The sequence below is a fragment of the Nelusetta ayraudi genome, unplaced genomic scaffold (genome assembly GCF_046127955.1).
Source record: "Nelusetta ayraudi isolate G7.1 ecotype Tasmania unplaced genomic scaffold, CSIRO-AGI_Nayr_v1 ptg000031l, whole genome shotgun sequence".
Lineage (NCBI taxonomy): Eukaryota > Metazoa > Chordata > Actinopteri > Tetraodontiformes > Monacanthidae > Nelusetta > Nelusetta ayraudi.
The window spans coordinates 5,932,900-6,076,302 of NW_027466081.1; the positions used below are offsets into that span (position 1 = coordinate 5,932,900).

General features: G+C 44.8%; 3 protein-coding genes and 1 long non-coding RNA gene across 9 annotated transcripts; 3 read left to right on the forward strand and 1 right to left on the reverse strand.

The window, feature by feature from the left end:
* Positions 1-579: 579 nt before the first annotated feature.
* itgbl1 (integrin, beta-like 1) lies at positions 580-36,128 on the reverse strand. The gene is made up of 11 exons (XM_076031088.1): positions 35,657-36,128; positions 32,982-33,184; positions 24,417-24,563; positions 23,091-23,213; positions 22,327-22,467; positions 19,598-19,738; positions 18,930-19,076; positions 8,756-8,872; positions 6,737-6,883; positions 4,740-4,853; positions 580-1,947 (listed from the first exon to the last, which is right to left on the reverse strand). The coding sequence occupies exons 1-11, from the start codon at positions 35,746-35,748 to the stop codon at positions 1,859-1,861; spliced, it is 1,461 nt and encodes a 486-aa protein (XP_075887203.1). The 5' UTR covers positions 35,749-36,128; the 3' UTR covers positions 580-1,858.
* A 2,575-nt stretch (positions 36,129-38,703) lies between these two features.
* On the forward strand, positions 38,704-91,785 carry nalcn (sodium leak channel, non-selective). 5 transcript variants are annotated; one of them, XM_076031093.1, is made up of 46 exons: positions 38,705-38,997; positions 41,463-41,573; positions 41,791-41,852; positions 42,518-42,658; positions 42,790-42,972; positions 45,783-45,866; positions 45,968-46,107; positions 46,200-46,328; positions 47,266-47,417; positions 48,383-48,525; positions 48,659-48,763; positions 50,379-50,465; positions 60,097-60,228; positions 60,673-60,840; positions 63,113-63,304; positions 63,778-63,915; positions 64,457-64,531; positions 76,679-76,815; positions 77,361-77,502; positions 77,936-78,009; positions 79,865-79,966; positions 80,178-80,247; positions 80,374-80,465; positions 80,576-80,698; positions 81,179-81,235; positions 81,698-81,818; positions 81,915-82,046; positions 82,654-82,821; positions 82,982-83,086; positions 83,352-83,458; positions 83,542-83,662; positions 83,773-83,871; positions 83,952-84,045; positions 85,786-85,892; positions 86,411-86,485; positions 86,582-86,701; positions 86,785-86,853; positions 86,953-87,101; positions 87,243-87,336; positions 87,530-87,662; positions 88,130-88,245; positions 88,690-88,847; positions 89,553-89,703; positions 89,840-89,989; positions 90,133-90,250; positions 90,996-91,785. In XM_076031093.1, the coding sequence occupies exons 3-46, from the start codon at positions 41,811-41,813 to the stop codon at positions 91,136-91,138; spliced, it is 5,238 nt and encodes a 1,745-aa protein (XP_075887208.1). In that variant the 5' UTR covers positions 38,705-38,997; positions 41,463-41,573; positions 41,791-41,810; the 3' UTR covers positions 91,139-91,785. The 5 variants fall into 5 exon arrangements, with proteins under 5 accessions (XP_075887210.1, XP_075887211.1, XP_075887208.1 ...); XM_076031094.1 differs by having other exon boundaries at positions 41,466-41,573; XM_076031095.1 differs by lacking the exon at positions 41,791-41,852 and having other exon boundaries at positions 38,704-38,997.
* Positions 91,786-92,830: 1,045 nt separating this feature from the next.
* LOC142891502 (uncharacterized) lies at positions 92,831-97,886 on the forward strand. Its single transcript, XR_012927280.1, has 3 exons — positions 92,831-92,989; positions 95,268-95,434; positions 97,826-97,886. It is a non-coding gene; the product is annotated as an uncharacterized LOC142891502 (long non-coding RNA).
* Positions 97,887-105,050: 7,164 nt separating this feature from the next.
* On the forward strand, positions 105,051-125,623 carry tmtc4 (transmembrane O-mannosyltransferase targeting cadherins 4). Of its 2 annotated transcripts, XM_076031099.1 has the most exons (19): positions 105,051-105,203; positions 105,369-105,563; positions 112,808-113,013; positions 113,556-113,671; positions 114,672-114,888; positions 117,234-117,321; positions 117,508-117,608; positions 117,930-118,022; positions 118,233-118,394; positions 118,612-118,814; positions 119,721-119,895; positions 121,369-121,500; positions 121,601-121,680; positions 121,759-121,866; positions 121,985-122,126; positions 122,277-122,391; positions 124,750-124,862; positions 124,983-125,052; positions 125,325-125,623. In XM_076031099.1, the coding sequence occupies exons 3-19, from the start codon at positions 112,849-112,851 to the stop codon at positions 125,471-125,473; spliced, it is 2,229 nt and encodes a 742-aa protein (XP_075887214.1). In that variant the 5' UTR covers positions 105,051-105,203; positions 105,369-105,563; positions 112,808-112,848; the 3' UTR covers positions 125,474-125,623. The 2 variants fall into 2 exon arrangements, with proteins under 2 accessions (XP_075887214.1, XP_075887213.1); XM_076031098.1 differs by lacking the exons at positions 105,051-105,203; positions 105,369-105,563 and adding an exon at positions 112,241-112,704.
* The last annotated feature ends 17,780 nt before the right edge of the window (positions 125,624-143,403 follow it).

A 143,403-nucleotide genomic window follows, 5' to 3' on the forward strand; every position in this document is an offset into this window, starting at 1 on the left:
CGTCCGTAGTCCCCCCCCCCCAAGTCCCTCCCCCGACCACCCTTATTTGGTATCACCCACCGTCCCACCTGTTGCATGGGGAGAGGATGGCATCGATGAACTGCATGTTAGTAGGCCGTGTCTATCAAGAACTGTTAGTATGTACCGCTAATTTTACATACATATATGCAACCGAGTTTGTCTACACTATACAGTTTGTGTTTGTTGTATACACAAATACAACATGTTAAGATATTTATATAAAGGTGTACTGTAATGTCAGTAACATACTTAATGCAATATAGCGTGCAGTATATTATTGCACCTGTCATTTGAGTTTTTTCCCCTCCCCCGCTGGTTTTTTTGGATGGGATGAAGAAAAACTGAGGGGTTTGGCTAGTTTGAGCATGAAAACTAAAAAAAAAAAAGAGGCCAAAGTAGAATTTATAAGAAATTTCTTTGTGACTTCAAACTGGTCTAATCACTCTTTGAGACGGAGCTCCTGCGTCAGCGCAGCTCTCACTCCCTCTCACCCTCAACCTCGTTTTCTCAAGTGACATGCATCCAGCATGCCACGACTGAACTGTGTACGTCCTCCCATCGTTTCCCTACTAGAGTGTGTCAGGTGAGAAGTGTCCATTGTGTACCTTCAGTACAGTGCGTGGGCTCCACGGCAGGTTGTTCGCTTTGATTATCTACCCCCCCCCTTACCCCTTTAGCCCCCCAGTGAAGAACTAGGCACTGTTTGAAAATGATTTATTTTTGAAAAAATATATATACCATTGCAAGTATGCCCATTGGAGTTATGTCATGTTATTACAAAAGTTTGTAACCATGTATGATTAAGGTCTTCGCATTGTTTTCCATGCAAAATGTTGTGTCATGCGGCACATTTAATGTTTTATTATTTAACAAAAAAAAAAGAAGGAAAAAAACTCGAATAAAAACTTTAAAACTGAAATTGTGTCAAGCGTGAGTGAACTTTCCGTCCAGTTTGGAACTTAGACTTCAAACTGCACCATTGTATCTTACACCAAAATGCCGTCTCTTCTGCAAGTCTCGCTGATGTTCTCATCTCTAACTGTATAATTTCCTTTTACATTAAATGTAACAACCCATGTGTGCAAAATTCACTTTGAATTTGATTATGGTTCCTAAGAATAATATATGTCTTCCTGTCTGTCTGAAATTACAAAAGTCCATCTGTTTCTGTTTTTGCTTGTTCCACTTTTGCAAAAGCTGTGAACAGTTCTGGAAAATCAGCCATCGGTGATGTCACAAAGGGTACTGATACCTCTCTCAATGCCATGTTTTGGTTCCACCCTCAGAAGCCACCTTGTTTGGATCCCGTTTCCTAACATGGGGAAGGTTTACTAGGGCATCAATTTAAGGGGGGAAAGCCTGCATTTTTGTAGGAGGCTGTAAACAGATGGCTAAACATACTGTTTTTCAGAGATGTATAGGCAGTTTTTGCTTCTTCTGTTTTCTTTGTTTTAGATAAGTAGTCATGCAAAGCTGGTCCACTGTAAATTGGAATGGCAAATCAAAATCTGAAAAGACAGTGTGCCACATGTAAGCTTTTCCTACACTGTTTGAACAATTATGCAGAGAGAGAGAGAGAGAGACAGAGAGAGTGAGAGAGGATATTTCTGAAAACAAATAAAGTTTGTTTTGCATTGTCAACATTCAGTTTCATACAAACAATTTGTACCCAGTACAAGAAAAACAATGAATGCAGTATTATAATACGGCGAATTTCATCCATGTTAATATCATCTGCTGGTGCGGTTGCTCCAAGGCAGCCTGTGCCTTCAACTCCTCCTCCTCCTCCTCCTCCTCGTCCTTGTCCTCCTCTTCCTCTCCCCTCCAACTCCGCTCCTCAGTACTCGGTCCCCACCCAGATTTCACAAGCGTTCCCCGTCCATCCGTCCCAGCACTCACAGGTGCCACAGTTGCACAAGCCGTTCCCTGCGAATAGACGTGAGAAGAGAGGCTGTGAATTAAGAGCTACGCCGTCATGCCTGACCTTTCACAAGGTTCCTCTTTTCACACCCGGCTTCCCACCGGTGCCGCTCGGCTGGCAGGTGGACGGGGGCCACAGGCTGACGACTGCCCAGGACATGTTGTGTTTTTCCACTGAAACTGTTACATTTAAAGGCCTCGTGTTATGCAAAAAAAACGCATGACTTTTTAAAAGGCATTTTTCTACAGCCAGTCAATGGAGGCATCGGAAATTAGGAACGTTCATCCTACTTTTCCGCTCCTGGAAAGTTTGAGGTTAAAGTCCCAGTGATTGTCACATCCCGTAGGATGCTAAATTTGTCCTCCGCATTCGACCCATTCCCTGAAGGAGACAATTGTGATGTCACAAAGGGCTGTGATTCATATCCAAGGTTGGTGACAACACTCAAAGACGGCTCTCCCCCATATAGTTCCTTGTGTTTGTTTCCTTCTAAACATGTAGAAGTATATGTATACGTACACTTTATATGTATGTATGCATATGGATATATACATATACATGCATACACACATACATACATAGAGAGAGAAAATGAGAGAGCAGAAGGATGCAAACTATTTTGAGTGCTGTTATGAATGTGTGTTTCTTATTCCAGGTTTATCACTTTTCACCCTTGCTGTCATGCAGAGGGCGCCACGCCTAGAGGATCGGCTCCTGCCAGCCTTCGTTCACACTCCGAGGAGGTGAAAGTGACGATAAAATCTTGAGGGTAAACGACAAAATTTGGGGTGAGCAGAAAATAACAAGGGTGGCATCTGGAGTGAGACAATGCTGAATTCGACGACGGAAACATCAGCATACGCGCGGTTTGTCGTGTTGATTGTTGAGGTTCTTGTTAATCCGCTCAATCCATTTTTTTTTCTCATTAAATATCAGGAAGTGACTGAGGCCATGAATATGTTAATATTATACATGTGACTGCGAGCTTGTTTATCTTGAGACTTATTTTGGTGGAAACAGCTAGAGAGGGAGACTGCAGGCTACTCATTGTGTTTTGGTGTTTTTGTGGATTACCATTTAATAAATTAGATTTTCCATAATAATGTAGGAGCATGTTTCTCCCTATGCAGCGTTGAATCTGTCTTTTTCTATTAGTGTCGACAAAACTGGCACCACTTTAGGTACGCGTTTGTAAGTAGAATTAGTTTGTTTTCGTGTTTTTAATGTAATTTTACATGAACAACTACGATAAATTCATTTAAACAGTGTTGCCGAGAAGCAAATCTGTTGGAGCTGCTTTTAACACCTCTGAAGGGAAATATGGTGATAACCAGATGCAATCAGGCCGGATCCACTCTCGTTTGAATTTTGAATTTTGTTTGGCAGGCAGGCAGGCAGGCAGGTAGACAGACAGACAGACAGCGGAACGGGTGGGTGGAACGATCAGACTGTGCGCACGAAATTAAGCAGCGAGCAGTCTGTGAGATATGGAGTCATTTACTGGCGAAATAACGCGTTATTATAGCGGTGGCACAGCTCCACCGCGAGCCTCTGTTCAATCCTGAATATTCTGGGATTGTTTCGTTTTGAATTCCGTGCGGCGGCGACGGTAATAATTTGACATTGCCAGGAATTCGTTCGCCGGCCCCCACCCCCTCCCCAACTTTCCGCAGTTTTGCGGCATCGCGCGTCTGCATCTGGAATTTACTGGCGCTCGTCTGAATTGCATCAAAGGTGACATTTGGAGCCATGGAGTCATTACGAGAAACACTCGCGAACAGCTGTCCAGATTTTTTTTGACGGGGGCCCCGCGGAGCAAAAATATCTCGAAACGCGTCGTGCGTGTTGAGCGCGGCCCCTGCAGACAAGAGAGTGAAAATGTGTTTGGTCTCTGGTCTCCTCGACTTTTCACAACAAACTGAACCAATCACGTCAGGCAGATGGTGCAAAATTTACGCCGGTGATAACATCCAAAAGACTAATGTGCTGTCATAAGTCACGTTTGATATTCAGTCTGTTCAACGTGAATGCTTTAAAAACCGGAATTACACTGGTGTGCACAGTAGAGCTGGGGTGATATTGCAGCAATAGGAGCAAGGGGACAAAATGTGATTTTCTTTCCTCTCTATTTATGGGCCTTGTTGCCGAGCCATCATGCCACATGTGGCACATATCTTATATGTTTGCTGTAGGTTCTCTTATTCAATATATAACATTGCTGATCTTCATTTTTTAATATACTGTATATACACACATCCACATGTGTTGCACACGAACTTCAGTCTGGGTACATTTAAATATTGCTTTGGATGTTCCAATATGTGTGGCAGTTTATTTTCTGTCCATCGCTACTTTTTCTATCTCATGTCCTCAGGACAAGATTTTTTTTTTAACGGACAAAAAATTTTTTTTTTGAAACTCAGAGTATGTCCAGGGTTTCATACAACCTTTTCATTCCTTTCCTCCTCGCCACATGCGGCCCTTTTTACCCCCAAGACGGATTGTTTCAATTCGCCAGACTTTTGTCTTCTTTTGTCTCATGAGTTGGCAATACCATCAGTCTAATGAATCTTTGATGACTGCCGGAAATCCATACACTTTCCAATTCAACGGCCGCGACAGTGTGACTAAAGACGTGACAAAAAGGAGTGTCGGAAATATATATTTGTATCAGGATACTAATGACAGACCTGCTACGTGCTAACGGGATATTATCGATTGATGGCTTGTTCAAAGACGGATTTCAGCATTTTAGGTGAAGTGCTTCCGGTGTTTTGGGTTTCCTGAGGTAGGTTACCTGTGCAGATGAGGCCGTCGTGTTTGTCACACTGCCTGTCATCACACTCGCAGTACTCTCCAGACACCCACCAGTCTTGTGGGGAGCAGATACACTGACCACAGTGACAGGAACCTGCGAACACACACAAAGACACAAAGGCGTTAATTAACACCACACAGTCCTTATGCAACCAAAGTGGCACTTTGACCGGCAAGTTGCGTGCTACTTTTTAACACCACCCTGTTGTGTTTCTCTTCGCACTCAACAAAAAACTGTCGACATTAAATCTTGCAAAGTCTTCGCACAAAGGTTTAACGGTGTCGGCAGCGTGGATGGAAGTGAATCCCCCCTGGAGGAACAGCCACTTTTTTTTGTTGTTGCTGTTGTTGTTTATCACCAGGAAACCAATCCACCCACACTTTAACTTGCTCTCTGCTGCCTTTTCCTCTCCTTTTAAAGGGCAGCAACAGGATAATGAGGCATTAGGAGACGGAGGAGGGAAATAAATCTACTTCTGTCTGGTTGTTTCTCCCCCTCCAAGCTCACAGCCAGAGGTCCGGCAACTATGTCCTCAATATCCCCCGCTGTCTGTCAGCATACATCAGAGTTACAGGAAATTGCCATGAGTGGCAAAGGCGGTCGCGGAGGGAAGCGGGAGGGGAGGGCCTGGGTGAGCTGAGGGGAAATTGTCCTGCCATCTGAATTTAGTGGAGCGTGGAGAATGAACATGCTCATCTTCATTTTCACACCCGGCTCGCCTCGGCCCGACCAGACCAGCTGCAGTCGGTCTATTTCTGTGGATCCAAGGCGACATAGTTCCTCTTTTGCGCCGTCAATGGCTGTGTACGTACGTCGTGGCAAAGCGTCGGCTGATGCGAAGAACGCGCAATCGGCTACAACTGGGAAACACCTGATTGCCCGTGACTGTCTGGGCAGATGACTTCCTGTTCTTGGGTTCAGTAATAGATGTAAGCCGTTCTTGTCTTGTTCACTTGTGTTTGGTCTGAGGCAACGACAAAGGAGCGTGAAAGTACCTTGTACAGATTAAATGGACATTCCTGGGAAATGGTCGTTGTATTTTGTGGTGCTCCCCGACAGCGGATGGGACTGCCAAAGTGTTGACTCAGGACACTGAACTGGTTCTTCAGAACTGCTTTTACAGCACAAACTAGACTGCTTTAAAGGAGAACTGTTACAACAGCATATGCACTTTATTATTCCCACAAAATGCTCCAAACACTATCGGCAGGGGAGCTCGGGAACCAGGAACAGGAAAATAATACTGCCACAGGAGCTGAATTGTTCTATGCCTGTTTCAAGGTCTTTGGCCTCAGAGGACAGAACAGATGCACCACTCTGTCATCTTTAGACATCTTCAATCTGCATATTGATTTCATTCGTACGTTCAACTCCCTCTGTAACTGGGTGCTGAACTTCCTGACAGACAGCCAAACTTGGAAACGTCATGCATCAAAGTCTGTGGGCTCGGGAACCCCACAGGGCTGCGTTCTAGGTCCACTGTTGGATACCCTCTTTTACACATAGCTGTGTTGCCTTCAAGACCAATACCAACGTTGTAAAATTTTTGAGACAATACCACAGTCATTAGACATTAACAGGACTGGCGACCTGGTGTCAGGAAAGTGATGCTTAACTGTCTGCTGAAATGTGGAAATGACTAAGGAGATGATTATTGATTCTATAAAGGGGAGAAAAGGGCAGCACATCCACCAGCTTCTCTAGAAATCCCAACAGAGACTAAACGTCCTGAGAAGGCTGAGGAAGGAATGTTAACCAAATTCAAAAGAACAATGGTCACAACTTTAAAGTCAGCCATTGAGAGTCTCCAGATGTGTTCTTTCTACTCCAAAAAACAATGCCAAAACAAGGGAGTCATTTGTGACATTGCTGCTCACATGTAGCACACGGTTGTGCTACATGAGAAGAAAATGTGAATACCCTGGTTTTGGTAAGAAAAATGGCTTTCAAAGCACAATCAAAAACAATTTGTTCACCTTTTCCGTTACACACAACTCCATCAGCAGTCTCACAGTGCTCCCTGCTCTGGGCGTCGCTCATATCACAGGACCTGGGAAACTGGCACACCTTCCCGAACCAGCCGTCTTGGCAGATGCAGCGTCCACAGGAACAGTAACCATGTCCTGGCAACAAAAGGGCAGAGTCTTTGTTTAAAGCTGATAAAACATGGAGACCATACATCGGGCATAAACGACAAAATGTGCGTTTATTGAACATAATTTAAAGTAATTGATGTAAGTAAATCAGTGTAATTTGAAGTAATTCAATGTAATTGAATGCAACTGAATGTAGTTAGGAAATAATTGAATGCAAATAAAATGGAATTGAAAGTAATTAAATTTAAATTGATTTAGTAATTTGATGTGATCTAATTTAGTTAAAAATAATTCAAAGTAACTGAAAGTAATTGAAGAAATTCAATGTAAATGAATGTAGTAAATCGATGTGACTTAATGTAATTGAAATCAATTCAATGTAATCCATTGTAATTCAATGTAACTGAGTAATAACTGAAGTGAGAAATCGACTGTGATTAAATGTAATTGAAGTAAATGATTTCATATAATTCAATACAATTGAAGTGTCAATGAAGGGCCACATTAAGACGAACCCCTCAGGTATTAGGAGGACTTATCAAGTGAAAGATGGACATGCTTCAGAGATGAGTCTTTAAATGGGAAGTTTAAAGTTGAATGGGTCTTTATGGGGGTAGAGGGGAGCACTTTATATTTAAAATGCAAAAGTGTAAATACTAAAGAAAGTGATTCGAAAACTGCCTGAAGTGTTCTCACGAGTCCAAGTGGACTCACAAATTAACCAGGAATTGTTGGAAAGTTAAATATCCCTTTATCTATCCCTTTCTTTTGAAAGCCCTGTAGATCTAGCAGATCCTTGATCTGGCATCCCCCATCCCATCACCCCCTTCTTGACAGGAGCAGCAGCAACAAAGGGAAATATCAATTCCAATCAAGCCTCCAATGTTGCCGTGCTTCGTGTCCGATGCGGCGGCTGTGCCAAAATGGCTCGAATTAAGAGCACAAACTTCCCTCAGTGTCAAACGGAGGCTTCAAAGGCCTTGGAGCAATTTCTCACAAATTCAACTCAAGGGTTTTGGACTGTTGTGCCTGCGGATATCAAAGAGAGCAGATAGGATCACACCGTATTGATCTTTGAATTCAGCGTCTGCTCTTGGCATAGTTTCAAAGCAGTTGAGCAGCGTGTGTGTGTGTGCGTGTGTGTGTGTGTGTACACGCGCTGGAAGTGGATGCAGTTTGCTGTGTGATAAATTGATGCTGAGAAGAGGCAAGCATGTGCGTCCGCCTTAATAGTAAGTCCACATTTTAATTAACCTTTTAATGGCATGCAAAATTCCCAATGATTTGCAACTTTTGCCTGCTGTCTCTATCCTGTGAACTGCCTAGAAATGCTCACAATATTTCTTTTGTTTGCTCCACTTATCAGAAAAAGTGTTCCGAAAACACATTTTGAGAATTGCTCCCTAGTGATGTCACAAAAGAGAACGATACCTTTGTAGGTCAACGATGACAAGGTGAGTGCTCTAACAAAGTATCATATTCTTAACTTGGGCTATATGTGCTATTTTCTTATTTATAAATTAGTAGATGTATTGGGAGAATTAATGGTGTGAATCTGCTACATTCAAGTCAAGGGTGCAAAGAAGTGGAAAGTAATCTAATATTTGACCTTTGAATGATTTGTTTCAAATGTGAGGTTCTTAAAGTGCTGAAACTTTGAAAAAAGAAACAAATTTAGCTGGCTGAACTGTACATTTGTTTTGTTTTGGGGTTTTTTCTGACAAAAAGTGTGACTTTTAAACATTTCTGTCTTTTAAACAAACTAATGGTCCTAGTTGCCCCCAAAGGATTGCATTGAAGTCACTGTGGCTTATCTTCAAGCTGAAGGAAGAAAGCCTGATTTCCTTTTATGCACTCGGTGGCAGTTTTAAAAATGCTGTCTTTGTGCGTTCGTGTTACCTCCGCAGACTTCCCCGCTAATGTCCTCGCACTGGCGGTCGTCACACTCGCAGTTCTTGCCGTGGATGCGGCTGTCCCCCGGTGGGTGACAGGTACACTGCCCACACAGGCACTGACCTAAAAAAGAGAAAAAGCATAAAGCAAAAACATCATGTCTTCTCACAAACCGAGCGCCAGTCTTTCAAAGAGTTCGGAGCTGCGTTTGATCGGCAGGATGCTGCGCCGGGGTCGTTTTAATCCCATTTGTCAACGCGTGTAAGCGACTGATTTCTAAACGTATTCCGCCCGGCAACAGCGCCGGCGGCCACGCGGGAGGTGGTGGAGGAGGTGGCAGGGGGGTGATCTCGTATGTAAATCACTCATTCGAGCAGACGCTGGCGCAGGCAAAGGCACCCAGGTTCACCTGAAGATGCTGCTTCAGTCAGCCGTTGCCGTCGCCGCCTCGGGGGACTGTGAGCCGCTACTGGCAAAGCTCATTATAAAAACATAATGTTCGTTGACCCCTGACCCCAAGGTGAAGTGCATCCCTGCTCACTGATCCGTTTGCCGGGCCGCTCGGGGCGGCGTGAATTCCCTGTGTGTCCGACGCACTAAGATAATTGGCGGGCAGTTTTTCTTTGCTCGATAAATATTTATCCCGACTCATTGCTTGCTTCGTTTTCACCTCACAATGAATTACTTCCTGCTCTTAATGTATATAACACGTGGGAATCAGGTTACACTTGAGTAAACATTCTTGTGAGGAATTTTACCCTTAAAATTAAGCGATATGTCAGTAGCTGGGTTTCCATTTCGGTTTTTCGCAAAATAAATATTGCTGGATATTGCAATATTTCTAAAATTTCGACAAAGTACAATTGTGATTTGCAGGTGTTTCCATTGAATGGAGGAGGAGAATGGAGGTACGTAACATTTTGCACTTTGGAGCAGCTATATCAGTTGTCACTACTGCTGTTGGTTGTTATATTTTTCTCTTTGATTACTTGTAAAAAATGTACAATTTACTCCTCCGTTCAGACATAACGCGCCATTCTGCTCACGTTGATGACGTACGTCTCGTCCAGTGACGTGTAAACGCGAAAAAAGTGTTTCCATGACACTTTTGTAATATGCCTCTATATCGATACGTCTGAAAAACCACCTCATGAGGGCCTTTTGGTGATATTTGAGAGGTTTTCAAAGTTGGTGTCTCCGTTACCAGTTTTTTTTAATTGCGATATTTAAGTTTTGCACAATTCTACGGGTAATTGAAACGCGGCTTGTGCGAAGTGCTGATATTTATGTCAAATGTCATTATTAAAAGGGATATTTCACCCATTTACCTCTCTCACCTGAATCTCAATGGAGATTTTTTGGGGGACATTTTTCAATTCACATCACCATCCCGGAGATTGAGGAGGAGAAAAGTACACTCAACCCGAACATTCCTCCTTGAATTATTTGCGCAAACAAATCAAGCGGTTGGCTGAACATGACCATTTTCAAACAGAATCCAAATATAGGGCCGTATCTGAGCCACCAACCTGGTGCATCAATCAGTCTCGATTGTTGTTGCAGGATAGATTTTACATCAATCCCAGCATCAACAGCCGTGGTCTCCATGCTCATTATCTCTTGGCATCAATTGAGGGATGACGAATGAGTGTACCAAACCTTGCAAACTGGCCCAACGATGTCCTAAAACACATCCAGAGCCAGCTGTGCTACATTTCAACTCTGTCCTTTTTTGTTCTAAAGCTTCATCCAACTTTGTAGCTGAGTGAAATTAGTATTGAGGGAAAGATCTTAGAATAGAAAGGGCCAAGATATTCTTCTCTCGTGGATCATTGTTGTCCTCTTTGGGGAACTTTTTTGCCTTTTTGTGTTGTTCATTCATCACGCTTTCGGTCTGTTAAATCTTTGAAATTATCTTGGTAAAAAAACGCAAGAACCTGCCTCGCTAATCGTGATCACTTTCAGGCCAGAAATCAGAAGATGGTGACAATATTTTTGGTTGAATTCAGTTTCCGGTCTGTACTGTATGTCTCATTTACTCACTGCTCATCTAAAACTTTCTGCAAAAGTCTTCCCTGGCTCCTGTTCAGCGCCATAATTTGAGAGCAGAAGGATGGATAAGACGGATGTTTGTGAGGTGCCTGTGATTCAGAATTTGGTGCTTTTCTGTGGCGAAGTTTTGAACGCCTCGCAGTCCGACGTGAGTTCATTCGAAAATCGATATTCTGCTAATTAGCCCGAGGAAGGACAAAGCGTTCTGCAATAAACAAAGTATATACACTGATTAATAAGACATAGGGTCAGAAATCATAAAACCAAACATCCCTTCTTCTTTTTTTTTATCCCTCTTCCTATTTAGCCGTAATGGCCATTTCCCATTTCCTCAAAGGGCTTCCGTTGTTTGTGACTGTCACAGGAAGCATTTGATCCCCTCGTCAACAAACACGCACCCGCGCATGTGACCGCGTTCGTCTCCAGATGAGTCACTAAACAGCAAATGGAGCAATAAATCGAGCGGAGCGCGAGCTAATAGGACGGCGCCCTCGAGGCCGACAACGTCATCGACATGCGTTGCCCATGTCACTCGTTGTGGCCGCGCCGCCCGCTCTCGCGGCACACAAACACCCTTCCTCATACATCATATTACCATCTGCTCTGGGGACTGGGTTGCCCCGGCAACTGGTGATGTCACAACACCCCTGCCTTATTGATTATCTCTCCGCTTGTCAAACAGTCACCACCAGTGAGGCTGGTGTGTGTTTTGCCTCACCTCTCGCCCCACCGCCGATGTTTAATTTTTCATTCCGTCTGAGGTGAAAAAGAATTCCCCGTCGCGTCAGTCGACTTTGGTCTGACACGTTTTGGCTGGAGGGGAAGGCGCGCGTGCGGAAAATGCCGAGGAGGCGATTTTCGTCGTTTTTCCAGGCCGTTTTGACGCGACGGGCGTGCACTGTGAAAAATCATTCCGGCGAAAGGATGAGTGGCTGATGATAAGGCGCTCGGTCATGGAAGGAGGAGGAGCTGGAGCCGCTTTTCCAAACACAACAGTTTGTTTGGAGAAGGGATACAGATGTGGCTGGCAGCTGCAAAAGCTAACATTGAAGAATCCAAGAAGAAGGGTTTGTGAACTTGGAACCACAGATAGGCACATTTCTGGAAACGTGCTCTTTCTAAAATGCTGGGACGTGTGAACAGTCCACGGTGAATCATTTCACAGCAGACACCTCAGTTGATGTTTATTTAAATGCCGTCCTAACCAAATCCACCCCAGTCCAAGTGGATGCACAAGTGTGACCCTCACTCCTACGCCGTGTCAGCTTAAACTCAATTTGGCTGAGAGGCTCTGAAACAAGTGGAAATACATGCACATTTTTTAAAAATTGTGTAAAAAAAAAAAAAACAACCAAAAAGAGCAAAAGAAAAGCTCAGCACTCTGCTGGCTGGGTAATCACAGAAATGCTCCTCGCATCAAAGTGCTTCGAAATTACGGGCAAAAGTACAAAATTTGTAATTCTATCATTTCTTTCAAGAAAAAGAGGAAAGTTTGGTTGACTGTCCAAAAAACTCCCTGAACATTTAAGTTATGCAAAACTTCTTCTACCCATGTTTTCCAACAATTATATGCGTCTCTCGGCTCTCACCGCACAGTCCATCTTTTTCTTCGGGTGCTTAACTCCCCTCTCCAAAAACTGTGCGGCAAAACACACGCAGTTCTGGAAATGCGTTCATTGTGATGTCACAAAGAGACTGCCTTGTTTCTGTCGCTTTCCAAACAGGTGGAAGCATCAACAAAGCATCAGTCTAAGCAGGATGCCAGAACCAAGCGGCTACTGTTTTTTGCTGGTTGCTCCAAACATCGGGTTAAGCGTTGTGTTTCTTTTCCCCTCTGAAGTGGCGCATTTAAGAGTAAACAATGGACAATGGACGATGGAGCGCACAAATTACACACTTAATTTTGCATTTAATGTCATTTTGCCCCGCATCTTTGTTTTCAACATGGACTCACTCGGTGCTCCGCGTGGTGACGGCTGCATCGAGCCTTCGCTCGGGCCAGTGCATCTTAACGTGACGCGCAGCGTGCGAGGGATCAAAGAAACTCAGACATGTTCATCTCTGACCTGTGCCTACACCATCCCCCAGAGCTTTACATCAGCCCGTCCTCCTCCTTGACTTGATTTATTCATCAGTTTTTGTGGGAAGAAGAAAAAGAAGAAGAAAAAAAAAAAAAGTTAAAACCCTCACAATAACCCCGGTGTAAGGGTTGCCCACGTCTCCGCAGCCTTGCTCTTCGCGGCGTGAAATGCCAATATTTACATACAGCGGCGTGAGTCCGCTCAGAGCCGGAATTTCGCCCGCTGATTGTTCCCTTCTCCGCTGTTGCAGTGGCCACCGGGTACCGCCAGACACGCGGTGGTTAATATCCACTCGCGGCTTGAAAGGCTGGAATCCCGAGAATCAGCAGAAAGATGATGAAAGCAGGTGTTTCCTTGAGGAAATACCGCCGCATAAAGAATGCGCCGTCCACGGGCGCCTCGCCTCCACCTCTCAGGGAGGAAAAAGCTCAGAAGCCGCTGTTTCAAATTTCAAGGCTTTTCCGCTCAAGCTGCCGTCTCCCGGCAGCCGCGCTCATCCGTGCCTAAGTGATTTTCTACGTCTGTCTCCTTCAGTTTCTCTCCCGCTCTCCCTCCGAGCTCTCCCACCCGGGTTCCTGTCTCCCTGGATCGTGCTCCTGGTAGACATTTCTTTTTGGTGCCCCTCGCTCCTTTCTCTCACCCCTTTACATGCTTTGGTGTCCACAAAGAAGGTGGTAAAACATTTCAGAGTACGCAGCTGTTTTTCGTGTTTTATTTCGTGATTAAATCTCCAACGTTCTGCCCGTTTTCACATATTCGTTGTTCGTCCACCATTTAAGAGGTTGTATGGGATATTTAGCCCTCTGTTAACAGCCCACAACCAAAAATGCTTCTAAACCTATTGGCCTTTTTGTGCACTTAATTTTCACGTTATTATTTTTCTTTCACACAGACATGATGACAATGACACGGGGGAAAAGGTGAGGTTTTTTGATTTTGTTTTCCAATCGTCGGCTTTAACCAGTGATGTTGTGTGAAAAGGAGGTTACATCACACCACCATGACAACAATGACGGGCCCGCTCGTCACCTGTGTTTCTTCTCGCTTGCTCTTGTTTGACAAAAGACGCCACGGTCACAATAGCTGCATTTCCATCACAGTCTTTCGCAAAATAAAAGCGATATTTCTAAAATTTCGACAAAGAGCGATTGCGATTTGCAGGTGTTTCCAGTGAATGGTGCGAAGCGCATAAGCCGTAATTCTCGTAACACCTCGTCTCGCGGGACGTAACTCTCGTAACACCTCGTCCCGCGAGATTCACGAGAATTACGTTTGCAATTGTTTGTTTACGTTTGTTTGCAGTCAAGAATGGTTGTTAATTTTTTTCTCTTTGAAAAATATTCTGTCTCCTCCTTCGTCCAAACATAACGCGCCATTTTCACTTGAAGTGAACTGGTCACATGACCCCCATACGTCACGTTCGATAGCGGGTAAATGCGAAAAAAGTGTTTCCATGACACTTTTGCGATATGCCTCTCTATCGATACGTCTGAAAAACCACCTCATGAGAGCGTGAAAAACTTTTAGCCATATTTGAGAGGTTTTTCGAAATGTAGGTGTTTCCATTCCCAGTTTTTCATTGCGATATTTAGGTTTTTGCGCAATTCTAGGGGTAATGGAAATGCAGCTGACAGCAAAGTGAAAGACTGGTAGTAAGACGACAGTGGCATCACAGGTTTAGCTGACGCGAAATAAGCGAGTATTGATTACTAGGCCGCAGTACACTGCTCATAAATTACCCGACGACGTTGTACCGCGTTATTTGTCAGTTTGTCGGTTTTATACGATTCCACTCTGTGCGTGATGACTTTTAATGTAGTATTCAGTATCTGAGCTCAACGATAAACACCTCATCCGATCAACCCAGGGCGTCCTCATATTTCTCCCGGTGAGGAGGCTGCGGACAAGCTCATCATCTCCGGATGATGTTTGAATCCATTACTTTCCTGAGAGAAATTGCGCGGCTCCGTGTGAACCTTTTGGTTGATAAGAGCGCATTCGCGCCGTCGCCGGTTGGAATTTTTTTCATCTCATTTACGTGGGTTACATGTTAAACAGCCTTCAGGGGGCAGAAGCAGGGTCCTAACTAAGCTGGAAGAGGTCTCGGTGCCCTTTGTGACATCACAAGGGGTTGATTTACAGCGGTGCTTTCTCATTTTCCGGCGGGTGGAGCTTAGAAAGAATTTGAATTTGAATATTTTCCGGAGAGTTCACTGACGGGCTGCTGACACGTGTTGTTGTCAGCAGTGAAGTCTCGGAAACTCTATCAGGCTGCGTTGAAAACACCCCTTTACAAAGTCGCTGAGTGGACCAGAATGGCAAAAGAAGTAGGAAATGCAATTTCTACAAGGAGAAATTTATGGACGCCATGAATTGTCCTATGGCTCACAGTAATTTAAGGTTCAATTATGTTGCAGCGATTGGAAATAATTTAAAGGAACTGCTGCAGGAATTAAAGCTAATTAACTCTCCCAGCACAAGTTAATCTTTTGCTCTTTGCTGTTTTATTATGAGTCCAGGAATTCTCTGCATGCACTGCCCGTGTTATTGTGACATTGGAAATTAGTTTGGAAATGGTGTTTTTTTTTGGTTTATTTTTTTTCTTTTTTTGGAAAAAAAGACCACGGTACCTAATGAAAAGCTCTTACATACAAAGGCAACAAATTGCTTCTATTTAGAGAGCCGGGGCTCTCGGCTGACTCCGAAGCTTCATCTACGTGAGTGTTTACAATACCGCTGTCATTGTTCCGTCGCCGCCCCCTGTCGACTCGATGAAGTCGTCTCCATGGCAGCTGCATGGCGGCCAACGGTCCGCGTGTGCTCTATTTTTATTTTGGAGTGTGGCGGCGGCTGAAGGGCTGAGGATTTCACAGCGGCTTCCCCCACGCTCAAATGAAACAGGAAATCAATGTTCCACATTAACCCTTGATAAACTCGCAGAGCGCCGAGAGCAAACAAGCTCGTTGCTCGCCGCATTGCTCACAGCCACCTACATTATTAAGCTGAATCACTTGGCACAAAGGTGCAGGGGGTTCTGCTGCGCCTTTGTGCCGCCGCCTCATCTTCCAGGATGGGCACGACAAAAGTGAACTTGCGCAATGAACAATTGGTCAGCGCGGGTTTGTGAAGCTGATTGATGAAGGCCGCTGCGTCGACGCAACGCAACCGGTACAAAGAGACACGCCCGATAGACCTGCCTGTGCGCTGCGCAGCTACTTCATAATTAATCTTGTTGGAAACGGCCCCTTGGGGGCAATGCTGCCGAACAATGCGGACTGTCCGTCAAAGGACGGGCAGTGTCGCGCCATCCGCGCACATTGTTAGCGGCGAGCGCAGACGCTGCACATACCACATTTTTTCACTCCCAATTGAACAAAGGTGTCAGGCAATTCCGGTGCTGAGTAAGCTCTCATCAGGTGGAATTTTAATTAGGAAGCTCCCTTCTCACCGGATGGGAAGCCTCTGCTTTCATGGAAAAGAAATAATGGCTAATTGGCCATTAGTTTTGTTTTTGTTAGGATTGAAAGATTTTGAAATTAAGTCAGTGAAATGTTATTTCAGTCAGTCAGTTAGTAAGTGAGTTAGTAACAGGTTAGGGCTTCAGTTAGTACATATATGTGCACAGCTTCAAGGTTGGATGTGTTCTTCCCTCAGGGATGCTCTTCCATCTACCTCCCTTGTAACCACTCGTTCTTTGACTTCTTTTTACCTTTCTTTGGTGTCAAACCAGTCTGGCCATTCTGACCCCTGACCCCTGACATCAAGGGGGCATCCCCCCCCCCCCCCCTCCCACCTCACAGCTGCAGCTCAATGGATATTTTCCTCCTTCTGGGACCATCCTCTTGTAAACTCTAGAGATGGATGTGATGTTGGGGAAATCCCAGCAGATGAGCAGCAGTGTGTGAAAGACTCAGTCCGCCCATGTGGCACCAACAACTATGTTCACCACTGTCAAAGTCGCTTCAATCCCTTTTATTCCCCATTCGGATGCTGCCTTGGAACTTCTTGTGCCAAATTGAATAATAATAAACTCCATCCTGTTGTTAAATGCATCTGTTGTTTCACTTTCAGCACTCTGTCAGCAGACTCAATCGTCTGACTCATAAGACAGTAGAGCGAATGTATACCAGCGTCTCCTCTGTCTCTGAATCTGATATCAGCACTAAGCTTTATGTTTGGCGACCCTGAGAAAACAAGCTTCCTCCGTCCAGAAGGGCCACTAATGAAGCAAACAGTGCGCTGCAATAAATCTCGACACATCGACCCACAGTTGTGTTCTGAGGAGAGAGCTGTTGGAGGCTCAGCCTACGCTGTGGCGTGCGAGCACGGCCCTTTGAAACCAGCCAGGCACATAATAGCACACATTTAACACTTTTATGTGCGAGCGCATGGGCCCGTATTAGACGTGAAAACAAATTTTTCTTTTTAGACTCAACATTGTTGTCGGACCTCTGACAATCCATGAATGGCCCTTTTGTTGCAATGTGACAAAATAGTCATTCAGTCTGTCAGTTTCCTATACAAACTTTGCTCTCCCTGAACACTTCCTCCAGCTCTGCCGGGGGGGAGCCCGAGATGTAGGAGGGGAACCCAGGCCAGATGAGAGACACTGTCCCTGCAGTGAGTCCTGGGTCTACCTACCTACGCATCCTCCTGGTGTCCAAAACACCTTCCGGGGGCGGCATCCGAAAACCAGTCCCAAGCCACCTCAGATGGCAGAATTTAAGACAAAGTAATATCTTAACCAACCAGTACGGCCAATGCAAACTGCGGCAAAATAAACTGATCTCCATCCACAGCTATGCCAAATTTCTGACTGACACCATTCGCTAATCAATCAAGTAATCTATTAAGGACTAATCAAATCTTGCCCATATGAATCTAGCGTCAAATTTTCCCATTGCATGCCCGCATTTGTCCACTAGTTTTGGCTCTTCACATTTGCTACAAATGCCTTTGCAGAAGAAACACCAAATGCTTTCCTTGATCGTTAAACACCATCATAATTCAAATAATCAACTCTGTTGTTCCCCTTCCAGTGTGAACACAGTGGGAAACATTGCTGAGTTATCTGGACAGGCAAGACTGGTGTCACCTTTCCTTTTGGGACAAAGTAAGGGACTTACTGGTATGTCATCCACATCCATTAACATCTAGTGGTAGGAAAGCATCATGAAAACAGTGTTTTTGGTAATCCCTTATTTATGTAGACGATAGCCATAACATTTTTTCTCTTGATATCACATTGTAAAAAGGACCTTATGTTAAATTCCCTCCAAATACCTAACCTCCAACTACAATGTGTGTTCTCTTTATATGCTTCTAAGGTCTGGTTACGCAATATTTGTTGCTGCTGTATTCACAGCAGCAACAAGAATGTTGTTTGGGGCTACACCACATCTGTTTGAGAATTCCATGGCTGGTGAACGACAAAAGTTTAAATATTTTGACTTTGGAACTTTCTGTATAACTTTTGGGTAGCTGTACTCCATGTGAATACAGCATTTATTTCATCTCTTTCTTCTACCAGCTGTGATGTAAAATTACACACAAAATAACATGCATGTAGCCTTTTTATTAGACTTTATGATGACAGATCCCATAAAATGTCCCACATTGGACTTCTAAATATAGAAAATCAGCAGCCCGTTGTCCTGGTGGGAGTCGTTTAAGAGAGCGCTGTGCCGAGTTTTATAAGTTGTGGAAGCATCAGCAATGACTCCACGGCTCTTTTATGAAGTTCCTTCAAGTTGTTCGGGGGAAATGCGCTAAAACTTTTGTTAGATAACTACTAACAGCGGCACAACTTCCTCTTTTGACCCAACCTCTTATGACATAACAGCTTCCTTTACGTAAGTGCGCCACACTGCGTGGCTGCTTGTTAGTTCAGACTTTACCTCAGACACATTTGATCTGGTCTTGGGGATGGATTTAAGATGTGAGAAATGCAGGAAGTTGGCGCTTATGCATCGAGAGGGGAGAAGACAAAGTGGAGGCCTGCTGCGGTAACCATGGCAACAAACAAGTGGATCGGAAAGACTGGCTACCTCGTCCGAAGCAGGGCAAATTGGACGTTCCGCGACACTTCCTCGTGCTGCTCTCCAGAGACAGGGCGCAGGACAAAGGATGCTCGCACTTCTTCCCGGCCCAGCCCTCCTTGCAGTCACACCTGCCACAGTTACACTGGCCGTGACCTGCAGAGAAAACAGGAAGATACGCGAAGAGCAGGAGAGTCAAACCAAGCGGAAGATGTGCACATGGAGGCAGACAGAGCAGGGAGTGAAAGAGCAAAGAGGAAGATTTTCCTTATTTATTTAACAGATTTTTTTGTGTTGGCTAAATGCTAGCAGCTCTGATCATTTATGTTTTTTCTAAATCATAATAAAAAAATAAAAAAAAGGTACAGCAATCCCTTTTTTAAATTATTGTTGAAAGAAAAATGGGACAATCATCCTAGAGTTTCTTTGAGGTAAAGTCAGCAAAAGCTTTATTTGTACCTGCCGAGGCGAAAGGCAAAATTAGCCATAAGCTAATTAGCGTGGCCAATGAACAGGAAACAAGTCTGATTCAGTTAACAGTGGGACTATTTAATTTGCTCATCCATTTATGACTGACTGCTTCTGGTTTAACGGATGTCCTCCGTGTATCTGATGTAGCGTTTCCCCGGATTACCAGGCGCGATGCTAAGCTAGCAGGCCAAATTCGTAGCGTTTACCCGAGCAGAAGTCATCCGTGTAGCGGTCGTAGGTTGCGTGGCAGTTCCTCTCGTCGCACTCGCAGGCGTCCCCGTGGATGTCGCCCCAGTCGCCGGATGGATCCACGTCGTAGCAGTTGCACTCTCCACATACGCAGGTGCCTGAAAAAACACAATAAAAAAAAAGCTTTGAAGGCTCACAACCCCTTCTCTGCGTTTCTGAATTGGGAAGATAAATGAGGCAAAAGACGGTAAAATAAAAGTGACATTTTAATAAACGGAGAGCCGTTTGTTAAAAAAAAATAAACGAGACGCTTCCTCCATCTCATTTTTCTTCTTCTTCTTCTCCTCCTCTAAACCAATCTGGCCGTCTGTTGCTCGCCATCGTTTGTTTTTACATCTCAGGCAGGCCGTCAGCTGAGCGGCGGCCAGCGGAAATCCCATTTTCTCTTATCAGCGGCGACAGAGCACCGGGAACCCCGAGGGAGCCGGGCCAGCTGGCAGGGCCTTTTTTCGGCTGGTGACTGCCGCGTGTCTGGCCCTTGGCCCTGAGTTTGCTCTCCCCCTTCCCGCCTCATAACCCTGGAGCCCCCGGATTTATAGAGCCGTGCACTTTTATGTCCGCTGCAAAATGTCACTGCCTGGCCTCAGATCACAGCACCTGCTCGAGTCTGAGCTGTGGAATAATGGCCCTGAGAAATAAAAAAAAAAGAAAAAAGCCACAGGTAAATTGGAAACAAGCGTGCATGTTTTTAAAGGAAACTCCTCCCCACTGTCGGGGGAAGAGTTTTCATCTCTTTGTGCAGCCTCTCCCGCTTTGATCTGGAGATGATGGGGCCGAGTGCAGCAGTCATATAGCCCCCGGTGTGACGTGGCTGCTATCGCTTGACAGCATGCCAGTCACCGCGCTATTATCTCAGCCCCAGAAAGGCAATAGGTGAACCTAAAGGGACGGGGCTGAATAGAGGGTGATCATTTGCGGGCTGTCAGTCAAGTCGCTCTATTTATGGTGCGTGCAAAGTTGAGGCTTACCGCCAAGCAATCGCGCGGAAGAGATGAGCCACGTTTCAAAGCTTTAAACGGAAAGTGATTTTCACCTCACGCGGGCTGATGGATTCAAATCACCCCACCCCCTCCTTTATGCAATCATTGTCCAGAACCTATATCTCCTATAATCAGTGAGAATGATCACCGCTATGCTTTCAAGAAGGATTAATGCATAGAGAAATTAGAAACATGTTATGTAGGGACAGCGAAATGTAAATTGTTCTTTATAATCAGTCGGGATTGTTGATATGATTTTCAAAGGTCCCGCAGTATAGTTATTATTAATTTTTTTCTGCATTGTATAAGCTTTGTATGATTAATCACCCACAAAGGATCTATACATCTGCGCACAAAACAATACAGTTCGCCTTCTGTTGAGTGCTAAACGTGATGCTTTGTTGGACCATGCATGTGTTTGGAAGGGGACAAAAACCAGATAGGCTAAAGTGGGCGGAGCCACTGTCTGATTGGGAATGTTGTAATTGATTTTGGAAATGTATTGGTGTCCTTTGTGACATCACAAATTGATACTTGAGTGAACACTGGAGGAAAGGTAGGCCTCATTTCTGGGAAGTTCACTGGCAGATATCTTCAGGTAGTTCAAATATTTTATGATGTATCAAAAAAAAATATTTTTTTCATTTTTTCATTTTCATTTAGGATCTATATGTCATGAGGGTTAAATTAGGTGCATGCATTAAAGTACATTTTTTATTTACATAATTTGTAAATAACATATTTATTAATTAATTTGAGCAATAATATTACTTCTGGGCCAAGCTTTTTATTTTCCCCCACTGGAAAACTATGTATCACTGTTTTTCCAGCAAATATCTCCTTTCTACTTAGTAGTATCATGTAGCTCTCGTGCTTCCAGATATCATACTTATTCTCTAATCTGCCACGTGTACGACATAATTCGGCTTTTACTGACTTTACTGACTGTTTCCTCAGTCCTCTTGTGTCTCTGGGGAACATCTTTCTTTTGTCTGCCTGTCCACTCCTACAGCAGAGGAGGAGCACATCTGGGCCAGTATACCGTGTATTACTTCAGTGGTCACTCATGCCATGTCGGCTGTGCACTTAACCGTAAATAGTGGGTCTCTGTCCATTTAGTCATACCACTTACCCTCAGCCAGTCTAGTGTAATTAATTTTAGAGAGCTGCACTAAAAATCCCCGAGGATCACTTGAGTTGGGTTAGCCAAGCTTTTCCTCCGACTGCCCGTCCGCCAGGCTCTGATGACTTTTGTGGGATTTACACAAGGGTTTAATAAACCAGTCTATTCTCGCTTCCGCTTAATGATTTCGCACTTTTTCCCATTCCAAGTTTTTGAGTTCCCAAAGTGGTGCATTCAGACATGGGGGCAAAGGAAAACGCGCACGGTGATGCAAGATAGCAGACAGGAAGTCAACGTGCCCCCAATTTGAAATTGTTTGTTTCCCTTTCTTGGCAGCGTAATTGAATTGGAACTGTCACTTTTACGGGCCAGATTGTAAATGGCAGAGAAAAAAAGGCTGTATTAGTCATTCCATTGTTCTTCCTGACAAAAAAACCCTCCCCAATTACCACGGTTATATTCATTTGCATCAGTAATTCGATCCAGTTTTCATAAATGACTTTGTTAATGGAATTATTAAAATGAAATTAGGGCTTAAATAGGATCCTGCGCCGGGTCTGTGCCCTGGCCGGAGCAAACAGACCTCTGTTGCTGCAGACTTTGCCATCTGGAGATGTGCACCTCCGCCTGCTCTCCCACGGGCTGATGTCACACTGGAATTCACATCTGTCTCCATGCCAACCAGCAGCACAGTAGCAGTTTCCACAGTAACACTGGCCATGGCCTGGGAGCAGATCAGAAAACAACAGCTGATGAGTTCAACTGAGGGAAAAGAAAACACTTGTAAACAAAAACATTTGCTCTTGACTCATGAGCTGATGAGCTTAAAGGTCGTCGTTTTAATGCTGGCACGGCTGACGAAGAGAAAACTCGAGGCACATTAAAAAACACAGGTAAAAGTAAACACATGTGTTATAAGCAATCTTTGAGAAATTGATGCTAACAGAAACATGCTAGTGGCAAATTAACCGACACAACAGAGGCCCACTGACAGCAGGGATGAACATAAGACTGGCAGATGCTTTAATCTGGGGACAGCAGTTCAAACTGCATTTAACCTCCAATTAACCTTCAGGGCCTTCAATTCCTTATGTAATGGGCAGTGTTCGCATGTGCAGATCTGCTGCAGAACTGCTGTTTTACCAGTCGAACATTACAAGGACATCAAAGCTGTTTAATGACATGAAGCCCAGCTGGTTTGTTTGCAGTTAATTACTTTGTTTGTTTGTTTTTTATCTTTAAAACTATGTTTTTAGACAAATCAGAGAATTACTTGAAAACACAGATGAAATCAATATAGCACAACGCTGGCTCTTTAATTTAGCCGCCCTGTCCTGGTTCACATACCTCCACACAGCTCTCCGGTTTCCTCATCCAGACACTCGCTGTCGTCGCACTCGCAGTAGCGCCCCGTCACCAGGCCGCGCTTGTCTGTGTCGTCGCACAGGCAGCTGCCACAGTGGCAGGACCCTGGCGGAGACACCGGCAGGGGGCACATTGTGACTGTGCAGCACTTGTTGGAAAAGGTCAAGTTTGGTTTGAGCTGCATATGCTCACAAAATGCAGCTGCTAAAAACATCTGTGAGTTTGAGTTCAAGGCGGTGTGCCTGCCTGTGCCAGGCTTGGACCGCTGAATGACGGGCTACAGGTGTCCAGTGGCGCGTCTGATTGTTTGAATGCACTGCGGTTTTAATAAAGCAAACCAGGAGGTCAAAACCTCAGCATTGGCATGAAAGCAGACAATTGAAACTGCGCTTACAGGTTCATAAACAAGTTTGTAACAGTAAGAAATTTTCGTCGAACAGAATATTTTCCCAGAAAACATCGCAATAAATACCGTTATTGTCAAGTAATTTTTGTGACTGGTTTATGGCATCATTAAAAGTAAGACAACATAATAATGGAAGAAGCTCAGGATGATATCTTCATAACTCCACGAGCTAAAATTCTGGGGATAAGAATGTTCTAAACGAACACAGCATAAAAACAATAACTTAAATTTTGTATCAGTTTCTGCCATCAGTAATTGCATTAAAAGATATATTTTTGCAAAGGAAAGATGTAAAGACTCATTAATTCCTGCTAGTTTTTGTTTCTTAATGGCCTGGACCTTTTCAATTAAAAGTGGAAAGTAGATCAAGCGCACAATCTACAAGCGAAGGAACACAAGCCACCCGGCAATCTGGAAACAAACAAACAAAACCCCAATACGTTCCTACTTGTTGCACTCTGAGCCGATAGAGTCGCTGTTATGACAGGCCCATCACTTTACGGCACACGACGCAATGCTGTGTGTGATCACAAACACAAAAATCTTGACTGTGTGCATCCACGGAGCTCCGGCGGCGGGGATGAGTTATCGTGACTTGCACACATTGTCAACGCAACGTATTTGTCTTCACGGTGGTGATCCTTCATGTATGGATTTATCAATTCACGCCTGTTAGATAGAAACTGCTTGTGTTGAGAAAATAGTACCTCATAAATATATCTGCCACGACTGGGAGGGAGACTTTCGACATTGGTTACCTCCTATTTTTTATTCAATGAAGCGTCATTAGAAAAAAATAAAAACGATATATCGTTGGTGTTGGTGATATTTCACTATTTCCCTGTAAATACTGTAATATACTGTAAATACTCGGCGCGTGCGAGGGGATGTCAGCGCTCTACCTCTGTTGGAGCACACCACCCCCTGCGGGTTCCTGCACAGCTCTTTGCTCTTCTTCTTGGGAAGGTTGCACTCCTCCTGGAACTGGCAGGCGTCTCCGCTCCAGCCCTCGTCGCACTCGCATATCCCACAGTCGCAGTAGCCGCGGTCTGAAGGGAAAGACACGCACACACACACACACACACACACACACACACACACACACACACACACACGCCACGTGGTGTTTGTCAGGGGCTAAGAGGACTCAGCATAGTCAAATGCTGTCACCAATGTAAAGAGTGGCAACTCGTTTGTTGCTATCACCATTTGGGTATTAAAGCTGTGGAATTACTACAGCTTCCACAGTAGGCAATAGTAGTCAATATTTCCCAACAGGGATATGTGTCCCAGTATGTCCGAAACTCTGGTTCTAGAAAGTTGCCTTTTGTGATGTCATTTTTTGTTTTTGGCCCCTTGCAAGATCTCGCTGAACTATTTTATGGGATGCTTCAAACATCTGGCTAAATAAACCTGCTTTGTGCATTTTTGGGAGATTAATCATGCTCCACTGGGCTCCAGGATGAAAATGTGTGTAATGGGAAATTTGTGGTTCACAGAGCTAATGTGCGTTCTTAATTTTTTTGCAAAACTCCCAGAAGGGTCATAGAAATACTGAAAAAAAACAACTGCAAACAACACATTCTATTAAATACAAAAAACTTTCAGGTGATGTCACTCCTTTGAGTGCCAGCTTTCATGTTCACGGCACCCTTGTAGCCGGTTTGTCATTGGCGCTTCCTGTCAGTGAGCATGAAAGCCCAACGAGGATTCGCGCGTCGCAAATGAAGGCTGTTGACAAGTTATTATAAATGTTGTTCCTGTTGCACTGAACAGCGAAGGGCCTTGCACGTCACCCTCAATCATCCTCCCTACTCGTTCATCATGTAAATGCGATGTCCTTTCCGAGGGCCATCCATCAGCCATTAGCAACAAGGCAAGTCCCCCGTCTCTCCTCATTATCGATACGTCTCAGGGGAAGCCCGCGAGAGAGATCAGAGGGACGAGGAGGGTGGGAAGAGCTCTTTGAGGGAAGCTGCATCAAAAAACAGACTCTCCATTTGAGTCATTGCACGTTATGTAAAGAAAGTAAATCTGAAGCACTGGTAGACAGCCACTCCAGCCTGTTAATCACCTTCATTTTAAAACATAACTGAGTCATTTGCATTCTGATGCTGTATTTATGTGCTTTGTTTTTGTTTTACTTCATCTACTGAAATGTGTCTCGACTCAATGCAGTGTGTTGCTGCCATGTGATTGGCTGGTCAGCTATTTGTGTTAAGCAGTTTTCCATCATAAAGTGGCCAGTAAGTTTTGTACCATCTGCAAAGAAAACATGACAACCTTGACCCACTGACCTACTGGCTGCATCAACAGTCTGCTTTTGCCATTGAAAAAGCCACTTTATTCAGCCATCACACAGATAGAAGATAGAAGAAAATGAAAACATTTTTCTAAAAAGTAGATGAGTCTTATAATAATGGATTGGATTTATATAGTGCTTTTCAAGGCACCCAAGGCGCTTTACAATGAACCCATTATTCATTCACACCACATTCAAGGTGGTGGTGATAAGCCACATGCATAGCCACAGCTGCCCTGGGGCAGACTGACAGAAGCCCTCCGACCACCACCCAACATTCACACGAGGCAATGTTGGTCAAGTGTCTTGCCCAAGGACACAACGACAGACTGGAATGGAGCGGGATTGGAACCACCAACCTTTCAGTTATTGAACAACCCGCTCTACTTCCTGAGCCACAGTTGCTCCAAGTCTATCCCAGTTGTCCCAGCAGATACTGAGTCCCATGAGCCCCCATCCGTCTCCAGTTGGCCGCCCGTCGCGGTCACGTACACGACGGCCGCCGCTCGTCGATGAACGTGTGAAAGTTCATATGTGTGGGCGAAAGCTCGTCAGCCAGTGCTTTATCTTTCAATCGATTTGTTGTGACTTGGGGGAGGGCGGGTGCCGAGGCGTGTCCCAACCCTTGACACGTCGGCAATCAGTTTCCGCCCACTGGTGCCGATGGGGACGAAGGTTGCATCAGTGGCAATTGACAATCGCCGTGCAATACGCGGGCGATATCGAATCTGTTGGTGAATTCTGTGGAGTGAAATTTGTTTCTGATTGTCACAAGAAACATATTAAAATTGTAGATGAACGTTTGCAGCGAGAAGACACATTGTTCCGTTCATTACGTCTTAAATATTTGCACAGAGACTAATTTCCGCTGTTGCGAGCATGAAAACGCTCTCATCACTTTAAGCCTTTATTGAATTTTCAATTATGAGCAGCGCTTACATGCGAGACGTATCGCAAATGAAAATAAGAAAAAAAAAAACCCTCAGTCTCTGAGCTCATTTAAAAGTTGCGATTGGTTCTTTCAGGTGACAACTCCCACCCCCCTCCCCCTTCATCCCCCCACCTGGACTGTTTAGACCGTGTTCTCCACAACGCGAGACTCATTTCCCTGGGTAATTATTCCTCCCTGCTTCCCCCCTTCCTGTGGCTTTCAGAGCGTGAAGCGGCAGCACGTCAGCCGACGCTCCGAGGAAGAGGTCTGCGAGACACCTGTCTCAGGTAATAACTCATCCTCCTGTGTGCGCCGGCCCTCGCAACGAGCCACCCCTTCGGTTCATCCCGCCGGTTTTGCAATTATCTACCCGGGCATCCACTTGTCAAACTTGGTAACTTCATCATACCTTTTGTCTAATAGCTTCACGGTCCTCAGGAGCCACGCTACTTTTTACTTGGAAAGACTTGAGTGGCATTCCCCCTCCCCTCTCCTGCAGCCCACACTAGAACCATTAGGTGACTCACCACAGAAGCGCACAGCCCTGCGAAGCTCAGAATATCTTAGCGAGAGCACATCAAAATACGCACTAGATGAGCAATTTAATGGGCTGTAATGGCTCGAGGACCGCTCTCCGCTGAGCATCCAATTTTGTTTTGTTTTTTTCTTCTTCCTCTCTCAGGGAAAATCAGAGAGAGACCATTTAAAAAAAAGAAAAGAAAAGAAGAGAAAAGAAAAAGAGTCTGGTTAGAATAGACTGTTCTCTGCTTTGTCTGGTTCGCCTTCAATTTGTCGATATAGAAAGCAACAAGTTACCTTTTGCGAGACCTGGCGGAAAGAATGTGTGCAGGAATGTACTGTGGAACGTATTGCCGTGTGCGATGTGTTGTGTGAAGCCAGGGGTTCCCAAACTTTTCCACGCCGTGGCTTCCCAGACAGCATTAGCATCTGGCTGGGGACGCAAGCCAACAGACAATGCTACAAAATACATAAAGAAACAGCAACTTTTAAAATGTTTTCTTCTTTCTTTCTTTCTTTGATGCAAAATAATTGTTACATTTGTTTAAATTAAGAACGCTATCAAGAAACAAGTTGATTATCATGGCCATTTTAATGTAGCTTAATGTAGCAATTTAACATAGCTTAATGTATGCTAGCTCTTCTTTTCTGACTTCATTTGGCTAATTCTTAAGTTTTTTTTTGCAGCAGTCTTTAAAGACCACTGGTGTAAAGTGAGGTGAGCTTGGAGAGGGAGCTGTGCAAGTCAATGCCACGGGTGCCAGTGTCAAAAGATTATTTAAAAAAAAAAAAAAAGTTTGAAACACATTGTTGCATTTAAAAACAAACATTTCACACCGCAAATTGAGAGCAATTATCCCCAACAAGCGCCTTTATTTCAGCGCCTGCGAGGCTGAGAGCCCTCTGTCTTTCTCCCAATGAGGAAAAAAGAGACAAATTGCAGAGAAGTGCATTCTGTCTGAAAACTCACCGGCGAGGGGAAGAAGAAAAAAAAAACCCAACTAACTGCCTGCTTGCATTGCTGACAGACAGAGAAGGAGCAGGAGGAGACAGAGCGCGAGGGAGAGCCGTCGGCTCACGTGGCTTGAGGGCCACGTTGACTGCGTTTTTTTCTTTTCTTTTCTTTTTCTTTCTTTTCCCCCCACCCAATACACATTCTCCAGGCGAATGTTTGTAATGTTCGCCGGCTTATTATTGCAATGGAAACACAAGACGTTAGGCACACATTCAAATGGCGGTAAGAAGCAAAGAGAGGAGGGAAAGCGCAGGAATGTTTTGCACAGTTGGTGACCAGATGTCAGTCCGAGTCGTCGCTGCTCGTGCGCCTCGGCAAAAGGGGGACTGATCCAAAAGGGAGGGAGAATGTGCGTTTATGAAAAGGGGAATCATACGCAAAAACAATTAACAACAGCTCTTTTAGAAACAAAGAAAACAACATTCCGTCTTTTAATTTGTTTCAAGCCAGCTACACTGAAATTTCAGTGTTTATTGATGACTAATGTTAAAGATTTCAGCTGACTGGCCCTCCTGCACAGAAAGACATCCCATGAATCCTGGCGATGGGCATTGCAAATTGTGGTTAGGTTCTTGACTTCCTAACAACTGTACTTGCTGTCATCACGTTGTCATCACTTTTTCAGATTTCTCTTTTCCTCGGACAAGTTTCCATTTTTAGCGGAAAAATACTATTATCTTGCTTGAAGTACAGTTGCATTTCTGTGATGCTTCTAACACATTATTCTAATTGAGTATGCGTCTTGTATCTCTCTTTGCACATGCTATGTGACCTGTAAAAAGTCCGTTGGAATTTTGCAAATGGGAATTTTTTCACTCAAAGTAACTAATGCATAAGCAGCACACGGCACCCTGTTCTGTTGGGTTTTTCAAACCCTGGGACTTAATGATCTTTAAGAGATCCTTCAAAAAGATCCTTAAAACAAAATCTTACATTAATATTCCTGAATGTCCCACATGAAAACGTGGAACATATGAATCCCAGGCTTCTCCATTATGCCTCCATAGTGCCGTCCATGCCTAAGCACGCATCCAACAGCAACACCCGGGGCCCTTTTCTATATTCATCCCCACACATAGATCTCTAATATATGAAGAACTTCCACTTCAGTGAACCTGCATGTCTGGCTGCACCCAAAGAAAACTCAAAGAAAGGCCATTCAGACACGGCACAAAAAGGAGGCCAGTGTTATACTATATTTATGCAAGATCATAACCAAGGTTCAGCCAGGCTTGTGCGTAAGAAACACAAATGCTCCGCCTGCATTAAACGAGAGGAATTCATTTGATTCCTTCTAGTTTCACGTCCAGCAATCTTGATTTTGTTATAACTTGTTGCTCCTAATTTTAATGTTTTTAAACGAGCACATATTTGCCTGGTGGAGGCCGTCCAAGCAAAGAGTGCCAGCGAGGCTTCTCTGATATTTATTTATTTATGTTTTGTTTATTTTCCCTGAGGAAGAGGGGAAAAAAATCTATTGGATCTTATCAGTGGGCAGTTGTGAGAGGCAGAGATAAGGAAGGAGCTGCAGGGAGAGTATTTGGCTGCTGATCCCAGACAGTAGAGCATGAACGCAGTGTTTTTGTGACGACTAACTGTGAGGAGGTTGGACGTTTTTTCCCTTCACAGTGTGCTTTAAGAGGGTTCAACTACGAGAAGCTGACTTTAACGTTAACTTTGAGCGTTCCTCGCATGCCTAGTTTGCTTTTGCTGTCTTGCTTAGCTCAGACGACCCTTTTTGGAGTTTGCTCAGCTTCCCATATCACAAGTGGAGGTGATTATCATGTTTTGTTTTTTTTCTAAATGTGAATGAGGAGTTACTCCATGAGAAGTAGTCGACGTTAGAAGTAGTCGCTGCAATGTCTAATCGATGCTCCCTGCTTGCTAGCGCTAGCTAGCGGGGAGGAGCTTCCCAATTACAAGGGACTGAGCTGTTCCAAGGCAGAGCCACACATTGACCAAACAAACCTTGTTATTGTTGGCAGTAGTCCACCAATAAATCCTTGTGTGCTATACATGTATGTGCTTAAGAGCTTAAGACAGAATTACAAGTGCACGACCAGAAACGATCACGGCAGTTTGCGCTAACTTTTTTTCATCACTTTTGGGACAGGAGATGTGAAAATGACGCAGATTCTTTTGATTGGAGCGAGTGTCCAGCGGCGAGTGTGTTTCGTGTGGCGGGGTGCAAAAGCCCATCCCTCTCCTGATAGATCTTGCTTCCATTTGCAGCCTGTGTACCAGTGAGTGAAACCCCATTATCGGGGCTGAAGCGGGGGCCTTCTCGCCGCACACTGCTGGCCCATAATGAGCTCCTCACAGCAGCCAACTTGTCTTCCCAAATAAATCACCCCTACCTCTCCCTCTCTCACTGTTTCTCTCTCTCTCTATTCTCTCTCCCTCTCTCTCTCACACACACACACACAGGTATCTCCATTAGTCCTGCTCTGGATGCACACATATCTCCATTAAAACCTGACACTCATAGGCCAGTGAGTACAGAGGACACGCAACAAAAAAGATGAAGCTTCTATCTCCTTACATCAACACAGAGGGAGCAGCCTTCTCATTTCCGCCGCGTCTCGTCTGATAAATGTGCGGCATAACTCCTGGCAACAGGTAACAAATCCTCTTTCTCCTTGAACTCCATTAAACTCTGACAATTCGGCGTTACAGTGACTGAATGCTTGGTTATGGGAAGTCGGAGGAGGAGATGGACCAGGATGCACATTTCATTTTGCCGCCTTTGGAAATTAATATAATGCTGGGATGTGCTGCCGAAATTAGGTATATATTGGATTGAGCTATCTCAGTGGCCAGATATGTCCGTGTTGGTCCAATAGCCAATGTGGCAAAAACCAATGATTTTGAAACAGTGAATGTTAGCACTGTGGGCTCTTTTGTTCTCTATTTTGCAAAGTTTGTTTGAGTTGTGCTAAGAGTATTGTTGGAAGAAAGGCTAAATACAAACAAAGAAGCCAAGTTATGTTTCACTGTCTGGCTACCCAAAGTTTTAATAGTTAAATAGAACCGCTGTTTACTCTTTGCCGTGTTATGTAACGAGAAGACTGCGCGGTAATAATTTGTTTTGCATCAACAGTTGAAATGTCGTGACAGGGGATGAGGTCATTTGGAAGTTTGCAGTTTGCTCTGCAGGAAGTAAAAGAATGAGTGAAATTCATTTCAGGCCATTTGCGGCAAAAGTCTGCGATAAACTGAGATTTTGTAGGTTTTTGATTCGCTGGGGAAAAAAAGACAGTGCCTCACTGCCTTTCACTGGCGGTCTTACCGTCCCGTCACAAGCATGACACTGCCCCTTCTTAGCCAATCAACTCTTGGCCTCTCTGTCAACTCTCATTCAGCTGTCTAGTCGGCGTGAGGTTGACCTTGACCTCAAAGCCATTCATCCTCATCTCAGCATTGTAGACATTATCCATCTCTGCCCCTGTCACCATCACTGCCCTGACTTCAGCCCACAAAAAATAATATCTTTATAAATTCACTTATATACTCTCCTGACTAATCTGTTGTTTTTTATGGATGCTTGGAAGTTCCTGCGCAATACTTTGTCTCCTTCTCTTGGTTTGTGTATTTATGGGTGCTTCTCCGCATGACCTTTTCTATTCTAGCAGAGGCCATTTTTTGTTTCTTCCAGCCATGTTTTACAAAGTCTCCAGTGCCTCCCATCAGATATCCTTTATCGCTTGCATTTTCTTCCCTTGCCAGTTTCCAGCTGACCCTTAGTTAAGGTTACATTTCCGTGAACGGATCTGAATGTTTGGCACCGAATGCAGGCATTTCACATCTGCTGCATTATGTTCTAGGTTGTCAGGCGACGTAGCTCACAGCAACAACTAGTACCTTGGCAAAAAAATAAAAAATAAAAAAATCATCCTGTTACCAAAAAAAAACTTGTCAAAGCTGCCAAGGAGATGTGGGTTCTTAGAGACCTTCTGTACCCAACTGATTTGGCAGGAAGAGATACAACTCAAAATACCCTCCTCAGGAACGTGTTTCTACACCTGAGTGTTGTCACGAACATGGGATTTTTAAAGCATTTGGGGTTCATGGATTTTCAAATAATTATCCATCATTCCTCTCGATTAAATAGGGCCAGAGTTGTTTTCAGAGACTCTGGGGAGGCTCGGGCAGAAGGGACCTGATCCCATAGGAGGTGAGGATTACATAAACTCATTTTTTGGAAAGAATATGATTAATTATTATTCTTTGATGAGGTTTGTGTTGTCAGCAGCCATCCATTGGGGTCCCAGCTCAGCAGTTTGCGTTTCTCTTTGCTGTCATCCATGAAAAGCACTGACCAACCCAAACAGGCTTTTTTTTTCAAGGTAAACTCAAATCTACAGTAACTTACATGCAAACAGATATAAAATGAACTCCTTCCTGGTCAGGGGTTTCATCAAACAAATGCAAATCAGGCTCAGAAGTCAAACATACTCAGAAATCATACTGCAAAAGTTACACACATGTCATTGTCATGTCAATATAGCTTTAGCTTCTTTTTTTTTTTTTTTTTTTTGCTTCTTTCCAAACTCGTCCAGTCAACGTATTGTTTTCTTAAAACGGACTCTGCTGACTCAATGAAAAAATGTAAACATGCATGTCTGGAAAAACACTTAATATGTTACATATTTGTGATGCATCTTTGTATGGTGTGTCATTCCGTGGCTCACTGTACGCACCATTGCAGGTTTTCCCATTAAACGCGGCACACACCCAGTCATGGCACTCGCAGCGCGGACCGTAGAACTTCCCTGGTTCTGCGGCCATGCAGAGGCAGATGCCACATTCACACCTGCCCCTCCCGCTGCAGATCTTCCCATCAGGTGTCCTGCAGCGGCGCAGGGATGAGTCCTTGGACAGCCGACATACGCCACCCACCAGGCTGAGGAGGGGAGGGGAGAGGGAAGGACAGCTGTTATACAGCTCTGGAAACTTTGGAGGTTGAGTTCAAACGTGCTGCCAGCTGTGTCTGTTTTAAGTGTCAGATTCAAAATCTTACTAAAAATACACTTTCTGTGGAGATGTGTCATTATGCCATTTCTGTTGCTGGAGCTGTACTAAAATGTAGATGAATTGCACTCTGTTAGACATACAATGATTAATTTGAGTGTGTCTTTCTGCTAGGTGAAGACAGCTTTATGACCTCAAGCTAGCTGGCTGCCCTGGATTTTGCGCTGGATTTGTGAGTATTTCTTGGCAACATGGCGAAGTGAGGGGGGGGGGGGGAATCTAAGATTTAAGTTGCAACTTTGTTCAGTGTCATTTTTGTTGAGGGCTAATTATTACAAATATGGAGGCCATGGTAACACACACACAAAATAAAGAAAGTAAAAAAGAGCAGAAAACTTTTCATTGTGCTGAAGAGCACCTTCCTCAAACACACCCATCTGTGGCTGATCTCTGTGGAATCTCACTCTAGAAACTGTTTCAACTGGAAGCTTTCTGACATTCTTTTACTGATCCTGAATTCCCAAGCAGCAAAGATTAACAGCACCAGGGGAAAAAAAGATGAACAGATAAAGTGTTCTCGACACTCCCTTTCCCATTAATGATGTAAAGAATTTGTTTTCAGTCGCACTGGGTGGCTACTGACTTTTTTAAAAATACACAAAAGCCACACGCTTCAGCTGGAACTAAAGCGAACTTTGTTTCACTGATCTTGGGTAGAATGAAAAAGTGTGTTAGCTTTAGGAGGGGAACACAAAGGGATCTATTACTGTGGAAATTGAGTACATAAAAGAATATGTGCATATGTTTTAGTCAGATGAGGTCACTATAAACACGTCTGTGCAGTGTTATTTCTCAAGACTGGGCAGTATGCTAAAATAACAGACACTCACCTGTCATTCATCATAAATCCAGCTGGTAAAATTAAATAAAAATAATATATAGAATTGTAAAACAGAAAGTTATCAAAATATTGACAAAACATCAAGTTAATATTATTTATGTGCCAATCTGACTTCAGACTCAATTCTTTGCAGGAATGCATCTACTTTTTCCAGACAAGACCTTTGTGGTTGACTCTCAATTTTATATCTTATCCCAACTACACAGTCAGTGATGTTTTTCCATGCTTTCTTTTATAAAGAAAATCAGGCTTCATTCTTCCTTCCTATACATCAGAAATCTTTGGAAACCGCAAGTTGAATGCATCTTCTTCATCTTTAAATTTGCCAATGGCCAAAAACAAATGGTACATTAAACTTGGAGTCTCAACACTTGTGCAGAGGATCTTGAGTTTTGAGTATTTTGAGAGTCCTTTAAGTTTTCATGCCAGCTGTTGCTTGGCCTCATTACATTACATATGTACCTACAGTACATGTACTTGCAGACTAACTCTGGTCAAGAGTAACCCAGTTTTCATATTCTTCTTCATCGCTGGAATTGATATGACTGCGAGGTCAGGACTGAGTGTAGTGCAACTCAATCAAGTGCAGAGAACCTGGAATTTCTTTTTTTAGATAAATGTACCAGGACCTGGACTGTGCAGGCCTGGTGGCACAGTTGCTTGATAGTGACCTGGGGCCTTTCTGAGTGGAGTTTGCACGTGGCAGTAACTTTAAATTGTGTGCATATGAGTCCAAACGGTGTTAGTTCTACTGCACCTCTGGGTGCAGGATAAGTGGTGAAAGAAGACAGATAGATAGATAGATGCATGGATGCATCCAGTGAGGACTTTAGTAGGTCAGTTATAACACTGGAACCAGGTCAATTGGTGTGGGTCAGACCCCCCTGTTGGACGTATGTTGGCCAGACGTTCCACTCTCTCCCAATAGGACCAGGTCAGACAGCCACCTTCCACACAGTAGAAGGGTCTGCAACACTAGCGTCATTATCAGTCTATCAAATCTTGACTCCTTGCTTTGAAAGGTCAGTTAAATATGAAAGCAGTCATTTGAGGACCGTGTTCAGGACATTTCCTCTTAGTTCAACCTGACATACCTACGAAAAAGTAGAAATATTCTTTAATCCTCTATCACTCTGTAGCACAACGGTGCAAATTGGCTTATTCACCAAAACCTTGTCATGGAAACTTTCATAACGCTCTGACATTTTTGTGGTGCCCAACAAAGAGTGTGCAACTATTGCAAAGTTCTCAAAGCGCAACATGCAGTGTGAGAGGAGGAAAAAAAAAAAAAACAGAGGGGAACCTTTTATGGAAATAAATCAGCAGACCTGCACAAAACACAAAATAACAGCGCTGGCACTCCTAAAAACCTTTCCACATTCTGCTACTCAAGTGTTGTCTTTGTCAGCAAATCTTTGTACCTGCCTCTTCCCTTTTGCTCTCCAGACTACCCTAAAATAGACAGGGTGAAAAAAAAAAAGACAGCGCTACGTGAAAACTCACCTCACCGATTGTAACAGTGTGTCCTCCACAGCAGAGAGCAGAATCAGAAAAAACGGCACTAACGCGGACTGCACCAAAACCTCAGTGCGCATATTTAAATCCCACTGAAACTTAAAGTTAAAGTAGCTTGAAGGAATTTCCCCGGTCTGCCTTCCCTTAAACAGACAGGACGGGAAGAGAGAGTGAGAGAGTGAGAGAGGGAAAGAAAAACGGAGGAAAGGAGAGACGGAGCAGCAGGCTGGCCTGAACTGGTCGATCCCTTCAGAGGCCAGCAGTGCTACACATGCAAGTGCCTTTGATTAGTCTTGACTCTGAGCGAGACACAGTCCCGGGCAAGAGCAGGAGCAGGGAAAAGTGCCAAAAATGAAAAGTTAAGTCACCAGTTTCAGATGTAATTAGAAGCAGACTGGGTGTTTTGTGATGTGCGTTACTTAGTCCCAGACTTTATTTTTTTCTATCTCATTACATTAACATACCGCTATTGTAAGGGGCATTAACAAGTGGGATTTGAGAAATAAGTATTGCAAACAAACATAATGATATGAATATACTGGTATGAGCCATAGACTGCAATAGAAATGTACTTGCTTTGAATTCTGGACATTTGAAAATCAATGTGAAGAGTTTTAAAGGGGTCCTATGGGGAAAAAAAGGCTTTAACATGTCACGTTGTATTACTGGATTGCCAACTAAAACACCAAGTACAAAAACCAATAACTTTGACAACATTTCTACATGGGCTGGCTTTTTCCATGTTACTGCGCTGAAACAAGCCATTTGGACTTTTGCTTGAATTCTTACATAGGTAGTCGACTCTCATATAGTAATGCCTCTGCAGACATTTTTTTTTTCATCTTTTTAATTTGGCCATCACTGCATGAGAGCTAGTAGCTATCTTCCCCACAAGCGCAAGTGGAGAGCGGCTGGCCATTAGCAAGGGAGTGGGCTGTTCTGAGGCGGAGCCATGGATGGAGTGGGTAGGGGAGGGAGGGTAGGCAGAATTATAAAAATGTTTATTTTATGCGGCCTGTACAGCTCAAACTGCACTCTTTGACAAATCAAATCTTATTCATTGTTGGGAGTAGACCAACAAGATTAATTGATCAATTCTGGAAATGGCTATAATAGGGTTCCAATAAGGCTTTGCTAAAACAGTCAGGAGTCAGGTGTTAAGAATTTACCCTTTGCAATGCCAGCCAGTGGCAATTTCTTGCATCTTAAAACAGATTTTTTTTTTTTTTTTTTTTTACTGGAGTTTAGTTTAGCATCATACTTTACATGTCGCACTACTCATGTCTGTGTGTGTTGGCTTGTGACGTGATAGCTGCTGCTATTCGTAGGTAGCTCGTGATCATGACATGCTCTTGGCGGTTGTGAGTTTGGGCCTTGGAGGATGCAGCATGCATATATTTGAACCAATCAGGCTGATAGACACTGTCTGACCCTGCACATTTTAGAAGAAGTATCTATTCTAACAAAGCTCACACCCAGTGTTCGAATTACACAGTGATCTTTTGAGGATCCCTGTTTTCTCTGTGCACTTTCCAAATCACATGCACGCATTTGAGCAGGACCACTGCTTGGGTCAGTTTTGAAAACACTTGATTCGTAGCAGCAGTTCTTACCAACACCTGCCAAAACCGTTCTGTGACATTAGTTGGCGGTTACTGTTTCTGTTTGCTTCACAATTTCCAAATTTCTGAGGTACAGCAGGGCCACAGCAAGAGCACTGGGAATGCATTTATTAGTGTAGCCAAATGTTTGGACACTGCACTAGCATATATAACATATTATACTTAGTTTATCTAAACCTCAATACAGGGAAAGTAAAAACACAACCCAATGTCTGCAGAAACATGGCTAATTTCCAGAGCTCCATAAATGCCTCGGGGGTCAGCTTTCACAGGGAGCTTGTGTTTTTCTCAGGGGAACCAAACTCCCCTGTATTTTGAGCTATACTCAGACCTAATTTAAATGATGAGCTCCTTCCCAGGCTTGGGAAAAAAAAAAAAAGCCCAAGTCATTTGACTTAGGTGTGCTGGAGCACAACAACACCTAAAATGTTCAGGGCAAGCTGTTCCTATGACTGGGAATGAGGAGCGTTATTTCAGGAAAACAGCTATTCACCAAATTGGAAATTATTCCGGTTCGTTCTGTTCCGTGACATCAAGTGCTTGTCACCCCACGTCTGAAATCAGCTCATAATTTTGGCCAACTCACTCTTGAAAACATGCACAGACTCATTGCGACTCATTCATTCATAATTCATTTATCGTCCTATTTCAATTTCTTAGTTTTTCCGAAATCCCGTCTTTCAATAACATCCAGCCAGAATTGATTTGATGAACCAAAACATGGTTCAGCAGGAATTTACATACATTATGTTCTGACGATGGAGCCGCAGTGGTTAGCACTGTCATCTAACTGCAGGTTCTCACATCTTTTGGGCAATTTCAATTAACAATGTACTTGTTCTGGCTATTTCTATTTCTGTCTCTTTCTCTCTTTCCCTACATTTTCTATATTTCCTTTTCACCCCAACTAGTCAAAGCAGATGACCACCCTTTAGAATCTGGATCTGCTCTAAGTTTCTTCTCACAGGGGAGTTTTACCAGGCCACTGTCACATCTTGCTTGCTCTGGGGGCCCAGTTGGTTTTCCTCTGATTGTACAAAGCACTATGAGACGGCTTTGGTTGTGATTTAGCGCTGGACAAATAAAAGTTGATTGATTGATTGATTGATTGATTGATTGATATTGGCAGCCAATAAGAGGCAGCATTAAATTATCAGAGAACCTTTTTGAAAAGCTGTGTTTACCAAGATAAACACAGCAGGTTAGCTAAAGTGGCTCTTTTGAATATGCAGCCTTTATCCCACAGGGGATTGCACTGAGTTGACCCGACAGAGCTCTCGCCAGCTCAATTATTCATTAAGGCTTGAACAAAAAGAGCAGGCATGACAAGCTGGTGTAGTCACTGCCACTTTGCCAGCAATGGGGCAAACGGGTGCACATCAACTTCCTGTAGCAAGAACTTAAAATAAAAGGTGATAAATATATGTACACGGTAAACATGAGTTTGAAGTACAATACATCAGTCTCCAGTCCACAGGAGACGTATGGAGCCGACCCTCACGTGTTGCTAGGGAGACGACCGCGCGACCCCTCACCCTTCCCGCGCTGCTGCCGGAGCTCGTGCCGCTGATGTGATTGCAGCCTGCGCGCGCGCGCTCCCGCACTCCGCCACTCGCTGCCCGGTCGGAACACCAACCCCCCCGGAAAAAAAACAAGCTGATGTGTCGGAGTGGACGAGCCGCGGCGGATAAAGGAAATCCTTCCCTCGTAAGTGACTCGGAGCCTTTTCCTTAATATGCGAGCTGCGCATCCGTCGTCCGCGTGAGCGTTCATCCAGCTGCCGTCCTTCAGGGAGGCACCTGACGCTCCTGTCTCCGCTGCTGCTGCTGCTGCTGCTGAGAGCTAGCTTAAAGCTTCCCCAGTAAGTGGGCAAATTATCATCCTGCCGGAGCAGGCCTAGCTAAAAATATAACTGCGTGTTGGCATCACCGCCACGTAGCCCAGCTGTCATATCCCTCATAAGCGTCTTATTTTGCTGTCGACGTCCCCAAACCTGTTTGTTTACGCGCTCTGCTTAGCTTGTTTGTCTTTCTTGCTATGTAGCGCCTTAGCTCTTAGCCGTTTCCATAGTAACCTTGGCTCCGGGGATGTCGTTCAATCGTTCTCCGTATTAGTGAACACGCATTTTTTTTTTTTTTTTTTTGATTGACATCCAGTTGTGCGTGTGCATATATATTTTCCGCGTCATAAGCCTCGAAAGCTTTTAGCCTAATGAGCTGTGTGATTGTAGATTTTCACTGTTGCCCTTTAAAGCTTACAGGCCACGTTGAGCCGTGACGTCAGCAGCTGTGGGGCCTCTGTATTTATCGTGATTGATTGGGTTAATTTAAAGGGCCCATATTCTTCAAATTTTCAGATGTTTACTTCGCATTAAAAACTGTTGTGGAATTCCCCCCCCAGCAAATTTAGCCCTTTGTTGACAGCTTCACTTAAAAATGTTTGGATATAGTTTCCTGCTTGGAAAGGGACGGGATCAAGGCAGGCTTGTGGCTGTCTCAGAGAACTAACATCTGACTTGAGGTGTTGACTTTAACTTGGCACAGGTGTCAGCGAAGAAACACTGCACATTTTGACATCACAAAGGGCCAAAAATCCCAGAAGTAAAGGATGAAGTTTTCCAGTTTGATTCTCAACACAGCTAGGTTAGGAAGTGGGAAGAACACATCCAGTGGGTATCCCAGGATTAACATGGGTGAAATCCCAGCAGTTAGCAACACGCTAAGTGAGTGTATGGGGAAAACTATATAAGTCATGTTTTTACTTGGACTAAACTTTGTCTTTGCAAGGTTTTGTCAAGGAAGGTTAATTAATCTTTTGCCCGTGTTTGTCGTCGTTTGTGATTATTTGAATGTTCTTGTACGTTCCTTAACACGTGTACTTTTGTACTATTTTGTGTTTTTTATGTTGCCTTGTGACCACCCTGGTGAACTATTTGTGATCTGTTGTCACAAGCTTGAAACTTGAGCCAAAAAAAAAAATGTTTCTAGACTCTAATAAATACTCCAAGTTACAATTAATCTGCCCAGTGATCACATCCTGTCCATGAAGAGCATGTCTTCAGTGGAAATAGCAAAGTAATTGCAGTCTTTGCCACCTATACTCCCACATAATAGCACTTAGACCCTATCATTTTGATTTCACTCTTCCCCGAGTCTCCATCTGCATATGTTAAGTGTAGCAATTACCCTGAGAAATTGCCTCTAACTACATGTGGTTTTAAGGATGGACAGTTTCTTTTCTCGGTAAGAACATAAAAGGGAACAATGGCAGCACAATCACATTGCTCCTCGCTTGATGCCGCGCTCACTGCGCTTCTTCTTCTCTTTCCTATGGGTTTGTAGTTTCGTTTTGTTCTTTCCATTTGAACAAAATGGAAAGAAAATGTTTCAATTATAGTTTGTGTCTCCAAATTGAATTTATCTTTGGTGATTTATTTTTAAATATAAAACTGGATAGGAAGAGCAGCTACTTTGATTGTGATAAAGCCACTTCAGCTATGGAATTAAGTGATATATGGCTGTTGTCAACAAGGACGTTGACTCTTGCGTTCCTCAGGAAGCCATTGAATTGAGTTTTTCCTTATGCTCCACGTCTTTCTGTCTGTAGTTCCCATGTTTGTGTCCCCTGACTGTCCTGTTCTTCCGTCCAGCTGAGATTAAAATTCCCAAATTTGAGCCTTGAATTTGATGTTAATCTATTTCAAAGGGGTGTAAAATCTCACAGTTTGTCAGGGCCTCACTAACAGGTCTATTGTATCTTTATCATGTTAATTTAAAAACTGAACTTGGAATTTATTCAACAACTTTGAACTTTGAATACAATACGTGCACAAAAAGTGCTAGTTCTAGTTTGGCAGTGTTGCTTTTGTGTCTGTCCATCACCATTTGTTTCTCTAACAGAGAAAAACAAAACACTTCCAAACATCAAATTTAAAACTCACTTGAGTGCCTGCAGTTTGCAGACTTTGCTACTCAGTCCTCCATTGGCTTTTGTGGAGTTTGCCAGTTTGGCTCTATTGTGCACAAGCTAGCCAAGTGCAAAGGATGATGGGCAGCGGAGTCATGGCCACTGTGGCTCCCATGAAGACATGTTGTTTCGAACCTTCATGCAGTCCAGCCATGATGTCCATGACTACTGCCCTGACAGCCACTTTCCTTCACCGACTGTCCCAGCAGGACCTCCCAGGACACGCCCCTTTTCCCCCCCCGGATCTCTAGTCTCACTGGTTGGCCTCTCCACCCCTCTGTGACCTGGGGATGAACGCACCAATGAGGAGCCTCACAGTGAGTCCGCGTGGTCCCCCCTCCCCTCCCGCCCATCCTCTCCCGCCACAACACCCCCCGGTCACGCCCTCACAGAGTGTGTCGCACATTTATATATATGCCTTGATGTCAGATGTGGTGGGCATTCCTGTCTCTCCGAGCGTACTGTAGATGTGAGTAGTGTACTGTACACCATATGAGCCATGATTGTTGACTAACTGTTGTGTGTTATTTACAGGGTATGCCTGATCGCATGTTATGTGCAGTGCTGGAGCAATTTCAGCTTTACTTTTCCCTTTGGTATGTGCGCTTTGTCTCCATTTACAGTGTCATTTCTTCTTGTGTTCTTATGGCGAGACAGCCTGTACACATTTTTGCTTTGTTTTTTTTTGTTTTTTGTGGGTTTCCTTTTTTTTTTTACGCAAAAAAAAACAAAAACACACACACAAACGTGGACGTGGCCAGCAGGTAACATCAACTCAGTGGGTTGCACAGCTTAGTCCTCTGGTGCCTCGGTGTTCAGTATGACGGCGATGGTATGAGGTCTTGTCTGATGGTAAGTGACTGGAGCTGTTCCAATGTGAATACACTTGTGTCCTGTCTCTCATGTCGTGCTACGTCGTGCACCACGGTGGCCATTTCTGCAACACAGCACCCGCGCAATTTGAAGCTCACTCACCGTCCCTGCGTTCTGGCAATTCAAGTCAGGGCAGTCGGAAGCAGAGAGTTGCAGTTAAAAGCCACAATTGGTACACACGGTGTTTGATAGTGTTGTACCTTTACTGTTGTGCGTCCTATGTTTTCAAACCAAAGCCCAGTGCCTCCTCTTTGAGCAGCTGCACTTCCAGTGGCACCTACCTCAATGTTTTATTTTCACTGCCACTGCCCAGACTTGGATGCCGCCAGAGTGTTCTCCTATCCTCCTCGTTTACCCCCAGTCACTGTGTGGTCCGTCTCTCTGTCAGATCCACTCTCTGTATAGCACAGCAAGCCCCAGCATGCTGAAAAGGAAGCAGAGCTCGCGGGTCGAGGCCCAGCCCATAACCGACTTTGGGCCGGACGAGACCCTCACGGACAGTGCCGACATCTTCTGGATCAACAAACCAGTAAGTGTACAAGCGTGAGCTACAAAAAGAAAGATAGGTGTTCTAGAAAGAAGGTCAAATTTTCAGCAAAGTTATGGTGCTCTTATTGTGTCCCCCCCCCCACCCCCCCCCCTCCCAACACATCTTCGCAGTGGGTGCACACGCTACTCCGCGCCTGTGCGATCATCAGCGTCATCTCCGTGTGCATGAACACCCCCAAGACATTCGAGCATTACCCGCCACTGCAGTATGTGACATTCACACTGGACACGCTGCTGATGTTCCTGTACACGGCGGAGATGATCGCAAAGATGCACATCAGAGGAATCGTCAAGGTAACTCATGATGGACTTGTTAAGAGAGCGAGGGTCCCCTTTGCGATATAGTTATATTGTATTATTAGTAGAAAAAATCATAATAACCCTGTCAAGCTCTCCCTATGGAGGTGTGCTATGTTATATTGAGAAACATCTGGCTGTAGTGAGTGTTTTGAAGAAAAAAAAATACATTAATCTAATAATAGTAGTAAGTCGTTCGGGGGAAAAAAAGAACACATGCACTTTATACTTACTTCAGGTCACTGACATGATATCATGTTAGCATCACCTATCAACCTAAAAAAAAAAAAAAATCAGAGTGGTTGGCTGAATGACCCACTCTGCTGTAAGTAGCTAACTACAGGCCACCCTGATGCTAATTCCCGTCTTTTAATCTCCCACTTTATTTCACACCTACATGAGCTGTGGTGTCAGGGTGACATCACCAAACCCTGAGCAGCTTAGATCTCAACTGCAGTCGAAACATTTGGGTGCGTTATGGCTGTCTCCTCACAAGTGAAACTCTTGTTTGATGCAAGTACCAGTGATATAACACAAACAAATGAAAACTTGCACCAGTCCAGCCACAACCTTCACCTTGACCACAATGTGCCAAACCCTGCTCTTACTTCATTTCACACCAAGTAGTCTCCAAGGTGAAGCCTTAATCTTAAAATGTTTTGTACATTTTTAATAACTGCCCCAAAAATGTTTGTTGAATTTGCATTTATATATTTACGCAGACATATAAACATGCTACTTATTTATTTGTATTGTGCCTTCAGGTTCTGCCAGTTAAGTATTATCATTGTTGAACATGCTGGGAAATCATTTTTATTCTACCATTGTTTTCTGGGCCACAATTTCTTTCTCATCAGGAAAGATTTGGATGAATGTCATCCAATCAGATGCTTTTTTTTTTTTTTTTTTGCAACAAAGCAAACTGCAATTCTCTTAGTACTGTCCCTGCTCATAAAAAAAAACGTATCTAAAGTGATGCTCTGCACACCACTGGAATACAGCAGAGACAAACCCCAGTCCATTAGTTCCTCGAGGGGACAATGAATAGCTGTGTTATTTAAGATAGAAGCACTACATATTATACGAGCAGGTGCTGCACACTGCAGGGAAGCCCCTCTTCCAGTAAACAGCTCGATGGCCTAATGATCGTCCATCATAGTAGAAGCGTACCATTATTTTGTGCCAAGTCAAAATATAATCACCCCTCAAATGAAAACGTCAACGTTGCTGTAGTGGTATTGAGCTGATGGTAAATCATCACGATTGGGCTCCCTGGTAGATAATGATCTATAGAAGGAACCAGGAATGGGCAGCTGGGAGATGAAAAGCCCATAATTACTGCCATAAAAAGTGAGGACAGCTTAATTGTCAAATCAAGAATAATAAAAAGCAGCAAGGCTACAGATGACCCACAGTTATCCTCCAGAGGAGGAAATTGTATGAAAATTGAAATAATTTTTTTGGCTTCATCCTGTACTGGTGTGTTATTTTGGCCCTTTTTGTTTTCTTATAGCCACATGAAAATGGGAACTTCTTTTTCTGAGGGTGTTCATTTTCGGTCAAATGAATCTTGTGGACGCATTGGAGATGTAGTTTTGTAGTTTTGGGAGAATTAACTAGCAAGCCTGTACAAAAAAAAAACAATAATCCCCTTTTCCATGGTGAAATAATTATATATATTGCAGTAGTCAGTGTGTGATCAGACACGTTCTCATTGTGAGAGTATTTCAGAGCAACCCTTCCATTTGGACCTGCTAAGAGCTTCTCACAGACACTGTTTTCCCCTGTACGTTGTAATTAAAGCCCACGTTGGCTCGCTCCATGACATCTTAAAAGTGTTCACACTGAAAACCATCATCACTCTCCCTTCGCACGGCGCTGAAAATAGGACTGTTAAAAAACCCAAACAGACAAAGTTGAGGCAGTGGAATTTTCTCTATTTGAGTATTTACAGAATAACATGCTGAAAGGCTTCATGTCAGAGTGAAATGTTTTTTTTTTCTGCCTTTGCGGGATCTTACAAACTGAAATAAATTTGCTTCGAGAGTCATAAAGCTAGTTGGGCGAGTTTAGCTCGGTAATTGCTGCAATGCAGTGGCCACCACAAAGCTCTCACGTCATTGAAAATTGACGTTACCACTGTTTTCTCTAACGATGGTGTGTGTGTCTCCAACCTGTCAGTGAACTGTCCCAGTTCAGTCTATTCTGTACTTCTATTGCTTGATCCACTCTCACTCAAGTGTGCACTAAAAGCCATCCATCCATTTTCAATACCTGCTTCTTCCTGCGCTGCGGGTCGAGGAGGTTCTGCTGGAGCCTCTCCCGGCTGTCATAGGGTGACACCCTGGGCAAGTTGCCAGTTTGCTATGGGCCACAGAGAAAGACAAACAACCATTCTACCTTGCACTCACCTATGGCCAATTTAGAGTTCCCCAATTTGCCTCACATGCATGTTTTTGGACTGTGGGAGAGAAACCACGCAGACACACAGAGAACTTGCCTACTCCACACGAGATCGAACCCACGACCTTCATGCTTGGAAAAAAAAAACCAAATGTAAAATATTAAAACCAGGAGTAGTTTTATTTAGATGATTAATTAGGTGCTACTACACTTCAATACAGGATTTAAAAAACATCCAAATCTTACAACAGATACAACGTGTTGCCTTTAAAAAGCACAGGATTGAATGATGGATATTCTCACAATTAGTTGCTGATTTATTTATCAGCGTCGGTGTTTCCGCCTCCTGCTCTCCGGTCCCAGTGCTCGTCAGCTGAGGGCTCCTCTTTTTTCTCTCCGCACAGGGGGATAACTCCTATGTCAAGGATCGCTGGTGTGTGTTTGATGGATTCATGGTGTTTTTCATCTGGGTGTCCCTGGTGCTGCAGGTATATTCATTATTCACAAGTCCCCTTTTGTGTCTCACTCCCTCCTTGAAACGAGGCACTGTGATTATTGCGGCTCGCCAATTTATTTCCATTTGTTTCAGGTGTTTGAAATCGCCAAGCTGGTGGATCAGATGTCTCCGTGGGGAATGCTGAGGATCCCTCGGGCGCTTATTATGATCCGGGCCTTCAGGATCTACTTCCGCTTCGAGCTCCCTCGCTCTCGCATCACAAACATTTTGAAGTACAGTAGCGGCTTTGAAACCCTCCTTTATTGTCTTAAAATGAAAATCAGTTCTGTGTTTGACACAACCTTTTCCCTCCTCGGCTTTGCAGGCGATCTGGGGAGCAGATATGGAGCGTCTCCATCTTCCTGCTCTTTTTCCTCCTGCTCTATGGAATTCTGGGCGTTCAAATGTTTGGGACATTTAACTTTCACTGCGTCACGAATGAAACGCAGGAAGGGTGAGAACAGCTTCTAATGATGTGGTGTTAAAGGTTGTTTTAAAGTGTCGCTCGAAGTGTTACTAGCATGTGAAATAATGCAAATTTGCACAATTTAGTTGGAGAACTTTTAACTCAAAAGTCAAAGAAGAGAATTACGCAATTAAATAGCTTTAAAAGAGTTTCAGGATCAAAATGTATCCAAAACATAAAGGAGCGCGGTATGTAAATATCCCTTTATTTGCAATGGCCAACAGTTCCAAAAGTTATGTTTGAACAGGCAAAGCAAAGCCAATTTGTGCAAAACCGAATTCACAATTTACAGTTTTGCAAATAATCTCACGGCCAACCAAATCTGCTGATCAAACAATGGATGGTGATAAAACCAATTAATTAATTCTTATCACATGTCTGTTTGGTACTCGCCAAAGTATTCATGTCATGTGATTACTGGAGCTATTCAGCCTGGTTTAGGTCTTTCTCCATCTACCCGTTCATCATGAAGACAAGTGATATTTTGGATAAGACACCGAGGCGTTATTGAGCCCCGGTGTAATTAACTTTGTCAGGATTCATCACTATGCCTCTGAGTGGCCTTTGTGGTGGAGCAATAAATGATCCTCTCTGATCCTGTACCCTTTAATTTGAATGAATGTCTGGGCAGCCAATTTGGAGGCATTCATTTTCATTAGAGAAATCAAGCAGCTGCTTGAAAAAACGAAATAAAAAAAAACAAAAACAAAAAAAACACCTGTGGCCAACATGCAGAGGGACAAGGGAGAGGAGGGGGAGGGGAAAAATGTGTGCACCAGCAATATCTGTCCAAATCTTACAGGTGCAAGTGACTAACGGCTCCATATGTCTTCATCCTTAAGCGATGGCAATTTTATCCACCGAGCTTATACTGTACGTAGGACTGGTAAAAAATGTTACTGTGTTTTTTGGAAAATCTGTTCAGGCAGGTGACGTGGAACAGCTTGGCCATCCCAGACACCCACTGCTCCCCTGATGGGGAGGGCTACCAGTGTCCTCAGGGCTTCAAATGTGAAGATCTGGAGAAGCTGGGCCTCAGCAGACAAGAGCTGGGCTACAGTGGCTTTAATGAACTCGGTACTACACCTCATATGACGCATTGCTTGGCTATTCATTTTTTTTTATTTTTTATTTTTTTATGGTTACCCTTCAACAAATGTGCAAACATTAACCGCCATGAACCAACGCTACACTCAAACACCCGGCGAGCCTCTTCTAACAGCCACAAATCCCATTCAGTTAAAGGGTTTCGTATTAATAACGCTGTCATTTTATTTATACTCTGAGCCGCTAAAGTGTATTTACCATTTTTGATGGGGAAAATGTGCAATCCATCCTGCAACCTTATCAGCTGAACTGCGCTCTAATCCAGTGTCGGCGCGCACTGCGGTGCACCTAATCGCGAGACAGCCATGAAGGAGAGTGTTTGCTCTCAGCTTAACTGGAAACAGCATCTTAATTTAGACTGTACTGACTGGATTATTATTATTTTTTTTAAATATATATATACATATATATATATATATATATATATATATATATACATATATATATATATATATATATGTATATATATATATATATATGTATATATGTATAGGAAAACCTGCATGCAATCTTAATGGAATATTTATAGGAATATGAATGTTTTGGTTTAATAAGATGGATTTTAGGGGCTCAGTCTGACCCTGAGGCTCCAATTCAGAAGAATGAGTCTGAGCACATACTGTGCTTCATAACTGATTTCTGCCTGCTGTTTGACTGCTGCACTTACTGCTATTTTGATATACCAGTTTTTTCTTAATAAATAATTTCCCTGACATAAAGCATTTATTTTCACTGTGGCAGCTGAACAGGTTGTCAGAGACTCAAGGAAAGAACAAAGAGTTAACCTTTGAGATGTTTACATTGGATTAATTTGCAGAGCAGTGCCAACGAGCTATGAATAAACAAAGGGATGCTGTACCATTATATAAAATCAAAGGAAATTCTGGTGACATTTTCTCATGAAATGTATCTTTGTTGGTTTTTTTTTTTTTCAGGCACAAGTATTTTCACAGTGTACGAGGCCGCGTCACAGGAAGGCTGGGTGTTCCTCATGTACAGAGCCATAGACAGCTTCCCTCGATGGCGCTCCTATTTCTACTTTATAACACTCATTTTCTTCCTGGCGTGGCTCGTCAAGGTAACCTTTCTCAGGAGCCATGAGCTCCTAAAGCTATTATAAACAGTTTTGACTATTTATAATAGTCTCCGGGGTTTGTAATTGTGTGTGTAAATGTGTGTGTAAATGTGCTTCTTTTTTCTTTTTTTTACAGAATGTCTTCATTGCGGTGATCATCGAGACGTTCGCTGAGATTAGGGTGCAATTTCAACAGATGTGGGGGTCAAGGAGCAGCACCACCTCGACCGCTACAACTCAGGTACAGCTGCTACAGCCGCACCAAGGTCGAACGCCTACATTCGTATCGAGTATAAGAATTTCTTATACTCTGCTGTTTTTAAGGTGGAGTTGTAAAAGGAAAAAGATGGACAGCAGTGGCCATTGAAAGTGTGATCTGATAAGATAAATCCTGCTTATTGGTTAAAAAAAAAAAAAAAAGCCAGACATGTCAAGCAAAAAAATACATTCTTTTACTTGAACAACATAAGAAGCATATTATAAAAAGTAGGTTTTTGACACTACATTTTACTGTTTCCTTGACCTTGAAAACAATTAAGACTTCCCCTTCGCGATCTAAATTAATTGCAGCTTGGCCGTCATGCCCCAATCTTTATCTCTGGAGTGGAGTGGGTGACCTTCGCTAATTAGCCGCGCAGGAACACGTCGCTGTCAATCACGGGCCATCGACAAAAAAAAAATGCTGCCGCCGGTCGAGAGGACGGCCGGTTAAAGTTGGCCCCCGGGAGACGCAACCCATGCCACTCACCCCGCTCCTCAACGCTGTCATACTGCCTCCAGTTTATTAAGGCTTTTAAGAGATTAGGCGGCAAAGCCTAATTGTGCAGATGAAATGACAATGGATAAATCCACTTTTGTTTTGTAGGATCAGGCTTTTGGTACCCTGTTTAGATGGCCGGACTTGTAATTATGGGATGAACTTGAATTAAACTGTGAGCCCACAACGGTATTGGATTTGTTTTTTTTTTAAGGGTTTTTTTCAAGGCCGAGTGACAAAAGTGGCATGGAGAGATGCATATATGTTTTTTTTTCTAGTCAGATACTCTAAATAAATAGGTATTCTGTTATATTCACTAATAAAGCATCCACATGTGAGGTGGCCACTATATTGCACCATTACATTCTATACCAGCTGGAGCAGTGAGTGGATTCTTTGGCAATAGGTTTAATTGAGATGTGTGATCAAGTTGGACAACTTTAACAGGGACATTAAAGTGATTGCAATATGCTTTTTCACCATCAGACACTGCCAACTCTTATGCACTGGCCCTTTAATTTAACATTAAATTGTAATTATGTTTGCAAAAGTTGTTGACTATGATGTTTCAAGACAATTAAGACAGGAGAGATTACAATTTTTCTTATTTTCTTAAGACACCCGTATGAATGCTGGTTTCAATTTCTACCATGATGCGTTATCATGATAAACGTTAGACTGCAGGTGCACCTGTGAAGTCCACGGCCGTAAGAACTTAATACATGGGAAATTGTGAGGAATGTGTCAGATTTTCAACATATCCACGATCATAATAGTATTATGACCCTAATAGTAAATATTAAAGAACAAGACACCTGTCTAAGATTGAAGTGTCTCTGCTGTGTTATTACATTGTTCTACTCCTTGTGTTAGGTCCCTGCGGCCTGCAAACTAAAATTAGCAACTTTCACATCTTTTCTTAATACGGGACTTAAAATGATGATGCTTGATGCCTTCAGCTTATTTCGTGGCCCCAGATGTTTGACGAAAAGCGGCCGGGGGGCCAAGACGTCCAAGTGTGGAGTTTGGTCCACCACTATTTTTGATTTTTGTGTCTGTCTGCGTGGCCTCACCCTCACGTGCCGTCCTTGTGCCGCAGATGTTCCATGAAGACGCTGCCGGGGGATGGCAGCTCGTGGCTGTGGACGTCAACAAACCACATGGCCGCGCGCCTGCCTGCCTCCAGGTAAACACGCCATATAATTAGCATGCTGCTGATGCTGCTGGTGGATATGCAAACACACACGTATAGAGTTGTGGGCTATTTTCGGTCGTGCTGTGATGTAGTTTGTTTCTCTCAGTCAGAATATTTTGTGTGAAAGGCTCCCAGCTCTGCACATTTGTAGATCTTTAGATTTCAAGAAAGGGCGAATCTAGCTCTCTGTTTTACATCACAGCTTAGCTTCCTGCTAAAACCGACGCTACTTTCCGTTTAAGCTCCACATTTATGGTTTCTTGTCATATGCACAATTAGGATAAAGTGTTTCACTGCTCAATGACTTTCTTCCTTCCCGCTACCAACAATGAAGGATAAAGTTTAAAACTGAAAAGACTGCTAATTACCAAAGGGCCCCCGGCACTTGGGTCTTCAGACATGGTAAATTAATGTTGTTGGTCTATTTCCAACTATAAACATGACTAGTTTTAACTGGGCTGGTCTTACAAAACTGCCGTTTCTCCCGCTCAACCTGAAAAGGCTGTCGTGGGATCGATATCCACGTGGATTCAGTGCCCTCTGTGACATCACAAAAGGATGCTTTTTGAATAGTGTGTCAATGGAAGGAGTAAATGCAATTTCTCATTTCTGGGCAGTTCACTGACAAGCTGTAAAAGTGAAATGTTGTTGTTGGCAAAAAAAAATGATCAACACCTCCTAAAAATAAAAATCGGAAAAGCCTTTTTCTTTTTGGCTAAAATCTCTTTAGCAAGCGCCACGGTCACACTTGGCGTCACCTCATTGTTTTCACGTCCATCTGTCTTCAGTGTCCGTGTCGAGAGATTAACCGATGGGATTTAAAATTAGGGAGGGCGCCTGCTTGATGTATAGGGCCACACTAATGGCGTCGCCCGTGTGATGGACGACTTTTAAACGACGTCCGCCTGATGGACGCTGCTGCTGCCGCCGCCGCCACAGTTTCATGGTCGGTGTGATCCAAATGGCAGGCTTTTTTTTTTTTTTCGTGACGAGCTAAAAGCAGCAGGTGTTGCTTGCAGCTGGTCCACTGTTGATAGTGGCGTGGTGTGAAAAGGCTGAGCCCGTGCTGAGAGAACTGCTGGGGGGGGATTCTCTCGGCGACCGAGGAGTCGGCGGTCGGAGGAAAAACTGAGAGAGAGCCGAGCCAACACGCAAGAAGGGAGAAGGAGGGAGCGCAAATAATGAAGGGAGAGATAAGAAGCGGCGGGATGACAAATGAAGGAATGGAAAGCACGCAGTTTTATTTATTTTTTTTCCCCCATTAAAGCCGCAGGTCCCCCGGAGTCCTGTCATCACTGGGTAGAAAGATTTAGATAAGGGGATAACCAGAGGCGTAAACACGGCCGACTTCCCTTTGAGCGCCACGCTCCGTTGCGTACGACACCCAGCGATTGCTTCATCCGCCTCATTCAGACACACTTCGGAATACCGCTAAAGAGCACAAGGGCTTTTACTGTCACCCTCCGCCAGTAAGACCACTTCCAAGAGTGAAATAGAAGGTCACGGTGTGACAACGAGAGGCGTTTGGGCGTTCATCCCCCACGGAAGACACAATGTAGAGTGTGTGTTTGGCCCCAGAGGAGGCCGTCTAGTTAAAAATGACAAAAAAAAGGCATAATTGTGCTGTATTGCAGAACCTTTGATGGCAAGTTGGTGGCAAGTCTAACGATTAACAGTGTTTTTCAAACTGGTGGCCGCTAGGGGAGCCGAAGAAAATAAGAAGATAAAACTAAAAAAATATAAAATCAAATTGTATTTTAATTGTTATCAAATATGATTAATTCTTGTTGAATAGTTATTATTAATAGCAATGTATAATAGTCATATGTTTGCCTATCAGTCAAAAACATTGTTCATGGCGTTGTGTGTCTGACACTCCACGCTCCACAAACCAGCCAAGGTAGTACAAAATGACAGGTTTGTGACAAAGACACCAAAGGAACAGACCCAGCTGTGGAAGACGCTGCTTAAAATTGGGCAACTAAAGTAAGAAAATTTGCGGCAGCATAAATGAAGTACGGCTTTACCGCTATACAGAAAAATGTTCATTATTATGTTAGTTGATAGTTTTCCTATTCTAAACAAATGTAACAATCATGGAATGGCAGATAGAAGTAAGAAAATACATTGTAAATGTTGAGGTTTCTTTACATATTTTGTAACAATAACTGCATTTCCATTACAGTTTTTCGCAAAATAAAAGCGATATTTCTACAATTTGGACAAAGTGCAATTGCGATTTGCAGGTGTTTCCATTGGTGCGAAACGCTTAAGCCGTAATTCTCTTAAAATCTCGTCCCGCGAAATTTACGAGAAAGGCTTTCAAAACCTTTTAGCGATATTTGAGAGGTTTTTCGAAGTTTAGCCGTCTCCATTACCAGTTTTCTATTGCGATCTTTAGGTTTTGCACAATAGTAGTGGTAATGGGAACACAGCTACTGTCTGTTGCTAAGATGCCAGTGCTGTCTGGTGGGGGGGGAGGGGGTCCATGGTGTGGGAAAGTTCTGTTTTAAACAACCGTTGACTTCGAGTTATTCATTTTTCACAATTTTGAATTGATAACGAAAATGATGTGTTTCCTCTCCTGGAAAGCGCCTCATTTTTTATTTTTTATTTTTTCATTTTTTTTAATTTTAATAACATTCAAAGTGAAAGGTTCCAGCCTGGCAGACAGGTAGCGAGGAGACAGTCGGTGGAGATCTCGCCTGCAGGGCCATCTGCCAGTGTGGGGGAAATGAAGTGTGAGTTTCTGCTCTGTTCTGCCTAGCGCCAGAGTAATTGGCCGTCGGATGATTAAAGCGTTTCAGGGCTGGCAGGTGGCCGCGCTATCTTGCAGACGGGAGAGACACGTGCGCCGGGCGCCCCTGTTTGTCTGCCGACAGATAACACGTACCTGTCCGGAAGTCCTTTAAAGCGACACATGTTCGTGTCTCACCGGCAGCCTTTCAATCTGCCTCTTAACGTCGGTCCATTTGTACACGCACGACACGTGCGCGCGCGCGCGTCAGTTTGGATTTGTCTGGCTGAGATAACGCATAATAGATTAACCACCCACTCTTTTAGAAACAGAGGAAATGGCAGCTTCTCCTCCCGAGGGGGTAAAAAAAAAAAAAAAAAACAGCAACCCGGAAACAACCTTCAAAGCAAAAAGCGTGAAAAATGCTTCTATGTTTGGTAATAGCCTTCATTAGTAATCTGAGGGGACGCACCTTTACATTTTTAATTTTTGCCCTAGTCTACTAAAGGGGTGAATAAGAGCTTCAGCCCTTCAAGTCCCTAAAGGCTAACTGTTGATTATATGAAACATTACGGAATTTTCTGTCAGTTTTACCTAACGAAATTTAGACTAATTTCAGTTTATAATATTAATTTCACAACTTTTCTGAAAGGTCACAACCAAAATGGATTCAGGCCGGCGCAGTATTGATCGGCGCCGGGGTGGAAGTGCGGGACGGTAGCAGTGCAATATAACACAGATGGAGACGATAACCTTCCGTCCTTAGCGTGCTTCACCGGTGGATTTTGAGGAATATTGCTCGGTGGTGTCGTAGGATGTGTATGAAATCACAGGGCCGCTTTGTGTTTACATGAACTGACTGCCCACGCCGCTGTTGTGTTGTGAGGTTCTTTAACAGTTTCCATAGCTGCTCTTTTTTTCTCTCTCTTGGTGCGGCACTCAGACCAGTGGAGGTTAATAAGGTGTCCTGTTCTGTCCCCTGCAGGCCTGGTCTACTAATTAGCCCCTGGTGCTCCATAATTACACTTGCAGGCTTTGGCTGCTTTAACTAAAAAAAATAAAAAGGGAGAGGGGGTTGGGAATAGTGGGTTTTAGTCACTTAAAATAACCAACAGTGAAGGGAATGTTAGCCATGACAAATGTTACCCCCTCCCCTGTAATCCAGGAGGATCATGTGATTAATTTGGCTCGGGTTCTTTGCCGACGAGCACCCAACACTGCCGACAGACCCCCTCCCCGTTTCAGCCCTCCGTCTGCCTTGAGCTAAATGCGGGGTGATGGATAACCCCGGAGCATGCTGGGAGGTAGAGAATCCAATGAAAAGAACACCTTCTTGACCTCTCCCCAAGTGCTGTGATTCCACGGGGCCTCTCCTTCCACCACCGTCGGCCACCTTTGCCCCTTCGATCTTCCCGGTGACACCGGTCATATCTTTTGAAGCTCGACACAAGTGCACACAGCGTTTCAAGGTCAAGGTCACTACGTGTCCCGACGTGCGGACGGAGTTCTCGGGTCGAAGAGAAGTGGGGGGAAATTTAAAACGATAGACAGGACGTTCCCCGAATCCTTTGCGGTTAGGGGAGAGACCGATAGGAGGTGTTTGCAAAGGTTAGGCAAAACTTGGAAGGCGATCGGACCAACGTTGCGTCTGTCACATTTAGAGCAGACCAGTCCGATTCGCCTCCACTCGCCAAGGCATTTCAGCTCGAGTCGTTTGCCGTTGCTAGGGACGACATTAGCCACGCGACAGCGCCCCGTGGCGAGCCGCTTTGCTCTGTGGTGTTTTCGTAAATTCCTGCCAAAGCTGGTCAGGATAAAAAACAAACACATCGTCCACTGATAGAAACCTAAATTGCTGTTTTTCATATATTTTTTTTTTATCATTTACAGTAACTGTCACGACCACGATTTTAGCTGCACATCCACAGTGAAAAGCTGTGTTTTTTTGTTGTTTTTTTTGTTTATGTATATGATGCCAAAGACGGGTAGAAGTAAAAGGAATGAGTGTTTTCCATCTGCCTTCAGGGACCTTCTGTTATTCTTGTAATGGGAAAATAGCATGCAGTTCCGATTAAAGTGCTGCCACTGCTGCATCCCCCACTTAACACATTAGCAGCACCCATTGTTTACAACCTGCAGCAACTGCTTTTTCCTTTTCTTCATCTGTCTACCTTTCATTTTACATCCTTTATTTTTAAGCTAAAGCTGATGGAAAATGAAGTCCATTTGAAAACATTTTGAACATTTTAACTAATGAACAAGATAGACACTGAACTGAAACTAAGGGAAGACAGCATGATGAAAGAAAGAAAGAAAGAAAGACAGAATGGAAATGAACAGTTTTGTGCTTTAAATGGGAAGCTACATCAGCACAGGAAGAACCATTAAAAGAATTAGTGTGACTAGGAAATCGACACCCTAAGACAAAACACAATGGCCAAGTTGAAATCTTTATTTTGCGCCAAAAGCTGCAGTGGTGTGTGCCGCAAAGAAATAAATCATCAGTCCACAAGGAATAGTCTGATGTAAGTGCAGAGGTGGCAAGGCACGGCAGATATTATTAAGAGTAGGAGGGTGGACGGAGGAAGACCATCATGTTTTATTAAGACATGTTTTCCACAGGGGGATGTGAGTCACCCTGAGTTTGTCAGGGCCATAATAAGCCAAAAGGGGCTGATTTTGCGAGATTTTGTTCACCCTCACACTTTCTCAGCCAAAAGCTTTAGATTAAAATAACTTTGTGCTGATACTGCTGCTAGTTAGTAAAACGCTGGCAGGACTTTGTGCACTAGCAGGCTGATAAATCAGTTTTGATTTGATTCAGAGTTGTGTGTAACAATGGAGAAAATAAAAGCTTAAAGGTAATGGATTTAAACCACAACTGAACACTCTGAACATTATGAAAGTGCTGTAGTTTTGTATTATCTTGTAGTTTTGTAATGTAATGTCCATTGGTGTTAGAATAATTTAAAAAAGTTTCCTTCTTTATAAGCCGTGAGCGAACAGTCGCCCAGGCCTACTCACAGGATTAACAAATCACTCGGGTGCTCCAGGAGTGGGTGAGGGTTGTGTGGGAATATGAATGAAGGATTCACTTGGGGTGACTGACTACGTGACTTTAATGACTCAACAATGTGATTCAATTTGCCGAATGACTCGTACAGACTCGGGTCAGTTTAAAGAATCAAGTTTCCTATCTCTAGTGGATAGGCCAGTTTTGCCGGACTACTGGATCAGTAGAAACAAGAGGAAGCACACAAGAAAATTGGACAACCTTTGATGCTATGCTGATGACTACTTGAGGTATCACATTCTTCAGCTGTGTTCAAGCTTAAAAAAACTGCTCTTTTTTTCTCAGTGGACCTATCCTTTTAATGACGACATCGCAGCACTTTTGTCACCTTACCATTACATCTCTACTTGATAGCAGCCAAAGCTTGAGGGGAGCCTGAAGCGAGGCTGTTCTCCACTGCCGCGTAGTTTCCTCTTAGTCTCTGCAAACAGCTGAGAGGAAATTGTAGCAGTAGATTTTGCCAGAACACGTCGCAGTCTGTGGTGGCAATTCCCGCGTGAGCGCTGCTATACCCTGCCAGTTATATGCACATGTGTTACACTCCTCTCATGTACCAGAGGAAAGAGCATTTGTCCTCTTGGCAGCCTCGGCGAACAGACGGAGCATGAGGAGGCAGCCATTGGCCTGTCAGTCTGTCTCGGCCGTATAACAGTTTAAACATTCCGGAAACTCTTCTGATATCAAGCAAATAAAACAAACAAAAAATAAAGTCCTGGTTCCTCCACTTGAGCTGGATGCATAAGGATGCATTGATGACGGATTTTTGCCTTGAATAAACCTGCCTCACCCTCTTTCATCTTGTAGTTGTTTTACATTTGCCAGGCGTAAGTGCTGGCCTGCCTAGAAGAATTTGGCTATCAAGACTGCAACTGCCCAGACAGGAAGCCAGAAGGCTTGACGAAAGAGACTTCATGCTAAGATTATCAGCCCCATCCAAGTCTAAGGATTTGTTTGTGTTATTTGCACTTATGTGACTGGCAACCTGTTGCGTGGAGGCACATTAGAGTTCCATTTTGCGGTGTTTTTAGCAGTAATGCTGCCATTTTCCCCTTGGGCCAAGAACCAAAAAAAGGCCGCACCTGGTGTTCCAGATTATTTGCCATTATTGCCATTGTATTCAAGGTACAATGAAATTCCTGGTACTCACCGCAGCGTCAAAGCAAGTCACTCTCTCCTCAACCTGAAGCATCCCTAAGTAACACAAACAGCATCCGTCCAACAAATGCACAAAATCTTTGGAGACACACAAGCTGAGAAACATCAAACAGCAGCGAAGGGCCATTTTGTCCCCCAGCTGTTGCTGCTAAATTGATTCTGACGTCTCGGGGGCCATGCGGTGTTTGTGCCAAGCCCAGTCGGCTTGGCTGCAATTTTGGGGGACGTAGTGCCGCTTTGTGCGCCCCAGAGATGGGCCGCGTGCATAGCGAGGCTTTAAAGGTTATTCTGTGGCAGATTTCAACGGCAAAACAATGTTTATCCAGATGACAAAGGTTACAAAACACTCGCTGCTTTCCAGGCCCCTCTTCATTTCCCCCCCCAAAACGGACAGAGAATGTGGACGGCGTCAAGACCTTGAGAAAATCATCCGTTTCATGCGCAAAATATGTGCTTTCTGCTCTCTGTCGGCCTGCCTCTATCTCACTGTCGCTCTCTCGCTTTCACACACACACACACACACACACACACACACACACACACACACACACACACACTAGATTCAGCCAAAACACCCATGGGGGAGAGCTTCTGGTTGCTGGAAATGTCAAACTGCTTTGTCATGTCCAATCTAAGTCAGGGAGCACAATTGTGCCGTGTTTGACGCAGGCATGTGTGTAAGTCAAGGCTTCGAGTGTTGTCCTCCTGGGACTTTTATTTCACTGTAGAGTCGTTGCAAGAAGTTAAATCCGTTAATAAAACAAATTGCCTGTGTCTTTAATTCCGAACGCCGAAATGAAAACTCATTGTTATTGTTCAGCCGTAAACAACTTGATGATGGGACAAAATGCTCATCAAAATACGTCACTGAAACTCAATTAAAAATGTTCCTACTAGTCTGAAATATCTTTTAATAGCATGTCTGGGTTATGAAACACAGGGTCACATGACACAGAAGCCATTATAACAAACCTGAAATGGAATGGAAATTTTTGGATTCTGAATGGCAAAATTGTGCATCTTGCCTTTCAGATGTGTTCAAACATTGGTCTCAGCTATGATGTTAACATAATCAACTCAGTGGATATCTGGTCACATGACCGATGCTGAAGGCACCTGTTGCTTATTCACAGCGACTGCACTTCCAAAATAACACTTGATCTGTTCTCAGAAGAAACGTTTTGAAATTTTTCATATTATTCAGTAGACAGTAGACATTGCAATTCAGTTTTAAATACTTGCTTCGCCATTCTTGCACTTATTTCTGTTGCTTCCATGTGAAACCAATGCACCGTCACAAGCACTAAAAGTGCAGGTGAACTTTTGTTTTCGAATGCATTGAATGTAAATTCATTTCCAAACGCATTTTGCGCTTCCATTCGCGAAGCGTAATGCCCAGTTTGTCGCTGCTTTGGGCAACTTTGCACAAAGTATCAGAATTAGATTCATCTGAAAAACAAAGTGAACCGTTTTTTACACTGTGGACCTAAAGTCAGCATTGGTTTGAGGCCAATCCCATGTTTTCCCGCGACGCAAAAAAAAAAAAAGTGTTGGCAAAACCCTCCCCGTCAGTCTACAAGTCTTCCTCTTTTTTTTTTATCACTTTCTCAATCATTTCCTTCGCCGGTCTCGCATGCACCGCGTCTTTTTTTAGGGTGAGCGCTTTCCACCCACTCGCAAGCTGTTTGTTCTGCCACATATATGCAGTTCGGTGCTGTGATCACATCTGTCAGGCTGTTTCAGAGAGGAGCACGCGTCCCCGCTACTCGTCTAAATCAGGACGCTGTGCTTTTTCATCATCCATCCCCCCAGCCCCCACCCCACCCCACCCCCACCCCCCTCACATCCTTTCAGGTGATGATTGTTTTTTATTATGTTGCGCGCGCTTCTTCAAGGCTTTCAGCCCGACGCTGCACAAAGAGAAAAATAGCGAAGATTTGTTAGCCTCTCCCGCCTTGTTTTTTTGTTCCTGAATGCGCTCTGATTCTGCCGCTGAGGTTGACGTATCTCCAGGCAGCCAAAGAAAAGCTCCTGATTGCCTTTGAATTTCCCCACAGTTTAGCTGCGGGCCCGGGTTGCCCAGCTGCTCAGGTTGGCTTCTTTAATTTTTGAAAATGGGAATCTACTGCTGTATCACCGCAGCATGCGTGCTTTTTCAAGATATCTAAAGATATCACATAGGGCTTATTCAGGATTCCGGTATGTACAGTTTGTGCAGGCATAACAATCAGTCAGAAAAGGATTCAAGGATTCAAGGAACTTTATTTGTCATACCATTTCTCAACAGTACGAAATGAGTCCTCAGGTCCCAGTAAAAGATTATATTAGTCATTACTATCATCAGTTTAAAGGCCCAGTGTATAACATTTGCAATGATCTATGAACAAGTATGAAAACAGAAAATATGCATGGATGTTTCTTGGTTCTTTCAAGTCACCAAGCAATAATAACCATAACCTTCACACAGAGCCTTTGACGTCATTGACTGTTAGTCGAGCTCTGTGCCGGTATCCAAGGTGGAAATCAATCCAGGGATTCAGATGATTTCAAATGTGGAATTAAACAGATTTTCCTCGTGTGTTTTGGCTTTGCCATTTTCTGGCCCCGATGTGAGCAATTTGCACTGATTGCAAATGAATCCTGCTCTGTTTCCACAGCAACTAATGCGGTCCTCCGTGTTTCACATGTTCATCCTGAGCATGGTCGCCGTGGACGTCATCGTTGCCGCTAGCAACTATTATAAAGGCGAGAACCACCGCAGGCACTATGACGAGTTTTACCTGGCAGAGGTGAGATCAAATGGTTTTTGTTTTTGTTTTGTTGATCCCTCAACCCCCCACCACACACACTTGAAGATACACAGACCTGTACTGTATTTTTTTTTTTACTGTATTTTGCAAGTGATAATATACTTAAAGCAATGAAAATTGATTTGCAGAATTTGCAAAAGATGAAATACAAATTCCTACCTGCCTCCTTCATGCCTTTCTGAATATGACAGTTAGATGCTTCATTGTACATTTTAATGCTGTTGTGTCTTTTATACTATCTGAATAGCCTTGATGGAGAAAAGGTTATAAAAGCACTCCTATTCTAAATGTGAACCGATACATTGGCTGGATTGCGATGTCTTTTTCTTAAATTGGTTATTGTTTTAGCCGTAAACTCACCCGTAGATCTTACTTTCTTTTCGTCCCGGCATGAATGTCTCTATTTTCTCAATACCTTCCCAGGTTGCTTTTACCGTTTTGTTTGACCTGGAGGCTCTGTTGAAAATCTGGTGCCTGGGCTTCACCGGCTACATCAGCTCCTCCCTGCACAAGTTCGAGTCTCTTCTGGTGGTGGGCACCACTCTGCACATTTACCCTGACCTCTACCACTCACAGTTCACTTACTTTCAGGTATGGACATGCATGAACTCACTGTACGCACTGCCCGAATGTACTTTTTTTTTATTTAACATGACAGCATCGAGCGAAATCAGCCGCACTTCCGAAACCTACAAATCAATTTCTTACTTCTCTTTCTCGATTAAGAGTTCAGATATTTCACTCTTGCTGTTCACTGAAAGGCTATAATTAGTTTTGAATTACTGATATTTGCGGCGCAAATCCAAATTTCAAATTGTGGGTTTCTTTTTTCAATCGAATGAGTAGGTGAAGCTTTGACGTTAGAATCAGTTGCAGTGGTTTGCAGTTTCAGAGTTTCAAACTGTTTTGTGTTTTGGCTGTGGAATTGCAAAGGAATCCAGAAATCACACATCACACCTGTCCTGTCTAAATGTTTAGGAAAACATCTGCTTCGTAAAAAACATTTACTGTATCGCTTTTTATTTGAATGAAAAACATTTCTTATTTCCAAAGCGGAAGAATTTCCTCAATAAACAAAGCAGGCAAGCCATAACCCACTTTGAAAAAATAAAATATCTCTTTCTCTCTTAAAGAAAAGTCTCTCACATCCCTTCTCAAGAAAAGCTGTCCCCCGATTGAGCAGGTGATATTTAATCACGAGTGATTAAACTCAAGACTCTGATAAGACGCAGAGGGTGCCAGATGTTTGAGAAGGGAACAGGCTGCAGAGTCAGAGCTCCTCTCACATCTCCGCGTTCTTTGGCTGAGGTGTTTCACTTCAAAAGCTAACCTTTCTAATTAGCTTTAAGCCAGCACAAATGTCACATGCCTTAGGGCCCTACTAACAGCTCTGAGCTCTGACATAAACAGCACGTCCTTTCATATATATATATATATATATATATATATATATATATATATATATATATATATATATATATATATATATACATATATATATATATATATATATACATATACATATATATATATATACATATATATACATATATATATACATATATATACATATATATATATATATATATATACATATATATATACATATATATACATATATATATATATATATATATATATACATATTTTAAAGCTCGGTCAATGGGATCTATGTCAACTGTTCCCTGCCTGTGTGTCTGGAATCACAATGACTTCTGTAACGGCGCAATTTCAGCACTCCAGTCAATTCGTCTATTCAGGGGGGCGGAATGGCTGTTTGAAATGCAGGATGGGATCTCTTTGACAACAGCATGACACATTATGTAATTCAATTCTGTGAAGCTGCAGCCTTCCTCTTTCTTTTTTTTTTTTGACGGTTTACACACGCTTGCTGTCATCACTGGGAAGTGCACTTCCTTTTCCTGATTGTCTGTTGACTCCATTTACTGAGCCGAATTGAGGAATTTCAATTAATTTCATCTCAGAGATCGGCAGTGACTCGAAAGATTCAAAGTTTGTGGTCCGCTATTATTCTATTATTAATCATTATATATTTGTGCCCTGGTCTAACTGATTCAAAGCTTGTCATCCAACCCACCAGACAAAGTAACCATGCATAGATTATGTGTTCAACGATGAGAGTCATTTGTTTTAGCCTTACTTTGCATAATTTTATGGGAGATGGCGTGCCCATTCTTATATGTCCTTATTTATATGAAAACACTTCCTCGTCACCATTAGATCATCCCATGATTGGCGACCATGGCACCGCTGCTGCTAACCGCTCTCAGGGGATGACTCAAATTCCTTCAGCGGGACTTTTTGTTCTTTCCGTCTTGAGGCAGAGAAAACAACAACAACCCCCCCAAAAAAATGTATAGAAACAGCCATTACGGACTCATTTCTTTTAGTCGACTTCAGATCCTGCGACCGTGTTAAAATAGCCGGTGGGGGGTCACGGTCTGTCGGAGGAGAGGGGTAGTTTCTCTTCATCCCACCTGCCGCCATGCTGTGTGTTATTGCTGCGTTTGAGACCGGCACCCCCCTACCCATTTTTCTCCCTTATTTTGCTCGATATCCTTGGGAATGGCGGAAGAGCGTTTGGCCAAGGGCATCGCAGTGTGCGGCCCGATCGATACCTGCTCTTTGGCTCCGTGATCAAAGCCCGGCAGACACATTACCTTTTGGGGGATTGTTGTCACCGCAAGCAATTTAGGGACTAACCTGCTCACAGAGCTTAGCGTCACTGCACCTCCACATCCAGGCCAAAGCTTTTCTCCTCTTTATCAATGTATAATCATTGTGCTTTTAGCGTATACTTTTTTCACACGGTACATTTTTGTTCTTTTTTTTAACTTTTCAGGTGCTGCGCGTGGTGCGTTTGATTAAGATTTCCCCAGCGCTGGAGGACTTTGTGTATAAGATATTTGGCCCAGGTAAAAAACTGGGCAGCTTGGTGGTCTTCACCGCCAGCCTCCTCATCGTCATGTCAGCCATCAGCCTCCAGATGTTCTGCTTTGTGGAGGACCTCGACCGCTTCACCACATTCCCAAGAGTAAGGCAGCCACTCAGAGTCTTGCCAAAGGTTTTTCTTGATTGAAATGCTTGACATACACCGATACGCTAAAAGTGAACCAGAAGGGTTGTTTTCAAGTTGCATCTGCACGATTTCAGACTTCTAACGTATACATTTAAAGCATTCCATTCTCAGTGGTTATTCAATCAGAGTACCATATTTTCTATTACTTTTGTCATAGCTTTTTGTTTAGTGTGGAGTTTGATTCTTCAGACTCTGAAATCTTGTCCATTTGCAGCCCTCAGTCAATCAATCAACGTTCCTTGGAGGCAAGGAATGGGAAGTGACTGCATTAATTAATTAGCTATATTGTATTTTCCCTACATCTACCAGTGCCAGTGTGTTCGTGTCTTTGCCATTTAATATATATGTCCTACCTGCTGTTTTATCCCTGCTCTTCACCTCTCTAACTCATGCCCGTCGTATCTAACCTTGAGCATTCCTCCTTGCAGGCTTTCATGTCCATGTTCCAGATCTTGACCCAGGAGGGCTGGGTAGATGTCATGGACCAGACCCTCGTGGCTGTTGGTCATATGTGGGCTCCAGTGGTGGCTATTTACTTCATCCTCTACCATCTGTTCGCAACCCTGGTGAGGAACACGCCGTGCTCTTTCAGGGGCACAACTTTAATGGCTATTTATAAACTTGTATGGATTTTCTTTTTGGTTCTGTTGGTTATGAGAATGCGTATTTCCTCAGGTATGTGGCCAAGTTTTTTTCTTTTCAAGGTCAATGAAGGCAGGTAATTTTAGGGCAGAAAAGGAAATACACTGATTGTTTTCTATAGCTCCCCCAGTCTCTCACAAGTCTCTCAAGTGGTGTATTTAATCAACAGCTAATCAGACTTGCGGGCAAAAGAGTTGCTGACATTTCCGTGTTTAGCCATCTTATATTAGCAGACATCCGACAGCCCAGTCAGTCTGTGGATGACTCAGACCTCAGCTCAGACAGGCAGAATGTCTTCCGAGCAGGATGAGCGTTAAAATCAAATTCGGCTCAGGCTCTCAGGCGCACAATGTAATTTTGAAAAGGTGCCATTTCCGTTGGCGCTCTTGACATTAACGTGATTGCATGTGTGTTTTTTTTTTAAACAGCACACAGTCTCACGCGCGTCCTCGTGTTGCATTTCAGATCCTGCTGAGTCTTTTCGTTGCCGTCATCTTGGACAATCTGGAGTTGGATGAAGACTTGAAGAAGCTCAAACAGGTAGGAGGTCGACGTAGATTCCGTATTCTGAAAACCCGAAACAATTATTTAAAAAGAATTAAAAAAAGAAGAATTAAAAAAAAAAAAATGTACACGTGCTGTCAGTGTTGTAAGTGAAGAGAAATATCCTGGCAAAGTGAGTGAGTCGAGAGTTCACATCATTTCGAATTCTCAAGTACCCTGTTTTTCTCAGAAAAAAAACTTCTAAATTGAAATAGGCTATTTTAAGGTAGCCCACAAGGGGAAAGTTTTTCTAATCTGAAAAGGACTATGTTGCGAGGAAGCATTTCAATGTGTAATGAAAATGAATGCAGATGTGAACAGTGTTTTTCTTATCTTTTCTCTTCCTCCGTCTGCAAAGCTGCAGTGTTTCCCAACTTTTCGCAACAAATTGTGGAACTATGAGTGTTTGGCTCTCGCTAACTCGAGACAGAAAGAGTGCTGTGTTGTGTTGTTGTGTTTGCTGTAAATCCTCACGTTTCCAAATGTGCTGTTTAGATGCCCAGTCAATGCTAAGAAGAAAAAAAAAAAACAATCGTTTAAAGGGTCACATGGCTCGACTGGAAAATTGGCCTAATTTATAAAACCCAGGCTACATTAGCTGTTAATAGGACTGTGTTTCTGTCACGTACGGAACGGCAGCGTGACATTATTGCACTTTTAAATGTCCCGAATGTGTATTTTTATTTTTTTATTTATTTTTTTTTAATAGCGTAACGCTCTAAATGTCTTCACGTCTTCTGTTCGGGGTTCTCCTCTGGAGGGTTGCTTATGTCGGCAATTACCCTGCTTAAAAAGAAAATCCTCGGCGTGGCAAACGGCGGCGCCTCCAAACAAGGCCTCCTCCACCGTTGAGCATTGCTCAACGGGGCGCAGCTTTTAACGAGCCATCGCTGTCTTCCCATGCAAATGAAGCGCCGTGGCAGATCGTTTCGCCAAAGGAAATTGCGTTGTCAGAGACGGAGGGAGCCCAGGTTTTAAAGCTATTAAAAGTTTTTTTGTTTGACGGCGCGCATTCTAAACTATATAAGGCGGGGGCGCGGCGACCCGCGTGCGCACATACTGTACAATATCCGCGGCGTTCCGCTCATGTCTGGCTGACAGCCCTCAGCTTGCGCCGGGCAGGTTATTTCCCCACCCAGAGCTGAGTGATTAGGCGCAGCGACTGTAAAATTGCCTATTTTACAGGTGCTTCAATCATGGATACGGAGACTGAGTATAAATAGGCGGTAGATGGTGATCACCCTCCCGCGTGAGGGGCCCCGTGCAAACACTCGTCACGTGCCCAACGACGCGGCCGGCCTCGTCTCAAAGAAATACACATGTGGGCTTTTGCTTGAGGATGTGCCAATTACGCCGCGTGCGATTAATCATCCTCGGCCGCCTGCTTGATGAATGACTCCATTGAGCTGCTTCTGTTTTATCGGCTCTCTTTGTTTACGCCGGGCTCTTTCAATGCAACCGCTCTGCAAGAGACGGATTTCATCCCAAACTGGGGGACGATTCCTCTCATATATATATTGCAGAATTTTCGAGTCAGTTTGCGCTTTCAGTTTTATTTATTTATTTATTTTTTTTAGTATTGTCTGTGGAGACGTTTCTTTCTCTTTTTTTCCTTTTCTTTCGCTGGCTATATCTCCCATGGTCCCACCCTCACATGACACGCTGTCAAAGATGTCACATGCAAAACTCGGTGAAACATGTTTCCGGCTTGCACACATGAAAGACTCGGTACATGTGAGAGATCGGCTGTTTTGATTCTGTTTGCGCCAGCCCCGGCGCCCCGGCGTGCGCTCTGGCTTGACGTGTCAAAACAGTCCAAAGATTCACATGTGCAGTGTGTGATAAAGTCACGCCGCGCCGGGCAGTTTTGCATAACAATGGGATGAATCGTAAGGGTAATGGAGTAATTCTTCTGATTGTTGTGCGGCAGTTGCAGCGCTAGCCAAATGCCATTACATGCACTAACATTTTGAGGGCAAACTTTTCTCTAAATTTACTCTATTAGTTCCCCTGAAGCCTCCAAGTCAGGCATGAGCAAACTACAGCCCAGGGACCATATGCGGCCGGTTAAGATTTTTTATCCGGCCCGCCAAACTTGAATACATTTTTTAATTGTAAGTAAGTCATAAATTAGCTATATTTCATCCATTTTTTCAGACTTTTAAGAGCTAAACACTTCCAAGACACATTTTGTTGGAACTTTGCTTTGGTTCATTTTCAATTGACATTAAAACACATGTTTTCGACATATAGATACATTTTTTCCTCTATGAAGTGGGTCAGCTAAACACTCCATCCATCTGCTGCTGCTCCGGCCCCTCTAGTCACATTATGGAACCCATAGTGGCCCACCAGTCAAAAAATTGGCCCAATTCTGCTCTAAGTCCTTCACTTTGTAGAAAGTGCACCGTTCTGGAAATCATCCCCTGGTGGTGTTACAAAAGGGACTGACGCCTCTCCCAAGTCATGGTTGCGGCAACATCCTCCGCTAAATGTTTGTTCCTCTTGCAAACATGTGGAGGTTCCAAAAAATCAATGCTTGTCTTCAACAAGGAAGCAGCATATGTCTTGAGGGGGCAAAAGAAGAGCACAGAATCAGGTTCTGCTTTCCTCCAGCTTGGCTAACGATGCACCCTCCCACACCCACCCTCAACTTTCTGCAGTTTTAACGGCGGAGCGGCAGCTGTGCACCTCATCTTTGTTCAGTCCCTCCCACACGTCGCTTTCTGAAGCCCCCGCAGTCTGCACAAAGCTCTGCATTGACTGTTTAATTACGCCACCTGAAAAATGCCTTTTATGTTTGTGAGCGCGAGGGGCCCGTTTTTCACTGGGCACATCACCAGAGGGATTCAAATCGGTCAGAGTTTTACAGGCGGCAAAAATGTTAATTACTGTGTAAAGGAAATTCTTTTGTCAACAATCAAATCCAGCTTGCCAGGCCTCCCTGCAGCCGCCTCCTGTGCGTCTCAACAATGTTGTTTCATCAGACAAAGGTTTTTATACCGATGGATTTTGGTGATTTCAACCAACTTTAAATTACTTTCTATCGGCAGCATGTAGAACATAGTTGAGTAAGTAAATTAAAAGATCAAGCAAGGGAAGGATTAAGAAAGGATTATCTCCTTCATTTATAACTGACTGTTGAGTTTTGTGAAATTTCATCAAATAGATTTTAAATTTTAATTTCCACATAATTGTCAAATCTTTAAGGAAAAACCTTGCAGAGCCAGGACAAGCACAAAGGCTCTTGCACCACTAATGCAGCCTGACTAAAATATGCCAACTCTGGAAAATACGTCTGGAAATACGCTTGTGGATGCTAATGTTAGCTAGCGTGCTAATGCCATTCATACAGGCACCCAGTATCCAAGATGGCGGACAATTAATTTCAATGAAGTTGCTCACCCAGCGCATACGCCGAAAAAGTTTTTGACTTCCGCATTAATGGGCCCATTGAGCATGCACAGTAGTGTACACTTCACATCGTGCCTCTGTAACTCACGTGATCTATTTGGCCAATCAAAACGATTCTGGAGAACGTCACTTACACAACACATCAGGACGCAGCCAATCAGAACGAGCTGAGACACAGCACGTTGTTGACGACGTTGTGACGTCACGCTGGGAATAAACTGTTTTCTGGTAATTTTCTGGCCTTTATAATTTTTTTTAAATGACTAAAAGACCATAACTGAAAAATCTACAATAGAAAGATTTGCTATGAACTGCGTTTCAGGTCACAGTCGTCCTGTCAGACGTTTTAAAAGGCGCTTATTTTTCATGGGATTTTTTTTAGTGGCCACTGGGAAAAACCATGCGCCGCCATATTGCCAGTCCGGTATCCAGTTCTTATAATACATTCATGCATTTACACCACTGCTGTTGTGTCACCGATATGGGAGTTATTATCTGTGAGAAGTTTCTTCATTCCACAAGCCTTCCACCTTCCAGTTTGCCAATGCAACACCAAATTTATGTTTTATTAGTACTTTGCACACTTGAATTAAGATTTTTTTAGTGTTGAGTAAAGAAGTGCACAATTTGGGACTCACCTTGAGATGTAATCAGTAGCAGCCATTGCTGTGATATCAGGATGATTTCTAAGTCTCGTGGCAGTTGAGAGCGTGATGAATTATCGGCTATTACAAAGTCTCTGTAATTGTAAAGTACTGAAATTACAATCACCAACTGTTTATTTGCACCCAAAATCACACACACCGACTCGCACGCAACGCACTCGCGCACGGGCGAAAAACTTTCAGAAGTGTCGCCGATAATTACGGAGGACGTAACCAACCATTTAATGCAGACGCGCGTGCGCTCACAAACAAGCGCCTCGCACACGCGCTAACAATCCGACGGATGCGGGCATCGCTGCCTCGCTCCACTCATCACCGTTGATTGGAATAATTCGTTTACCGCGTGAAATTAGTTTTGCCCGATATTTTTAACGAGATGAAGGCCGGGACGGGCGGCTGAGAGACAGCGGCGGAAAGCGCGAGTGAAGGCAGGAAGTGAACCTGCTCACAAAACGCACCTGCGGTATGAATTTTCTGCCTTTCTGTTCAGTTCTGAGCGCGCCCAAGGCGTTTCATTTCCCCTGTTTGAGGGACAAAAACAGGTTGCTAGCAGTTTATCATTCGAGAGAGGAATTTACCTTTCGGGCACGGTTCCTCACGTGTCCTCGTGCTACCCCGTAGCAGGTCAGTGGGTTTTATGATAGAAGAGACTGACATTCCAGCGGCATCGAACGAATCATTCATGCCCGCAGAGCATGCAAGTGTCTGCAGAACCAGGGGAAGGAGTCGGGGACGGGGGACGCTCTATCCAGCGGTGGTAAATACGAAGCAAATAGCAGAAGGTGTTTACCCCTCTGGCCAGAGAAGATGAGGACGGCAATAATGATAATGTGGGTCGCTACTGTTTTGTTTGTCCACTATTGGTGTTGATAAATTGCGTTTGCGTGCCTCGAAATACCCCCACCGTGTGTGTTTGCGCACGTCTTGCAACAACACGTCCCGAGGCAAGGCACAGGTCCCGGCAAAACACATTCTGGAGAATATAAAAATTTCAGCAAGATCGTGGCAGTAAAATGCAACACAGAGCCTAAAAGTTATTACTGCGTCTTCTCCCTTTATCCCCACCATACAAAGCACAATTTATCTGCCCACTGTTCGCCAAAAACGTGTAATAAAGACCCCAGAGAAGAGTGAGTTACATACTTCACTCACTCATCTTTTCGTTTAAATCAGCCAGACCTTTTCCATGTTCGTGACAATCCCCTCAACCCGCATACTTGCTGAAGATCCAACAAAGTGTCATTTTCAGCAGGTGACTTTAATGGTGACTGTTTGACTAATCTGTAGAGGCTAGAAGCCCCAAATTTGACGTGGCTGTGTCTTGAGGGATCCCGATGAACCTGCAAGTGGCCCCGTGTCTCTAGGACAAAGTTGACTTTTGACCCCATAGACTTGCATGGCATTAGGGTTTGTGATAAGGCTGGAATTAGGGTTAGGGTTACTGCTTGAATTAGGGTTAGGGTTTCGGGGTTCCTCATGGGCTAGAAGCCCCAAATTTGACATGGCTGTGTTTTGAGGGATCCCGATGAACCTGCAAGTGGCCCCATGTCTCTAGGACAAAGTTGACTTTTGACCCCATAGACTTGCATGGCATTTGGATTAAAAAGAAATTCTACTTGAGTTCTGAAAATGAGTATAATATTGAACCTTTAAAGATTTATTCTGTCAGGCAGGCTTTCAGTGAATCATGAATATGCTATAGAGACTTTAAGAGGAAAAAAAATGCTCCTTACTACATAGTACATGTATGATTATCGAATTTCAGTTTGCTGGAAGGATTGCAGGGAAAACAGATCCTCACCTGGTGATAGTGGAGTTGCTTTGGAACGCGGTCTTTTAAACTGCAGTGAAGCAGTGTACACTTTATCCTCCTCACCCGCTGTGGTGAAGCCCGACACAGAAAAAGCCCTCAGGAAAGATCTTGCTCTGCACAACAGAATAATTGCTGTGATAAATATCATATTCCACGATTATCTGACCTTGTTAGGTCCTGTTTAAAAAAACAAAACAAAAAAAAAAAAACATGGGCGGCTTGTAATTTTCACCACCTCACCACACTGCCATCTAGTGCAAAGCCTGCCTGCGCAGCGATCGGATCACTATTCATTGTTGGTTTCAGGGATTTATGAGCGTACCAGGGAAACGTGTTCCTTTAATTACCGTCTTCTCCTTTGGATATTTTCATCTGCTGGTTATTAATGTCTTCATCTTTGCACATTACAAATATACAGTATTATGAATCTTGCGCGTGAGGCCAACATCCAGACGGAAAACACTGTTGGGGAGTTCCACAACACACTGCTGCTGGTGTGTGTGTATGTATGTGTGTGTGTGTGTGTGTGTCAGGTTCAAGATGTGACTCAGACAGACGTGAAATGTGTTCCAGCAGAAAACTAAAGGTGACATTTCGTAGATAAGAGCATCGTTTTGGGACTGTCCACTGGCTGCTCTCCTCCTCTCCCTCCGTTTCCTCTTTTTTTGTCTCTTGCGTCAGCCGCCACCCTCCCAAAATAAAGGAAGGGAAAAAATAAAAAACCTACCCCAGGTCTATTAAATCAAACCAATGGCGGTCAGGCTTTTAGTTTAATTCATAAGTATTCAAATCCTCGGTAAGAAGCCGTAATACAATTGCTCCAAGGTGTACTTGATCAAACTAAAAATCCACTTAGCAGGATGAGCCGGTCCGTCCTGAGCGCCTTCCAAAAATATGTAATTATGGACCAAGACGTCACCTGCAGCGCACACGGGCAGGCGTATCGAGTTTGGGAAACGACGCAGGTGGAGGACACGGAGCAAACGCTCCCGTCGCAGCGGTGGAACGGTGACAACTCATCCCCCAAAGCCCAGTCCTACCCAGAGCAAACGTCCCCGTCTCTTTTCTTTCTTCCCTCCAGTTGCCACCCTCCCCCCCCACCCCCCCCCCCCGCCCCGGTCTTCGCCCGCTCCGTGTCACTCAGCCGCCTCCTTCTTTTGCCTCCTGTCTGATGTCTCGCAGCCAATGCCAGATCACACTCTGCTCGGCTGACAAATAGGGAACAAGAGAGACGGGCGAAACGAGACCGGCGACTGCGCGCTGTCTCTGCCGCCATGCTTTTGACAGGACTTACAGTGGGGGCAGTAATCTGATTACTTCTGTCACATCACACGCAGGCGTACACACACACGCGCGCCCGTATAAATAGTCCAGCCCATCCATGAGTAATTATCCAAACAACACCATGAATCTCCAGAAAACAGCACATTTAACCGTTTGTTTGCAGCCTCCTGCAAAAAATTCTCTTGCTTTTAACCTTTTGCTAACAGTGATGTTTTTAGTCCAAGAAAGACAACAGCACCATTTGTGAAATTGCCAAGTCCTGATTTCTAGAACTTCCTGAAAAGAAACCTGTGAAAGAAGAATTTTTTTTTTTTTTTTTCATTTTTGATGAGTTCTTTGACAGGCTGGAGACATAGCGTATATGAGTGGATTTTGAGTAATAAATGTCCTTCAAATTTTTTTAGAAAACATATTATTTAAGCAATTGAAGTGGCAACGTTAGAATCCGATAATTGCATTCAACATTTAAAAATTTTGATTTACAGTTTTGCTGTATATATTTATATACTTTTTTCAAGTTATTGCGCCATCGTCGGTCAAAATTAAATTAAAATTCTCTAATTTCCATTTGCACAGTTAACCATTCTAAACAATAACATGCATTTTAGCATTTCAAATATTGAATGCAGCGGGATAAGCGGGGAGAGATGAAGAATTTTTACTATAAATAAATAGCGTGAACAACAACGCCATCAGACTGAATAATATCCAGACAAGACGACAAAGACAAGAGATGTATCCTAAAGCTCATGCGTAAATGATTATTGGATATTAAGGCCGTGGGTATAAATGGGATCTACAGTTGTTTTGGCTGATGAGAGTAGCTATTATTGGTTTACAGCCCATGTGGCTTTACAGCGGCTCCACATCACGGCTCATTACCCGGCTAATGAAAGGAGAGGGTGACCCTGCTAACTCGCTCTCGGCTCTCCCACCCCTGGGTGTTACAGTTGAACTGGCTGCAGTCCTTGGGAACCCTACGCAGACGCGGAGTGCAAATAGGTTGCCAGTGCAACGTGGATGAAACATGCTTAAGGTTTCCACGGGCAAACACGCAATGAATGTGTCGAAAATAACTCAGGAAAGGGCTGAATGATGGATTCAATAGAGCTTGTATTCTATACATTGTCCCTTATATTTCTTCCTGCATCAGTGGACATAGGTGAGTGTCTGACATCATCAGCCGCACCACAGAATGATAAAATGGAATAAATAGTGATCTTTGTTCACCAATCTGCTTTAGCTATAATCTTTGTGCGAGCCGTCCTATATTAATTTTATTTTTTTCACTCAAAGCCACTGAATTTGGATGGATCTGTATGGCGTCAATATAATTTATTTGGACACTTTTATTATATGCACTCACTTCCTAGGTCTAGGTTACGTGTTTGTTTGTGTGCAGCAGTGGTGTAGGCCGGAATTGTGTTTTGGGGTGGGCTTCAGCAGTTCTACTTTAATCAGATGACAGTTGCCAATGTGGGCGCCACTGGCCCCCGGCACAGCCATTCTTGCAGCAGTGTGCATGGTGTTTGGATGTGCGTTCTCACTGATGGGACTTAGAAACTGCACTGAGGTGAGGTAGTTACAGTAGTTCCTCACGCTGAGCCCACGTGCTGATGCCTTTTCAGCTGTTCACCTGCTTCGAGACAGTAAACCAGTGTTAGGCAGGCTAGATTTAAAAAAATAGATAAATAAATAAAAAAAAGTCAATTGTATTGTAAGTTTAACTTATTTTAATCATATTGTTTTTCAAAACTAAACTCAAAGAAAAGTAATTTTAACAACAAAGTAAAGGATCGGCAGATGTTCTTAGTTTACGAGTAAAGGTAAGACTATGCGTAGCACAGATTATTTTCACATGCGCTATGTGCTGTGCTAGCCCTCAGATGAAATTTGGCATGGCAACATTTTCTTACACACACACACACATGCACCCAGCTACTGTCTGGGTTTAGCTGCTGATGTCTGAATGGCAAAACGCCGCTGACTTGTGTGCGTCCACCCACGGGCGCTCCGCGAGTGTGTGTGGGCAGCAGCAGCTCCGTAGGCGAGTGTTCAGCGCTTTCCTGTTGTTCCACTGGCCACTTTTCACACATATTTATTTTCTGTGTTTGCATGCCTCGGAGGCTGCGTCTCAGAGCCTGAAAGCTAAATGAGTGTTTACAGGCAAATAGCGGGCGCTTTTTAGTCCAAAACGCTTCGGTGACCAGGATGGAAAGAATTTTTTTTTTTTTTTTTTCAATGCCTCTGTTACCGCCTGATTCCCAAGTTGTTTGTGCACATCAGTCGGTTATTATATGGAATTGTTATGGTGAAAAGGCCATTCTCAGTTTGTTCTCTTGCATCTTAGTTTGAAGTCAAATATCCCTCACATCGGCTCCAACATTCACCTTTAGAGTCAACTTGCTACATTTGGCAGCTTAATTCACGGTGACTTCCAAAAGTGATTTTGTTCCTTTTAGGTAAAATTGTTTTGCAGCAAGGTGACCGCAAGCTAAGCAGCTCTGACATGACACAATATAATAATAATAATAAAAAAAAAAAAAACATCACACTCACCAACTGACATATGCTAATTCTGCCTGTTTGCCCTGGTAGTCATGCAGTAACTTCAGTGTGCCAAGCTTGAATCTCTGTTGCTGTTGCTTCTGATTGCGGCCAGAATTTGTTTCAGAAAGATGCTGTAGATGCTTGAATGAAACATGACATTTTCAGAGGATGCGTGACGCAGTGTAAACAGAAAGGTAGTGGCCCACAGAGGCTGATTAAAACACAGTAAGAGAAATACTAATGTGTTAGATTCATAAATAAATAGATTTGCGTTGGAACGTCTGGCAGTCTATAGCTGCCCATTCGGCAGTGAAATGCTGAAAGTACAGGAAAACAAGGCCGTATTATATGAGGTGTTTTGGCAACCCTGTGACCCGTTCCTGTGGCTGTCGAGTTCGGCAAGGCTGAGGGTCAGCGCCACCCGCGTTTCTTCATTCCTCGGGCGTCGGAGGAGAAAGCTGTGGAAATCCCTCACGGAAAAGATCCCCAGCTCAGCCAAGCCTGAAATTGGCTTGAATGGCGGGAGGAAGCAGCAGCAGCAGCAGCAGCGGCGGCGGCAGCAGGTCACCTGAGCGGCTCTCAAGGCGAAACACATTAGTCTCGCTTCCATTGTTACACCACAATACACTAAATCTCATCTGTGGTCGCGCACGCACACACACACACACACACACACACACACACACACAATGGTTTGCACGCACAGCAAACCTGTTGGTCAAGACCTGCGATTGTACACGTTATTCAGTCTGCATTCTCCCAGTGGGGGATTTACTGTGTTTTGCTGATCTTTGGTTGCCAAAATCCTCTTTATGATATAAGCCAGCTTGTTTTTGTCCGAGGTTGCTGGGCAGATACCACCTGGTGAAGCCATCGAGTAAGCTAAGGGATTACCTTTAACATCGAAAAATTTGTAAAGCTGTGTTCGACAGATATTTATAGCAGACAGGAACAGGCTTTGGGATACGGTCACGTGCATATAGAACTTTGACTCCTCCGCCACTAGGAGCCATGTAGGTACAGCAATTAGGGAGAAAGTTTTTTGTTTTTTTTTGCTGGTAAGTGCTCCGGTGCTGAACTCTTTCGTGTCCACCGATGCTTTATTGATCACCTGTATCGACTGGCCGCAAGGCCTGATGTGTTAGCAGAAACGGTTTCTCGTGATCTATGGCATCGTGAGACCGAACCCGTTCGCCAGGTCGTCTTAAAAGCCTTGCTTTGCATCTGTCATCACTATCAAGCCGTTACTGTGGAGAAACGATTTCTGCTGTACGAACCTAGTCAGCATCGTGCTGCTACAAGGCATTCAAGCATCTGATGCAAATCGTATTAGTTCAAATGATCATTTTTAAAGGGACAACTTGTGTTGTGTCAGTGAGAGAGTCATACAAACAATGACTTCGAAAAAAAATCTTTAGCCAAAGGCCCAGTAGTGTGTGTGTGTGTGTGTGTGGGGGGGGGGGGGGGATTAGTCCTATGTAAGAGGGTCATTGAAGGTTAAACATATAAGACTGACCCTCTGTAACACTTTGGTCAATTGGTCTCAATTATTGGTTAGAGCAGTCTTCACCCTGCTACCTCCCACCGCTGTGGACCAATGTTGTTTGTCTCTCTGGAAACATCCCCCGGTTTTGGTTTGCAAACACGCTCGGCAATTCATCCGCTGTCTGCCCGTACTCCCCTCGAATCGGCCAACATCTATTTTGAGAATGTACATAAAGTGAAAGCCAAAGCCAACAGTTTCTGGTGCCCAACTCCTAATTCATGGGAAAACATTGCCCCCGTTCCCAGTTTAAAAAGAAGATCCCACATTTGAGTCCTTTTGAAAAGTAAATGGCCGGACAGATGCCCGTTCCCACCTTGCCAGGTCCCCAACTCAAACATTAAGCTGAATGGAAGTTCAGCATCTTTCACACTCCAGTTGTTCCATCCACTTAAGCCACCATTAATACACTCAACACTATTCTGTCGCAGTCGTTCTGTCCTATTCTGTTCTGTGAATAATTTTTTGTTTTTTCTTTCTGTTGCCCTCTTCTTCTTTCTTTTCCAAAAGTAAGTTGGATCACACCGTTGACGTGGTGTCCCATGTGGTTTGTGTGTGCGTGTGGTGTGGATAGGTGTGCTGCTGCCATCATCAGGCAGAAACACGAAGCTGCATTCCTACATTCCCCAACAAGACCTCAGCAGTCCACTCTTCACAATTGCAATACCCGGCTTTGTGTCCTGCTTTTTTCCCGCCGTACAGCAATCCTGAAATCTCAAAACCTTCCACCTAAACGCTCCATGAACTCCCTTTTCTTTCTCCCTTACTCGTTTCTATCCCTTTTCTCCCAATGCGCCTCACATGGCAGAATTCCTCTCCCTCATGGCGTCTGTTATTCCCTCTGCGTTCCTTGAAAATGTCTCTCTCCCCCGCAGCTCAAGCAAAGCGAAGCCAATGCCGACACCAAAGAGAAGCTGCCTCTGCGACTCAGGATCTTCGAGAAGTTCCCCAACAGGCCTCAGATGGTGAAAATCTCCAAGCTGCCGTCAGATTTCACTGTGCCCAGGATCAGGTATGTGTCCACAGCCTAAACAATCTTTTGTTGTTTCCTGAGTAAAACCTTTTATTACGAGTACCAGTAAAAGTCAATTCCGGCGCTGAATGTTTCAGAACGCAGCCTCATCTGCAATACTCACGGCAACAGATTTCTCACAAACTCAAAAATATCCGACTAGAGCTTCTGTTGCCCGTTACCGAGAGAGCAGATTCTTTTTCGCTGGGATAAAACCGCGCTCAACATGGCGGGCCTTATAATCAGTTTCATCATTAAGTAACTAATTAATGGACAGCTGGGTTCCTCGCTCCCTCAGATATCCTCCTTTGCAGCCCATCTGTCAGTCTGCTGCGGCACCGATCAGTTTGCCCGTTACGCTCGCAGTTATTAAAGTGTCTGTCTGCAAAGGAAGAATCTGTAGCCACGCGCAAAATGAAAAGCGTGCGGCAACCGTTATCACATTCGGGTGCACGGTTCCCGCTGTGAGGCCCTGCTGCACCCATTTCCTTTAGATTGATCAGCTCGCGATCAATGTTGTGCTGTTGTATGGTTGTGCGCTCCAGGGAAAGCTTCATGAAGCAGTTCATAGATCGGCAGCAGCAGGACACCAGTTGCTTGTTCCGCCGTCTCCCCTCGGCCTCGTCGTCCTCCTGCGACCACTCCAAGCGCTCAGCCATTGAAGACAACAAGTACATCGACCACAAGGTAAGCCCGCGTAATCCCTTTTGATTTTTTTCCCCGTCTGCCTCAGAAAGTGAAACGCGCAAACTTGTCTCCACGAAGTCTCTTAAGGGAGGAAATGTTCACACAGAACAGGAACAGACCCGGTTCTTTGTCAAATCATCAAAAATAAAGTAGCAAGCGTCCAGTGAGTTGCAGGCCTCAGAAGGTTTGAACCTGTATTTTCTGTGTACGGTAACAAATAATTGTTTCACTCTGTTTGTTTGGCTTTCATTCAGTAGTCATAGACAAAAGATACACACAGGTATAAGATACACAAGTATAAATACACTTTGTCCCGGGAGTGTGAAGCTGCATGCAATAAGTTTTAGTTTTGTGCACTAAAGGTCTACACACTTCCAACTAATAGGCTTTTTTTCTTCTTGGTCTTCTTCTTCTTTCCTGTGGGCCACCTCAGCTCCGCAGGTCAATATTTAGCATCCGGGCCCGTAATCTCCTGGAGAAAGAAAACACCGTCAATAAAATCCTGAGGTGAGAAGCAGCTCACACTTCCACACCTTTGCGTGGTGCTGTTGATTTGCAGCGGTGAGACGTCAATGCGAGCCCGTGACAAGACGTGATTCAGTTTCAAAATATTTTTCAATTTTTCGATCGCTTCATTACAACATGTAAGAGACGGGTGTAAGGAAAGTCACCCTGGTAACAAGTCCACAGTATTAAATGTATTAAACTGTGATGGGGGGTATTAAAGTTACAGTGTGTAAAGATATATATATATACTATTGAGTGTCTCTGTTCTCTAAATGGAAAAAAAACAAGCTGCTACACACAGTATTTCACACATCAGATTTAAGACCCATCCACAATTTTTTTTATCGTCTTTCTGTCTTTTTAACCAACTTTGTAGCGACACCTGCCACTTTCTCTCTTGGTATTGATTCCCCCCCCTGCAAAGATCAATAATCACTCTGCATCATCACCTATCCACACAAGAAGTCGCCACCCCACTTGGAAAACCACCGCAAACTACATGTAGTTCATTGAAATTCTGAGAGGATTCTGGAAAACAGTTACGCGCGATACGTGTTATTTGATTTTCAGTTTACTGAGTTCTTATCTGGATGCCTTCGTTTTTTGCACGACCGCAGTTAATCCTTGTCGTCACTGTTCAACATCCACTCTTAAGAAACACGTGCAGCTCTCTGCTGCTACATAATACATTACGTGCGAATATTAGCTCGCTGCTTAGCGGCGCTCTTGCGCCGCTAATGTTAAGGCTTCCCGCTCTCTCTCTCTCTCTCTCTCTCTCTCTCTCTCGCACGCGCACGCCCTCATTTACTGACGCGGTGAGGTAAAATGGATAATTTGCTGTTCGGCATGGCAGAGCTGTCGCCGGGCGTAGATTAGCTCTCCGGCGCCGTGACCAATCCCTCCCCGTTCGCCCGGCCGCTCCGAGAGATAGGCAGCGTATCGGCAGTCGTAACACGTTCTGTCTGGCCCCGCCGTCCTCCGCGCAAACACACAATTAGGCTCACAGTCGCGGGCGAACATACAAGGCGACATACGCGGCCACTCATGCGTGCTCGCTGCCAATAAACAAGTAATTGGTCCGAGTCGCCGTGAATGATTGAAGTACACACACGGCGGCTGCCCGCGGCGCCGTTCTCTCCGATCGGGTACATGACTGCGCTGAACAGACAGCGATGATGCACACATACACACTGACTAATGGGATGACTGGAAATTGTTTAAAAACACTCTGGAGTCAAAATTGGGAAAGCCACGGAACAGCTTTTCGAGTCGGGCAATCACCGAACGGGCTGACTTATGTCCCACTTCATTGTATACAAACATTCCAAGCCGAGCGAGGATGCTCGCGCGCAGCATGGGATGGGAAGCTGTCATTGCAGAAATTAGTATTAGCCGAGTGGCATCATTCCAGTCTATTCGTTTTAGTGTCTGGGGCCACAGACGACGTCTGTTTTGAGATCCTGCAGGTGTTCTGAAAAACTGGACACCGCTGCTGGTTCTATTTTCACAGCCAACTGCGCTACAAGGAGGCACTTCAGCTAAGTGTCCAACTTTACCGCTGCACACATCGACATTCTGATTGGAACAGATGTTGATTGACAATGGCTTTGCCCGGTCATAATCCAGGAAAGTCATAACTTTGCTTGTTTTTTTGTTTTTTTAAGTGAAACTAAACAGAATATCGAGCCAAACAGCAGAGATCTTTACAATTTCTTTTGTGTTAAAGTTACATTAGATCAAAGAAATGTCAAAGTCACGTGTGAGAGTTCAGTGGTTTTCTGATCCCATTCTGCATCTACATATTTTCTGTGACTTTGCACTTCAATAACACGTCTGTTTCCGTTTGCATTTCCAGGGCCTGTACCAGGCAGAGGATGCTGAGTGGATCCTTTGAGGGCCAGCCGGCCAAAGAGCGCTCCATCCTCAGCGTCCAGCATCACGTGCGGCAAGAGCGCAGGTCTGATGTACAAGTCTCACAATCTTGCAGAAACGAAGCAAAAAAAAAACCCTACAGTTTCATTGCGTCGCCAATACGTGTCTCCTCATTTTAGATATCCAGACAAAAAATGTTGTCCAAACTTTATTAACCACGTAAAGAAGGAGCCCCATGTTTTTGCTCTGCTCCTTACAGTGAACCAAAACCGCTCTGCTTGTCCTCCTCTGCACAGATCGTTGAGACACGGATCCACCAGTCAGAGGATCAGCCGCGGGAAATCTTTAGAGACACTCACCCAGGATGTACGGCGGCAAACTAACACGGATATGCTCTACATGCGCACGTACTTCCCTGATTCCGATTGTTATGAACCCACTGTCCCCTCTCTTTCTCCTCCTCCTGCTCTCTCTCCCTCTCTCTGTCTGCAGCATTCCAGTACGGTACGATACCGTAACGCGCAGAGAGAAGACAGCGAGATCAAAATGATCCAGGAGAAGAAAGAACAAGCAGAAATGAAACGGTGTTTACGCGCTTTCTCCGCACCAAGTCGCACTTTAAACATTGCTTCAGAATGTTTGCTGGGTTGTCGCCCCGTGTGTGGTAACCGCTGTTACTTTTTTCTTTAATTAGAAAAGTCCAGGAGGAGGAGCTGAGAGAAAACCACCCTTACTTCGACAAGCCTCTCTTCATTGTGGGGCGGGAGCACCGCTTCAGGAACTTCTGCAGGATGATCGTTCGGGCTCGTTTCAACGCGTAAGAGCGCTCAGATCTTGGGATGAGTTCTTTTTTTTTTTTTTTTTGGTACCAAAAAGTCAGAAGGAGCACTTCAGCATTCACAATGTCTTGTTGGTCGTGAATTTAATAAATAATTAAGTAAATAAATAGATAAGAATTTGCTCTTCACACTTGTGTATTCTAAAATAATCTCATGAAGGTCCTAAAGCTGTCAGTTGGTATGAAGTGCACACCAAAACAGCCCCCTTCTCGGTTATAACTGCCATTTAGATTCAGAAGATGAAGTTTCCACAAACAAAAATGTACTGAAATGAATAAGTTTAAAACAGTTTAAAAGTCTAAAAAGCCGATTTTTTCATATACAGGTTGTGGAAAAAAGATGAAAGACAAAATGAAGTTTGTGTGGACAAGACCTTCGCTTGCTGTCAGGAGATTCTATATTTGTCTGTGTTTTTTTTCTTCAAATTGTTGAAATCCTTTTTATGAATTCACTCCTAGATCCAAAACAGACCCCATAACAGGAGTGGTGAAGAACACCAAATACCACCAGCTATAGTAAGTGTGATGAATTATTGATTCCTTCACTCTCCGCTGATCTGCTCACTCACACACAGGCTGAAGGCTCATCAGTCCCGAAGCTTGATCGCCCGCCCGCCCGCCGTGCCTTCCCCGCAACTGTAGCAAGTGATGAGAGGCGTAGAGTGAAAACGGGGCGAAATAGATTTCATCCGTAATGAAAGCTGATTGTGATTCAACCCGGCGCCGGGTCTGATTGTTAAAGAGGGGCCTGTGCTTTGTATTAAACAAGCCTGGAGAGTTTTCACTGACTGCTGAAGAACTGATTAGTCACTCTTACTTTGTGAAACCTCCCCTTTACATCTCCTCTGCTGTGTTGTCTGCCAGCCTTTGCCTGAATTAAATTTTTTTTTTTTGCAGGTTTTGCTTGACTCAAATAAACAGTCCTCAAATGTCTTGATAAATATTACGGCTCCTCTGCTAATGTGCTTGTCCTTGCAGCGATCTTCTGGGCCTCGTTACCTATTTGGACTGGGTCATGATCGTGGTGACCATCTGCTCCTGCATCTCCATGATGTTCGAGTCACCCTTCACCAGGGTCATGCACGTTCCTATGCTGCAGGTAAAAACAAAAAAAGAGGGGGCGGATCTGAACTGTGGGCTGAGCAAAGACGCGCAATCTTATGGATTGCTGACGCTCGGCCGCCTTGTGTTCCAGATCGGGGAGTACGTCTTTGTGATCTTCATGAGCATCGAGCTCATCCTGAAGATCATGGCCGACGGCCTTTTCTTCACCCCGACGGCTGTCATCAGGGACTTTGGAGGAGTCATGGACATATTCATCTATCTCGTGAGCGTTTAAAGGCTTCTTCTTTCAAACGTTCCCTCTTTTTGTTGATTTTCTTCTCCTGCACTGGTCAAAGGGGGAGCTGGAGTGTGACTCTGAGCAAGTCACGATGTTTGTCGCAGGGCCGCATTGAAAGACAAACAATTATTCACACTCACAGAGTTCCCATTTCGGCCCACATGCATGTCTTTGGACTGGGGGGGGGCTGTAGAACCTGGAGAGAAGCCACCCTGGCACGGGGAGAACATGCAAACTCCACACAAATTCAAATTCGAAAAACTTTATTTGTCCCCAGCGGTCAATTAAAAGGCACATAGAGCAGCAGTGTTACACAAGGCAATTCCTGCAGGATCCTGTTGGCCAACCGGAGTTTGCTATTCACAGATGGTGGAAAGGGGTTTTGTTGGAAGTCCATTGATCTGAGAGCAGAAAGGCCCTGGACCCCAGGGCTCTTGTATGCTGTGAGGTGATAGTGCTAACCACTGTGCCGCCTCTTGAAATCATAAAAAAAGAGATATTTCCCAGAAAAATCAGACGGAGTTCAGGAAGAAGACAGCAACATGTTTCCCTCCAAACTCTTTGTCATGGCTTCACTGTTGATGTCGTGCAGGTGAACCTGATCTTCCTGTGCTGGCTGCCCACTGACATCCCTCCCAAGTCTGGGGCTCAGCTGCTGATGATGCTGCGCTGCCTGCGTCCGCTCAGGATCTTCAAGCTGGTCCCCCAGATGAGGAAGGTGGTGCGGGAGGTTCTCAAGGGGTTCAAGGAGATCTTCCTGGTAAGGTCCTCCTGGCCGTAAGCCATTATTTTTTTATTTGTGTGTTTGTGTGTGTTTGTCGTAAATACCGTACTGAAATACCTCTTCCTCCTTCCATAATGTTGTTGCCTTGAATTATGTTGTGCTGTGTGCTCTGAACTATCGACCGTCTCTCCTGCAGGTCTCTATTCTCCTGCTCACACTAATGCTGGTGTTTGCAAGTTTCGGAGTTCAGCTGTTTGCAGGGAAGCTCGAAAAGTGCAATGATGCGAATATACTCACCAAGGTAGAGTAACAGCCTCTCTCATATTACCTCACATTTATTGTTATTTCCCTTCGAAACTGTGGCCACACAATAATACACTGACATCACTACTAATCTGAATCCTTGGCAGCTGAATTTGAGTGTTATTGATGAGTTTTTATTAAAAGAACCTGTATTTTGCTTCATCTTAAAATGAAGAACTGTCCGGGGTAGCAGTTAGCAGCTAATGCATGAACATTGTTTTAACCATGTTGGCGTCACTTTCCATCTTTCCTGACGTTTGCAGCCGGAATGTCACGGAATTTTCCGCATCAACGTCAGCGTCTCCAAAAATCTGAATATGAAGCTGAGGCCTGGAGAGACCAAACCAGGCTTCTGGGTGCCAAGAGCCTGGTACTGCCGCTTGTTTTCGCTTTCCATCAGTCTTTGATTTATGCATTGCCAAAGATTGATGTTTATGTGACAATCTCCCTCAGGGCCAACCCTCGTAATTTTAACTTTGACAACGTGGGTAATGCCATGTTGGCACTGTTTGAGGTGCTGTCACTCAAAGGCTGGGTGGAGGTCCGGGACGTCATCATTCATCGTGTCGGACCGGTATTAAATATTTTTTTATCACTCTTCCACAAGTATTTGACTTGACATGACGCTTTCATGGACTTTATACTAATCAGTCTTTTACTGTCTAAATACCTCTGTATGTGCAGATTCATGGCATCTACATCCACGTCTTTGTCTTCCTGGGGTGCATGATTGGCCTCACCCTGTTTGTCGGCGTGGTCATTGCAAATTTCAACGAGAACAAGGTAAAAGCTGCACACCGGATCAAGCAGTGCAGGGAATGGATGAGAAGCAGGATTGACTGAAACGTGTCTCCCTTCATCAGGGCACTGCTCTGCTAACGGTGGACCAGAGAAGATGGGAAGATCTGAAGAGTCGACTGAAAATAGCCCAACCCCTGCACCTGCCGCCGCGCCCAGGTGCTCACGGACAAAAGAAAGCACATGCGATCGCGCGCAAGACGTTGACGTCACGTCGCTTCATTATGTCGCAGATAATCGCTATTCATCCGCCCTTTTGTTTTTTAGATTGTGTATTCATGCCTGGAAAGTGATGACAAGCAGCCGCAATTAAAAAAAAAAAAACACACACACACAACAGATGCGCATGTAACGCAAATGGCCCAGTTGAGTCACTGTATTTTTTTACACGGTGCTTGTTCATAGCGTTTTCACACCTCTGCTAACGAGGAACCAGTCTTAAATTTGCATTCATGGACTGACTAACTGCAGAAACACAGAGCTTTAGATTCGGAAAAAAAAAAAAAAAAAATCTGATATTTTTGAAGTTTGATTTCTTTTTCCACGCAAAAATGTTCCCTCGCTTTTCCCTCTGGTTTCGAAGGGAGTTGTGAGACTAGTTTGTACCACTCAGAGGGATTGTGAGGGGATGAGTGGAAGGAAAAAAAACTGCCTGTTTAGTACAATGGAGGCTGAGAACTAACAGAGAATCAATGGCTCTAGATTTAGTGAATAGCGCCGCTGACACCAGCAGACTCAACTGGACTTTGATCTACATCCAAAGCCCCGGGCACTGGCACCACTCACTCACTCACTCACTCACTCACTCACTCACTCACTCACTCACTCACCACTGGCAGATCATTACAGCTATGAGTTGGCCTCTCCTCACACGATCCCACTCAAAGAACTTGCAGAAATTGTCTCCTCAGTCAGCCGTCATGTCATCATCACAGAGACGATTGCAAAACGCTCTAGTTTAAATTTATGACTATCAAATCGCCTCATTGTGAACGCTCGCTATGTACCGTCTGGCAACATTTAGCAGTATTATTCAGATCTAAAGGAGCCTCGGCTTCTTTTGATGGCCCCGCTTTTTAGAAAATCTGTTCTAAAATTCAGCCCTTTGTGACACCACAGGCAAGGGTGGGTTTTACTCTTGGAGACCACCTCAAGACCGCTTGGTTTTTTGACCGCTATAATGATGTGGGAAGCTGTGAATTTTTCACTACACTTTCTAAGTACTCAGAAATATATTTTCCTCAGTTTTTAGCACACATCTGAGGAAAAATAGTTTAGATTAATTATCAGGTGGAATCACTGATTTTGTTAAAAGATACTGTTGAGCTTTTGGTTTCAAAAAGGAGGCCAAACAGAAGTGCCATAAACCTGCATTCTGTTGTTTGGTCAGTAGGGGCTGCCAAAACTGGTTGCAAAAAGACTAAAAATGACTAGCTAGCAATATGGAAAAGATACATACATTCATACCTTTACAAACTGTTTTAAAAAAATGTGTTGGCATAAATCGCTTGTTGAAAAAAAAAATTAAATAGGCTCTAATGTTCATTTTGTCTGATTTGACAACAATTTTGAGTGAAAATGGCCATTAAAATCATTTTGGATGTAATTCAACGTTTATCTCAAACTACAGCGATACAAAGGAATAAAGTGGCAATATGACTGAAACACAAAGGCATCTATACATGAGAGTCGTTCACCGCGGGGTTGCCACTCAACATTTGAGCGGCCCATGAGTGTCACCTGCAGGATGGTATGCGATACTGCCGACAACCATTCATACATTGTGGAAGTTCGGGAAACCACAGCTGCTTCTTGTGAACACAGTGACCAGAATTAGACCCCGGAGGAGGCGTCGGCTTCCTCCTGTGTAGTAACTCCCACTCTGTGTCTGCCTCCCAGAAAACGGAGGTTTCCGGGCCAAGATGTACGATATCACCCAACATCCCTTCTTCAAACGGGGCATTGCCGTGCTGGTGCTGGCTCAGTCTGTGCTGCTTTCAGTCAAGGTAAAGGGTCACGTCCACTTTTTGTGTGTGCGTTCCGTGTGGCCTTCATAAAAATGAGAAACTGTATAAATTTGAGAAATTTTTCAAAGACTTGCTTGAAACTAAAAGATTCATTTATTTTATTTGGAAATTTAGGAACTTTAACAGAACTACCACTTTGATTTCACCCTTTGATGTCTAAATTTGAACTGACTCGCAGTGTTTCTCTAACCAGAAATTAAACAACCTTAATATTCAACCACCAATTTTCTTTTCAGGAAAGCAAGTAATTCACCAAGTCTTAACCAAACAATTATGTGCCTCATTATTTTTTTACAGTTTCATGAATCACAATTCTAGCATTAAAAATATCTCTTCGGTTAAAGAGCTTCTACAAACTGGTGTAAAACTATTACATGAAGATTAAAAACTTGTTTTGATAATCACCAATGCTGTTCCTTTAACCTGACATAGGTCTTAATAATTTTGTTATTGAGTACATATTCTAAAAAGAGTGTGATTCTCCTCCTCTCCTCCAGTGGGACGTAGGTCACTCCGCAACCTTCCCTCTCGCCACCATGTCGGTTGTCTTCACCTTCATATTTGTGCTGGAGGTGAGCCCATTATCCGTCACTTGTGTGTTTTGTTTTTGTTTTTTTAATTGCACTTTCACCTTTGTGCATAAACCTCTAATTGATGTCGTTGCCCAGGTAACCATGAAGCTGATAGCCATGTCCCCAGCCGGTTACTGGCAGAGCAGGCGGAATCGCTACGACCTGCTGGTCACGTCGCTGGGTGTCATCTGGATCGTCCTGCACTTCTCACTGCTGGTTAGTTGGATTTTAATTGGTGTCGCAGTAACCCAGCAAGATCCATTATTTAACAGTTTTAATGTTCTCCTTTTCTCCTTCAGAACGCGTACACCTACATGATGGGGACGTGCGTGATCGTCTTCAGGTTCTTTACCATATGTGGAAAGCATGTGAGAGCATCTCTTCCCTAATATTCTGACTCTCTGGTGATTCTCTGTAAAACACTGTGTGTGTGGCTACTGAACTGTCCGTCTGTGTTGTGAATGAAGGTCACTCTGAAGATGCTGCTGCTGACGGTGGTGGTCAGCATGTACAAGAGCTTCTTCATCATCGTCGGCATGTTCCTCCTGCTCCTCTGCTACGCGTTTGCCGGCGTTGTGCTCTTTGGGACTGTCAAATATGGAGAGAACATCAACCGGTAGTTTTTTGGGGGCTTTTTTCCGCTCCTTTTTTTTTTTTTTTTTTTCAGTGAAGACTTTCATGCAGGCTGAGTGTCAGGGACACAGTACAAAGCAGCTTTGCAGCATCATCAGGTTTTTCCGTCTCCTCCTCATCGCAGGCATGCCAACTTCTCCACTGCTGGCAAGGCTATCACCGTTCTCTTCCGGATTGTCACCGGGGAAGATTGGAATAAAATCATGCACGACTGCATGGTAAGATGGGCTGCTTGTCAACGACAGTGCAACTCGTCCCAGTGGGAAAAAATTGTCTGCTTTTTTTTTTTTTTTTCATGAAATAGTTTATTACTTCTCTGGCACAACAGTTCTGGAAAACTTGTGACACATTTTCTCTGTCCTTTCCAATTTTTATTTCTATTAACTTTCTATTTAACGTCACGACCCTCAGGTGCAGACCCCCTTCTGTACACCGGATGAGCATCGCTACTGGGAAACAGACTGCGGCAACTATGCCGGAGCGCTGATCTACTTCTGCTCCTTCTACGTCATCATTGCCTACATCATGCTCAATTTACTTGTGGGTAAGTGAATGCGGGTGTTTTTCCACTTCATTTGTGTCAATGAAAAAAAAAAAAAAACACATCTAGTGCACACAGAAACTTTAGAAACTAGGTAGCCATAGCTTTGTGATCCAGTAGCTGAGCCCAAGTATGTGTTAAAATTTTGATTAACATTTTTTTTACTATTGTTATTACTATTAGTCAATTTCTCCTTGGAATTAATAAAGTATTCTGATTCTGATTCTATTTTTATTTAATTTTTATATAATTTTCAATGAGAGTGAGAGTGAAGTGCTCCAGTTTGCATCATAATAACTTTATATAATCATCATAGTCATTTTAATATGGGTTATATAGATAATAGGGATTAGTCTGTGCATCCTTAAATGAAATCTGTAGTTCTCTACATTTATATCCACATTGATATAGCTGCAGTTAAATATATTAGATTTTCCTTTCCCCCCCCCTTCTTTCCCCAATCACTGCAGCCATCATCGTGGAGAATTTCTCCCTGTTCTACTCCACGGAGGAGGACCAGCTGTTGAGCTATAATGACCTGCGGCACTTCCAGATCATCTGGAACATGGTGGATGACAAACGGGAGGTGAGAAATTAGCAACAGGAGAGCGAGCGAGGCGCGAGCGCACGGGCCAGAGGACGGTGATCAAATGGCTGCTAGCTGAGGATAATAAAGGAGCGGAGGCAGGGTGGGAGCTAATGAGATGGACTGAGGGCGGCAATGTACAGGATGGACTGATTCCACTGAAAGTAATTAAAGCAGCTGGCGCTGCGTGAAAGATGTGGACTCCCCATCAAATTCATCTCTATTACACAGGAATCCTGCAGGCTTTTCTGTTAGTTAGGCCCGTCGGAGCACATATAGTGTGCATACACATAGTGAGCTCTTACATATATTATCACACTTGTCTCTTAGTATTCAGTTTGAAATGGTTTAATGTGCGATTCAACACCAATTCCAGTCTCTGAAGTGCAAACACCCCCTAATGCCCCCGAGTGATGTCCCCTGTGCTACTTCCTCTCCACCCAGGGCGTGATCCCGACGTCCAGGGTGAAGTTCCTGCTCCGTCTCCTCCGCGGCCGGCTGGAGGTGGACCTGGACAAAGACAAGCTGCTCTTCAAGCACATGTGCTATGAGATGGAGCGGCTGCACAGCGGTGGGGATGTGACTTTCCACGACGTGCTCAGGTGACACTCTGAAGGACAAGAAGGCAAACCATCATCTAGAAGTCTAGAATCTGCTGGTGCCGTTTTGCATTTCTCTCGCACAAAGCTCATCTCACACTCGGAGGCCTGCTGTGCATTGGCCGTGGAGAGCTTTGAAATAAATAAATACGCAATCTTCAATGACTAGGGAAAAAAAAAAAAAAATATATATATATATATATATATATATATATATATATATATATATTGGCTCCACTGTCTCTGTCCAAAGAAAGTCATCCTCCATAGGAATGAAACCATAACCGCAATTCTGCTCTGCTGCAATGACAGAAGTGGCATCATGGAGATATGACAGTTCCTCTGGGCGGCAAAGATTTGTTTTGTTAGCTGCAGTAATGTAGAAGAGAGGGAAGTAGGAACCAAAGTTCTGACAAGCCTTTGGATTCTGCTCACTTGTTCCGAAACTACTAGCGGAGTGAAGGTGGTGTCAGAAAGAAAAGTGATTTTCCTCATGCGAACACTGCTGGACTGCAAGTGACCTCCAACTTTGTTGTAATAAGGTTCACAGATCGATATTTGTCCAGTAATCACAAACTCATCTACGGACAAGTATTTTTGCCATTTTTAAATATTGCGATAAATATTGTTCCTTGTTGATTTTAGGTGTCACATCCCACTGTTCTATTTACTTTGTCCTTATATTTGTGCGCATGTCTACTTGTCCAGCATGCTGTCGTACCGCTCGGTGGACATCCGCAAGTCTCTGCAGTTGGAGGAGCTGCTGGCCCGGGAACAGTTGGAGTACACCATCGAAGAGGAGGTCGCCAAGCAGACCATACGCATGTGGCTCAAGAAGTGCCTGAAACGCATACGGGCGGTCAGTCAATAACAACACTCAGGCGCAATCAGTTTATCCTCCCACGATCTGCAGATCCCGCCTGAGCGCTGAACACGTGTGTGTGTGTGTGTGTGTGTGTGTGTGTGTGTGTGTGTGTGTGTGTGCCCCTGTGCAGAAGCAGCAGCAGTCGTGCAGCATCATCCACAGCCTAAGAGAGAGCCAGCAGCAGGAGCTGAACCGCTACCTCAACCCCCCGAGCATCGAGACCACCATGCCAAGCGAGGACCACAACGTGAACAACCCAGACAACCCCTCCCAGCCCGAGGTGAGCGACGGGCGACGGCCGACCACACGCTCACAGCCTGGGGGCGGCCGCAATCGCATCAAACAGTCCGCAGGTGTGCGTGCCTGCAACCGAGGCGAAAACTTGAGGAATAAAAAAAAGGGCTGCGTCTCCTCTTTGTGCAGTTAAGTGGTCTCCAGCAGCTGCTGAGCCCCACGCTGTCAGACAGAGGAGGCTACAGGCAGGACTCTTCAGACCTGGGGAGACCGCAGAGGAAGCTGGGACAGTGGCGGCTGCCTGCAGGTGAGTGTACGCCTCCGCAATGGGAGTAAAGAGGGAGAGCTCAGAGAGAGAGAGAGAGTTTAGGTGGTCGTCTCAAGCAAGAGCAGCAGGATTTGATGTGTGCAGCGCTGTGTGTAAATGGTATACAGACATAGACGGTGCATATTGAATTTAAGATTTTTTTTTTTTGAAATTCCTGGGGAGTCAGAGTTGCTTGGAAATAGAAAAGTAAAGTAAGGAGTCGTAGTAGTGTCAGGAAATATCCCCTTTTTTCCCCGTATCCTGTACAAACTAGTCTAAATCTGCATGTTGACGTAACTACTTCCATAACTTTAGCATATATACATTCTTTCTGCTGTATTTACCTATAATTGCTTATAAAAGACTTTAGTGTTAACGATCAAAGATATACATTGGCATTAAAAGAAATAAAAAATGTGTTCAGTGTTAGATAAAGCCAGTAAAAGTATAAAGTACTGTATATTATGTATTTATATATAAATGTACAATTTAGTTAAAATATAGTATAGTTTTATATATATGTATATGTATATATATACATATATTTAACAATATACTTTCTTCCTATTAGATGCCAATAAATCTGAACTAGTGGGCCTTTAAAGTGATTTTTTATTAATTTATTTTTTCCTGAGAACAGTCAAGGCTCCGCTTGTTAATATGCAAAATATTAGACATGCAAAAGTTGCCTTTGTCACTGAAGTCCAGCTGGGAACGCTCTTAATTTGCGCGTGTCGTGTGCCAGGTCGCACCAGCGTCAAGTCCATCGTGTGCAAGATGAACCCCGTCAACAATGAGGCCTCCTCCGGCTCCGAGGTGAAGAAGTGGTGGACGCGTCAGCTGACCGTGGAGAGCGACGAGAGCGGCGACGACCTCAACGACATTTAGGGACTCAGACGCAGAGCCTTCGCTGCTCTCTATGGATTGTTGCTCCAGAGCCCCTTTTTTTCCTCATCCATTTATTTATTTATTTATATTTTTTTATCCAGGTTGAAGTCTGTCTGGATGGCGTGGTCGCCCCCAGACACTGCATTCCCTCTGCGCTTTCCACTTGTGGTTTTCTTTTTCTGTGCAGCTGCATGTGACGCTAAAGCTAAAGGGTGTGACTGGAAAAGTGTCAAAACAAATCACCAAGCTGCTGCCGTGACTTTTCTACGGTTTCTCCTGCGTTATGTCAGTTGTGTTGATGTGGCCACAGCATTCCGCGTTGCCCCTTTAATGTCTTTACTTATTCTTTTTTTTTGTCTTTTTGTCTCTTGTTTTGTTATTTTCTGGACATGTGCCTGGTCTTCAGTATTCGTCCAAGACAGTTTCATCAAGTCACTTTATGATAAAATACAACCTCCTATTGCGCAGACAGGGTGGGATGTGGTGTTGGAGGGGAGACTTTTGGATTTAAGACTGTGAATGTAATTAAAATATAGATCTATCTAATGTATTTGAGTGGATTTTTCAACAAAAAAAAAAATGAAGTGTTTTGTGCATTATTATAGATCACTTCTTATATCAACTATTAAATGATTTTATTAAAGGCCTGCTTTGGTGAGGCATTTATGAGCAAAAAAATGAATAATGGATTTTCTTCTGTCTACATGACACTGTAAGCTTTGCCCAATGGGTGAATTTCCTTTCATTAAAAAAATAAACTCCCATATTTGATCATATTTAAATTCCATTCTACCAATGTTTCCCAGGAAAATATGTCTGTTGTCTGTCGAATTTGTTGAACTTCCCAGAAATAGACTAGAGCAGGGTATCTGCTTCCACCCTGGTGCAGGTAGAAGCAGATATATAAAGTGGATTGATGGTGTCACCAAGAGCTCTGACTCTTAAATGAAAGTGTTTCCAGAGATCTATCTGTAAAGGTTGCTCTACGAGAGTCTGTCGTTAAAAACAAAATGAGGACTTTGAAAATGGATATAATACAAGGAACTTTAAAGTTCAAAAATACTGTTGTCTTTGTTACTACAAGCCTAACTGACTCTAGCCCTCTTTCAACAAGAACTGCTCGACACGGCAATTCAGTATAATCCTTCAGGTATATTGTTATTTATTAATCCAAGAAAACTGACGTCATCGTCAGAGCCATTCAGTAACTGTGCACCTGCCTTTTCCTGAGGTCCCCTTGGATCAAACGCTCTGGGTTTGTATTCTGGGAAACACTGCCCTCTGTTGGATGAACGCTGAGCTGCCCTCCGGTGAGGCTTTTGTCTGGTACAGTCATTTCTTTGCGGTTAACAATAAACCAACCCATTGTGTCTTCACGGGTTGTCCACGGTTGCTGTTACCTTCTGACAACATAATGTGATCGTCCCTGCCTGCTCAACGTGTTTTGTTTGTTTGTTTGTTTGTTTTGTGTGTTTCCCACGGAGATCAGCTGCAAGACCCCACTTGTGTTCCAAGTGATGGCCGGCAACGACCCTCCCACGGTGTGCTCACTGTTGTGGTAGCAGATGAGCGTCATTTCAAACTGTTCTTCAAGGTAGGGGTGTTTCAAGGCTGCTGCGGGGGGCGCAGAATCCCCTTGTTTTTATTTTATTTGTTGTAATTCTCTTATATACAATATGTTGTTGGGCGGGGCTAAACTATCAGGCGTAGAGAGACGTCGGAGACATTGCAAGGAACTCACAATTACTGCTGCTGTTCTATGTTTTAAAAAATATTTTAAAGACCCAAATCATTGGGGGCCACAGTTTCGAAAGAAGAGAACATATTGGGAAGAATGACAAAAGTACTGAGGTATGTTTTATCGACGTTTTTCAAGAATCTGTTTTTTGCTAATTAATATGTAGAATGCTAAACTAGCTCGTAAATACGCTAACTACTCAGAGTATAACAATCAATACATAGCAGCTAAGCTACCTAGTTGTGCAGGGTCAGTGCTGTAACTCATCCTGTAATATTTTCGAAAAACTAACTGGGGATACTATACAATATCTATACATTATGGGGAACAATGTCTAATTTAGTTGTGCTAAACAATATAGGGTTTTCACGGCGCGTCATCAAAACCGGAAGTCGCCATCTTGGAGATACTCGCCCTGCAACTGTACTGTGTATCTAGCAACACGACCAGGTTATTGTCGCACAAAATGGTTAATTATTGCCGTGTTTTTGGCTGCAATAACAGGTCAGACCGAAAAAAATAAATCAAAATGAAATACTTAAATATCAAAAGTCATCACAAATTAGGGAGAGGAGTGCAAAAAACAAAAACTGTCCGAAGAACGGAGACGTTTGAGGCTGGCACAAAATCTGTGATTTTATTGACACAAATACGGCTGTTAACAGGTTCAATATAACTGAAAAAGTGATTGTATGTCATTGGAGCTGACACATACACTGTGTGTGTGTGTGTGTGTGTGTGTGTGTGTGTGTGTGTGGCGCACTTGGTAGCCTCTCATTTCACCGTCCTTTGAAGGTGTATTTCTTCCCAGTTAATTCTGCTGCTTTTGATTCCAGCTAATTGACTAATGCACTTCAACTGGTGGCTGCAGACTCAAAGCGCTCTCCTTGTTCCAAACAGAAAGGGCCTCTTAAAGGACCCGGGCTCTTCATTGGCCCATTGAATGAAAAAGAAAAAAAAAAGAAAAGAAAGAAAGGAAAAGAAAAAAAAAATCTCCCACTTAATGGAGTGCGTGTGTACGTGCGTGTGCATATGTGTGTGCGCGCGCTTGTGTGGGCTGAGATGGCTAATGAATGTGAGGGGAAGCGGCGAGAGTGCAGAAAATCAGCTGCCGGTGGGACGTCCACTTGCTCTATAGAAATCATGACTTGCTCGCACATTCCGCTCCCTCGATGACTGAGTGCTTCAACATATGGTCCTGTAGGGAAACAGTGTGACACCGGCCCTCTTGCCAATCAAACGTCTTTAATTCCTCCTCTCTGGCTCTTTCTCTCCCGACCGTTGTCTCTTAAGCTCCACTTAGCTCAGAACTATCTCATCAAAGAGCTTTCTCTCCGTCCCCGTCAGCCGCTCCCACCTCCCACCACCGCCCATCATTTTCTCCCCCCGCGTGGAGGAACACTTTTTTGTGCCTTTTAATTGCCTCTGCATCACACCGGCTCTTGCGGGGGCCTGTTGTTTTTACCCCTCGCCATTGTAATTTGCCCATCGCTCCCTCGTGCGCGTCCGCTGGCCCTAATTGAGGCACTTTGGTAATTGAGGAGGAAGTTCTGAAGAACAGAGGGAGCGCGCCAGTGTCTCGGAGTTGAGATTACCTGTAATTAAAGTACATGATGGCTTTGATGGCTCCGTCCCCTCCTGTAGAGATGACGCTTGCGAATGGGGCGGGGGGAGAAAAGAAAGCCCTCATGGCAGCATCGCCAAGATCGGAACGACTTCTCTGTGCAAATTAGCACAAAACTGCCACACGCGCAGTGGCTGTAAATTCTGCTCGGGTGGATACGTTGAAATGACACATTCTAATAAAAAATAGCCACACGGGGCATTGCCGTGGCCCAGTGGAGTTGTTAATTTCTCTCCACTCAATGTGTAAAGGTTCTATAATTCAAATTAAAAATCTCATTATCAGTATTTTTTCACTGTACTGTGTGCGTCCAGCCTGTCAGTGAACTGCCCAGAAATGACAAGTTCATCCTTTTTACGTCTTCATGCACGGTCCACTTCTCAAAAGAAAGTGCTTGTCACAACGACCACATTACCTCCCCCCAAAATGAATGCCGACAACCTCAGTCTAGTACTGGCTCTGCCCTGTCTGATTGCCTTATTTTTTTTTTCCTCCCTTTTCAAAAATGCCATAGTTCCATCAAAGCATCAGTTTACCAGGAAGCTAAAACTGATGGTTAATTTTCTGTGCAGATTAATATTTTGTTTTGTTTCACTCATGTCAGGCTGCTCCAATAGATGTCTGATTAAAAAAAAAAGAAAAAATCCATCAATGTGGGCCTTTAACAGTTGTGGTTTTACATATCTTAATGGTAAAACCAAATTGAAACACTGCCAGCAAATTGTTTGCTGCTTTTGGCTCTTTCACACATTTGCTCTCTCTTCTAGCCGCCAGTGACGTGGGCCTCAACAGTCGGGCTGATTAGGGTAAATACAGGGTCAACCGGGGTAAAAGCTTCCTCTTCATGGCTTTTGTCCCATCTAGACATCATTGAGACGGCCACTGTCTGCAGACTGGAGCAATTGGAGATGGCGAGGTCTGGGGTTGAGCCAAGGTGAGTCTCATAAGGAGGCCATTGTTCCTCAATGCCACAAAGCTTGCAGCTATCAGGACATGAATTTTTAGCCGGTTGTTTTTTTCCACTTATCTCTTTTTTTCTTTTTCTTTTTTTTTTTTTACACAAAAAAGCTTTTTATTAAATCACGGTGCAAATTCAAAATTCATAGGCCATTGTTAAACTCCCTCCATATGGCTTCCTATTGGCTTGGGGGCCCTTGTTAATCTTTCCTGTCACTCCACACTTTCTTGGCCTCGTGATTTAAGGGTTGTGACAGTGCAAATTAACCGCCTGTACCTGGTGTCAACATCCACCCCAGGTCCGGGGCCTGATCCGGCGCCCGTGTTTTGAAACAGATGGCTACTACCGCAATAATAGTAAAGGGGGGGGAAAAAAAGAAAAGAAGTAGCAAATTATTTTAGCAGCAGGCGACAAAAGCAATTAACAACTGGCATAATGTGTTGATTAAAGTCCTTTCCGGGCCTCGATGTCGGGAGAAAGACAACTCTCCGTTTTTTCCGGAAACAATGACCTCGACCGGACGCAGCTGTCGCTCGCCGCCGCATTTATCGAAACATGCCGCATTAACAAATTAGAAAGTGTAAACCAAGCTTAAAATTAAGACCTAGCAGCTGCTACTGCATGTTATTGGATTGTGAGCAGTTAAAACGAAAGACGGGCGGTGAGATCGACTCACTCAAATTCAGATTCAATCTGAATTTGAGCCCCTTGTACACCTCTGGTTTTTCTTTGCGTATCATGACACCCACAATTGGTTTGGGACCTATTTTTATGCAGGGACCTCCTGTTTTCTACCTAATTAGTGCAAAAAAAACAAATGATTTTTTTTTATCCATATAAGCTCAGTTCAAAAGCCCTTTTCATGGCTGAAATGAAATGTATCTCACAGATTAAGCGTTTTACCGCTGCGGCTCCTTTGTGAACGCTGTGAATGCGCAAAGTCAATTTGAGGCCTTTACCTAATGTACCTCATCAGCAGCAGTCAATTGCCTCCCCACCGAATGCCGAGCACCAAGCGAGAAGCTGCACTTTGTCTTTGCGCCAGAAAATCTCATTTTCACTAAACACCTAATCAGGCCCATTCATCTGGCCATGCTTCCCCGGTTCCCCGCTCCTACACCTGGCTTCCCCGTCTTTAATTACTGGGAGACAGGCTTTGTCTGATCCGGCGCCAAGACTGGACTATGACTGGCAAATTCGGATCATACAGGCTCAAACCAATTCAATTACCCACCAATCAAAGTGAAGAAAAAAAAAAGGGGGGCCTGTAATTGCAGTGAAAGGGCGACAATGATGAGGCCGGAGCACCCGGTCCAGGCATGGAGGGCGTCGTCATGAGGGAACCACGCCTTCCTGCAGGGGGTGCTATGCTCAAAGTTTTCGACTGTGTCGAGCAATCTGCACAGTTGGTGTGTGTTTTTGTTGGAAAAGTAGCTCTAGATTAGACATAATCTCATCTTTTTTATTTAAATACTGCCATTACTTGAAGTTGTGCATGAAGATGGCAGCTTCATGCAAGGAGGAGAAAATAGGTTGTAACATTTTAAAGGTGCACCAGCTGTGCAAAAACCACATAAAGATGATGGAAAGTTCCTGGATATGACGAAGATCCACTTTAGATCAAAACTTCCACCCCACAAAACAAAATGACTGTTCACATGACCCGACGTGTCATGTTGTTCCAGTTGAAGTTCAGATTAGATAAACCTCTATTAGATGGCCCATAACTAAAATAACAGACTTTTAATAATAAGTGTTGATACAGAGTAAATTAAATAGACAATATGGAAGTACAGTGTGGTAGACAATAATGTGAACAAAGAAATAATAGGAACAGTGTGATATTTGTGGACATGTAAGGCAGTAGTTCTCCAACTTTCTCTGTCTTTATTATGTAAATTAACGACAACAAAATTACACAATCTGCGAGTCAGATGCATTTTGGCATGTTTTCTCTTTGAAGGCACCTTGCTGAAGCATCGGATTTGGGAGGAGAGACGATTCAGTGGAGTCGCGGTTGAAGTCGGAGGTCAGAATGTTTGGAGGCCATGGAAAGGCAACAGACATTGAAATAAACAGTGGCTACAACCAAGGGGTGCAGAATAGCATCACTGAACACACAACACCGCCAACCCTGAAGCTGTGTGTAGCTACACAAGTGGCCACTTTATTAGGTTCCTGGTACCCTGAGTTGGACCTAATAGAGTGACTGCTCACAGCATACAGCTGGAAAGAGAACTACTAAGCTCAACTGAACTCTGAGACGAGTCTCTACCGTAAAAGTGTAAATATTTTTCAGTGTCTCTGAATAATCTGCACACTTGTCCTCACATTAATTCACCTGCTTGTTTTTCATTCTAAACCCAGAGCTGAACACAAGCCCAGGCAGAGCAGCACACGAGCAGACGCCAGAGAGAGAGAGAGAGAGGGAGAGAGAGAGAGAGAGAGAAAGAGAGACCCTCCTTCCTGCTGCAGACGGCAATAGTCTGGGACACCTCAGGTACGAGCTGACAACTTCAATTTCGCCGGCTTTTGTTTTGTTTTGTGCCGCATTTGAACGGCGTCAGCGGTTCGCGGAATCAAAAGACAACGCTGCCGTCACGCAGTTTGTTTTTGCGCGTGTCACCTTTCCGCGCTCTGCAGTCACATCTCATATTTTTATTTTTCCCAGATTCCAAAAAGTTCCAAGTCACGTGTTTCGCCTGAACGTACACACACACACACACACACACACATACACACACACACACACACACACACACACACACACACACACACACACACAAAACATCAAACAGCATCGAGCGGTATCAAAGCCAACATCAGCCTCCGTTACGGAGCGTGTGTGATGCTGCGGATCTGCTCTGCTTTTGCGCGGCTAACGATGTCGCTCGTGCTTGTCGAGACGCCGTGGAGCGGATTTGAAAATGGAATCCTGATATTCGCCGTGAACAACTTCACAGCGACTCGATTTCACGCGGGGCGGCGGGACTTGCCAGGATCACTTAAGTGGTTGTTTGTCTATCGTGAAAAATATCATCTCGGCCGGCAATTTTATTTTTTTTTCTCTTCCCTTTTTGGAGGGTTTAAGCCGAGGCTGATGGTGCCACAAACGAGTGTCCCTCGCTTATGACTCACTATGACAAGCAGACACCAGAACGTAGACAGCAGACACCAGAACGCCCGGGTTTGCCCCTAGTGTTTGCAAACTGGCTACTCAACATCTGAGGAGGAATGGAAGCCGAGGGATCGCGACTCACTGGAGCGAAGACACGCTGGCTTTTTCTCGTCTCCGTGAGGGACGGAGGAAGAGAGGAGGGAGGAGGAAGGAGGGAGGGAGGGCCATTGTTGGCTTAATGTGCTGCCATCAGTGTGTCTAGAGAACACACACAAGGTCCTTCCAGTGTTGACCAGACCTGTGTGCCAGTCAAGTAGGAGAAGAAGAAGTCACACAGGAGGTAATATTATGATTATTGGGTCCAATACCCAATCCAAACACAATACAAGCAGAAATCAATATTTGACACAACTTTTGTTTTTTTCTTTTGTAAAACTTCCCACATCTTTGCATTTCATTTTATTTATTGTCTTATGTTTGATGCAAATTGATTTCATTCAAATAGCGTGATGAGTTTTGCTTGAATTCAAATGACTCCTTAAAAATAGCTGAAACAATAATCAAATTTTTTTGATTATCTAAATCAGGCAAAAACTATTAAAAGTGAGGCAGAATAACGTTGTAAGATTTTGTTGACATTATTTTAGCCCTCCTGTTAATTTCAAGGCTTTGATCATTTATTTGTTTTGAGAAAATTAAGACATGCTAAGACAAATGGCTCCACGGACGACGCTGGAGACTTTCAATTGCAGGTGAAAGAGAAAATAAAACAATTAGCCAATTAACCTGCATGCACCAGTTAGCTCCAGCTACTGTACAAATTAGTTTAAAGTAACCTCCACATAAATAACTATAGATATAAATGTGCTCCTCATAAACAGATAAATGATCCAAACTCTTAACCCGTAGTCTAAAAAAACTTCAATATCAACTTATAGTTTGTTTGGACCCGCCGGCTGCGGGCAAAGTTGTTTTTGTTGTTTTCCCCCGTCACATGTTAATATTGTTTTTGCTTGTTCAGTCATTAATATTTATCTCGGGCGTTATTTTTCAATTTCCGCTTTAAAAATAATATCATTAATATTCCATCGACTCGGCGCAGACTTTAACGTCGACTACTTTGGGTATATTTGCTTTCCTTGGGAATAAGACATAAAACAAGTCCTTTTTATAGGCTCGCTATGAGTCTGTTCTTGTGCTCATTGGAATGTCTTTGATTTATTCCCACTGCATCTCGTTGTTGCTCTTATCAATGATGCCTTCAAAACGTGTAATTTTAGAACAAATATGCGTTTTTCAAAGAAAAAACAAACAAAAAAAAGTAAATCGGAGCAGAAACAACATGTTGAGGCGACCTCACAAGCAAACTTTCCTCTGGCTTGCAACAATCAGGACAGGAGCTCATTGTTGAGGTTGCATCAAATGGAACATACGCCGATGCTCATGAACTGTGTTTGACGTTGATGGCTGGCGGAATTTCCCCCCCTCGTCCTTTTCCTGCAACAACGGGAGGCAGGGCACGTACACGGCGCGACCTCTTGCGCTCCGTGTCGGGGAAGGGCACGGCGTGCGTAACATCTATCACTCCACGTGTGAGACGTTGCACTCAAACACTCTTCTCCTCCCTTGTTGTGAAGCTGCTGTGGATTTAGTACATGGATTTATGGAGTTTAGGTGACGGAGCTCAACAACTTGCGGCACAACTCTTCCAAATTCAAAAGCTTGTTCCTTTCTTGCCCCTGCTGCTCACTTGATAAAATACCGTAATTCCAGATGAGGGAAATGCAACCTTGTGCTCCACTGTGCCCACCAGGATGCTGGTCTGTTTGCCTTGTTTCCCTCTTGAAACAGTTCATGCAAAAAACTAAAAGACTCAAGAACAACTGTTCTACTGCGGCAATAAAAACTTCAAAAGTTTTTGATATACTCATACTTAATTGTCTACTAGCTCCATATGTTATAATAATGAAAGCACAAAGTAGCGCTGATTATCTCATCTCATATATTAGCATATCATTATGAATGTGTGTGTTGGATGTGGTTTTAGCTGGCAGCACCTGTTGTGGATTTAAAGTGCAGTGGTCTGATAAAATACTTAAAAAAAAAAAAAAATAGAATCACTTCTGCAAAGAGTCTGTTCCTCTGACTGAGCCGTTAGCAAAAACAAACTTAGTTAAATCTTCTAAACTCAAACAGGCTGTCGTTGGCGATTCAGACGTGTGTAAGATCACATTTGGTAGGTAACTACTTTAAGCTTCCTCAGGGAAAATCAGTCATCCAGCAGCAGGAAAACAAGCAAACATTCCACAGTGGTTCTTCCACAGAAGAAGCATTTTGGTTTCAGGAAGAACATTTTCCAAAAGCTCAAGGAAACACGTTTGATGATTCTTTGAGCAGCAAGAAAACAGAACCATAGATAGGGTATATTCAGGGTATGTCTGCACAAGTCAGACCAAAAACAGTCATTAAAGAGATGTGAGTGAAACTGCTGTCTGGCTGAAGATCCCAAGTTATTTTATTTTATTGATTTATTTTGTATCGATTGTTTTTTTTGCCAGTGTTTGCACTGTCTTGTTTGTAAATAACTGTATTTTATTTTTTTCAATTTTGTATTTATCCTGTGAGGCACATTGAGTTGTCTTTGGCAGGAAACGTACTATATATAAATAAAGTTTCTTCTTAGTCCTCTTCTTCGTCTTCTTTGTCTTCTTCATTAATTTCCGGCCAACATCAAAGAAAGTTGTAAGAACTTAAAACTGTTTAATTATTTAAATTTAATAATTTAATGTTTTGTTTTGTTTTCTGTAAAAATAACACATTTGCTTTCCTGTTCCTGGGCTTCTAACTTCCTATCGCTGTGTGCAGCAGGTAGCGCTGCGGCGGAGCCGCCGAGATGCAAATCGCCGCCGGTTGAGTTCAGAGCCGGGGTCGACTTTGACGCTTGCGACTAAACGGGACGCGCCGCGAAAAGTGAAGGAATGATTTGCTTCACGCTGGGCCGGAGATGGAAAGAAAGAATTAGTGCGATGCAGGTATGAGGGGAGGAGGATGGGAGAGGGGGTTGTGGGTGGGGGGGGTGAGGAGCAGAATGGCCGTCTGATCTTTACCGGGGGCCCTGCGCGGTAATGGAGGAGTGCGGCTGCCTCCCGACTCTACCCCCGAAGACTAATGACTCATAAAGCCTCGCTGCCACCTCATCTTTGACAAATGGCAAATGTCAGCGGCGTATTCTCCTGGTAGGCATAATTTTATTAAGTGCAAATATCACCGCGGTCCTTTGGAGACACTCAAAGGTTAGACCAACAGCTGTATCAGTTTCATGAGCATTAGCCGGGATATTTTTTTTCCTCCCTTTCCCTTTTTTTCCCCTTCTTGCCCCACTCCCCTCGCAGCGAGCTGCGGCTCCCTCGAGCTGATGGACACGGCCAGTCAACCATGAGCGGGGATGCGCTAACTAAATGCAATAAGGCAAAAGCTCGGCCTAAGATCATGTTTATTTAAAAGCCCGGGACAATAACCTTAATGGAGGAGAGTGAGGTTGGGGGCGGGGGTGTGTGGGGGAGGGGGGTAAATAAGAGACTGGTGGCATATAGAGGGGCAGATCGTTTTCCCATTTATTTGCTGTGGTAATTTGTTGACTCACTCATCCATGCAGGGTCTTTATGTTTAATGCAGGCCTCCAGAGGGGGAAACGGGGGCTGGGTATGGGTGGGGTAGGGTTGGTGTGGTGTGGTGTGGGGGGAGTGGGGGGGTACCCAGAGAGATTAGTCTCCACCTCTCAGTGCCGCAGACAGACGTGGGTGAATATCAGCCCTTTAAGCAGAGCCGGGGGCCCCGCATGCTCATGGGGCCCTTCGTACCAGCCCAGCCCAGCCCAGCCCAGCCCAGCCCGGCTCAGTACACCTGCCAAATAATTATTTGGAATTAGTCCAGATTGTGTGAGAGAGCATCAAGGGTTTTCTTCTTCAAAAGAAAAATACAAATAATAATTCAGTTAATTTAAAAAAAATGTGTACCGGCCCTTTCCCACTGGCCAAAAAAAAAAGCATTTTAAACCTGGTAACAATGGGCATTTCATGGCAGAGGGAAAGGCTCACTGACCCGCGTCAAACAACCCTGCAAGCAACCCGGGGTTAAAATCGGCTTTAGTCGGCTCTGCTCCAATCGGCTCACAGCGGGAAAACCAGACCCGCATCAACACGCCAATTTACGTGACGACGTTGAGTGTTACATGTGAAACGTCATAATATCGCGACTGGCACGATATTATGACGAAAGGTGTTTCGAGACTTTTCAAGACTTTCGAGAGCGGAATCGTTCAGCATCATGTATGTGAAGAGCTGCTATGTTGCATCGGAACTGAAACCTAATGTTCCGAGGTGATTTACAGCTTCCATGATATACCCCTTTCATTGTTTGTTTTTTTGCTATCTTGGACTTTTTGTTTCTTTACCTGACATCATTAATTTACAAAATCCTCTCTAGATTTCCAGGAAATAGCGGTTTCCAAAATACCCCAACATTCTGTTTCAACCTTCTGCTAAAAGTGATGCTTTGTTTGACCTTCTGCATGTCTGAAAGGAGACACACAAACAAGGTGGCATCAGTGGGAGAAATCAGAACCTGTCTGGGGGTTCTAGTCAGTAGCCTGGAAGAGTGGAAGAAGAGAAAAAGCCTGGAAGATGTTGCCCTTAGTGACTTCACAACAGGCTGATTTCCAGAACTGTCTTTTATTTAGCACTCATACACCTTCTAACAGACTTAACTTTACAGAAGAAGTAAAGGACTTTCCTCATTCCCGGGAAGTTCAGTGCAGAAGTAGAATTTCATCACGATGCGAGACCTTCAAAGTTCCTCCTCAATGTCATCCGGCTGTCAGACGCTCGTCAGGGCTTTGACGTGCGGCGTGCTCTGACACCCATCATCCTTCCCCAGCTGTTCCTATCCTGATGGCCCTGACCTGGCCCTGCTAAGGTTCCTCCCCCATGTGGACAAACACTGGTGGCCCACCGCCGGCAGCGGATCCCTGCGAGGCCCGTTTACCGTGAGGGCCGCCACTGTCTCCTCCTCTCAGCGCTCAGACGTCGTCAGCCAGTCTCTCCCCTGACAACTCGGGACAATGGGTCAAAAATGAAAAATGAAAACTACCTACTTTTATATGCTGAACTCTTCTGCCGGAGTCACGCTGTGATGTTTCGGGGGCGTAAACACGATTTGGCAGCCGCTCAGGTCTGTTTTCAGAAGTCGTCTCCTCAATGTGAAAACAACTGCATCAAAGCGGGATATTGTCAGGCCCGTGTGGTCCTGGATGGGTCACCTCAGGCCTTAAACTCTGACCTCTCACTGGGAGGTGAGGTGTTCAGGGAAGTTTTGATCTTGACCGAGGACCACATGTCCAAGGATTAAAAGTTGGCATATAGTTTTAAAAGCAGTGACATGTTTGATGTTGAAAGTTCACTACTGCATCATTTGGCAGCAGGTTCTGAGAGCCAGCTACAGGTTGAAGAGCCCCAGAGGTTGAAATTTCTCATCAGTAGTTTAAAAGACCACCTGGACTTGATGAAATTGAAAGTGAATTACTTGTCAACGTTGAATCGTTTTCCGTTTTCATCTGTTTTTTCTGCTTAATTTAATAGATTTTGTGCACTTTCCACCTGTTTATATACATGTTTGGCTTTTCGTGCATTACCACTTGGTAGTTGGTCACAGCTAAGGAAGCTAAGTAATTACAACAACAGGCTACCGTGATACTTTTCGGTCATGTAAACCGCATATTGTGATTTCATTTCCTTCTCTGATGGGACATTGAAAGCACCGCAAATGTGCCACAAGTTGTCCCCTGTTATCATTTCCTTTTTTCTGATTTTCTCCTGCTTGCGAATCAATTTGAGTTGCGTCTCGGCCTCTCCTCTCCGTCCCTGTTGCCGGACTTCTTTCCCCGTGGACTTGTTTTCTCCGGCTCCGAAACGTTTTCGAATTCAACTCAAAAGTTCTTGAGCTTTGTGGGGAAACTTTGTCCGCCTCTAATTGCCGACGACGGCCGGCCCTCTGCCGCTCCATCAAAGGCTCCGCAGGCCGCGAGAGAGGCGACGGTAAAGCATCTCTGGGATGCGAGCGGCAATAGAAACTGTTGATCATTCCCGCCGCCCGATGCAGCTTGTGGTGTGGAAGAGGGTGTGCATGATCTGCAGAACATCTGTGCCTCCCTGCCTTCAACCATGTGCACGGAAAACCCTGCCTCTGGAGTAACACACACACACACACACACACACACACACACACACACACACACACACACACACACACACATCTGCACGCCGCAGCTGCGCTATCACCACCATGCACAGTTTAAGTGTGTTGGAGCTCCCCGGGGTGCATTCGTGTAGGCTCTGTGCGTGTTTGCGTGTGCGTCGCTCCCCAGCTATTTGCCACTATCACTTCCCGGCACTCTCTCTTCTGCTCTCCCTCCACCAGCGCTGTCATAAGATAATGTGACAGGGTGCCAATCATGCCAGAGCCTGGGGGTGCAGCGGGGACGCGAGGAGCCTTTTGGCGCAACACTTTTGTGAGCAGCAGCGGGGGAGCAGCGGCGATGGTGGCGCCACGCTACAAATCCACCACCGCCAGGTCTCACACACTTTTTTTTTGTTTGTTTGTTTCCTTCCCCTGTGCAATCCCCCTCCGGCCGCTTCATTCATCCCAACACGCTGCCAGAAGCTGCGACCCCTGTGTGACAGAAGGCCGTGTGGGTCACATGCAGACAATTATTATGATTTATTTATTTATTTTCAGAAAGCAAGAGATCCAAGCGGTGCTGCCACTCCTCCTCCGAGCTGAGCCGTGATGTGTTGTGATGGCACCGGCTCCTGTTGTCACTCCGGGCACCGATGCCTCAGACACCTGTGGAGGCCCCGGGTGAAGCTGATGAGAGCGGACAGGCCTTGGTTCTTCGTCTCTGTCCGGAGAGGAGAGCGGCGCCGGCTGCAGGTGTGCAGGTGACACTGTGACCTTCGTGATGAGTATGGCAGTGTGGCATGCTGTCAATAGCAGCGTTTCCATTCGAGTTTTTCGCAAAGTAAAAGCGTTATTTCTAAAATTTCAACAAAGTACAGTAGCAATTTGCAGGTGTTTCCTTTGAGTGGTGTGACGCGCATAAGCCGTAATTCTCGTAAAATCTCGTCCCGCGAAATTTCCGAGAACCACGATTGCTTTTGTTTGTTTGATGTCAAGAATGCTTGTTATATTTTTCCCTTTGATTACTTGTGAAAAAATATTCCATCTCCTCTTCCGTCCAAACATAACCGGCCATTTTCACTTGAAGTGAACTGGTCATGTGACCCTGGTAACAAGTAAATACAAAAAAAGGGTTTCCATTACACTTAAGTGATACCTCTATACCTATACGTCCGAAAAACCACCTCATGAGAGCGTAAAAACATTTATGTGATATTTGAGAGGTTGAACATTGTACAACTTCTTTCCTAATCTAAAGAATTTAGATTGCCTAATGTGAGAATTTTAAGATAGCAAACATAGAAAGTCTGTGCTAAAAACCTGTCAAGAATTGAGCGCTTTGTGATGTCACAAGGGGGAACTGATATCTGCCTAACAGGTGTTGGTTTTGTCGTCTTTGTCCAGCTCCATGCTGCCCTTTAAAGACTGTAGAAGGACCAAAAGAGTGTCAGTTTTAGCCGGAAGATAAAACCCAGTGCCTCTGCAGGAGGCTGCAAACACAGGGCTAAATATGCTGGGTTTTTGTTTTTGTTTGTTTTTGGGGTTTTTTTTTTTAGAGAGAGGTGTTATATAAGGTGATCCAGCCCCTAGTAGGGATGCAGTGGGTACCATTTTTATAGTCTTTGGTAAGAAGCCACAACCTTCCAGTCTCAGGGCGGACACTCTACCACTCGACCATTCAGCTAGTAGAAAATAATAATAATAATAATAATAATAATAATAATAATAATAATAACAATAATAATAATAATAATAATAATAATAACAATATCTGTATATAATACAATCTGACTATGAAAGCCATATAAAGTTGGACTTTCAAGATGTTCAGATTTCTGTCCTATTACCCAGCTTTTCTGCAGCTTCCACGACACCTTGATCCAGCAGCACCGTCGGCCGCTCACATGGCTTCACTGCCTTTACCTCAACATCGCAAGGGCTGCAAGTCTTCCCTCCGCACACAATACATACCAACCACAGCAAGCACGTCGCATGTGAGAGCCCCCGCCAGCTGTCAGCGTGACACCTATCGCCACGTATACCGAGATATAAAGCGCAGCTCGCGAGTAATCTCCGTAGGAGTACAGTCAGCAGTGTTTCATCGCCGAGAATCTGAATGCGATAAGAACAGAGGTCCGCCTGCCGAGGCTCTCCACCGGCGATCCTGTCGGTGGACTCCAGTGTCCCCGGTGCTCATCTGTAAAGAAACCCCTTATCATAGAGGATTACCATTCCCCACCTGCTTGTGCTCCGGCCTCATGTGGGGAACAAAAGAGTCCTTCGCCACAAACAATCTACAAAGTGGACGGAATCTCTCAGGCTGCAGCTCGCGTTGAAACCGTCAAGTGTGCAAAAAAAAAAAAAAAAAAAAGTCCCGTCTTCTCCCTGTTGGACGGAAGTGCCGGATCTGTATGCGAGACGTTCCTTTCCTACCTAGCGAGAGAGTCCCTGCCGCCCACCCAGCCACCCACATAGAATTATAAATGTGAGTGGAAAAACTTAAGTGCACAGTAAGCACCGTAACATTGTTAAACATCCGCAGCTCAAAAACAACTTTTCAGCAGAAAACAATTCCTCTAAGTGCACTGACGCGCGCTCTTCAAGAGGAATTTCACTTTGTGTTGGACTGCGAGATGCTTACTTTGCACTCGGGCATCGTTATTATAATGTGTCATCTCTTCATCTTTTTTTTTTCTTCTTTTTTTCCTTTAATGCAATGGATATTAGCGGTCATCTTGGCTCTTTAAGCGATACCTTCTTTGCTCCTTCCTGCTGCGCTTCCCCTCATTAATGCAAGCTGTTCTCCATCACCGTCCTCTGTGAAGGGAGCCTCCGCGTACGCGTGGCGGAGCCATGACAAGGATGAAATTACCGTGGGCTCCGCCCCCCCGCCCGCCTAATTAAAGCGTGGAGGCCTCACCTTCAGCGGAGTCGACTCGCACCAATGTCACTCTTGCGCGGGACGAGGCTCTGAGCCGCTCGCCGCCGCGCAGGTTGTGGTCGCTGGATGGATCCCGTTTCCCAGCTCGTCCTCCGTCTGCATCTGTCAGGCGGATTCAAGCTGTTTCTCCGACTCAGCTGGAGAACTGCACGTAGCCTGATAACTATTCTCAGCAGAGGTATTGATATTAACCTTGCAGGACAGCTGGACCGCTCAAATATCATCTCTGGAAACTCATCATCCGTGGTTCCGAGAGTGGAGGAGAGCCTTTTCTTTCAGTCTTGGGGCCGCGGCTTCCTTTTAGTCGTGACGAATCCATGAAACAACTGCTGCCAGCTGCCTTCTAAAGCCTCAGATGGAGCCTTCGGAGAAAATAGGTGCTGCTTCTGCTGCTGCTAGCTCCAGTTCAAAAGTTCCAGTTCTGTTCATAAAAAGAACAGAAAAGGAATTTTCGCAGATGACAACATGCTTTCTCTTTACAAATTTTCTCGTCAAGCTTTGGGAAGGGTTTCAAAACCAGGACACGTCAAGGTTCAGGAGGCATGTGACATATGGCGAATGTCACTTCTTGCATTAAGGGAAGCATTGGGCAAAAAGCACTGAACTTAGATTTTTAAGGGCTGTTCATGGTATAATTTCACCACTAGATGTCCAAATTTTGCGCCGCATAAAAACCAAAACTAACTAGCTCCCTGCGTGTCCTCAGAATCCTCCAATAGTGAAGACTGAAACTGACTTGAAAAATGAGGATGAAATGGATATAATGGGACAATCAACATTCTGTAGACAATTTTAAGTGACATGATATGTAGATAATATTACAGCCCGAGGATGTCCATCTTGGCATTTCTTCCATATGGTTTTGTTTACCTTTGAATTCCATTTTGGACAGCCATTTTAGCAAGCTACAATACCGTTATCAGAGTGTGTATGCCAGTACTCTGCACTGAGAAGAATCGGTTTTCTAATTTCCAAACAATCCAACAAAAAAGCTTCTTCTGCAGCAGCAACATCAACAACAAGGAACAGATTTCTTTTCACAATCTCCAATTCCGAAACACCCCGTTGAATCATCAACCCAGTTCTCCGATTTTCCATGTGCCGCACGCGTCTTGAAGCTGCGTCTTGAAACCCTTCGATGGTCTGCTCGCACAAATGAATTTCCACTGTCTGCGAGAACATGTGGTATTTTTCCAATCTGCTGAGCAGACTGTAATGAGAGTGAGCCGGAGAGAAGCCAAGAGGCCCGCGCTGAGAAAATCGGCACTCGGGGACATGAGAGAGGAAGTACGGAAATAGATTTTTCATGGTCAAAGTCAGTTTTGTGCACAGATCTTTGTCGGTGTCGGTTCCGCGCAAGACGTGTACTGTGCGTGTGTCTGTGTGTGTGTGTGCTTGAGACAAAAGGTGAGCAAATTAGCAGTTCTTACATGCAGGTTGGAAGGGGGAGCTTTAGAGAAGCCTTGAACATCAGCGGCTCCTGATGAAGAGCTTGAAAGTGCTTGAAAAGGCGTTTGATTCCCCGTGTGAAGTCCCCGTAGCCCAGCTCAATCGTGTCGAGATTGGGATTCAGCACCTTTGAGGTGAGCATTTCAAAGTGGGACGGCTCAGCTCCACCGCGTCGACGGGCGCGTACAAGAACTTTGGGAGGAGATGAAATGGGTGCGACAATAGAACGCTGTCTCCAAGGATAAGTTTGGGGATTGTGATATTAAGAAACTTTTGATTAGGGGAGGTGATGGCTTCAGCTTTATCAAAATTACAAGGAGAGAGGGAGCTTTTAAAAGAGGGTTCAGAACGGGCACGTGACAAGTGACTCATTACCCCGTTGCAGTCAGTTAAATCTCCGTCACCTCTGCCGCAGATGTCGTTTCCACCTCTGTCACTCAGATTAAAAATAGGAATGTTTTTCCAGCAACGCGCTGAAGTCTGAGGACTCGAGTTGGGAGCCTGCGTGTCTGGCACCAACGTCTCATGTTCCTCAGAAGGAGAAACCGTTCAAGGTTGTCAAATGATGCAAATTAATAGTTTGTTGTGGATGCGTAACCACCCCTGTCTCCGACTGCCGTCTTTATTCTCTGGATTTGGGACATGGCCATTGGCTAAACACGTCTTGTGAGGTCAGTGGATTTGCTTTGCGATCACATTAAGTGTTTGCATCCCATGAAGAACATGTTCCACCACATGAGAGAAAGTATTTCATGGTGTGTATGAATACAGATAGAACAGAAGATCCGCTATGAACAGCTTTTATTTATGACAGCGACAATCGACGGTGCAAAATCTTAAAACCAGGAGAAATTTTGCACTGGTGCGCCTTAAATATATTGTGTATAGAGTTTCAAAGTGAAGAAAACAAACTTGTGCAAGAAGTGAAAGAATGCAAAATATCAGCGTGACCAAAGTTTTTAATTTTTGTTTTTTCAGTTGTTGCCTGACATTCACTGGGATGACAGTTCTATGATAGCATATCATGAAAAAAAATGAAAGAAGCATCTCAATAATTTGGTCCTGAACTGAAGGTTTGCTGCCTTCAGTGCAGCTTGTCTCTGACTTGCCGCTCTTTAAATGAGAAACTAAAAAAACGGAAATATCATTATTTTAAAACTTTTATTCCCCCCTTCGTTTGAACAGCTCTGTTGTTTTTCCATATAAACCTCCATACACACAGACTGCTTGGCAACAAAGCAGAAGCCAAAATTGAAATATTCATTTTTGTGAGCTGAAACCGATGTGCATTTGATGTTTGAGATCTAAAGGGTATAAACACAAATTAGCCCTAGAGATTGTTTTCCCCCAAGTAACTCCCGTTCCTGTACATCTATTTTTTGCCCTCTGAGTTATCTTTAAAAAAAAAAAAAAAAAAAAATTCTGAATATATATGTAACAATTTTCACCACAAAGCGTGCTTTGCAAACCATAAACTTTCCCTGTCATTAGCAAACAATATCCTGTAATAAACAAAGCTTTGGAGAATGTCACTGTGCATCACCCACTGTGATCAGAGGGAGGAAAACTGTGCCGGCGATGTTTTAACGGCTAATGATGAAAAACACATGCGGTCTGCATCGTTCATCCTGCATATCAGGACATTTGCGCCGAGCTCAGCCGCTTCTCCCCTTTCACGCCGTTTGACCCTGACCTTTTGCTTCTGTTCCTGCTCTGTGACAGACTGCACACAATCAATGTCTGTCACCTTCTGCGTGTTGACAAAAAAAACAACCAAAAAAACAACCAAAAAACACCCAAAACGGTGGGACCTGCCTGACAGGGTCTCCACTGGCAGCCCTGTCTCCCTGCGTCTGGGCCACCAGATTTGGCTCTGGTGGTACTGTGGGACGGCCTCCCTCATTATCTCATCCAGCCCCGCCCCGCCCCTCAGCGGCCCATTGGAAGTGATGCTAATAACATGAATTCCAAGTGGTTGACATGGGTGAGGAACCCGGAGATGAAATCCATACTTCATGCATTTTGCATGGGGTGGTAATTAGGGAATTTGGGAGTACTAAATGTTTCTGCCAAAGTATTCATGCTCCTGGTGCGACGGGGGCAAAGTCTTGCGCAGCCCAATGAAATTAAGGCCCACTTAGAATCTGAGCAAATAAGTAATTATTTTTTTTGCAGCCTGATCTGTCTTGAAACAGAAAGCTGGCCAGCTGGTGTTTTCCTCTTCAACTCTGATCCTGCGCCAATGGGTTCACCGGCCCTCCAAATAAATAGTTTTGTCCGTTCCAGCTTTAAAGGTGATGTTTTGAAACATGGCCTTAATTATGTGTGCTTTCTTGCTGAATAAGTGTCCAATTCTCTAACCGACCCTGAGACCCATTTTAAAGGTCTGAGAATGTGCCCCTGCCAATCTCCCCCCCCCCGACTCTGTCTCATCGCCCTGGGCCTCTGGCTCTGGCCATTAGGGAGATTCCTCGCCTTCCCTAAGCAATGACAGGTGAAGTGGAGCACAAAATCCCAAAGCCCGCAACTGTCCTCGGCATAGGCGCCGCGCCTCTAATTCTTACTGACACTCATATGTATATTAACACTTCTCTGCGCCGGCACAGCTTGTGACAGACGGCATATTATCAGAGAGCACCACCACACTGCTATCCGCTGACGAACTGGTGATCAATACACACTAAACCTGAAAAGGAGGGGGGAAAAAAGGGCGTGCCAGTGCAGTACATACCAGGTATCCACTTAAAATTATATAGACATACTACTACTACTACTACTACTACTACTACTAGTAATAATAATAATAATAATAATAATAATAATAATAATAATAATAATAATTTAAATTAAAAAGTACATGTATTTCAAGAAGATTTGCGTTTTCTCACAAAGCTAACGGAATCATTCTAAAAAATATATTAATATATAGTTTTAAATATTTTTTTGCCGCTTGTCACTGCCTTAAAGCCGTCGCTGCGCAGCTTCTCCACCATTGGCTGAAAATCCCCACGTGACGCTGACGCGGGACCGGAAGTGTTGTCGGGTGAGCGTGCCTGTGTTTGTGTGTGTATACGCGTTGACAGCAACAAGCTCTCCGCCTGCCCGACAGGGAACCTGTGGTTCATGACTGAAGACCTTCACAGTCTGAAGAAAAAAAACAACAACTCTGCAGTTCACAAAGATACGTAAACGGCGTCTTCCCCTCGCAGTTTTATGTCTTGAAAACGATCATTTCACCCGCGAAGCGAAATGCTACAGTCACGCCGTACTAGCCTGTGCACTGTTGACACTCACCTCTCAGCGTCTTATACGTGAAACGACAGCATAGTTTCAGCTCTGCTTCCCAGTCCGGAGCCACCGAATAACCACCGTTTGCGTTGGGCTTTTGACTGCGTTTGTGTTGGACAATGTTTCCGTTCGTGGCTGGCCGTCAGGGGAAGAAGCTAACGTGGCTGTTGGCTACACAGTGCACATTGACCTTTCACACGTCTCCTAACTGATGAGGTATGTTATCACCGTCGTGTGTGAACAATGGACTCGTTGACATTGTTGCACCTGACACGCTTTGCCTGTCTTCCATCTGTGTGTCCCCCCCCTCCCTCCTCAGGAGTCCGGTAGCGCGCAGAATGACCTAAGAGTATCCCGGGCATGATGGCGTTATGCGAAGTTTACTGGGATCGCCATATACCTCTGCCAAAGCTCGCACCGCTTCAGGCCAAAGCCACCGTGGCCTTGGTGTCCCTCCTGTGCTTCATCAACAGCTATGACGGGGAGTTTGTCTTTGACGATTCTGAGGCAATTGTCAACAACAAGGTAATTCCTCTGACTGTGCAGTGACTTTTGTGTACTCCTGTATGTCTGTGAGATATCCTGCGTGATCAGTAGTCTTGATTGTGCACATTTTGTAGCAGGTGGCATCATGTAGGGGTCTAGTAGTCTAGACTTTTTCTCTTTTTTTTGCATTAAATATGCATCCACATACAAGTGAGATCATGAAAGACTGATTCTGTATTGTCTTAATGTATTGAATGCAACACAAGGTATATATAAAAATGTTCCAGCAATACAATGCAAAAAGTGGTGCAAACCCAAATAAATTATCGAAAGCTGCACTAAAGAAATGACTCTCAAACAGAACAGAACATAAAACATCCTTTTAATTACATTTTTACATGGGAAAGTGAACGTAGTGTCAATAAAACCAACATACTGATACGTATCTCTGTGCATTTTTTAGTGGTTGTACGGTAATTCAGAACCTTCTCTAGTGGATATACAGCGTATACCTGTGTATCACAAAGATTACACCACTGGCATCATGCAAATTCTCTCGTTTCCCCCCCCCCCCCCCACAGGATCTGAGACCAACAACACCCCTGAGCAACATCTGGCACAATGACTTCTGGGGCAGTAACCTGAGTAGCAACTCCAGTCACAAATCCTACAGACCTTTCACTGTCCTCACTTTTAGGTAAGGGCACAACCTTAACCCAGTGTCTGTGCTCAAACAGAGCAAGGCACTGACTGGCAGACAGAGGGATTTCCCCCCCCCCCTTTCCTCAACTGTCAGGGCTCAGTCATTAGCAAACAGGATGTTGTACGTGCAGTTGTTATAATTAGTTGTCCATCAATATTGGTATTTCAAGGCTGATGCCCAGATTTACAGAGCAGGATGGCAGCTCTAATAATAAATATGAGTATAATGAAAACATACACAGTATTATAAAGTTGTTTTTTAAAAAAAAAAACATACATGGAGATAAAGCCAAATATATAGAAACAGAAATGTGAAATGTAAGTAAATGTTCATTATTTAACTTTTTTAGTCATTAACTGGTCATCTTAAAGGTTTAAAAAAAAAAACACAAGCAGTTGTAACTTTTGATAAGGTGTAGAATGAAGCCCTGAAGGGCCACCTGTTCAGGAAGCCTGTCAGAATATATGATGATGATGACCAGATCTCATTTATTAGGTGTGACGTCATTATGATGGCTCTATGAGGAACTGTATTTGTGCCATATTCCTTTTTATGTCTTCAGTTTTGTGTCAGATTAGAGTGTATGATATTAGACTGTATGTGGAATTCCTGCTTTTCCCACACTGACACTCTGAGGAGGTGATTAGCTCTGTATTTTTGGATAACAAATCCTGTTGCCGTTTTCCTTGCTGTTTTTTTCAGTGCCCACTTCAACTTTATTAACTGATGAATGTGTGACTCTGCACATCTACCTAAAGATTTGCAGTCATATAATGTTCAATTCGGTCCAGAGTCCAGTTCTGCGATTCAATTAGCGATTATGTTTGTAGAAATCATGCAGCCTTACACCTTAAGCTTATAAATGACTTGCCATTGTTGTGATTCTCAAAAAAAGAAACCTTATCAAAGTAACTGCAGATGCACTGTAGACAGATGCCTGGTCAGACGCAAACTCCTTTGTTCACTATACGTTGCCTCCGCTTCCTTTCTTCAGGCTGAACTACCTCTTGGCGGGAGGCCTGCATCCTGTTGGCTTCCACGTCCTCAACATCATCCTCCATGCTGTTGTATCTGCCCTCATGATCGACGTGTTTGCCATCCTGACTGGAGGACTGGCCCGCGACGAGAAGGGCAGGATGCTGAACTGCGCTCCCAAGACCTCGCTGCTAGCTAGCCTATTGTTTGCCACACACCCCGTTCACACAGAGAGCGTGAGTAGATCAGCTTCAAGCTTTCTTTTTTTCTAAATGATCAGCTTTGCAGCGACATTATTGTGGGACAGAACCAGTAGTGCGGCACAACGCAAAACATTTACATTAATGTAACTAAAAATAATGTATTGAGATGCAGCGTTCTCATGTGTGTAGTGTTATGTGGCGAGGCCCCCTGGAGTGGTGGTGGGGGATGGTCACTAGATGAATACTTTGATTTCTTTTTTCTTTTTTTTAATGAGTATCCAATCTCAACATGTCCTTTTTTTTGTTTTGTTTCAACAACGGCCATTGAATTTATTAAAACCCAATGCTCTACTGAATAGCATCAAACCACAGAGAAACCTACCAGTAAAATCTCTCATTGAAATATAGGCATCCACCTTGCCAAGATCTAATCTGAAGCGTTTTTAGCTCATCTTAGCTTCAATGTCAAAAGCAACCGCTGCAAGCTGCTCCTAAACAGAAACAGAAAAAGAAAAATATGTTAACAAGAGAACAAAAAAAAATAAATAGAGGTGCCATTGCCAGCCTGTTGTTAAAGAGATAAATATGGATGAAGAAGTTTTCTCAAAGAACAACATACAAAGATTTTGAATGCTAGTTTTTTTTCTAGGTCACTTAAAGTGAGCGTGACTTCCTCCTAATGTCGGCCCCGTTACATATCCACAGACTTGTGTAGAGACGGAACAAACTCCATGTTGACAGGATTCATCTAATCGCCTTGAACTTTTCAGTAAGTCTCTATCTCCAAATAGAGACATGGAGGAAACATGGCTTATCAGCAGAGAGAACACAGGGCCGGGACTTAATTAGCCACGTATTAATCATTTTCAAATGCGGGTTTCTCTGGCAGACTACTGCAGACAGAGTCTTTGTCTTGTCTAAGATCTGTGACTGTAGTGAGTCTTTGGAGTCCTGAGGAAACATTGCACTAGTTTTGATTTTGGCCTAAAAGTAAACTTTTTCTTTCTTTATTTCTTTAACAACCTGGCCTCCTCCGCCGCACCGACGGCATCGTGGGATCTTGACAAAGTCTGCCAGAGGTTTTTAATACTAAACATACAGTGGCTCCACGCCAGGAACAAAAGCTCCGTCTCAGCGGGGGGCCAAGGTGTGCGTGCGGTGGCTCGGCCCAAACTATTAGCTGGCGTTCGGCATGCTTACCAACCCGACCGGCGTTTGTTGTCGTTTGCCGTAAAAGCCCGACTGGAGAAGCAGTGATGCCCACCACCACCACCACCACCCTCCACCCCCCTCTACTCTCCCCCTCCCTCTCGATTCCCTTTAATCATGCAGGTCAAGGGCTGGGTTAGACCCGGGGGGGTGTGAGGCAGGCACACAGTCGGCTTCAGCCTGCTGTACGTATCAAAGCAGGCAACCCCAGGATGCCAACCACATTGTACTGTACCCACACACTGTATACAATAAGAAAACACCAACAGGATGCCGCACACTGGTAATGAGACCCCCCCCCCCCCACAAACACACACACACACACACCCCGCCCCTTTTTTTTTTTTTTTTTTGTCGTTGCTTTTGAATGAGCTTCCACGCCTGGCTGGGTGGGCCAATGCAAAGTGAGACGTAATCAGTTGAGTTTGATGGAATCCTGAAATAATTCATCAAAGGGGAAGGCGAGTAATGGGGTAGGGGTGTCATGTGATGAGGGGCTCGTGTGTCAGCAGCCGCGTTTCCATTAGTTATTCACAAGGTAAAACCAATATTTCAAAAATTTCAAGAAAGTACCATGCAAATTTTTTTCTCTTCAGTTACTTGTAAAAAACCATGTGTCTTCACCTCCGTCCAAACAAAAGGCGCCATTTTCACTTGAAATTTTGTGAATAAAGTCAACATTTCGTGGATAAAAGTTGCTGTAAAAAAGGACGAAATTTCGTGAATAAAGTCGACGTTAAAAAAAATGAAATTTCGTGAATAAAGTCGAAATTTTGTGAATGAAGTCGACGTTAAAAAAAGAGACTCGTAGACTGGATGTTGGTGTAGCAAAAATAAACAGAGTATAAAATATACATACATAGTATAAACAGCATAGACAGTGACGAGGTGGTGGAGTATAAACATATATATATATAGTATAAAGATAATAGACGGAATAAACAGTGACCAGGTGGTGGTGGTGGCTGTAGGCTACAGCTGTATGTCCATTTGTAGGCTCATGACCTTTTAAGCGATATTTGAGAGGTTTTCGAAGTTTCCGTGTTTCCATTACCACTTTTTTTAATTGCGATATTTAGGTTTTGCACAACTCTAGTGGTGACGGAAACGCGGTACGTGCGGCGCTGTGAACCTGGTCTCTGATCCTCCTCCTCTCGTCCGTCTCTAAGGTGGCCGGCGTCGTCGGCCGAGCGGACCTTCTGTGCGCACTATTCTTCCAGCTCTCCTTCCTGGCCTACTGCAAGGCTTTCAACAGAGGTAGGCTCCCAAAGACAAACCCGAGGGCGACTCCCCAACACTGTTGACACGTGCGCTGATGGGCGCCCACCGAGCTGCCTCTCTTAATTGATCCAGTCCATTTGAACGCCGGCGAAACCTTTTGAAACACCTCCACGCGGCTCCGCTCGTCCTTAACGGGCTCGGTTCTGGTCTCTGTGTTCTCAGGGAGCGGCGGAGATGACAGGTTTTCCGTCCAGTGGGTTGCGGTCAGCCTCTCGCTGTGTGCCGCGGCGATGCTCTGTAAAGAACAAGGCATCACGGTCTTGGTACAAAGTTTTTTTTTGTTTTACTTTTATTTTGTTGTTGTCACTGCAAAAACCTTAAATCTCGTGCTGTTTTCTGTTGATTCTGTGCCATTCAGGGAGACCTGAGCGGTGGGAACATGATGATTAAAAAAAACAAAACTCTTTGTTGGATAACGAGTCAGTCGTCATGTTCCAATCGTCCAGTGTTTCTCCAAGACTTGCAGTAGGATCGACGGTGGGAGGCTAACTAACCTATACGCATTTTTAAATGCCATTTCTCCCTGTGTGTGTGTGTGTGTGTGTGTGTGTGTGTGTGTGTGTGTGTGTGTGTGTTTCCTTCAGGGTGTGAACGCAGCCTTTGATGTCCTCCTGATCTGTAATGTTAATGTGTATGAACTCAGCCAGAGGCTCCTCCTCAGAAAGAATCTGCACGCTGTGAGTTACGCTTTGCTCACCCCAATCCCTCTCCCGCCCCCCCCCCTTTTTGTGTCATAAATTATGAACTCCCTTATATGATTAATGCCACGCTATGTACAGTGTGTGCGCTAAGCTACAAGGACTCCCCCCGCTCAGAAAAGAGAGCCTTTGTGAGTCCACTCCGAGCGCGCGGTGCGTCAGTGACGTGCGGCCGCCTTCTCCCGACAGCTTAGCGAGATACTGCGCACGGGGCTGCTCGCCCGATTGGCCCTCATGGGTCTTGGAGGAGTGTCGATGCTCTACGCGCGCTGGAGGATCATGGGAACGGGACCGCCGGCGTTCACTGAAGTGGACAACCCCGCCTCCTTCGAGGAGAATATATTTCTGCGAGTGAGCCAGACTCTTTAAAAAAAAAAAATAATTCACACACTCGCACGTCAGGGCGCCAACCACCTAATCCTGGTTTGGTTCCATGTAATCGTCATTTGCCTCTGATTTTTATTTTCTTTCTCTCTCTCTCTCTTTCTCTCTCTCTCTCTCTCTCTCTCTCTCTCTCTCTCGCTCTTCCTCCCCCCGTGTGGCCCTCGTCTTCCTCGGTGATTGGCAGATAGTGAACTACAATTACTACTACTCGCTGAATGCCTGGCTGCTGCTGTGTCCCTGGTGGCTGTGCTTTGATTGGTCCATGGGATGTGTGCCTCTCATTAAGTCAGCCACTGATTGGAGGATGGTGTGGCTGTTGCTGCTCTGGTGCGTCCTGATAGGCTTGATAAGCCAAGCCTTGTGCTCGCCGGACAGCCAGAGACGGAGGTAAGGGAGCGCCGTCGTCTTCCTCCCCGCCGCAGACGAGGAAGGAGAGGCCCGCGTTGGTCTCTCCAGGCCCCGTTATGAAAATTGCACCGCGCCCACTCGTCCGCTGCAGTTTGAACCTTGTTTTGCCGGAGTTGCCAACAGTATCCGCTGCTGGTTTTGTGCAAGTTAGTTTTACAAGAGCGGCGTCTCGTCTTCAGAATAGCTGCTTTGTTACAGTCTTTGACCCATAAGGAATGTCCATTTCACATACCAACACACAATCTCACAAAATATGTAAAGAAGCATCAACCTTTCGAATTTTTTTGATTTGATATTCAATGATTGTTACTTTGGTTTTCAAATACATATATTATTATACATTATGTTTAACGATGATCATTAAACAATAATTTGATTATGTCTGATAATTATTGTCACCAGCGCCCCCTGGTGAAACCTTGACTTGCCAAAGGTTTTGCTGTATTCTTTATTAGTAAACCAAAAAAAGGGTTTGCAAATTGCCAAACTTTGGGGTGTTAAAACCATCCTTGGTGGAAAGGACTGTTTCAAATCTCCGTTTCCCCTTCTGTGTTAACTAGACTGCTACTTCCTTTTGCCTTTTTTTTTCTCTAGAGTATCCTGTAGCGGAGTAAACGTGTAGAGTAACAGCACACATTGCTTTTGTTTGAGGTCAAGTTCTGCCTTTTTATTTGTACAGGAAGCTTATCATCCATTGAAATGGAAAAAATGAAAAATCAAATCAAATCAAATGAAAAATGCTGTCTATTGGAGGTCGGCAGGCTGGATGAGTTCAATGAGAGACGAAGCCAGAGACCTTTGCTTGCCGTGCAATGTGAACAAAGTAAAACTCCCATTCCAAAATGTAGTTCAGTGAGTGTCAAACCCTCTCCCTGTTGCCGCCAGGACGCTGACCCTCGGCCTGGTGCTGCTGGTCGTCCCTTTCCTGCCAGCCTGCAACCTGTTCTTCAGGGTGGGCTTTGTCATCGCCGAGAGGGTTCTCTACCTGTCCTCCACGGGCTACTGCCTACTGTTCGCCTACGCCGTGGGACACTGCTGCTGCCGCTGGTCTAAGTACAAGGTAGGGGGTCTACGCTGTCCGTCTCTGGTATCTTTCTCCACATGACACAAAAACCATCAACAAAAACTTGCCTAAAAAAAATAATAAGATAAAAATCGAACTTATCTAAGTTTTATTTTTCACTGCAGTTATACTTAGTATCAGTGGGTCCCTTAACATGGAAACTGAAAAAATAATTGGTCTGTTTAGTCTAAATAATTATTCTCTATTGAAGAACTGGTCAGATGCCAGAGCAGTAAAACACTTAATTGTTCAGTTTGTTTTTGTAATGAAATGACTGTAAAATAAGAAATACGCTTAGAATTTATGACTAAAATATGTCTTATCTTTTACATGCAGTGTTCAGAAATCACATAAAACTGCTTCCAGTTGTGGTGTTAGAGGTGTTTCTAACCAGGCACACCAGTCACTCTCCGCTTGAGTAGTACATCGCATTAAGAATCATCCTGAAGTCTCAAAGGGCTTTTTATTTATTTATTTTATTTTATATTACACCCACAAGCCACATGCTCCCCTCTGCCTGTGCACTGTTCTGCCCAGGTCATAACTGGATGTTTCAGCCAGATAATGCCCCTCGGTCTGATAAACCACCATTTATCCCAATACCCCTCCAACACGCAAGCGAAAGATTATTTGACTGCTGCTAATCCAGTCAGGGCCCCTCCCCCACGATCTTGAGTCGTAAATGTCAAAGCTGTGTGATATTTGCCTCTGACGGCAGCCAGTGAAAATATTTTAAGTGGGAAGTGCCAGTAGCTTGGTGTTTAATGTATTTATTTCAACTCCAATGCGTTCTCTACAGCCTGAACATCACCCATGTTATTGCCCCCTCTCGCGTTATCGTCATGCTAAATGCACGCGAGCCGGTGGAAACGTGTTCTGCCACATTTTGGCAGAACACGTCCAATGTGTAAAATTTGGCCCAATTGAATATATTGCCCATAAATACATTAATAAAAGTCTATTCTTGCTGTAAAATACAATAAATGTAACTTGGCTTTCCTACCCATAGAAGTTACTGCGAAAATATATAAGAATGAACATGTAGCAAGGGTCTCGCTACCAGTTAGCTGCAATCCTGCGCTCCCATATTTCTAAGGAGGCCTGGTGTGGACAATCCAGCCTGCCTGGCAGCACGTTTCGATATTTAGAGTGACTGCGCGCGTCCTCAAATGAACCACTGAAGAAGAAGGTGGATGAGGTATCCAGTTTTGTGTGCGCAGGCCACTGTAGTTCTCTGGCAAGTGTGGGAGTGGGCGGGTGCTGCAATCTTCAAATGTAACCACTTCATGTCGCCGTTTCTTCGTCAAAATCTCCAAATATGACACGCTTGACCTTTAAAAGTGGGTCAAGCGTGGATGAGCACCAGCAGATGGCGCTCCCATGTGGCCCAGGCACATTTTCATTGCTTTTTGTAAAACTGGCCCGTTGAATGTGCGACTCCTTCTTCTTCTTCTTCTTCTCCGTTTCCAGAAGCTGCTCTGCGCTTCCACCTCGGCGCTGCTGTGCCTGTACGTGGCCCGCTGCGCCCTCCGCAGTCAGCAGTGGCAGTCGGAGCGCAGCCTCTTCACCAGCGCCCTGGCCGTCTGTCCACTCAACGCAAAGGTTTCCCGTTTTGCTCTCGTCCCTCGCGATCCCGCGGTCACAGCCGTTTCGCAATTCCGGTTAACGGGTGAGCTGCAGCTGAACTCTGCCATCTCCTCAGGTCCACTACAACGTTGGGAAGAACCTGGCCGACAGCGGGAACGCCACCGGCGCTATCGGGTATTACCGAGAGGCAGTCAGGTGATTCTGCTAACTACTAGCCGTGAGCTTGCCCAGCAGCTGTGAGTCTGCGGTATTTCATTTTGTTTGTTTTTTCAGGTTGCATCCCACCTACGTCCACGCCATGAACAACCTGGGCAACATCCTGAAGGAGAGGAACGAGCTGGTCGAGGCCGAGCAGCTGCTCTCCAAAGCCGTTTCTATTCAGTACGTTTCTTCAAAACCCTGACAAAGAATCTTCCGTCATTGACTGGCAAAACTTCTTCTTTTTTTTTTTACTGACTCCAGCTTGTTTTTTTCCCCCCCCTCCCAATATCCGCGGCAGACGCGACTTTGCGGCGGCTTGGATGAATCTGGGCATCGTTCAAAACAGCCTGCGGGAGTTCGAAAAGGCGGAGCAGAGCTACTGGAACGCCATCCGCTTTCGGAAAAAATACCCAGACTGCTACTACAACCTTGGACGCTTGGTAAGGGACTCCCGACGTTGTTTTCCTGGAGCCTCTTTAAAAAGGATGAGCAGAAAGTGAAGGGAGAAAAAAAAAAAAGAACTGATCTAAGATGGAAAGTAATAAAAGGGAAGCGCTGTGTGTCATCGCTCTGTCTTCCTGCTGCGACAGTATGCCGACCAGAACAGACACGTCGACGCTCTGAACGCGTGGAGGAACGCCACCATGCTCAAACCTGAACACAGCCTGGCCTGGAACAACATGGTCATCCTGCTGGACAACACGGGTACTACATGCACGCATGGTGAAGCGGCCGGTGGGCACTCACCTCCACTGTTTGTTTTTTTAAATTCCATTCACCTCAGGCAAACCGCAGTATGTCTAAATGTAATCTTCACCTTAATCAACCCAAACTTGGCCCTGAAACTTAAGCGATCAGCTCGGAAATGTAAGGATAAAGTTAAAAACACTACTTGTTAAAACTTGTTTATGCAATATTTTCAAAGAACTCGTAGAACTGATAAATACATAGATTTAAAGAATCTAGAAACAAAAAAAAACTTAAGTAACACTGTTACCAAAAACCTACTACAATGATAATTTCATGAAATTCAGATCAAACACACTGCAAAACCTGTCAAAGCAAAAGGTTAACAAGAAGATTTAGTATACTTCAGATCCTGATTGCAATTCAAAAGTGCAATTTCTTAAAGTTGAATTCATAGTTGGTAATAAGTTGCACTTTAATATCATTGCTACATTTAAATGGGAGTATTCTGGGTTTTGTTTTTTTGTTTTTACACAACCCTCCCTGTTCAGCGTGCAGCTTTGCTCCAACACAAACGGCAGACGCGGCGCAGCATTGTGCTTTTGGGAAAGGCAGGAAATCTAAAACAGCCGACGAGATTAGACCGGAAGAGCAGGAATCAGTAATGCTTGAAATTTATGTATTAAAGCTTTGTGTTGTGAGTTTTGAAGGCGCTCTTCCCTGCCGTGTGGAGAATGCTCTGATTTCCAAAAAGCTCACGCCGTTTTGTCAGAAGCTGCTCCCACGGGGGCGGAGTCTCCCCGGAGGGCCCGGGAACCGTCCAATCAGGGCCTGGCGTGTTGCTGATCAAACATGGGCGAGCACAGCCAGAACAGCGCCCCCTCGGAGTTCCCCCGCCGCATTTGTTCCCCCCCCCCCCAAATCTGACAGAAATAAGACCCCCCCAGCCCCCCAGCCGCCCCCGCTGGACAAAAAGAGGCAGAGAAACGGAGAACAATAGGTGTCATTTTCAAATAGCGAGGAATTGGGAATATTCTGCCGCCCTTTGATGCGCAGCCCCCTTCGTTTAGTTGATTCATTACACAAACAAAAGGCAGAATCAGTGTAGACTCGGCAAACAAACTCTCTCTCACTCGCACACACGCACACAAGCTGTGTTTAAAAGGGGACTGACTGGCCATGACTCAGGACCTGCCTGCCTGTCTGTCTGTCTGTCTGTCTGTCTGCCCGTCTATCTGTCTGTCTGCTCCATTACCAGCCAGACATCAGACTGCTCTGTGGCAGAGATCAATAACCCAGTGGGCCTTGTGTTCAGCCTTAATTAGGAGGCTAAACCAATCCTCCCCGTGTGGAGGGGAAAAACTCTGCTCCAGACACGTTCGCTGGTGGGAAGTTGCTTTTCACAACCAACGCGCGTTATCGCATTTCCAGCGAGGTCTTTGTTAGGTTCCTCTGCGTGACTTTAAAGGAAAGATTCTTTTTTTTTCTTTTCCTTCTCGAGACTACAGTGAATGATTGATTTTCCTTAAAAGAACTCCATAGATTTTAAGAAAACTGCACATTTAGCCCTTTGTTTGCAGCCTACTGTAAAGGTACTCCGCAAGTTATTTGCTTTTCCTGCTAAAACTGACGCTGTGGTAGACGTTTCTATGTTTTGCAAGCAGTTTTACATCGGGGTAAACGTGCGGCCAGGAAGAAGTATTGATGCGTCTTTGGGGCATCACACGAGCTGCGTTTCCGTTAGCACTAGAATTGCGCAAAACCTAAATATCGCAATAAAAAACTGGTAATGAAAAAGCTCTCGAATATCGCAAAACGGTTTTGACGCTCTCGTGAGGTGGTTTTTCAGATGCATTGATGTAAATGTATATCGCAAAGGTGTCATGGAAACACTTGCGGGTCGCGTGACCAGTTCACTCCAAGTGAAAATGGCGCGTTCTGTTTGGACGGAGGAGGAAATGGAATATTTCTCACAAGTAGTCAAAGAGAAAAATATAACAACCATTCTTGGCAGCAAGCAAATGTTATTCTCGTTAAATCTCTTCCCACCACATTTTTCGAGAACTACGGTTTATGCGCTTCACACCATTTAATGGAAACGCCTGCAAATCGCAATTTTTCTTTGCCGAAATTTTAGAAATTTCACTTTTGTTTTGCGGAAAAACTGTCATAGAAACGCAGCTAAGGAGCAGAGTGTTTTACTGCACACTTTTTGGAAAAGTAAAGCATGGGCTTTTCTTATTTCTGAGGCGCTCACCGACTGCCTGGAAATAAAGTTTGTGGTTGGAGAGCAAATTTTAGAGAAAATTGTGTGACGTGATTTTCTGCAGTTATTAAATTTAGCGCTTACTTTTCCTCCCCTCAATCAATTTTCAGGCAACCTTGCTCAGGCAGAGCTGATTGGCCGCGAGGCTTTGAGACTCCTCCCCCACGACCCCACCATCATGTTCTCATTGGCCAACGTCCTGGGAAAACTGGAGAAGTACAAGGTTTGGCACATTGGCACAACATTGACCAAATATCGATCCCACACACACACACACACACACACACACACACACACACACGTGCATCGTGTCACTCTGTACTTGTGTGGATGTTGTCACCAGGAGTCGGAGCGTTTCTTCCTGCGCGCTCTCCAGATCAGCCCAACCTCTGCCAGTTGCCACGGCAATCTAGGTGAGCCGGCGCCGCTTCCTGCCGGTCCCGTAGCTCAGCGGAGCGACAGCGAGGCGTCCCAGCCACTCCAAATCCTAAAGACCGTTTGTTGAAAACATGACAGGATCATTTTGAAAAAAAAAAACAAAAAAAAAAAACCCAGCCTGTTTGGGACTGCGCTCATTCAAATGGAACAAGAGATGGTCAACTGTCTCAGCTTGAACAAACTGTTTGTTTTTTTGTTTTTTTCTTTCCCTTCCTCTCTCCGTGTCCGTCCGTCTGTCTGTCGTCAGCTGTGCTGTACCATCGCTGGGGGAAGCTCGAGCTGGCAAAGAGACACTACGAGCTCTCTCTAAAGCTGGACCCCGAGGCTCCCGGCACCCGAGACAACTACAACATGCTGCGACGCAAACTGGACCAGCTCAAACAGCACACGCCCTGAGGGAGCCCACCGCGACGGCGGGGGGGGGGGCGTTGGGGGGATTCCGAGCCTGATGTAAAACAAATTTTCACATTGTTCCGCAGCAGGCTTTCCATCCCCAATTACTGTACTGATCTGAAAATAAAAACACAACCAAATAAAAATAAAAAGAGGAAAACCAAAAGGATTTGTGTGTCGGGCTCAAGTTTATGAGGGAAAAAGTCAAGCGGAACCTCTTTAATTGAATTTCACGGCCGCGGTGCTGCGTGTGGAGCAGGTGTGCCGTCCCACCAGACGTCTGTCTGTCTCTCTGCCTGCCTGTCTGTCTCTCTGTCTCTGCACCGCCTTGTTTGCGCCGCCCCGCGCATGTGGAACCGATCCGCCTGTGAACTCCGTCTGTTTTCATCTCTGACCCCGGTGTTGTGTCAGCTGGACGCGCGGGGTTGCGGATCCCCGAGAATCCTTTTGAAACAATTTATTTAATTTGGCCCGTCTTCAGCGGTTCCAAATGTTCGTTCCTCGGAAGCTGCAAAAAGTTTTTGTTGTTGACCCGGGAGTCGGCCGCCCGGTTAGCGCAGACCGCCGGTTGGCTGGTGAGCTCGTCCCACACGTTATGTGAAATTCACTTTATTGGTGTGGTAAGGCCTCTCAGTGAATAATACAGTAATAAGAAAAGTCTGTTCTTTTACTCTGCGTTTTCCACTTCCAAGAGTAATAAAGCAGTAATTGCACATTTTAGATCATATTTTCATTTAAGGTTAAGTAACTGCTTTCTATATTTTGAAGTGTACAAATCCTATTCCTCCAATCAACAATTAACTTTTTTCTTATATTTCAATATAGAGATTATCAACATCCCTTTGTGAGGTCACAAAGGGCACCAACACCTCTCCCTGTTTTTTTTTTTTTTTTTCTGTTTTACGGCTGAATAAGAAAAAGAAATAAAAAGGAAAGGTTTATTTTCATTTATCTGTCGTCCCCCCCCAATTTTTGTCCTTTTGCTTGCCCTCTGGTGGGATGGCACGGACTTTGAAAAGCCGCTCACCCTCCTGAGGCCTCTGGAGTTAATGGCTAAAATGCCGCCTGCACTCAGAAGTTTCCTCTGAAGTGTCCAGAAGGCGGCCGGTAGGGGGGGTGGGGGGGTCGGCAGGGACAGGAAAGCAGCACGCGGCGCCGTAGGAAAACAGGGCCGTAGCCGCGGGGGCCCTTCAAAGGGCCGCAGCCGCGGCCTCCCCGGGGGAGGAGGTGGCGGGGGGGCCAAGGGGCGCACACGTGCACGCGCGGGTCCGCTCCTCTTGAAGAACGCCCGGCGAGGGAGGCGGGGAGAGAAAAGGTGACCCCGGTGCGAAACATCAGTCAACAAGTGTTTGCCCCGGGGGGGTCAAAGGTCAGAGCGCTTCTATTTTCTCACCTGCTTCCTCCGGCTCGCCGGGGGGAAACTTTTGAAGCCGGCTGGTACGGCCGCCAAGTTTGTTTACACGTACAGTACAATGCGGCGGCGGGCGCTTTGATGCTCGCAAGATGTTACCGATACGCCCCGACGGGGGCGGTCGGGGGAGGGGTTGGGGGGAGTTGGGTTGGGGCGGCGGGCCAGCACACGCGACCGTCTGTGTCCTTCTTTTTTTTTTGTCGGCGCGACCTGGCAAAGTGTGTGCGGCTTTATCACATTAAGAGATTTCCTTGTTACTCAAGCCGCTTGTTTTTTATTTTGGCTGCTTTGAAGTGCGGCGGACGCATCTGGAAGGAACAACAAATACGCTCGGCGCATTGTTGGGTCGGAGAGATAAAACCTGTTTCAACAAGGCTTGTGTAAAAAAAAAAAAAAGGGAGAAAAAAAAAGGGGGAGGGAGGGAGGAAGGTTTTTGAGTAGTGACATCGGAGGAGAAGCTTTTTCTTCTCGGCGGTGTTGCCGAGTCGTCCAGCTTCCCTTGGCTTTATGAGCCTCGCCAGCCCCTCTCTTGACTTACCCCTGCCATCCTTCCACTGGTTGCACCCTCCTCCTCCTCCTCCTCCTCCCCCCCCGAACCCCTGGCCGAGCACCCTGCCGCATCAGCTGCTGCTTTTCCTATCATTATCATTCTTTGATCACCTTTCATTATCATTAAAATATGTGAGTATTAAAGGGACGGATCCGGCCGACATCTTCATTATCCATTCTGACTGACCAGGAGGAAAAAAAAAAACACCCCCGCTGTCCCAGGGAGTGAGGTTAATAAAAGATAGGATGGCGAGGCCCCTTATGAAGTCCTCCGCCTTGTTCTGTTCCGCTCGGCTCTTACCTGCTCGGGTGATGAAACCGACCCCCTCGGAGGGAGCTGGGCGGAAGGGCGGCAGTGAGAGATGGTATAAATAAGTAAGCAAGTAAAAATGGAAGTCCGTTTCCAAGCCGATATCCAAACCCAACCCATAACCTTGGAGTCTGAACCTTTTTTTTTTTTTTTTTTAATTTTCTCCCGACTAACTGATCATGGGATCAAACCTCAGTGCGGACCAGAGGTACAACTTGTGTAACTGCGTGTCTTAGCCTGACTGAGAGTGATAGAATCTCACTGTGTCCAAAAACTTTTAAAGACTAAGATGAGCCCTTAAAACCTGAACCCCAACCCCTCTTTGAAACCACAGGTGGGCTTGTTTTGCACCTGATAAGCGCTGAGCAGACCTCCTAAACCAAATATTGCTTTGAAAAAACCTGCAAAAAAGGGTTTCTTAAAGCGTTTATGTGCAGAACTTTAACGTCGGTGTCGTTTCCTCTTACTGGGCCTGTGGTACCACACAATCGGAGACGCGTGGCTGACATGATGTTTAATTGTGGGATGCTTAAATGAGCAATTTTACTGTACTTTTGTGGTACACAGAAAGGAGAGGGAGGGGGGTCTGGAAATACACACACACACACACACACACACACACACACACACACACACACACACACACACACACACACTGTAAGACCCCCTATTTGAGCGACTTCTCATCAATGTGACAGGACGTGATCAAGGGCGGCCCTGTGATGTGTCCGCTGGGCCTCCGGAGGGCCGCGCCACTGTCCCCCCCGCCCCCCCCCGACAACAATCCTAATGGGCTCTGATGTGCGCCTCCATCTTGCCTGTCTAATTGACGTAAATACCGCCGGTTTCAACCCCTCCCCCGCCCGCCCGCCCGCCCGCCCGGCCCTTTTCCACCAATGCTGGCCCCTCCCTCGCTTCCTCAGAAAAACAGGCGGGTTCAGAGGTCAGGCCCGGCGGAGTGATCATTAGAATGGCAGCCCCTTATTAGAGGAGCAGCTTGTCTGACAAGGCGGCCGCGTCCCGAAGAGGGAAGCCCCCCCCCCACCCACTTCACTGTCCGCTCCGTCTATATCACATTACATGACACGCGACCTCGGGACGGACGCTACCAGCGCCGCCGCCGCCGCCACTCCGAGGGGCCACCAGGGCACCGCGGCTTTTTCAGAGGGGCTCCGCCCGCCTGTCACCGCTCCGTCCGACTGGCTCCGATGCGCTCTGTCATTTTAAGGAGGGCTACTGTCACCGGCTATCGGGACCGCCGGGGGTCAGGGGGGAGGTGGGGGGTTCTACACGCCTTGGCATTTTGGTTTGTTTTTTTCAGATTAGTTTTTTTTTTTCTACACGTAATGGAGCATCGAGTCGGCCCTTCTACCCGGGATGCAGCGGCAGGATCGGTGGCCGGTGATTAATAGTTCAGAGATGGACTCTAACGTATCCGGCATGGCCAGATGCTAGCCAGGGCTTTTTCTTCTTTTTTTTTTTTCTCTCTCTCGGTGAACTGATATAATGGACTCGGTGTGCCAATTTGGCTCCCTTACAAAGAACTGGAAGTTCCCCAAGATTGATTCTGTTTCTGTGTAGCAGTGCCCTGGGGGCTGAATGTTGAGGGAGCGCTCTTGCGAGAAATGTTGAGGCGTATTATCGACGGCGGGCGAGGAAAAAGCGCTAAATTATCTTGGATGTACAGTGACGAGAGAGACAGAGAGAGAGAGCGAGAGAGAGAGAGAGAGAAAAATAAATGAACAGAGCTCAAGTACGAGTGATCATTTTTGTGGGACGGTTTAGCCGAAGAGGCGTTTGCCTGATGGAAAAGGGGGCGCTCAGGATCACTTCCAGCGGGATTTCCCTCCCAGGCTGTTTTGCAAAACAAAACGAAGCAGCCGAGACCCTTTATTGAGGAGAGGGGGGCGGGGGCGGGGGGAGGTGGAGAAAAAATATAGCGCAGCGAGATGGAAATTTATTAACTGGCAACCAGTTAATGTGTGCATTATTCATTTCTGGCGAGCATGAAAAATGATCTAAAGAGGTCTGAAATTGCGGGCGTGCAAGGCTGACTGCACAGTGGCTGCGCTCGCTGGCTCGTTTCATCCTCTTACTACGGGGGGGCGGTGGAGAGGTGGAGCAGCTCTCCTCCCCTCCGTCCCCCTGACCCCCCCCCTCTTCTTCGTCCTTTTTTTTTCTGGACAGTGCAGTGGAGCTTTCCAGTAACAGCTGTGCTTCTCTCACGAGGGGGCGGCAGCAGCACTGGGAGAGAGGCTGCTTGGGACAGATGGACCTGCCCGGCGCCACCTCCCACCACAGCTTCTCTTATTAAAAATAGATCCGCGGCCACTATCGATGTGTTTAGTCGAGTAGGTGCGACCGAGTCAGGGGGAGGGGGCGGGGCCACTTTCCCTGTCTTAAGGGAACGGTGGAGTTCCGTGATGCTTCAAGAAGCGGAGTTGAATTTTTCTTACCGGTTTCTTCCCATTAGCGTGCAGCTAGCACTTTTTTTTTTTTTTTTTTCACAAGTCGGTAGTATTGCGCAGCGCTTTTCAACTTCTTGTTCTACAATTTTTTTCGGCAGATAATGTTATTGACGAAAAAAAAATATATATATATATATGTGCGCGCAGATAAAACGAGGAAGGACCTCGGCTAGCTCGTGGCGGCCGGCTTTAGCTAGCATACCTAGCGCACAAGCGCGCCGACAACATGGAGCTCATGAGGGTGCGAAATGGCCGTCATTCTGTAAAACGCGTGGCTGTCATTCTGCTTCGGCTGCGCAACTGTTTGCTTTTCCTCACTGTTTAGCATTTAGCTCAGAAACTAGCTCGCTGCCCGCTCGGACTTTCCTCCTCCCCTCTCCTCTCCTCTGGCTGCGTGGCGGCGGCGGCCAGGAGTCAGTGCCAGCGGCATATGGCTTTCCGCGGCGCTAAACATTCATACAAAAGACAGGCCCATCAGTCACGGCGGCGGCCGGACAAGGGGGGGGGGGAGAGACGAACGGCGTTCAGGACTCACCTGCTGTTAAAACATTACCTCCTCGCGCAGCGATCGCGGCCCTCGTGTACGCACGCCGTGGTTATAGCAAATAATAAATACGCCTCTTAAAGCCGCTGCACCGTGGCCAGGGTCAGGCCTTGGTAGACCAATTAATGGCGAGCATCTGCCGCTGCAGAGGGGAGCGCGAGCGAGAAGGAACTCGCGAGCCATTTTAAAGGAGGAAAGCTGCTTCCTGCTTGCTCCGACGCTCCCCCCCCCCATCGCAAGAGCGAGCGTGGAATGGGTCTCTTCGATTAGAGCAAATTAATCCGTTCTACAGGGATTCTTTTTCTGGTTCTCTGGTTGAAACCGGCACGCCTTTGTTCTTCCTTCAGCCCCAGTGTTTTTTCTGCCAAATTTAACAGAAGGCTCGGAGGGTAACAGGGGTCCAGCCCAGTATCACCTTCTGGAGCAGAGCAACTAGCAGAGAAAGACAATCAGCCCTGAACCCTGCTGTCTGCGGCACAAAGTGAAAAGACTCTAATTGGGCTTTTTTTTTTTTTTTTTTTTACACGCCGCATTTTCCTGCAGGACTGCTGGATCATGAAAAAGCAATTAAACCTCAGAGCTGCAATTCATTCATTCCCCCATTTTCAAGCCTTTCATCAGGGAGAGACAAATTTCAAATCACTTATGTGAGTCAAGACTCGCCGCTTTTGTCATTTTCTGTGCCGTGGTTTTTGTCTTTAATGCGTGTGAGAGAGAGCAGCTGCCTGCTCTGAGGATCCTTTCACATGTTTGGACGAATGAGAATATCGTTTACAGACCATAACGAGAGAAAGGTTTCTCTTTGAAAATAACTTTTAACTGGTAAATTAAAGGATCTTTTTTATATATATATATATATATATTTACTGTGATACATTTAGAGGTAAAGCTCTGCATTCTTTTTTGTTAAACGTCCGAACAGCGGTGGAGAGGTTGCAGTTCTCCATCTTTCGTCTAGAGGCAGCGCTGCCCACAAAACCCAAATCTCAGCACTGCAGTGCACTCAAGTCAACACAGGTCATACACTGCATATCATGTATATGTTTTATTTTTTCCTTTCAAAAATAAAATCCAAACAAATTAGGGGACTGGCTTGTCAAAAATAATATGTCGGTAATTCATACTTAGGTAGAGCTTTAAGGTTGAACCTAGATGTGTTTTAGACAGTTTTGTGATTTTTAACTTTGCACTGATGCTGAGTTTGCAAGATTGATTGAATTAATTCTATAATTTTAGTGCAGAATGTTTTTTTGTAGTTGTGGAAAAACGTTCTGTTGAACACGATCCACGAGCATCCTGGAATTAAATTGATGATTAAAATGAATGAATGAGTTGCTGTCTGCATGGAGCGAGCACTTAAATGCAGCTGGGGATGCAAAATATCATTTAATTCCCCGTCTTTCACGACAAACAAAAAGACCAAATGCAGTTGCAGCACCTGCACTGACAAATGATTTATCACCTCCCAAATACTGTCAACAGTGCAACAATTAAAAGTCAGAATATGCAGAGTTAACGGGTAGAAATCACCCATGATTTGACAAACTCAGGTTGACTGGCCACATTTTTTTTTTTTTTTTTTTTTAAATGTGAGCGTCACCCACCAGCCGCTAAACCCTGCAGTCGCCACCGTCCACACATGGTGAATTAGGGCCGTCCATGTTCTCTATTCAGGGGCTGGACACAGAGCGGGACACTGGTGGGTGTAACCACACACACACACACACACACACACACACACACACACACACACACGCTCAGACTCTGCAGCGGAGTTGGCTTTGTGTGCACTTTTCTTTTTTTTTTTTTCTCCCACCGTGCACAAAGTGATCAACTATCACACCCCAGACGGTGACACGTCAACATGAAATACCTTCATTTGCATCAGCTTTAAAAAAAAAAAAAAAAAAAAGAGAGAGAGAGAGAGAGAGAGAGAAAGAAAAAAGAAAAGTCCTGACTCCTTGGTATGCCAGCCTCCCACCAGCGTCTCCATAAAATTCACTTTAGCCGCGGGGGTCCTGAGACCCTGCTAAATGCTGCCCCAATACGGCTGTCAACGGTCCGTCAATCACGTGCAAATCCTCCTGATTAAAGCAAGCATCGCGAGGACCAAACGGAAGCGGCCGAATTAAGGCGCGGACTTGTCCGACTTCCAGTGTTACGTCTTCATGTGACTTCACGTCATGCACATTTTTCACAATTTTTAACACGTTCCCTTTCTGGGAAATTTGGAAAAAGTCCAAGTGCACCGGGGAGAACCTGTCCTGGCCCCTTTTACTTTGAAAATTTCACGGCCCAAATTTTGTTTTTTGCAACACACAGCAAAATGAAGACTTGCAAAATGTATCTCATAAATAGATTTAAAAAAAAAAAAATCTTTAGCAGAATGAAACTACTTTTAAAAAAAATTCCCCTGCTTTGCCGACTTCAGCGGTGATTCAGCCCCCGGAAAACGACGGGAAAAGGAGACTTTTCACCCTTCTTTATCTACACGCACAATAAGTGGACACGTCGCACCAACCTGGCCGCCTCCGCTAAGCGCACGCTACTGTAAGCGGGGCGGCCAAAAGCCTCAGTCAGACCAGACAGGGCTGAGTGAAAAGGGCGGGTCGGGGGAGACGAGGCCCGGCGGACAGATAAGAGGCGAGCGCTAATCTGACGCGGGGTAGCCGATACAGGCCCTGGAACTGCACCTAAATCCCGGGAGGGTTTTTTTTCCGGGCAGGGTCCCGAGGAGGAAGGGGTTTAACTTAAAGCCCCTTTTCAGCGCGCTGAATGTGTTTTTGTAATTAAACCCACACAATTAACACTGACAAGTGCGGGTCACAGAGGGCGCCACTCGGATGGACTTTGGGCGGCTGTAAAAAAAAAAAAAAAAAAAGGGGGGGGGGGGAGAAAAGAGGGAGAGGACGGAGCGGCGGAGGCGGCGGAAGAGTAAAAGGAGCGGCGGCTGAATGGAGGGAGAGGGCCGAGAGAGGCGCCCGCTCCGCCAGTTGACCTCCAGACCGCAGTGTTTACTCTGCGACTGTGTTCCAGATCTGAAGGGGGTGGGGGTGGAGGGAAAGGGGGATCCAGTCCCCCCCCCTCCACCCCCGCACACACACACCCGACATCAAAGGGGCTCCAGAGCTGTCGGAGCAAAGCTTTTAGTCGCTGCTTAAAGCCCGACATTAAGTGAGTCGGAGCAGCTGCGGCAATATTCTTCGCTAGGAAACGCAGGGCTACACAGGACCACAGGGCTGCGGGTAATGGATTAGCAGCAGCGGGGCCACTGTAATTGTGATACCGAAAAAAAACCAAACAAAAAAAAAAACACACACACAACAACAAAACAACAACAACAGGCCGCCGAGGAACAATAAAAACCCCTACCACAAAAATCCTCACGCTTTGCTTAAAACGAGAAGTGAAATGAGTCCCAGAGTGAGAGGTGCGCACATGGCAGCCTGGCAACCTGTGACATCTGCACAGCCAGAGAGCAGCGCCGCACTGGCAGAGCAGTCGGCCAGACTGACTTTTATACCGACTTACTGAAGGATCATCTCATACATGATCATGAAATGCTAAAAAAAAAAAGAGAGATTTTTAAACACATTTTCATAATAATTCTCTGATATAATAACTTCTCTCACTTCAACCTTCTACTTCGGCCTTTATTTTACAGCCTGAATATTGCCGCGCGTGTTGCCTGGACCAATTTGAGGCATTTCTTCTTTTTTTTATTATTATTATTGCTCAACCAATTTGACTCCATGTCACCCGGAAGTGAACACGCAGCTGCCTCTGAGTCTCTGAGGGTCTGATGCAGCAGGAAAGGCGGGAGATTTGTGAATAAACTGAACGGACGTTGCCGCGCGGAGACCAGAAACACAGAAGAATCCATCCCGAGCTGCAAGAAATTGCGATTGTAATAAAAAAAACAGGATTTTTTTTCATGCTGCTAAACACAAAATCCTTTCTTTTTTTCTTCCCCCTCTGAGCTTTGTGCTTATGACGGCCAAATACTTAAAAGAAAGAACTCAAATCAATTTGCAGGTGGTGCAAAGTAACTGTAAGGAGTTTCTGAGGTGTCATCAACCCACGATCAGACCTCCTTATGCTAAAGAGGAGACAAACTGAAAAACATCAAAAGCGAGATAATAACAGAATGATTTGACACGATCCCGGCCCATCTTGAGACAAAACTCTTCATTCTTAGTTTCCCCCTCATAAATTAAACATAGATAAAGCGGTGAGGCCGACGGCAGCCTTTAAAGAGCTCACAGTCGAGAAGAGAGAGAGAAAAAAAAAAAAATCTGCCCAACCAGCCATGAAATCATAATGGATCTCACTCAGAGGCCACGACGACGGTCCACTCATCACAGTGGAGGCAGCGTCACGTCTGGAGCTTCCGCCCCGGAACATGAAAGGCTTTGTTAGGCTGGTGTCAGGGGCCCGGAAAGAGAGAGCGGGCATGGATTTGAATCTTCAAGTTCCGCCTGAGTCGCCTCAGCGTTGGGAATCATCACAGCGCCCCGCGCGTGGAGTCTCGAAGGTTGCGACGAGCCTCCGAGTTGACGGCACGCCTCCGTGGAGTGGAGGGCAAAACTTTTTTCTTTTTTTTTTTTTTTTTTTTTTTTTTTTTTTTTACACAGCTATTACTGATAGACACATGCAAGCGTAGAATTATTATTATTCCCGCTTTCTGTTGGTGTTTTTTTTTTCTTTATTCCTTCATCGAGTGTTTCTCCTGAATGGCCACATGGGGCTGGCGATTTTCATTTCGTATTGTCCGGCATGACAACAATAAACATTTTTCATTGTGGACAGGATGAAAAAAAAAAAAAAAATGAACCAAAATGAAATTCTTGTACTTGTACTTAAATATTTTGCTAAAAACATCCACGAGTTTGACCTGGGCTGAAGAGCAGTGCACGTGCAGAAGGGGAAGCACGTTGCTTGTGGCTGAGTGGACAAAAAGAAATAACACTGGTAGACTACAGAGCAGGGGTGGGCAAACTTTTTGACTGGTGGGGCCACAACGGGTTCTAAAATTTGACAGAGGGGGGGCCGGAGCAGCAGCAGATGGACGGAGTGTTTGGGTGACTCACCTCGCAGGAGAATAAAGTACATCATGGGATATGGAGAAAAGATGTGCTTTGATAATGTTTTCTACATTGTTAAAGCCCATACGAGTCATTCTAATAGTTTAAGAGTCATTTTATACTGAAAAAAAAGCAAAAAGAAATTGCAGCTATGTTATGACTTACTTACTATCACTACAACTTTTCAAGTTCGGCGGGCTGGATTAAAAAGCTTAACGGGCCGCATATGGCCGCCGGGCCGTAGTTTGCCCATGTTTGCTTTGGTGTGATCCTGAATGCACCGTATTGCAACCGCATCAGGTGTCCAAAACTTCTTTTTTTTTTTGTCCTCTTCCACCGCACTTGTAATTGAAATCATATCAAACAATTTACTTGGTCGTATGTCCGCCTGCGCCTGCGCCTGCGCCTGCGCCATCTTCTTGGTGGACGATCTTAGCGGGCCCTCGCTGGGCGACCTGAGCGTCGGGCCCCGCGGACGCAGCTGCCTTGCCGCAGGCAAAAAGAGGAAAGAGGGTCCTGTGTAAAAAGATACAGGGAGGGAGGGAGAGGGGGAGGAAAGACAGAAAGAAAGAAAGAACCAGAGGGTGAGAGATTGTTTGTTTTTGTGTGTCTGTGTTCTGATTCGTCCTCTGGCACTCTCGGTGCCGCGTGCCCGTCCAGCGAGGCATCCCGCTCGCTCCTCGGCCCACGCGGTCCGCGGCCAAACCCTCCTCCGCCCCGCAGACGGCCAGCCAGAGCGACCCGGACGCGAACATTAAAAGTCAACGCAGGGAGGAAGGAGCTGCAGCGGCTCTCCTGCCGCAGTCACGCTGAACTCCAACCAGGCTTCCTTTGACCTCCAGAGCGCAAATTTTCTGACAGAGAGGATGGGAGGAGTTTTCTCTGCAGTGGTGGTGCAGGTCACAGGTCCTTTGACCTTAAAAAAATAAATAAATAAAGTAAATAAATAAATAAATAAAGCTGCAAGCTTTATTTATGTGTCCCCGACACACGCCGACGGCCCCCCCGACACCTGCCAACTCTTTTTTTTTTTTTATTTCGACAAACAGGAAGTGACTTTTTCCCACTTGTTTGAACACTTGTTAAAATCAACGTTTGGGGACTACTGGGTCTTTCCTCTCTGTCTATGAAAACACAGTGGTTCTGACTATATTTAAAAAAAGACATTTTCAGCATCCCCAGAATCTCAGCACGCCAACAATGTTTTGAAAAAAAAATTGTTAAGGAGTGTTTGAAAGTGTAACTCGTGTCGCTGTGCACGTCCGAAGCGCAGCCGACAGATGGGGTCGACTACTTAAAGGGCCGGCGTGTGAGATTCAGCAGCACCTGGTGGTCAGAGGAGTCGCTGGCAACAACGCCGACGTTTTGGCCTTTCTCTTGTTTTGTGTTCCCTCGCAGCGAACCCGACGTCAGTGCCGCAGGGAAGGCGCAGACTCCACTCACGCTGACACGTGCACGCGCAAAACACCGGTCGGAAGGGTTCACACGCGCGAGCGCGTGGACGTGCACGCCGTGGGGCCGAGCCAATTAACACCCTGCCACAGCGCAGGTGATTCTTTTTTTTTTTTCTCCCGGAGCAGCGGTGGGACGGGAGGGCAACACGTGGATAAATCGTGCATGCAAATGAGTTGGGCGAGAAACAGGCGGTGAAATAATGCCGGTGGAAAACAAAGTTTGGATAAATTCATAGGTAGAAAAAAAAACAAGAAAAGCAAATAAAAGTTCTGCGCTGAGACGTCAATCAGAGTGCGCACAGGTTCAGGATTCAATCAACACAGGATTGACACTCATCTCACTTATTATTGTTTTTTTGTTGCAAAAGTTACATCCGGGATTATAAATAACAAAATATGTATAGCGTTGTTGCAAATTCATTTCCAAATAAACTCATACATACATTTATGTATATAATTTGTTTTCTATTGGTAAATAAAGGCAGCAAAAGGTCTCCAGGCGGAATTGCCTTCTCCTCCTTGAAGTTTGACTCGGGAGCCAGAAGATGGCAACATACCTCTAACTGAGAGTGCTGGCCGGCCGCCCCTCTGCCTCCTCCATCACTTATGCATTCATCCGTTCGGTGTTCCGCTGCTTCGTTTTGTTTATTTATTCATCTACTCGCCCCACAACAACTAAAAAACATCATAAGTCCTGAAGAGTGGAGCAGGTAAACACGGTCAATTATTTAGCAGCTTTCTGACTCTGAGTCTGGTCGGTGGAGGGAGAGACGAGAAGGGCAGACTCCTTCTGTGTGTGTGTGTGTGTGTGTGTGTGTGTGTGTGTTTGTCTGTATTAGGTAAAGCTAAGCTGATTGCTAATTGTGCCTTCAAAATCTTGAACGCACCCTTCAACCACAATGTCTCCGAAGAGCAATTTAGCACACTTTGATTTCCCCCCACTGATTTCAGCCCCCACCACCTCATCCTTCCTCCTCCTCCTCCTCCTCCTCCTCTTCCTCCTCCTTCTCCACCTCCATCACCTCCTCCTCTCCGCCGTGTGACGTTTGTTACATAAGCAAATAGACACGACGCGGCCCCGCCGGTTTTTGCAGCAGCATCACTCCTGACTAATGCGAAAGCGGGAGAACCTATTCCGCCCTGCGAGAACAGGGGAAGAAGAAGAAGAAAGAGCGAGACTACACAACACAACACAACACAACACAACACAACACAACACAACACAACACAACATAACCGAGTGAATTGCAAATGAGGCCCTTAGTTACCGTGGAAGGCCACCGCGCCGACCTCCTCCTCCTCCCCCTACTCCTCCCCCTCTTCCTTCTCCCCCTTCACCACCACGACGGCGGAGGGCCGGTCCACTTCATCCAGCAACTCCCAGCAACCAGTCACTTCAAACAGACTGGGCAAAGATGACTCTATTTGCCGCGGTAAACAATTTAATATTTGATGTACAGTAACGTGAGCGACCCTCCCCTCGTCCTCCTGTTTGTTTCCCTGTTTGTGTGTGTGTGTGTGTGTGTGTGTGTGTGTGTGTGTGAGTGTGTGAGTGTGGCTGCCGATGTTGACAGCCAGTGCCGCACGAGGCATGCGAGTGCATGCAAACGAGAGATGATGCGGTGGAAAACACACACTGACTGCTAAAGTAAACGGCGGCGCAGACACTCGGGGACCCGACGCACTTGTTTATTTATTCAGCTATTTATTTATTTTTCTTTTCGGACCGCTTGATTTTAGATTCATGAGCCGAGGTTGCAAACCTTTGCACACTACAATTGTATTTTTTTTATTTTTTTTTTTACAGGTGAAGAAGTTGAAGTGAGAATGTGATGATGATGATGATGATGATGATGATTATTATTATAATTCTAAAATGATGGACAAGGACAAATATGATGACAGATTCAAAAAAGGATGATACAATAATATCTTGTATAAATATTAATGACTAGCAATAAGAAAAACATAATTGTAATATTATCTATTTTGATGAACGTGTTACAGTAATAATATATTGAAAGAAACTATCAATCACATATAAATAATAGAGACATTACTAATGTGGGAATATTGATGTCAGAAAAGGCTTCTGTCATTTATCTGAATGAAAATCTTACTCAATACAAAACTGTACACTCACATTGAATCTTTGTGCGTGTGTGTTTGTGCGCCTGCACCCACACTCACACTCGCGTGCGCGCGCACACACACACACACACACACACACACACACACACACACACACACACACACAGATGGGGGTGGGGGGGTGACGTGTGTGTATGCCAGCAGGCCCATCAGGGCAACGTGGCACCAGCGGGCCTGGAGGAGCCAGTTGGTTGGCTGCAGCGTGCGAGCTGAGAGCAGAACAATTACAGCAGTCACTTTACCATGGCAGTGTCTGGTCGAGGCGGCCGCCCGGCGGGGGGTCCGGCCCGCTACTGATGAGAATTCCGGTTCCTTTTAGTGAGCCAGGACATTTGGCCTAGTTCACCAAGACAGAGTCGGCTCTTTATTTTACCACCTTTCATTCAGACACATTGAGCGCTGGTTTGACATGTGACTTTTTGTACTGATGTACTTGTATATGTATATGCATATATATGTATATATATATATATATATATATATATATATATGTATATATATATACACACACACACATACATTATTTTCTACATTTTTGAAATAAATGAATTTAGATTTCAATCATTTCTTAATTTATTTATGTTTATGTTACCACTTTACGTTTATTAATAACATATTTCATTACTTATTTACTGGTGTATTTATTTTGTTTTGCTGTGCTTAGCTCCTCATAGCTTCCAGTGACGGCACTTCACAAATAGCTCAGTGTGACGGAACCCTGACGGTGGCAGAGGAGGTTGGTGGTTCAAATCTCCTTTGACAACTTTGGGTCAGTTAGGGTTGTTTTTAAAATGAAAAGAAGACATACTGCCACACATTTGGACGATTCTCAAAGAACCTGGAGACTTGGGTCCATCAAGACGCGTGGCTCAGTGTGATGGGACTGTGGTGAAGGAGGTTGGTAGTTCAAATCTCCGTTGACAACTTAAAGTTTTAAAGCCAAGTGGGAGTCTTACCAACAGAAGCTGTGCCTCCATCAGGATGACTAGCTTAGGGAGTTGCTGATGGATATTGATAATGATATATCAATGTTCATACATTTGGTGTTTGATTTATACAGCGTGTCAAATCTGTACTGCAAACCAGGTGGAAGATTTTTAAAAACCCTGAGGAGAAGTGGCCATTCCAACTAGGAGACCACGGAAGGAGGGACGATGAATTGAAACTATGAGACGACTATTTAATAATTTGGATAATTTTCAATCACCGTTTGCATGGTACAACTGCAACACAGAGTTCATATCACTCTGACTTGTGTTACTTCACATCACAAGATCAAAGTGGCAGAAAAGACTGAATACGCTGAAGGTTTTAAAGCTCTGTCATTATTTCACACCGTCACCGTCACGGCCATTTTTAAAGGGTGAAGACGCAAAGAAACACAATCAGTAAAGTTCAACTCAACTAAGCTGCTGTTATCTTGTATCGCATTAAAGATGTCAAAGATGTCCAAATTTTGTAGCATCGTCACAATTGTTTTTCTCTTCTCAACCACTTGAGTTCATTAACCACCTTGCTTTCAGTTCCTTGTTGTGTTCAACAGCAACAGCATGTGTCATGTGGCATCTGCACCACTTCCGGGGAGGCCGAACAGCAGACGCGACAAAGAGTTAAAATCCGCTGATATTTTGTCAGCTTTCAAAATCGCAAGTTTTTTTTCTAAATCATCATTATTTATTTAACAACCAGCAGCTAATGAAATACTTCTGGGTCCAGATGGAGAATGTGACTGGAAGAGGGGAGAAGGGGGGGGGGGGGGGATAAATAATTATAATAACAATAATGAAACCTTGAGTGTGTGTGTGCCAAAAATTGCCACGCACAGACGCGGGCGTCGGAAAAATCGCGTACATTCCACGCAGATGCGTGCGGGTGCGTGCGCGCCGCCGCCGGCGAAGCCGAGACACTCGACTGCGTCTGCCCCCTCGTGCTCAGGTTCAGTGGTGGCCGCCCCTGCAGCCTCGCCTCCCCCCTGTCACGTCTGATCCTCGTGGTAGGATCCATCATCTGCTTGGCAGCCCGGGTGCCAGTCAGCTGCCTCCCCAGGGGATTCAGCCGGCGATGGGAGGGGAGTCACCAGGCTGAAGCAGCTCCCACCACCCCCACCACCACCACCCCCACCACCCCCACCCCCAGCCTCGGCGGCAGCTGTGTTTGGAGACAGACAGAGGTGCGGCGCAGATGTGAGAGTCTGGAGCCGACAGAAGGTACATGGCTGCTTTCAGCCGCGGCCATGTTTGTTATTCCACCTTTTCCTGGGAGGAAGAAGGCGGCTCTCCCTTGATCTGGCCCACAGCTAAACACTTAGCTTTTTGTTCTGGAGATGAATAAGTGCAAGGAGGAGGAGAAGGAGAAGAAGAAGGAGAAGGAGGAGAAATGGGCAAGAGGGAGGGAAAGCGAGAGGAGAAGACGAAGAAGAAGCAGAAGATTTTGATTTTGAAAAATAACATTTAATTGCCACTCTTATTCACATTTGTCAATCAAACTAGATAAATAAATAAATAAATAAATAAATAAATAAAACTTTTACATAAGCACAGAAGAAGAAGAAGCCTCTGAGCCGAGAACCGTCACCTCCGCTGCAGCTCCCCGACACCTCTAACACGATGCCACAGCGGTCGTCCACCCGCAAAAAGCATTACAATGTAGCGTCCACGTCCATTATTACCCTAAAAAAACACCAGACGTCTTTTTTTCCCCTCAACATGTAGAAATCAACATTGGATTTTATTTGACTGTCATGTTTGTCTTGAGGAAATCGAGAATAAAAACTTGTAATTAGGGAGGACAAAGCTGTGGGCACTGAAAAACGATTTAACAAACAGAGTAGTGACGTCAATATTTTTTTCAATTTTCTACAACAGAAGTTCTACAAAAAGCAAACTGCCTATAAAATATGATTTTGTCTGAAGTGCAAATAAAATTGTATTTTTTTTTTTTGGAAGGGGTGGGGGTCTAAAATCCAGATTAATGACTATTTTCCAACTCTCATGTTAAGCGGGTGGGAAGAGATTCAACCCACCATAAACAAACGTGCTGCGGCGGCTCTCGGCGGACCCGCGGTGATGAATAGTAGCAGTCAGGATGACGGCTAGCGCTCATAAGCAGATTTTCACAGGGATTTTTGCACAACTTCATTTCGGAGTAACACTATCCACCTTGTAAAAATGAACACCCTCCACCGAGCGGCACAAGTGAGAAATGGGATAGTTTTCCCACTGAGTTCCCAGATGTAGGATGGCCATTGTGTCGGCGCACCCGGTGTTAGTCCACTCGCGGCACCCGCAAACACAGCCGCGTCTTGGCTTTGCAGAGAAAACAAGGCTGTGATATGGAAGCGGGTGGCACTGCGAAGCTGTCGGCGCAAAATGTTTGTTTATACCAGAGTAACCCCCCGAAAGTGAAATCTGATTTGAAATCTGACAGCCTCTTCTCGTATGGCATCCTAGGAAAAAAAAAAAAAAACCAAAAAACCCCATTGTCCTAATAAATAATTGAGTTCCCATGATGTGCCTTATGCTAGGAAGCGCCGGGCATGTGTGTGTGTGTCTGTCTGTGAAAAGACAACCTGTGTGTGCGCGGGTGTGTGTGCAGTACAGCGGAGCAACGTACATCTGCAGTGGTAAGGAAACAGGCTGTTAGCATACAGCTTTGACAACTCCATCAGGCCGGTCTCAAGGTAGCTGTCAATCACGGGGAAATCATCACATCCCTCAGCGCTGCGAGGACCTCTCTCCACTACTACACACATGACAGGCCCCTACAGCTCTATTTACCCATGCACACCCTCCCCGTGCCACTGGGTTTGTAATTAGAAAGTGGGGGAGGGGGAGACGGGGGCGGCGAAAAGCGAGTAGGAGACAAGTTGCGAGACAAAAGCCGGAGAACATGAGGTGTGTTCCGCACTGAACACTTCAGTGAGTGTGCCCGGCTGCTTTGTTTTTGTGGTGCAGTCGTTCTTT

Bases quoted from the DNA above. Each gene is read 5' to 3' on its own strand.
- itgbl1 (XM_076031088.1), bottom strand. From the start codon at position 35,748: ATGCGCACTGAGGTTTTGGTGCAGTCCGCGTTAGTGCCGTTTTTTCTG. The intron at 33,185-35,656 runs GTGAGTTTTCAC...TCCCCTCCTCAG, and splicing joins ACACTGTTACAATCGGTGAG to CCTGGTGGGTGGCGTATGTC. The intron at 19,077-19,597 runs GTAAACGCTACG...TTTTCTCTGCAG, and splicing joins CACGGATGACTTCTGCTCGG to GTCACGGCCAGTGTAACTGT.
- nalcn (XM_076031093.1), top strand. From the start codon at position 41,811: ATGTGCAGTGCTGGAGCAATTTCAGCTTTACTTTTCCCTTTG. The intron at 79,967-80,177 runs GTCTGATGTACA...TCCTCTGCACAG, and splicing joins CACGTGCGGCAAGAGCGCAG to ATCGTTGAGACACGGATCCA. The intron at 89,704-89,839 runs GTCAGTCAATAA...GCCCCTGTGCAG, and splicing joins GCCTGAAACGCATACGGGCG to AAGCAGCAGCAGTCGTGCAG.
- tmtc4 (XM_076031099.1), top strand. From the start codon at position 112,849: ATGATGGCGTTATGCGAAGTTTACTGGGATCGCCATATACCTCTGCCA. The intron at 117,609-117,929 runs GTACAAAGTTTT...TGTTTCCTTCAG, and splicing joins AACAAGGCATCACGGTCTTG to GGTGTGAACGCAGCCTTTGA. The intron at 118,815-119,720 runs GTAAGGGAGCGC...TGTTGCCGCCAG, and splicing joins CCGGACAGCCAGAGACGGAG to GACGCTGACCCTCGGCCTGG.